At 37.7% G+C, this 116962-nt stretch overlaps 1 long non-coding RNA gene across 2 annotated transcripts; it reads right to left on the bottom strand.

Moving 5' to 3' along the window:
• Positions 1-952: 952 nt before the first annotated feature.
• On the bottom strand, positions 953-103715 carry LOC127551655 (uncharacterized). Of its 2 annotated transcripts, XR_007951147.1 has the most exons (4): positions 103645-103715; positions 63350-63501; positions 36164-36211; positions 953-1123 (listed from the first exon to the last, which is right to left on the bottom strand). It is a non-coding gene; the product is annotated as an uncharacterized LOC127551655 (long non-coding RNA). The 2 variants fall into 2 exon arrangements; XR_007951146.1 differs by lacking the exon at positions 953-1123 and having other exon boundaries at positions 35621-36211.
• Positions 103716-116962: the final 13247 nt, after the last annotated feature.

Below are 116962 nucleotides of genomic sequence, written 5' to 3' on the forward strand. Positions count from 1 at the left end.
TCAAAACAGAGATGACAAAGCATGGTTTCCAAGCTAAGAATATTCTGAGGATCTCTTGAGAGCTAGTCACATGTGTTATCTACAACTCATAAGCACTAGAATATTTTAATTTGTGGCATGAGCATATGCCTAATTAATTATGCTTTTGGCTTAATGAATTTTGTTTAGAAATTCCCCAAAGCCAAACATACATATATCATAGTCATAAAAATCATATATCTAAAACCAGGCCCAAAGTAGCATAGGTAGAGAGAATCAGAGGATAGATTTGAATTCGTATCATCTAATTGAACATTGATCTTTCCTTAGCACTGGGGGAATCAATGATTATCTAATTGAAATAATTGATTTCTGGTGTCTCTGTGATACAGATGATTATTTTGTTTTCAAAATAGTTTTTCTCTATTATTTTTGATACTGACCACTTTGTTGTTATTTAATATAGATTAATAATGTCATCAATAATGAGCCTCATTTAACCAACTTTCTCAGAAGTTTTCAAATCTGAAACCAAAGTGGCCTGAATCCAATTTCTTTATTTCTTTCTTTTAAAAAATATTTTTGTCTATGTGTTTTGTTTTTACATTACATTTACAGATTATTCCTACTTCTTGTGAGGTCTCAACAAATTAAAATAGTTAAGTAAAACTAATATTACAGTAATAATACAGTACATCTAAAAGAACAGACAATTTTCCATATCTGTAGCACCCCTTCCTTTTCCATTTTTGAAAATTAACAGAAAGCTATTTTCTCTCTGCATTCCCCATTCATTAGGAGGAAAAAAACCAAATTTCTTATTAACAAATATACAAAGTCAAGCAAAATAAATTCCCTCAGCAGCTGCACCCAAAAATATGTGTGTCATTCTGCACTTTAAATCTGTCACCTCTCCATAATGGATAGCACGTTTCATCACAGTCTTTTGGAATCACGATCAGAATTCTTACAGTTCTTTCAAAGTTGTTTATTTTAATAGGGTTGTCGTCATATAAACCGTTCTCCTGCTCATTTCATTCTTCATCTGTTTAAACAAAAAGAAGGCAGTGGAACTTGCTGTGAAGTATTCTGGACTGGACATCTGGCAGACGAACGTTCAAATCCCATCTTTGACAATGATCAACTACATAAACAGAAGCAATCACTTAATATCTGAGACTCAATTTCTTCTTTTGTAGAATAGTGATAATCATATTTGTAGGATCTATCTCAAAGATTCAAATGAGATATTTTATGTAAAATCCTTTGTGAGTCTTAAGGAATTTTATTTAAAAAAACAGTTACAGATGTTACTGTCTTAGTGAATGGGAGTGGAGATGGGGTTTTGGTCTTGTTAAGCCATGCCCTCTGGCTTTTCCCATCTCCACATTTCTTCTCATGCTGTACTTGTGAAGTCATTCTACTCTCTTTTCTCACTGACTTCCAAGGTATATGGTTTGTGAAGATCAAATCAAATGTCATCTCCACTGTGGTAGCTTATCTCTGATTGCCACAGTTGGTAACATCTTTCCCATTTGTCCATCCCTGAACCTCACAAAGCAATTTGTATCTCATGTAATTATTACAAAATACTTTGTAGCATGTTTATTGGAGGTGATGTGTCCTTTGCAGTATAAACTCTAAGAGGGTAGAATTCATATCTTACCTAAAATTTCTATCTTCCTCACTATCAAGTACAATGATCTATATCTATTGGGCACTCTTTTCAATGACCATCATGCAAGCTGCTTGTATCATATATCCTAGCTAACCCATAAAATGTTATAAGAACAACAGCAGCCCACATTAGTTTGAATTCTGCCTTCCTTACCACACTTTAAAAATTACAAAATGTCACTCGACAATTAACCCATGAGGGAAAGTAGTTTATAACCTGCTCTTGTGCTTTTGCCACCAGTCCTTTGTAATGACTAAGTCTCTCTGTCCCATCTGCAGGAGACCCTCTTCCATATATGCTCAAGTCCCCAACTCTGATCAAGTCATGGTTTCAAATGACCAAGCAAAGAAGAAATCCTTGTTTACCCCGCTTCTGAAATCTACCATAGAGGTTATTCAGCATTCAAAATAAAAATTAGCCAGTTGATGAAGTGGATAAAGATATTGGTCCTAGCATCAGAAAAATCTAAGTTAAACTCTACCCTTGGATGATGGATCACAGGAAAGTCACTTAATCTCTGTTTGTTTCAGTGTTCCTATCTGTAAAATGAGTGTTGTAGAAAAACTGGCAACATTCTTTTTCTAGCCATTAGTTGTAACACCTACATAGCTAGGTGTACAATAGATAGAGCCCTAGACCTGAAAACAGGAAAACTGAGTTCAAATCCAACCTCAGACACTTTCTAGCTGTGTCATCCTGGGCACATCATTTAATCTGTTTGCCTTAGTTTCCTCAGTTGTAAAATGGGGAAACAATAGCACTTACTTTCAAGACTTGTTCAGAGTAATGAGATGAACTAAATCAGTTCCATTTGTTCAATAATGAATAGAACCAGCTACAACCAGCGAAAGAACTCTGGGAAATGAGAAGGAAAATTCCTCTGTTTTTGTCCACTTGCATTTTTGATTTCCTTCACAGGTTAATTGTACATTATTTCAAAGTCTGATTCTTCTTGTGCAGCAAAATAACAGTATGTATATGTATGTATGTGTATGTATGCATATTATATATATGTAGTATTTAACATATACTTTAACATATTTAATATGTATTGGTCTACCTGCCATCTTGGGGAGGGGGTGGGAGGAAGGAGGGGAAAAATTGGAACAAAGGATTTTGCAATTATCAGTGCTGAAAAATTATCCATGCATATATCTTGTAAATGAAAGGCTATAATAAAGAAAAAAAAAGACTTGTTCAGAGGATCAAATGAGATAATAATTATAAAATATCTAATAGGTACTATATAAATATTAGCTATTATTATAATTTTTAAAACAGTTGGACTATTGTAGATTATTTCTAGAGTCTCTTCTAACTGTACCATTGTATGCTTTCACATTTCACTAGATCTTAATCAACCACACTGAGAAATTGATGTGTCTTTTTCAAACATGTTCTCCAGTTAAAGCAACTACCCTGAGGCTAGCTTCAGTTTTTCCATCAGTCCAAGAGGATTCTAATTTCTTTGGTAAACCAATCCAAGCCCATCCCTTTTCACTTGGCTTCTTTCCTTGTGCTATCTTAATTTTACTCACAGTTCAAAGCTCTGCTCCTTTAGAGTGATCATTTTATCTCCTCCCTCCATAGTTCAGTTGTTTTTCCCTTTTTTCTAAGGAAATCTCTAAAATGCTAACAATTACAGGACATGAAAATACAATGAAATTATAGTTTTCTCTAAGAGGTATTTTCTGTAAGAGTCTCTCCTTTGTTGTTAAATTACCAGGCCATCTTTCCCTCTGATGTTCAGAGAGTTGAATTCTTTGACCAAGGCATAGAGCTAGTTAATGACATAACTGATATTTGAATCTAGGTCTTCTGAAGTTAGACTTTGCAATATCCTTTCCATGACCTCATGTACTTTTCTCTCTGCAAAATGAAGGAATTGGGTGAGCAAGATGAACTCTAAAATTCAGGGGTTCATGGTTTTTGTGCCATGGGCCTATTTGGTAGTCTAGAAAGGCTATGGATTCCTCAGAAGGATGTTTCTAAAAGTCTAAAATAAAATACAAAAGATTTAAAAGGAAACCAATTAGATTGGAGTTAAGATAAAAGGAATTTTAAAGTATTTTGTTTTATTTGCCATCCAAGTTCAGGCACTCATGAAATCTATTTTTTGATTTCCTTGGGCATTCATGGATCCTACTTAAATACTCTTGTTTTAAGATACTTCTATTATATATTTTTACATGTGAAAATTGTCCCAAATTACAGTTTTCAGTCTGTACATTTATAGCTCATGACTTGGATCTGGCTCAAGTTGTACATGGGGACCAACTTAAAGTTTTAGCTGCTCTATGTCCTGTCTTTGCTGATACCTCTGATAGGGGAAGGCCTCCCACCATTTCCAAGAAAGGCAGCCAAGAAGAAAGCAGCACCAAATGCTACCTCGCTGGAGAACAGAGCTCTTTCTCCTTTTGAGAGACTGACTTTACAGAGAGTGAAGTTACAGCCTGCCTGGCTGCCTGCCTGCCTGCGTGCAGTGATGGTCACAGGGCATGTCAAACTTCAGAGGCTGAAATATGAGCTCTATTTTTGCAGCCCACATTGTAACTTTCAGAGAGCTTGCTCCGATTTTGAAGCTCATTTTCTTCACGGCATATTTTATTTACATCTGTTTCTATGTCGCCAGCTATTTTCTTTGTGAGGCTGTTCGGGAAGTCTGGGGGCTTGTCCATGCATTTACTATCCCCATTTCCTTACCTAAGATTTAAAAATCAGAGCTAGCCATCACATTTTCCCTCTTCAGAAGTCTTGTGTGACTGCTGGTGCTTTTAAAAATGGCTTGTTTTGGTCCTACATGAATTTCCATGAGAAGACTGAAGTCCCATAAAGCAATAAAAATGACCACTACATATTGATGTATCCATAACTCATTTCTTTGGTAACAAACACAGAGACCATGGAAAATCTTGCTAAAAATACTCAATTACTGCAGTAGAATAGTTAGCTTCAAAACTTAATTAATGATGTAGCAGCAGTGTTTTTAATCATCTATAAAAGGCAACTGTTTACTCAAAGAACTTTAAGAGATTCAGCATTCACCTATCAAATAATTATGATGTAGAACTAGAGCTGAATCTGTTCTGAGGTTATGGCTTTTTTAGATTTTTAGAATTGCTCTCAAAAGAACCCTGTGTTTTAGTGACAAGATCACTGATTGTGACCTTAGAAGACTGAAGTTCAAGTCCCAGGGGGAGAGGAAACTTATCAATTGTGGGAATATAGACAAGTTATTTAACCTTCCCTCCAATAAAATGGCAATGTCTTGAGGGCAATGTCAGATTTTGTTTTTGTCCTTATACCCTGGCACTTAGCACAGTGGCTGGCATATAATAGCTATCTAATAAATACTTGCTTGAATTGAATTAATTGCTCAACCTATTGGTCCATATGTCAAAACACTGTGAGGAAAGTAGTTTAACAATAAAGCATGACACAAATGTGAATTATATTTTAAGGAATAAACCAACCGCTGTTCCAACTAGCAACTTCAGACTTTAAGTTTGTTTGGAAGAAGGCTATAGATCAATGTATATGAATCCTCATTGTGAGTGTTTCTTAACTTTCTTCAAGTTTGTGGACTGCTTCAGCAGCTTGGGAAGCTCCAAGGATTTTGGATAAGCCATTTAACTTCATATGAACTCAATAAGTCAATTCTTCCTTATAGATAGAGAGTAGAAGGGGCCTTGCAGAGCATGTACTCAATCATTCATTTTACAGATGAGGAAACTGAGGTCCAGAGAGAAGAAGTAGTTGAGATCAAACATCTAGTTAGTAGTAGAGCCAAGATCATAGATTTAAGGGACCTTAGAGATCATCCTGTCCAATCCCATTATTTTACAAAGGAGTTAATGAAGGTCTTGAGAGTTTAAGTTGGACACCAGAACTCTACAGCAAAAATATAAATACAAACTATCTTATCAACAGCATGAAAGACATATGAGATCCTAGAAGCAAAGATAATTGAACTAGACAGGACCTTTGGGCTCATCTGGTTCAAATACCTCACTTTACGAGTAAGGTAACTAACCCAGAAAGATTAAGAAATGAAATAACACAGCTAGTTAGTGGCCGCCTTGTGTTTAGAAGAGCTCTGGACTCCTACTATGCCTCATTGCCTCTGTAGACCATGCCTTAAGCACCATTGTACTAACCAATAGCCTGGAAATATGTGAGGACTCTCTGATCCTTGATAAGCATTTTGAAATAAAGTTGGTCCATCCAAAAAGTACAGTACTTTTGGAAACTCTATAAATAGAAACTGGGAGATTTTGTGGGAAATCCAGATTTTGTAGGGCTTTTTTTATAAACAGTATAAAGATAACATTTCATATGAATTTCTCTTCCTTAAACATAGGAATGGAAGACAAAAGAACAGAACCTAGAATTTTTGTTACTCTGACTGCTAAGTTTGTTCAAAGTAACTGGTGGTTGCTGCTGGTGAACAGAGAGAAAAAGATTTTTTAAAATTTTATTTTATTTTATTTTACTTACTCCCCTAATGGGGCCTGGATTGGCAGAACTTTAGACACTTCTTTAGAAGAAATGTCAAGTACGCACTGGTCTCTCTGACTACTGTTCAAATCAAACAAAATGAGCTAGACACTGAATAGTAAGCTTTATTCACTCAAATCCCTTTTTTTTACTGAAACACAAATTACTTTTGGAGATGGTAACTCGCCAAAATGCTGAAAAGACAAATTTTTTAAAACAACCACCATCATGCTGTTCCAGTCCAATAGTCAATCAATTTCCCACTTTACCACATTGGGCTTTCAGCAAATAAGCATCCAAATTCTGGTTTTCCTCTCCCCAATAAATCAAAAGTTACACAACCAGCCCATTCTTCAAGGCAGACCTTTTGGAGGACCTTGGTACTGGAGAATCGGAAGAGGCTCATTTGGAACTCATTTGGAACATAGATTTCAGAGTCATCTAAGTCCATGAGTCAATTTGAGCCATACTCATTGTTTTGGACTGGTTTATAAATGTATTGCGGCATCTTGTATTTGTGGGTCAATGCCAATGTCAACAGGAAAATAAATATTTCAGGTTTAATTTTTAACAGACACCTTTGAAGACTATGAAAGATACCAAAACCCATAGGGTAAGAGTAAAGAGATAAATATCTTCCTAGTGGTCACTATTGCTTCCTTTTCCTAATCTTGGTCCACCTTAGGAGTTTGGAATGTCTTCTGAACAAAAGTTATGCTTTTTGAGTTAATGTCCACATTTTCAGGTAGGCTTGCTCATTATATACTCCTTAGAAATTAATCTTTATGGTTAAGGAACAATCAGATATAAGAATGGCAACATTTTATTCCATACAATCATACAAGGCAGGTCATCATCAAGTAATCAAATACATATAAAAATGATGTCATGTGTTAAAATATTTACCATATAACAGTGTAGAAGGAAATCAATATATATAAACAATAAGCAGATGTAGCCCTTTCTCTCTCTTACCATTGTGTCCACTCATCTAAATGGCATTGCACTGGCAGATTAAGATCCCAGGGAGGAAAGTACTACTGCTCCCTTCAGGGTTTTAAAACTAAAATTTGGGGGTTGCAGTTTCACTCACAAACCCACTTCATTTAGGAAGCTCACCAATATCAATCAACCAATCAATATCAATTAGCTTTTACAAAAGATCATTTACCAAAAAAAAAAAAAATAGCAAGAATACTTATAATACAAAGGCAATCCAACATGTGTGCAGAAACCACACATGGCCAAGAAATACTTTTAAATTGTTGGCCTACAATTCCAATAGACTTGTGATGGGGAGTCCAAAAAGAGAACTGTGGGGACTGAATGTAGATCACAACATAGTGTTTTCGTCATTTTTGTTGTTGCCTATTTACTTTTTTTCTTTCTCATTTTTTTCTTTTTGATCTGATTTTTCTTCTACACCATGATAAATATAGAAATATATATAATACAATTGCACATGTTTATCATGTATTGCATTGCTTGCAGTCTAGGGAAGGAAGGTAAGATAAAAGGGGAGAAATTTTTGGTAGATAGATTTCTGCAAGAGTGAAGGATGAAAACTATCTTTGCATGTATTTTGAAAATAATTTAAGAAAAATAAAATAAACTTTTGACCTAAAGAGTTCATTTCTCCCTTCTCTCTCCTTATAGCTCTCTTCCAGATTCTGAGAATCCACCTTTCTAGAATCCATAGTTAATCCTTCTCTCCATCATATTCTTGAAGCTGTCACCATCCTAGAGTCTGTCATTGGCCATTGTTGTCACCTTTGGATAACTCTGCTACAGTGTCTAATCCCTGATGGCTTTTCCAACCTTTTGAAGATTCAAAGGTCATAACTTAATTGACTTAATTTTTGTTCATCCAAGATCTAGAGAATAAGTATCCCCAACCCCCCCAAAAAAAAACAGGTGCCATCCACTTATGGTCACATGGCAATCAGATAGGAAATACAGAGTGCCCCTGCCTCATGCAGCAGTCCAAAGTAGGTCTTGCCTCAGGGAGTAACATACCAAACTTTTTGTACCCAAACTCAGTTCCAGTTCAGCACCTACTGAAACATCAATCATCCTAGTTCCTTGGAAAAGTAGAAAACTCTTTATTACCTTATAGTTCCAGTCTCTCTGACATTTGTGACCAAAAGAAAGCACCCCATGCTTCTACAAATTGGATTAGAATTTGGCAGTAAACACTGAGAATGCTTTGTATAATTCCCCAGAAAGGAAAAAATCTGAGCACATTCTCAGGACTAAGCCCTAACTGACCAATCCTCCCCATTACATAAACCAAAAAACACAACCAAACAAACCCAAACACATTTTTTCTGTGTCTTTATCCAAGCCCATATGATATTCTTAACCCCAAAATGTAAAAATTGTTAATATATATTATCTTAATTAATATATATATTAATATATTATTATTATATATTCATATATATATATGTGTGTGTGTGTATATATATATATACATATATATATATGTATATATATATATATATATATATATATATATATATATATATATATATATCTCTGGAGAAGATAACCAAGCATCTCTCCTGATACCATGACCTGAAATTACCAAATAGAAATTGATTAAAAAAAAAAAGTAGTAACGCAAGCAATCTTCATCTTTAAAATGTAAGGGAGGTACTCAATGTACTATTGAGCCATGAAATCTTAATTATTGAAATCTAATTTTAAAATAAGCTTAAGGACTTTCACTAATTTTTTTAAAAAAGTTTATGGTTGCATTTTGCTTTTACATCACAGGCATTTCTGGATATATTCTTCTACCCCATCATTCAACCCCCACCAGAATCAAACTCTACTTAAGAAAAAAGGAACATGGTTAAGCAAAAATAACCAATAGAGACTGTGTTTATCAGCAAGTGCAACATTTTCTGCTATTAGTACCCCACTGCTTGCTGATGCTCTTTATAGATCACTAGCTATCTAGCATGAAATTTATTACATTATTATTTGGGATAGGAGTGGGGGAGGGCAGTCTGAACCTATAATTTCACTGATGAAGAAATAATTTCACATGGAGAAACTCCCCCTATCAATTCAGTTTAGTAACTGCTTTTGAATTTACAATCTTGTCTGAGCTTTAAGAGAGGCTAAACCAATTTGTTCAGGATCACACAACCAGTATGTGCTGGAGGAAGAAAGTCACAGATGGATTTCAATACTATTCTATCAACCATTCTTCATTCATCAAACACATAGAATGTTTATTACATAGGCTTTTATTACAAATGAGAAAATTATGAATCATATTTGGGGTTTGTTTTACAATAGGTCCTTTTTTCCTTTTTATGACATCTTTAAGCTATAGTTTTAACAATGGATCCTCTTGCCTCTCTGTCACAGAATTCCTCAGATTCTTCAAGTAGCACCTAATCTATCCCCTATAGAAATTGAGTGAATCACACTGACTCCTATTTTCTTTCCAGTTCTGGAACTAACTCAGTTTTCTGTCTATTCAATTATGGGTCTAGTCCAATTTCTCACTTGTGAGAAAACTTTATTCAATTATGGAAAGTGTGAGAAAACTTTATTGTATTGTTTGATCCAACCCTCTATGGCTGGGAAGCTGGACTACCTCTACCTGTTGCTTAGAAACATTTAACTAAAGTCTTAGGTTATACTAACCAGAAATCCCATCAAGTCTACAAAGACTGATGTATAATTTTCTCACAATTACAATCTTAAGAAATCCATATGTATTATCTAAAAAATACAGGCTTTATATTGGTCAATCAGTTATTGTTCCATATTCCTTTGAACACAGATACTTGGAGGGAGTAGGATACCTCTTTTTCTGATTTCAGGGACTTGCATTTGTTCATTTTCTCTCTCCTAACTTGGAAAATCCTTAATCTTTCTTCCAATTAGAAATCAGATTACCCAATTTGTATCCTGCTCAATTGATTTCTTTTGATTAATTGGTCTCATTTGATTAATTGTTTTTAATAAATAAAAATATCTCATTCTGTATTGAGGGTCTTTGCATTGACTGGGGAGTCCATTTATTATTCCTGTTTTGCTCAAAATTTTTTTCTTCAGTTATAACTATATCAGGACTCTACCAGATTAACTACTTTGCATTTATATCCTATTTATCCCTCTACATATAGCATATATGTATAAAATGTATGCACTTGTTTCTCTTGATAGATATCAACACCTCATAAACAAGGATTGTTTCATTTTTTATCTTAGAAACCCTAGCAGCATGCTTATAAATGTTTCTAATTGGGTGAATATGGAAGGATATGGTTCAAGGATTAGATTTTATATGTCATATTTTAATCAATATTGTGTCAGAGAATATTTGAAAGTTAGAAGAAATGTTAGAGATTATATAGCTAAACTCATAAAAACAAAATAATTCAGAGTTTCTCCTGAAACATACTTCTTTATTTCTGTTTATGACCAGTAATATTAAGATCTCTTTGACCCAGTCAATTCAACATCCAGCCAATTGTCAAGTCTTAGCCATTCTCGCAACATTTTCCCTCTCAATCTTCCCCTTCCTTTTCCTTCTTCACTACCATCATCACACCAAAGCCCTCTTGATTTCTGAACTAACAAAACAGTTTCATACCTGGTCTCTGCCCCTGAGATCTCATCCCCTGTATGAGCCTGACAGACCAATTAATTAGTGTTTTGGTAGGAATTATAAGATGATAAAAGTATATATGCGCTCGAGGCTTACAGGATTGCAGATGCTCATTCAAAGATTCCCAAGATCAGGTAGAAGTCAGCATCATCCAAGCTGATTCTTGACAGCCCTGAAGTGGCAGCCCCATTTAGCACAGCCAGCCCCCTCCCCAGCTGTCTGCTCTTTGCAGTGGACTATGTCGCCCATGAATCACTGATACAAGGCAACAAGCAAGGTGTCTCAAAACCAAATTGTCTTCCCCTCCTTACTTTTCAGCTGAGAGCCATTTACGCCCCCAATAAGGACTAAATGAAAAAGTACTAGCAGTGCCCTTATGATTGCTTCCATCTCTTGTGCAAGGCCCATTACAGCAGGCAAACGATTCCGCAATATACTTGATTATGAACCTTGGCAGATTTTCAAAGAATCATAGAACTGAAGAATTGGAATGGATTCCAGAGATCATCTACGCCAAAATCTATCCAAATCATTAATCTTATCTACACTTCACTGACAAATGATCAACAAGTCTTTATTTGAAGACCTACAATGAAAAGAGCTTTCTCATTTCTTCTCTCTCAAAAAAAACCTATTCAGTTTTTAAGCTGATCAAATTGTTATAACCCTTTTCCTTGTGATAATCCCAAATATGCCTTCCTATTGTTTCTATTCATGGGTCCCAATTTTATTAAATATGCCTTCCTAAATCTCTTATTTATCAGATTATTACATTGTTTGGACATAGATATTTGCATGTTGTCTCTCCCATTAAACTGTGAGCTCCTTGAGATTTTTTTTTCCTTTTCTGTCTATGCCCAAGATGAACACATAGTAGATGCTTAATGGATGTTTATAAAATGTCCTGTGAGATCTTGCACCAATAATTTCATTTATAAAGTGAGGAGTTGGACTAAATTATTTCCAAAGTTCCTCCTAACTTTGAGACTATGACTCAAAAATCTCTTTTTGACATGGACAAAACTTAACAATCTTATGATTTTCAACATGTCTAACGTAAGTCTTCTCTAAGCAAAGGATTCCTAGTTCCTCCTCAATATGCTCATGTGCCACAATTTCAACCACTCCTGGTGGTCCTTATATAGATTTACTCCAGGTAATTGATGTCGTTTCTAGGTCCTGACCAACTGGATTCCAGACACAGACTAGCAAAGTTAAAATCTCTAGGTCAGCACATTCTATGTCTAGTTATGAAGCTGAGCAACACCCTGGCTTTGTTGGGATGGCTGTAGAACTGTCGATTCATAAGGATTTTCAGTTTACTGAAATCCTTTTCCCATAATTTGATGCCTGGCTATATTTCCTGATCTTATTAATATGCCATTATTTTTTAAACCCAAGTTTAGGATTTTTCATGTACTCTAATTAAATTTCATTTATAAGATCCAGTTTACTATTAGTCTATTGAAATCTCTTTGGATTCTACCTCTATAATCTAATGTGTTAGCTATTCCTCCCACCTATATGTAATGTGTGAATTTGGTGGGTGTGTCATATCTGCTTTCCTTTTATTGACAAAAAAAAATTGACCAAAATAGGACCAATTTTCTGGTGCTCCACTGGAGATCTTCATCCAAGTTCAATTCAAAAATAATTTAGTTCAATAAGAATGAAATAAATACTGACTATGCAGTGTCTACATATTTTAAATGCTTTAATAAATACAGGTTGATTTGGATTAGATGCCAATTCTCCAGCAAAGAGCTAGATTTATAGTCTGGAAGACTAGCTTTAAATCTTGTTTTTGACAATGGTTGTATGAGTATAACCAAGATATTTGATTTTTCTGAGCCTCAATTTTCTCATCTGCAAAAAAATAAAAAATACACATAAAACCTGCCCAAATGGATGATTGTAAAACTAAAATAAAGCTTTGTAAAATAAGATATGTAAAGCACTTTAAACACTTTACACTATATAAATGTCAATTGCCATTAAAATCATTATTCTATGCAAAGCATTATTGCCAAGCCTGGGGATGGGGGGGAGGTAAGGGTGGGAAGAGAAGTAGAGTACAAAGAGATATATAAAAGTCTCAAATTTATAACAAACTCACAAAGAGTTTGTAATTCAAAAGGACAAAAATAATATATACAAATAAATAAGACACAAAGGAAAATGTAATAAATTAAAAGGAAACTAATAGCCAAAGTCCTGTGGAAAAAATGGGGAGGGAATTATAACTTTCCCCTGTAGAGATCAAGATTGGCTTCATGGAGGAGGTGACAACTGAGTATAAGGAAAGAAGAGACTTCAATGCAGATGGGAAATGGAGGGGAGGAACAAGGCTATGGAAGATGGTTTGAGTATTGAGAGAGAAGAGAATAAAAATGAAGGATCAGGGATTTGTCTTGTTTTCCTGAAATATATAATATTTGGATGTAAATTACTTAAGGTAGAAAAAATCTGGAATAAGATTACAAAGGGAGCAATGGGGAAATATGAATTTTTAAGATTAAGTAAAATAATCAGATTAGATTAAGGCAGCAGTGAAAAGAACAAATTGGAGAGGGAATCCATTGGGAACAGGGAGACCAGTTAGGAAGATCTATAAAACAGGACAAGAAGAGGCCTGAACCTGGGTAGTTGCAGGAAGAGTAGAAAGGAAGGAGTACATGGTGATCAATATTCTTTGGATGCAGTCAATCAGTTCTGAAACTTAGGTGTACTATTAACTAGCACACAATTCTTCATGTTATCCACAAGGATACTAAAAGAGACTTTGTCAAATTCTTTCCTGAAATTCAGGTAGATTATGTCGATGATATTATCTCAATATAGGAACTGTCAAAAAAATTGAGTTTAGTCTGGCATGACTTGTAACTAATGAATGTTGGTTCCATTTGGCTCCTTTCCCTTTTCTAAACATCAAGACTATTCCTTTAATATATTCCAGAATTGTGAAATGTGCCTGGAATGGACATGAAGTACATTAATATGCAGTTTGAAGTATATAAATTCTTTCCCTTAAAAAAAAAGGCCAGACATGTCCATTCTCTAGTTTGCATTAGCACCTCTTCTTCAAAAATGAGAAACAGTATTAATACAATTCTAAACACAAACTTTTTTAGTAACCTAGGATATAGTTCATTTAAGTCAGTTGAATTGAACTCACTGAGAACAGCTATATTTATTCTTACTATCCTCTTATTGTGGGTTTCAATCCTATGGAAAAAAATATAATCCTCTTTTTTGTGGTCTAAGTCCATTCCTTTAAAAAAAAAAAAGTAAAATAGGAATTGAGTAATTCTGTTTTCTGGTTAGTTCACTATCATTTTTCTTTTGTTTTGGATTTTTTCCTAATTGGCTTTGCTATCTTAATACACACACACACACACACACACACACACACACGTATGTGTATATTTATGTACCCATATACACACATAAAAACACATTTTGGTTTTATATCACCTGTATGGGGCAGTTAACTGTACAGTGGATAGAGTACCAGGCCTGGAGTCAGGAAGACTCATCTTCATGAATTATATCCAACCTCAGACACTTACTAGCTGTGTGACCTTAGTCAAGACATTTAACCCTGTTTGTCTCAGTTTCCTTATCTGTAATTTGAGCCAGAGAAGGAAATAGCAAACCACTCCAGTATCTTTGCCAAGGAAATACCAAATGAGATCATGAAGAATCAGACATGACTAAAGAAAGACTGAACAACAAAATCACCTTTTTTCCCAAATATATCTCTTCCCCTTTTTTCTATCCAGAGAGCCACTTTTTAACAACAATTAATAAAAAAGAAGACAGGGAACAGTTCAGCAAAATTAAGAAACAAATCAACTGAATCTGAACATATGACAATGTTTCACATCTGAAGTCCGCAATCTCTACAAAGAAGAAAGGAAGGTTCCTTTTCTCATGCTTTCTCCTGGGTCCAAACTTGATCATTCTAACTCCAAAGCATTCAATTTCTTTGTATTTGTTCTTTCCACTAATCATGGCTGTAGTCATTGTGTGCATTGTTTTCTTGGTCCTGCATTCTTCAATATGCTATGATCCATCATCTTTCTATTCATTCTAACTTTAACAACAACAATAACTCCCAATTCTATGGGGTTTTAAGACACATAAAGTACTCCAAGAAGTTACTCTACTATTTAATTTTCCTTTTTCCAAACCCTTTTTGCTCCTTTTGTCATCTTTAGTTTATTTCACAAACCTAAGCTCATACTAGGCTTTAGAATTCCAGAAAAACAAATTTTAAAACAAAGAATACTTTATTATATAAAGGGTTCTTTTTGTATTTATCCTGTTGTCTGCCTCAACTTCTGTCTCTTGTACATGCCCATTTTAAATCTGCATTTTTCTTAACTCCCTCACAAAACCACATCAGTTGGTCAGAAAAAGAAACATGTTAAGTGTTTACTATGGGCTAAGCACTGTGTGCTAAGCCCTCAGACTAGCCTTGCTCCTTTCTCCCCTTTTCCCCCCAAAATAAAGGCAAAAAATAATACATAGGAGCACAATTGTAATGGAGGAGACATGTAAAATATCTAAGTATATACAAGATATATACAGAGTAGATGGAAGTAATCTGAACAGGAAAGGTCTTAGTAGCTGAGGGTCCTGGGAAAGGTTTGTTTCTACTGGTAGCCATCTCTGGATAGAGGGAGAAAAGTCAAAAGAAAGAAATTTATATAACTTTATTACATATTTAAAAGAAATATATAATAATAAATTTGTCATTTCATGTGCAATCATCTTTCATTATTATATTATGTTACAGAAATGCTTGTTTTGTTCCATAACTTTAAAAAATTAAATAAAAAAAGATTGACTTTGGGCTCAGTCTTGAAATCAGAGAAGCTGAAACAGAGATGAGGAGACAGAGGATACTGAGCTTGAGGGACAGACAATATAAAGGTATAGAGTCAGGAAATGAAGTATCAATGTGTAAGGAAAGTAAATAGATTAGTCTAGCTAAAGCAAAGAATTATAATTTAATTATATTATATTAATAAATAGTATATTATATAATGTCTTAATATATATTAATATGTTAATATTAATTATAATATAATATAATTTGCGATATAAATAACAAGGCTTGCAAGAGGCCAGACTATGAAGAGCTTTAAATACCAAACATAGAAAAAAGTTTATATTTGATCCTGAAGACAATGGGGAGCTGGTAGAACTCACTGAACAGGGGGGTGACATGGGCAAATCTATGCTTTAGAAAAAATTGCCTTGATAGCTGAATGAAGGATGGACTGGAGTAGGTAAAGACTTGAAATAATAGATGATCATGTGAAGAAGTGATAATGGCCTGAACTAGGAAAGTGTGGTACAGAGAAGTGGATTCATGTGAGAGAAAGTACAACATTTGGCAAAAGACTGGATTCAAGGGAAGAGTGAACATGAGGAGTCCAGTTTGACACCAACATCCTAGGTGACTGGGAGAATGATGATACCCTTAAAAATAACAGAGTCGGGGCAGCTAGTTGGTGCAGTAGATAGAGCAACAGCCCTGAAGTCAGAAGGACCTGAGTTCAACTCTGGCTCAGACACTTAACACTGCCTAGATGTATGGCCATGGCAAGTCACTTAACCCCAATTGCCTCGGCAAAAAAACAAAACAAAGAAAGAAAGAAAGAAAGAAAGAAAGAAAGAAAGAAAGAAAGAAAGAAAGAAAGAAAGAAAAGAAAGAAAGAAAGAAAGAAAGAAAGAAAGAAAGAAAGAAAGAAAGAAAAAGAAAATAGAAAGAAAAAGAAAGAAAGAAAATAACAGAGTTCAGAAGGGAGTAAAGTCTTGGGGGGAAGATAAGTTTCACTTTGGACACATGCCATTAAGTATATTCAGTTCAAAACATCTAAAAGACATAAGTTGGTAGGAAGAATATGCTTAGATAATTCATCAGAGAATCATTGGTATGGAGATGATAAATGAATCTATGGGACCTGATGAGGTCATCAAGTAAAATGTGATAGAGTGAAAAGAGAAGGAAACCTAGGACAAAATTTTAGTGGATACCCATAATTCATGTATATGACATAGTTGAAGAACCAGAAAAGGAGACTGAGCATTTGGTCAAGAAGAGATTGAGAATAAAGTAATGTCACAAAAATCTAGGGAGATCCAGGAGAAGGTGATCAGTAGTATCAAACATTGTGGAGAGGACAAGGAGAATCAAAATTGAAAAAAGATCGTTAGATTTGGTGATTAAGAAATTCCTGGTAACTTTGGAGAGAGCAGGTTTAGTTGAAAGGTGAAGTCAGAAGTCAGATTGCAGGAGTTTTAGAAGAGCGAGAGGAGAGGAAGTGGAGATAACTTGTGTAGATGGCTTCCTCAAGGAGTCATAAAAGGAAAGAGAGCTATAGGATCATAAAGAGTGGGGATAGTTGTATCAAGTGAAATTTTTTTAAGGATCTCAGAGAGAAGACTATATTTTAAGTAGCAGATGAGTTAGTTCATAGGCTTGAAGACAAGAGGTAGTGATAATAATGGAGGCAGTTTTCTAAAGAAGCAAGCAGGGATTGGGATAAAGAGCACATGAAGAAAGATTTGTCTTGGCAAGAAGAAGGATTATCTCTTCATCCGAGATTGAAATGAAGAAATAATATAAAGAGATGTCTAAGAGATGTAAAATAAAGAAAAGAAGGAAAGGGGGAATTCTTAGCAAATAGCTTCAATTTTTTTTAGTAAAGTTTATGGGGTAAGATTGGCAGAGATACAGATGGGTGAGAGGGAACTATGGGAGACTTGAGAGACGAGAAGGTTTGTGATAGTTGAGGAGAATGGGGTGGCAAATGAATTAGGGAGGAATATAATGTTTGCTTTGCTGCAATGAGAACATAGTTGATATTAGACAGCATAAATTTGTAATGAGCCAGTACTTCCCTTTTTGTTCCTAAGTAAAATTAATTGTAATATGGACTATCTGAAAAGAGTTTCCCAAATGTCTTGAGCTGAATTCTTCATTAAAGATTTCAAGCATGAAACCTTATCCAAGCAGTTTCTAGACTCTGAAGTCTGGTTTCCTAAAATTTGGGGAGCTTGTCAGACTATATCCTACATATTCCTTCTTTTTTAATCACAAACTCTGAGATGAGATGCTCACTGTCTCCCAAAGTTACCTCCAATATTTCTTATTTCAGCTACCAATTCCTCCTTATTGGTCAGAATCAGAATAGCAGCATCCCTTCATCATTTCCTCTGACTTCTGAAAAATGTCAATATGGTTCCACTTTCCCCCCACCAAAAAAAAAAAAAAAGCTTAATTGAGATAAGATGAGCCTTAATTATATTCTTTAGTAGTATTAACAAGCATTTTCCAAGTGATTCTACCAGATCTTATGAAGCCTAGTAAGGAAATGGATTCTATTTTTTCTTTTCAAAATACATATCTTTATGAAACTTTTCACATAGCCTGTTATTAATTAAAGATATTTCTCTTATAAAATGTACAGATTATATCGTATTAGAAACACTAGCCTCGGCAATAAGAGTCGAGAAAGATATAAAAGGAATTAGAGTAGGCAATGAGGAAACCAAACTATCACTCTTTGCAGATGATATGATGGTATACCTAGAGAACCCCAGAGATTCTACCAAAAAGCTATTGGAAATAATTCATAATTTTAGCAAAGTAGCTGGCTACAAAATAAATCCCCATAAATCCTCAGCATTTTTATACATCACCAACAAAACCCAACAGCAAGAGATACAAAGAGAAATTCCATTCAGAATAACTGTTGATACCATAAAATATTTGGGAATCTATCTACCAAAGGAAAGTCAGGAATTATATGAGCAAAATTATAAAAAAGTCTCCACACAAATAAAGTCAGACTTAAATAATTGGAAAAATATTAAGTGCTCTTGGATTGGCCGAGCGAACATAATAAAGATGACAATACTCCCTAAACTAATCTATTTATTTAGTGCTATACCAATCAGACTTCCAAGAAAATATTTTATTGATCTAGAAAAAATAACAACAAAATTCATATGGAACAATAAAAAGTCGAGAATCTCAAGGGAACTAATGAAAAAAAAATCAAATGAAGGTGGCCTAGCTGTACCTGATCTAAAATTATATTATAAAGCAGCAGTCACCAAAACCATTTGGTATTGGCTAAGAAATAGATTAGTGGATCAGTGGAAAAGGCTAGGCTCACAAGACAGAATAGTCAATTATAGCAATCTAGTGTTTGACAAACCCAAAGCCCCTAACTTCTGGGAAAAGAATTCAATATTTGATAAAAACTGCTGGGATAATTGGAAATTAGTATGGCAGAAATTAGGCATGGACCCACACTTAACACCATATACCAAGATAAGATCAAAATGGGTCTATGACCTAGGCATAAAGAACGAGACTATAAATAAATTAGAGGAACATAGAATAGTTTATCTCTCAGACTTGTGGAGGAGAAAGAAATTTGTGACCAAAGATGAACTAGAGACCATTACTGATCACAGAATAGAAAATTTCGATTACATCAAATTAAAAAGCCTTTGTACAAATAAAACTAATGCAAACAAGATTAGAAGGGAAGCAACAAACTGGGAAAACATTTTCACAGTTAAAGGTTCTGATAAAGGCCTCATTTCCAAAATATATAAGAAATCAAGCCATTCTCCAATTGATAAATGGTCAAAGGATATGAACAGACAATTTTCAGAGGATGAGATTGAAACTATTACCACTCATATGAAAGAGTGTTCCAAATCATTATTGATCAGAGAAATGCAAATTAAGACAACTCTGAGATACCACTACACACCTGTCAGATTGGCTAAGATGACAGGAAAAAATAATGATGAATGTTGGAGGGGATGCGGGAAAACTGGGACACTAATGCATTGTTGGTGGAGTTGTGAACGAATCCAACCATTCTGGAGAGCAATCTGGAATTATGCCCAAAAAATTATCAAAATGTGCATATCCTTTGATCCAGCAGTGTTTCTATTGGGCTTATATCCCAAAGAAATACTAAAGAAGGGAAAGGGACCTGTATGTGCCAAAATGTTTGTAGCAGCCCTGTTTGTAGTGGCTAGAAACTGGAAAATGAATGGATGCCCATCAATTGGAGAATGGCTGGGTAAATTGTGGTATATGAATGTTATGGAATATTATTGTTCTATAAGAAATGACCAGCAGGATGAATACAGAGAGGACTGGCGAGACTTACATGAACTGATGCTAAGTGAAATGAGCAGAACCAGGAGATCATTATACACTTCGACAACGATATTGTATGAGGACATATTTTGATGGAAGTGGATTTCTTTGACAAAGAGACCTGAGTTTCAATTGATAAATGACGGACAAAAGCAGCTACACCCAAAGAAAGAACACTGGGAAACGAATGTGAACTATCTGCATTTTTGTTTTTCTTCCCGGATTATTTATACCTTCTGAATCCAATTCTCCCTACGCAACAAGAGAACTGTTCGGTTCTGCAAACATATATTGTATCTAGGATATACTGCAACATATCCAACATATAAAGGACTGCTTGCCATCTAGGGGAGGGGGTGGAGGGAGGGAGGGGAAAAAAATCGGAACAGAAATGAGTGTCAATATAATGTAATTATTAAATAAAAAAACTTAAAAAAAAAAAAAAAGAAAAAAAAATGTACAGATTCAAGGAAAAAAACAATATTTTAAAAATTCAGTGACTATCTTTTGACATAGAAAAGACATGAGTTGAACTCTCCCTTTGCTGTGGGGCAGTCACTGGAGTAGCCACTGTTCTTCAATGAACCAATGGGGAACTGGCTTCTCTCTCTCATTCTCTGCATTCTGCTAGGATTATTTTATGCATACTCTTCTGTTTTTAGAATATTCCAAATGCCTTAGCACATTCCACAGTCTGTTGCGATGTAATCCAGCCTATCAGTAGACATCACAGAACAAACCAGTTTCCCGACTCCAGCTCTGCTACCAGTGGATTTTGACAGGCCATTAGGAACCACCTTGCCAGACTCATAACCCTCCCCAATTGCAAAGACTTTGTGTTGTGGTAATCCAATACAGGAGGTCTCAATAATAGTTTACATATTTTTAAGACCAGGGAATAGAGTGCATGCAAAGTCATTACAAGTCTCCAAAACAAACTCTTGCAGCCTATTAATAACAGGGTACTGCTTTGCCCCTCCATCTCCACTGAAAGATGCTCAGGTTCATTTTTCAGATCCAGCTGTACTGCCTCAGTAACAAGGGCACACCTCTTGATTTTGTGCACTTAAGATTCCCAGAGAACGGTGCCATTTTTAGAGGCTATCTTACTTCCTCTTCCCTGTGTCTCCTCTCAAGAGATTAGCTATTAACATGGAAATAGCAAAGTAAATGCTCTTCCACCTGCCATCACATCATAGTCACAGCCAGATAGATTTCATTCTACTTGCTAAAGTCCCCAAATGCTGCTTTTACATTGAGATGGGTATCTGAGAAGCTGTGATTTGGTTTTGTTCTTAAATAGCTCCCCGTGGAAAAGGCAGTCCACTCCAACCCATTAGCACAGCATTTACTAATGAGGCATCTATGAGTGCATTCAACCTTGACAGCACTAGGCAACATTTTGTTGGTTGCTGTCAAATTGGATATCATAGAATTTGTAATCTCCAAAATTATAGACTAGATTTGTTGTTGTTCAGTTGTGTCCTACTCCTCATGATACATTTGAAATTTTCTTGGCAAAGATCCTGGATCGGTTTGCTATTTTCTTCTCCAGGTCATTTTACAGATGGGGAAACTGAGGCAAACAGGAATTAAGTGATTTGCTCAGGATCACAGAGCTAGTACACATCTGAGGTCAGATTTTAACTGAGATTGTTCTGACTTCAGACCTGGTACTTCATCCATTGCACCATCTAGTTGCCTTAGAGGTAGCATGGTATAGGGAATAGACATTGGAGTCAGGAAGACTTGAATTAAAATATAACTTCTGACACATGAATCTGGGCAAGTCCCTTTACTGTTTATCACCCCACTCAACTCTCCAAAACTGTAAGTTCAAGATAACTCGTGGTACTGAGGAAACTTCCATACTGGGAAGTCTCTAGCCTAATGAAATTTTAGATGGACCAAAAAATAAACAAAAAAACTTTGATATTTACATGATCTTATTGCTACAAAGAGCTTTCTTAATTTAAGCTTCAAACTAACCTTATCCCCATTTTACAAATGAGGAAAGTAAAGCCCTGAAAGATTAAATGACTTGCCTAAGATCACACAAGGAGTAATTGACAAAGCTTGGACTCAAATCCAGTTCTTCAGACTGATTCCAGGCCTCTTTCCCTACACCAAAAAGTCATTTTCACTTATAATTTAGTTCTTTTTTAAAAGTCTGTTATTGGTAATTTCATAAGGGAATACATATAATTTAGTTGTTGAAATTATATTTCTGAAATGAACCTATTAAATGTTGATTGCAAGCTGGAGTAGGGCAAGCAAGATTGCTTATAGCTGCTTTGGTGGTTTTTGAAAATTCATAGGTCATCATGACAGCTTCCAGGAAATTAAAGAGGGGAACAAAAGATTGGGTTCATTGAAATTGGTAGCATTATCCATATGTAGCATGAGTACGACTATTTTGGGGGGGAAGGGAGTCTTGTCAATCAACGTATTTTATTTTCAGATCACAGCCATTTTCCTATTATCCCTACCTCCTTGTTAGGATGGAAAAACAGGTGAGCAAGATCAACTAACCTAGTGAGCTTGCCTGGCAATGTATGCAACATCCTGCCCACGTAATCTCCCACTTCTGAAAGGAAGGAGCCATATATCATTATCTCTTCTCTGGGACCATTTGGTTTTTCAATTACATGAGCATAATTCTTATCTCAAACTCCATCAGGGAAAAAAAAAACAAGTAAAAGTTTAACCTTTAAACAATAACATTGGAATTCAAACCTTGGCTGATTTTTCCAATGCACCAAAAGAAATTACATGGAACTTATCTGCCAACTAAATCATAAAAGATTGAAACTGGAAGGAATTTTAAAAATAATTAGTCCAACTTCTTCATTTTATAAATAGGCAAAATGAGGCCCCCCAGAGATGAAGAGACTTAGCCAAACCCATACAAAGCCTGGAGAACTTGAGCCAGAACTCAAGTCTCTACTCCAAATTCAGTGCTTTATGCCAGCTGCTGGTAATTTATAGGGATGGCGAAGTGAAAGTAACAGTCAATATATAAAAATCCTAGAGCAAAAAATGCCACATTATATAGACTAGTTGCCACCAAATCTGAAAGGAAATTCAACCTGGCACAGACCACTCTCCTGGACTCATATTTCACACTGTGTAGATCCAGCAAATTATTCTATCAGAGAAGCTGTAGGTAGGGACATTGTTTTATGCAGCCAGATGAGTAATAAGGAACAGCAATAGCATGGATAACAACAATAGTAATAATAATAATAACTTTTATATAGCACTTACTAGGGACTTAGGCTTACTAAGTGCTTTACATTTATTATCCCATTTTATCCACACAACAACCCTGGGAAATAGGTACTATTCTTAGCCCCATTTTACAGATGAAGGTCATTGAAATCTTTAATAAATTACCAAATCTCATTTTAACCTTCTACCACAACTGAACCCTACTAACAAAGGGTCAACCAATCTACTAATAAGTGCCAACATCAGGCAGCATTGGGCAGAATTTGAATATGATCAAGTTCTCTTAACTAGCCCAGCTTTCCTCAAAGATGCTATAGCACCATGAAAATGCACTTTTTCTTTTCTTTTATTCTTTCTCATCCTTCCTTCCTCCAACACTCCATCTTTTCCTCCCTTCCTTCTTTCTTCCTTCCTTCCTTCCTTCCTTTCTTTCTCTCTCTTTCTTTCTCTTTCTTTCTTTCTTTCTCTTTCTCTTTTTTCTCTCTTTCTTTCTCTCTTCCTCTCTCTCTCTCTTCTTTCTTTCTTTCTTTCTTTCTTTCTTTTCTTTTTCTTCAGATCTACCCATTTCACTCAAGTCAAAATTGTAATAGCCATTCCTAGACCTCTCCTTCAGATGATCCATAGGTTGTCATGACCTGCTTTGTTTCCAGCCTGGGTCAGTTTGCCTCCCCTTGGGCAGTCTGATACTCCCATCTCCCTAACACATTCACTATGTTGGTGCCACATTTAATGTGGACACTTGGTCAGTTTTAACCCTTCTACAACTCAGAATTTTCAAGCTCAAGCAATTTTCAAACCTTAGACTCCCCCAGTTACAGTAGCAGGGACTAAAAGGGTACACTAGTACACTAGACCATGAAAATATTCCTAAGAAAAATAATTTGAAAGTATACGAGGTCAGTCACTCAATACTCCATTCCTTTGATCCAGTCAACCCATTAAATGGACATATACCCTATGGAGGTCAGAGGCAGAAAGAAAAATCCAATATATACCAAAATATCCACAGCAACACTCTTGGAGGTAGCAAAGGACTAGGAACATAGTGGGTACCCATCAACTGGAGAGGAACTAAACAATGGCAAATTTATGAATGTAATGGAATATTATTGCATCATATGAAGTGAATATGAGGAATTCAGAAAAATGGAAGGATTCATAAAGTAATAGAGAGAGGAGAAAGTAGAGCCAAGAGAATGTTGTATACAATGACTACAATAATGTAAATAAACAATACTAAAAAGTCATTGAAGCCTGATTGCAAAATTCAATCAGTTCCAGAGGCAAAAATTAAAACATTTTTGTTGCTGTTGTTCATCCTTCATTGTTGAAAAGGACCAATGACATCAGAACAGTGATGGCTTGACAGGCAAGAGAACTGGATTTAAGTGAGACAGAGCTGGGCAAAATCATCAGTCTCACTTTCTCCTCCAAGGTCATCTGAGTCCAGTGGTGAGGTACAGATTAGGATCACTGGAGTAACTCCAGATGCAGTGGAAGACTTTGGCCTTTTGAAGCTAAAGTCTTTCCAAGGTCTCAGTTTGTCTGAGGCAACACCCATTCAGTGATTTAAGTCTAGGTAAGAAATGAGGCAAAAGTTGATCTAGTTTGCCTACTGGAGTGGGGAGGGGATCAAACTGAGAAGGGAAGACCCTCTGTTCTGGGCAGAACAGAAAAAATTGCTATTTACACTCACTCTGAGTCATTAAAACCCAAACAATGACCCAGAGAGGCCTGAGCTGGAATTTACTGTTGGCCAGTCAGTGAGAGTCAGCATGATTGGGGATTAAGGCAAGATCAGTTAGCTCCATTGGAATCCCAATGGGCTTTATTAAAATCTGGGTTTTCAGTGCTCTATTTCAAGAATTCATGAATGAAACTGGGCAAAAGAGTTAATTGTTCCAGTTGTTTGTTTGTTTGCTTGCTTGGTTTTTAATGGTAAGATAAATAAGCAGGGAAGAGGGAGGAAACCATACATTACCTTCTTTTGATAGAGGTGGGGAACAAGTGGGGCAGAATGTTGTATGCACTATCAGACTTAGTACTTTGTCAGATTATCCTGCTTAAACAGATTTTTTTGTGAGGAGGAAGGTTTAAACTTAGGAACAGGTGTGTGTGTGTGTGTGTGTGTGTGTGCACGCGCGCACGTGTGTATGTATATTACATATATTTAAGTAACTGTGCTTTCTTAAATGTATATTAAACAAGGCAGATAAACAAAAAAAATAGTAAAGAAAGGAATCTGGAAGGTACCCAAAGTGGACAATAAGCCCCTAAAATAACCAAGATCAGATTATATTTAGATTTCCTTTCTACTGGAAAATCACTTTGAACACATTTTTCTTCAACTGATTCCTTCATTTCCTCCTCGAGGATCTTTCAGTATTATTGAGGTGGCTACCTATTTTCAAGAGCAGTCTAAAGGGCAGAAATTCAAATCTATATTCTGAACACCCTTGGATCTTTCCCCTTTGCTTTCCAAAGTAGCTGTCTCAAAGGAATACTCACTGAATATGATGTGTCAAGTCCATTAAAGGGTAAAAAGACGTCTGTGTAAGTTCTTCTGAAGTCTTTTCCCTAATATGGTACCCATTGTTTTGTTCCTTATGTTCAGTGACACGAAATAGTCATTAAAATGCTGTCAGCTTAAATCAAACAAGAATATTTCCTTTTCTCAAAATAGAAAAAGTCTATTTCATTTCTTGGGGTAATGGTCTGTTCAGCACTGGAGTTAAACTCAAAAGACCATAGTTCAGGATCTGGCTTGACCTCTTGCTGTGAGGCCTTGGGAATCCCTTGTTCTCTCTGAGTCTCATTTCTCTCATCTATAAAATGAAGGGGATGAACTCTGAAGTCCCTTCCAGCATTAACATTCTATGAGTTCCTTTTTCTGTGAGGTTTTAAAGAAACATCTTAAGGTTTCCTTTAGTGTCCAGCTCCCTTTATGGACCACAGTATCAAACCACACATTCCTTAACTGCTTCTGTCCAACTCTGGCTTGTCTCTATTGTGTATGATAATTGATTGCCTGGGTTGCAGTGATATATGTGATTTCCTTTCCCTGAATGATCCAAGATTAGTTCCCAAGGTGTTAGGCAAAAGCCCAAGTCTCCTTCTGTTCTTTCTGCATGAGTGGGTGGTTGACCAGTTAGGTTATAGAAAATGGTAGGGGGACATCTGGTCCTTAAAATGACAAATGGGATCAACAGAATGAAATGAAAGTAACACTTTCATTTTGCCTGTGTGCTTTCAGCTCCCAGATAAGACTGAATATAATGTAAAGGTGTCTACAATGTCATTAAATACAATAATCCCCTCAGCTTTTGGTAAAACATGCTGAAAAGATCTGAAAATGTTAAAGATGGAAGCAACTTAGAGACCAGCCTAGCCAAATTTTTATTTTATAGATGGGAGAAATATAAACAGAAAAATAAGTTTTTTATATTTCCTATCAGATTAAACATGAAATCAATCAATGAATATTATTGGACGTGTCCATCATTGTGAACACAAAAGGCATATTTAACTCTTAACCTGTCACCAAAGTATTCTAAGCTTTGGTTTGCAGAAAGGACATATTTTTAAAACATCAATTAACTTCAGGTGAAGAACCTGAATTAGGAATTTGAACCCCAAGTTATGAAAAGAAAAGGTTACTGAAATGGGAGATGTGGGGACATGGTAATTGCCCTGATAAAGCCATGCTAAAAAGCACAGTAGGAGAAATAACAATAATATAGCTGATAATAATTGATCTTGCAGCTAATAGTCACAGTGGCTAATATTTATGTAATGCCTATTATGTTCCAGGAAGCATGGGGTAACTTGGGGGCACAGTAGATAGAATACTGGGACTGAAGTTAGGGAGACCTAAGTAGTTCAAATTTGACCTCAAACTTATGAGCTGTGTGACCCTGAGTAAAAAAATACTTATCTGTCTCAATTTCCATATCTGGAGCAGGAGAAGGAAATAGCAAACCACTCCAGTATCTTTGCCAGAAAACACCCAATGGGGTCACAAGAGTCTGAAAAAACTCAATAACAATAGGTGCCAGCCACTGCGCTAAGCACATTGTAATTATTGTTTCATTTGATCCGGGGTGGTCAGTGTTGTTATTATTCCCATTTTACAAAAGGGGAAACTGAGACAGACAGCAGTTAAATGATTTGGTCAGGGTCTGTTAGTAAATGTCAGGCTGGATTTGAATTCAGGTCTTCCTAATTCCAAGTTCACCACTCTATCCACTGTGTCACACTGAAAATTATAACACTCTAGTGCAATAGAGAAGCACAGAGTTGGAAAAGCCCTCAAGGAGTCCAAGTCTCATTTTCAGAGAGAATGAAGCAAACCTGAAAGGAGCAGTAGGTGGTGGAGAAAATTCAGCACTGGGCATCACGAGGTCCTGTGTTCCCGATTAAATGCTTAGCTCTGACCCTTACTATAAGTGTGTGATCTTGAGAAATAACTTAAGAGTTTCAGTTGCAAAATGGAGAAGAGGAAAGGAGAGGAGAGATGTGAGGAGAGAAGAGGGGGAAGGGGGAAAGGAAGGGAAAAAGAAAAAAAAGAGAAAGGGAGAGTAAAAAAGTGGGAGGAAAGGAAGAAGAATAGAAAGAAGAAAGGAAGGGAGGGAGAAAGGGAGTTAGGGAGGTAAAAGAAAGAATAAAAGAAAAGATAATTGACTGCCAAATGAACTTGTTTTTATAGTTACTAACTTGCTTGGTTCTTCCCCTTTTGCTGAGGACCAGCAGGCACTAGCCAAGTCCAGCTTATCTTTGCCAACCATCATTCTTAGACTATGCCACAATGTGCCATCAATCATCCCTTTGTTGTTTCAGGTACAGCCAGCCCTGGTACAAATGTACTTGCCCTGGCCTTCAGCCCCTATTGTTGGGGTTTGTTTACTCCAGCAACATCGAGTCATCTGGTACCTCACCCCATGGAGCATCAGTGAGGAGGCTGCCATTCAAAGAGAAGGCTGGAAACAAACAGCTTATCACTGCTCCTTTGTATGGGAACAATCAGTGCCCCAAGACACAAGAATGACCACAGAGAGGAAGTCTTAGAAGCAATGTCCTGCCCCTCCACCCCAGCACATTTGCTGATATGAATTTTTTTTATTTGATTTGATTTCCATGAAAGGCAATTTTAGATTTGAAAAAATACAGTTTCAATTGCAGAGAATTCTTACTGCTTAAAGAGCATCATCCAAACAGCTATGGATTCAAGGCAAGATTAAAGGCACAAATTGTATATTATTCACAGTATTAGTATTAGAGGTAGGAATCTTTCAAAAACTAGGTACTTGGTTTGGTAAAATAGTATGAATGGCTCCCTACTGACTCCTTAATACAATCTTTAACTTGTTTACATATTTTAAGGAGTTTGATCATTTGGTCTGAATCTGCCTTTTTTTTTTTTTTTTTTTTTTTGCTGAGGCAATTGGGGTTAAGTGACTTGCCCCGGATCACACAGTTAAGTGTCTGAGGCTGGATTTGAACTCAGCTCAAAGTATTCCTTTTATGCTCACATTTTCCTAAAACACATTCTTTATATCTTTCTATTGCCCCTTCCACACCTTCCTTTGTATTATAATTATCTGTGGATGTGATAATAGCTCCTAAAATAATGATAGCTGATCTATAATAACTTATGGTTTAAAATGGATTTTAAAACATTCTCCCACTTGAATGACCACAAGATATCATTTCTCTTCTGCCTTTGACCTGAAAAACAGAATTATGTTATCTTTCATCTTTGTGTTCCCAGCACCTACCACAGTGCTTTGGGCATAGTGGGCACTGGATAAAAGTTGAAGTGAATTCCATTGCTCTAAACTCTAAAGTCCTGTGTCAGCCATTATGGATATCATTTGTTTAACATTCATCAATGATTGTCTAGTAACTATCCTTTTATTTCTCCATTTTAGCTATAGATCTGCATTACGTTTCTTTTTGAAGGCAGGCATATTTTATAATTTGGTATATATCCCACCATGCCCTGAACATAAGTAGCTACTGCTCTGATGATTGACTGATTTTGGATGATGCATTTAATTAAATTATGATTATGCTTAACTTCATCTAAAGTCAGATTAATTGAATTTGAAAGTCCTTGCTTAATTATTTGTGATTCTGAAAAGCAGCTAAAATACACTAATCGAGTATATTTTATGATTTCTAAAAAATTAATAAGATCTTGATATTCTTATTAATATTTTAGAAACCAATATAAAGAGATTTTTTTAAATTAGAAAGACTTTGCATTTTGTTATCAAATATGTGAATAGATGACTCAATCAGAATTTCCTGAATAATCAATGCATCCCATACTGAAAGCTAAATGTGGCAAATCACTAGACTTGGCACCTGATAATTCAGTCCTATCTTTATCAACCTACCCTCAAACTTCCTTTCTGCTTCCTCTTCCCAAACTTTGAGGTCTAGTCTATTGGAGGAAAACATCATAGTAAAAGGTTTTAGAGACCTAGCCAGGAAGTGGCATGAAGGTCTGGTTCCAGGCAAAAAAAGAGATGCAAGCCTGGGGACCCAGGTATAGAGACTAGGATGGGGGGCGGGATTTGGGAGAGACCAGGAAGATGACTGGAGTAGACACATCACAACAAGGAGATTCTCAGATTGGCCTGTGTCCCAGTTGCTGACATTTAGGGAGAAGAAAATTCAAGGGATACTTCCTCTACCTTGGTGGGACTCAATCCTGGATCCATCCCACAGTCTGTGGCTATCAACTCCCTTCCTCAGGGTAGTCTTCCCACAAGATCAGAGTACCTGTTTGACAAAAATTGCTGGGAAAATTGGAAACTAGTATGGCAGAAACTAGGCATTGACCCACACTTAACACCATATACCAAGATAAGGTCAAAATGGGTTCATGACCTAGGCATAAAGAATGAGATTACAAATAAATTGAGGAACACAGGATAGTTTACCTCTCAGACCTGTAGAAGAAGAAGAAATATCTGACCAAAGAAGAACTAGAAATCATTACTGATCACAAAATAGAAAATTTTGATTATATCCAATTGAAAAGTTTTTGTACAAACAAAACTAATGCAGATAAGATTAGAAGGGAAGCAATAAACTGGAAAAACATTTTTACAAAGGTTCTTATAAAGGCCTCATTTCCAAACTATATAGAGAATTGACTCTAATTTATAAGAAATCAAGCCATTCTCCAATTGATAAATGATCAAAGGATATGAACAGACAATTCTCAGACCAAGAAATTGAAACTATTTCTAGCCATATGAAAAGATGCTCCAAGTCATTATTAATCAGAGAAATGCAAACTAAGACAACTCTGAGATACCACTACACACCTGTCAGACTGGCTAGAATGACAGGGAAAGATAATGTGGAATGTTGGAGGGGATATGGGAAAACAGGGACACTGATACGTTGTTGGTGGAATTGTGAACACATCCAGCCATTCTGGAGAGCAATTTGGAACTATGCTCAAAAAGTTATCAAACTGTGCATATCCTTTGATCCAGCAGTGCTACTACTGGGCTTATACCCCAAAGAGATACTAAAGAAAGGAAAGGGACCTGTATGTACAAGAATGTTTGTGGCGGCCCTGTTTGTAGTGGCTAGAAGCTGGAAAATGAAAGGATGTCCATCAATTGGAGAATGGCTGAATAAATTGTGGTATATGAATGTTATGGAATATTATTGCTCTGTAAGGAATGACCAGCAGGATGATTTCAGAAAGGCCTGGAGATGCTGAGTGAAATGAGCAGGACCAGGAGATCATTATATACTTCAACAACAATACTACATGATGATCAATTCTGATGGATGTGGAACAATCTTCAACATCTTCAACAATGAGATGAACCAAATCAATTCCAATAGAGCAGTAATGAACTGAACCAGCTACACCCAGTGAAAGAACTCTGGGAGATGACTATGAACCACTACATAGTGAAAAGATTTGCCTTTTCTGTGCCCAGTGTTAATTTAGCTGAGCCTTACAAAAGATATGGACAGTTTTGCCACAGGGAATGAAAAATAGCCCTACTATATGCCAAATGTATGTTGCTGCTGCTCTTGCTCCAGTAAGAAAAGCATTTCCAAAAGTTATGCTATTACATTATATGGATGAATTTTCATTATCTGAAAGTAAATATGTTAGAATATTTACATTGTTAAAATAGTGTATACAAATTTATACAAGTGTATATATATATGCTGGGACATGTAGGTATATATGTATGCTATCATCAGCTTCATTGTTTTTCTTAATAAAATGTTGGAATTCTTGTTCTTCTTTATAAATAATAATATAAGAAGGTTCTCTCTGGGGGAGAGGTGCAGGTTTCTCGGGGGAGGTTTTCTTGGAGGCAGCCTTAGTATCAGTTCAGATCAATAATCACCCCAAATGCAGCCAGCTGGTAAAAATGCAAACATTTATTTTCTCTTTCCAAAGTAGCCCGGTTAGTTGAGGTCTCTCTCTCTCTGCTTGGTTCCAAGAGCTCCCTCTGAATGTCTCCAAATCCAAAGGTTTTGTCCTTCAGCCTCTGCCTCTGCTTTCTTCAACCTCCAGAGCCAGTACCAAGTTGAATCTGTCTTGCTTCTGAGAGAACCTTCTCAATCTTCACTGAACTCTCCACTCGTAGCTTCTTCCTCTGAAAACTCTTCTTCCGCCACCAGCCAGCCAAGTGGAAAATATTCTGGGAATGAATCACTCTTCACTGGCTTATATATGACTCTTCTGAGAGAATGGAATTATGGTTTTTCTCCCATAGTGCTCTCTGGCCCTAAGAGCTTCAAGGGAGGTGTGAATTCAGATATCTCATACTAAACCCTGAAATCTCCCAAATGTGTGAACTCCAATGAGTAAAGGTGTGAACACAAGCATTGTATCAATTAGTTCTACTTAGTACCTTGTTTCCGGTTCTGGCCCAAAACATCTTCTTGTAAGATCAGATCAATAATCTATCAACTCTAATGAGTTAGCAGTTTGTAAAGATTCCAACAACATAGAATTCCCAAACCCTATATTTTTACCCTCCTGAATTTTTTATTTCCTTCACAGGCTAACTGTACAATATTTCAGAGTCCGATTCTTTTTGTTCAGAAAAATAAGTTTGGACATGTATACTTATTTTGTATTTAATTTATACTTTAACATATTTAACATGTATTGGTCATCCTGCTCTAGGGGAGGGGGTGGGGGAAGGAGGGGAAAAGCTGAAACAAAAGATTTGGCAATTGTCAATGCTGCAAAATTACCCGGGCATATAACTTGTAAATAAAAAGTTATTTTAAAAAAAAGATCAGAGTACCCCCTTCCCACTGCCTGGCCCAGGGAAATTATACCATACAAGATGTCCTAGAACAGAGTAAAAGCAACAGGGGGATTGGTGGCAAAAGCTAAATACATGGACAGAGTGCTTCTGTCCAGCTCAACCCCTGCTGTAAAGTCGCAGGAATTGTGTCTGGTAACTCTTTCTTGGGTTCCTGAGCACAGAACATGGTGCCCTATAAAAGTCAGTCTTCAGGGAATGTTTATGGTTGATGATAAGAGCTCATATGTTTCCTGCAAAACAAAATCTACCTCCCCTCTTCATGTCCTATAGTCATTTGAGGAGGTTCTACTCTACTTGGCACTCCTGATGCATGATGTTTAGCAAAATCCTTCTCTTCAAACTTTATTAATCTTTATGATTCAGAATGTTTAGATGAAAACTCCTTTCTCCAGATAACCTGATCCAACCTTTGTCCCTATGCAGCTCAAAATTAGTCCTTCCTAATATATTATTCTCTCAGACACCTCATAGTGAAAAGAAGTCAACTATGCTCTAAAAATTCTTCACTGCTTGTTGACTACCCTCTCTCCCTTAATTCTTTAGATTTCTCCCTTGCACATTCTTTCTACCTCCTGATGCTAGATAGAGCTCAGCTTCCTCCTGATGACTACACCTCTTGGGACTTTTTTTAATGCTGATTGCTCCTCTTCTCACATTCCCTGGCACACAGAGCTAGGAGCAAGAGTTGGCAAATTCTTTGGTTCCCATTATCACTTTCAGTGCCTTCCTAAGCCATCATCACCAACAATTACTGTGCCTCTAAAGTCCCTCCATTTAGATCATTCTTGGTGTGGAATAGGTAGATCTGGACATCAGGTTCTCTGATTCTAAATCTAAAATTCTAAATTCCCTGATTCCCATTTCACTGCATCATGTCAGGGACTCAGGAGATGTCACACTCCTGAGAATAGCCTCTCTTAAGAGTCTTCTCCGCTAAGCAACTGCCTGAGTTAGTAGGAGTGACAGGCAGGCAGGCAGATTGGCAGAACCTGATTAGTATACTCATGATCCCAAATACAAGGCAATGTAATACACAAATAAATATGTTTATTTATATTTTGTATATGAATATTTATAAGCAATATTAAAATAAATAAAAATTAGGAATAAATAAAAATAAATATTATCTCTATTATTACATAATAAAAATGATAGAGATCATTAATTTTGTAGGATTTTTTTTTTGGCTGAGGCAATTGGGGTTAAGTGACCTGCTAGAAAGTGTTAAGGGTCTGCATCAAATTTGAACTCAGGTCCTCCTGACTTCAGGGCTGGTACTCTATCCACTGCACCACCCACCTGCCCCAATTTTATAGGATTTTAGAAAATAGTGAAGTCATTTCCAGCTGGCAGAAAGCAGAAGATAAGTCTTAATGGAGAAGCTAACATTTAAGCTCAGCCTGGAAGAATGATCCTAAGGAGATATATAGGGTTAGCAGGAACCAAGCAGAGAAGCTAAGGATTTGCAGATTGTATTGATGCCAGTAGAAGACGGAAAGGGCCTGACTAGGACTCACTAAGGAGCTCACTTTATGCCCCTTTGATTAGTTAGACATAGAGAAAAAACACCAGAACCAAGTATGGTAAATGTAGGAAAAAATAGGTAGGATAGATTTAATTAAAGCTGACAAATGTAACTAAAATAAAGCAAATTGGAGGCACAAGCCGTGAGTAGAAGGCAATGAGGAAGTCAGCAAGAGGACTGAAATAAAGTCAAAAAATCAAAGACAGCAGAAAGTATAGCATCCAGGTACCATAAGACTGACCTGCAACTGTAGGATGAGAGACTGGAGAATTGTTTTGCTTAAATATTTACATCTTTAAAATTTTAAACTTCCCTTTTTATATCAAGGTACATGATGGGTATCAGCAGACTGTGGAGAATTCTGGAGAAAAACTGGAGAAAAGGATGTCAAGAACTTGAAGGGTAGGAAGAGAAGATGAGTTAGTCCTCTGGCAAGTTGAAGAGATGGCAGTGGACTGCCAGCATCCTCCACAGATACCCTAGCAATGTAGGAGAAAGCAAGAAAAGCCTCCAGCATTTTGGGAACCCCACCCTGGAGTGGACTTTGGGGGGATGCAAATGAGAGCTGCCTAGGATGAGCAGGCATAGATGAGTTGCAATCTGTGCCATGAAGGGAATTCCTGAATTTATGAGATTACAGATCCATTTAGATATTAAGTAATTGTCTCAGAGCTTTCAAAAAGCATTCATATCTTTTCTTTTTACATCACCCTCATTTCTGAATATATGTCCCCCTTCTTTCCTCCACAGCTTCCTCCCTTATAACAATGAATGAAAAATAAAAAGAGAGAAGAAGAGGAAAAGATCAATCCAGTAAAATGTAATCAAGTCATTGCTTGACACTAAAAATAAATGCAATGTCCTTCAATTACAGTCCTGTAGGAGTGAGGGCTAATTAATGACTGGGTAGGGGACTAATAATTCCAACTCCTTGGATTCTTTAAGGACTACTGTACTTCTAGTTCTATGAAGTTGTTCAGATCTGACAGACCCTAAGGAAATAACAGATGCAATCTTGCTATCTTAGTAACACTTTTGAGTGTGGTGCATGTGAGCTATTTGTCTCTTGATTTCTTATCTGAGCTCGGTGTGATATGTAGAATGAGTAAGAACATCCTCTGAGTGTCAGGGAAACTGCCTTTGACACATATTGTCTGTGTGACCCCCAGGCACATCATTTAAACTCTGAGTACTCCTAAAAAAGCTTCCTGAAATTTTTAAGTCCCAAGACAATTGACAATCTCTACTGATAGAATTTTCTCACTAGGAATCCCTCACATGGATGAAATCACCAGTCTATTCAGATAGAGGCTTAAGGAGACAATCTAAACTAAAGCTTCTTAAACTGTAGGCCATCATGAGGTGGGGGGTGGGGGGGAAGGGGGGAAGGAGGGAGGGGAAGAAAAATATGGCAATGATATCAAATATTCCATTAAGTTGAGAATACTTTATGTAAAAATAAACAACCACATCCATCTCATTAATATGCAAATTTGCTTTTATCAATAACAATTTATCTTTAATAAAATGATCTATAATAAATACATAAATAATAAAAATCTTTAATAAATGGCAAAAATGTTTGACAAAGAATGGTTTTAAAATAAAGCTCTCTATTTATTATTTATTATCAGTAAATGTTTCATTTGATTATATGTCCAGGGTTGGCTTGACTTAGATAAAAAAATTTCTTGGAAGAAAAGACCTTTAGAAGCTTTCTTCTAAAACACAAGCTTATAGAGTAAGTATACAAAGGCCAACGGGCCATACCCACAGAGTGACAAGAAGGGTCTTAGTCATTTAATGAAACCGTGGCAACATGGCCTGCAGGCCATGGTCCCCCCAAAAATAAGGCCACTCAGCCTTTCCTTGTGGCTTACTTTTGTTGGGGCCCTATATTTGCAGGAGGTCTCTGATTCAACCTGCCAGAATCAAATGCCCACAGACTTTTTGCCAAGTGCTATGGAAGCCAAAAAAAGAGGGAGAGTGCCTAAGCAGGGATGGCATTGATGAATGTGAGGGGGCTTGAAGCAAATTCTGCAGGCCAGATAGAATTTTCGCAGCCTATTGATTTTGGAAACCAATTTACCAAGCTCGTATGAGGTCTCCTCCAGAAGCCCTGTCTTCAGTGCCATGCCTAGAAAAACAAAACAGAAGACTTTTTAATTCCTTCTGTGGCTCAGGGACCACCTACAGCTGCCAACTCTTTTCCATATCCATAGCAAGCTTGCTTCTCCACCCTCAGCCCAGTGGTAGTTGGAGAGATTTAACAGGTGTGGATAATTCCCCAATTGTGTTAGGAAAACACAGAACCGTAACACAAGAACAATGAAAAACAGCTGAGTCCAAATTGTAGTTATTGTAACTTTAATTGATTTAATTATTCTTACCTGTATTTTTCCCTCTGTATAAAAATGCACTTTCTTCACAAAGCAAGCCCTATTTTTTGGAAATGGCTAGCTAGATTAGCCTTGCTTAGATATCAAGAGCCTCTTTGGTCATTCACATAAGCTGCTTATACCCACTGTTCACCCATTTCCTAATAATACCAGCAGAAACAGCATGAAAAAAACAATGGAACCGCATCTATTCACAATGTATTTGAATTTGATTTGTACTGAAATTCGAATTCACATTGTTACTTTTTCTTAGTCTTGATTGCATTCCTTATAGGCTCCAACCTGTGCTACTAAATTAATCTATATGTTAGAAACAACTTCAACAGAAAACAGAATCCCCAGTCTCCTGCTCCATTTTCTGATTTGTATCATTTTTCTGCCTTTAGACAGATCACTTGAACTTACATTGTTCACACACATCCCCTCAAACTTATCCTTCATCTATAAAATCAGCATATCTACTTCATATACAAGGGAGAAAATGGTAGATGAATTGTCCTGAGAAAAGCCACAACTGGGAGGAGATGACCAGTACTTTGTCCTAAAATGCTAACATTTAGAGGATATCTGTAGTTCCTTAACAACAAAGAAACAATTGAGATTAGCACCTAGTTATCAGGAATAATTAACCAACCATGGAGCTACTAATTGCTGCTTCTTCCCCATCAAATCTTTACCATAATGATTACAGGATTTTCCTCAATGAGGAAAGGAACTCTTTAGGTAGTTATGAAATCAACTTCTTCACAGTGAAGGAGAAACAATTTAACTATAATCCATATTGTCAAGACGGAGGAAGGATTAGGATCATAAGATATAGAGAGCTAGAACAAATGGGAAAGCAATTAATAAGTGCTTTCTGTGTCCCAGGCACTATTAAGCATTAGAAGCAAAAGTGAAACAGTTTCTGCGCTCAAGAAATTCACATTCTAATAAACGAAAACAGAACGTATATAAACAACAGAATATATTTTGGTGAGGGGAATTACAGGTGAATTAATGCATCATCAATTAACCAACCCTTTCCAGAAGCAAGGGTACTAGGAAGGGTCTATTTCAGGATTTCTGAACGTTTTTGTGTCATGGATCCCTTTAGCAGTGTGGAGCATTACATGTGCCTTTTCACAAAATATTATTTAAAAATAAAATACATATGATTTTATACTCTATAGGAAATTGGAAAATATAATACAAACCAATTATGTTGAAATTTTGTTCTTATTCTGTCATTTCAGTCATGTATGACTCTTCATGACCCCCTTTTGAGTGTTTTTTTTTTTTTAGCAAAGACACTAGAATATATTACATTTGCCTTTTTCTTTCTCCAGCTCATTTTAGAAAAAAGAAAACTCGCACGAGATCACACAGCTACTAAATATGTAAACCATATTTGAACTCATAAAGAAGAATCTTCCTGATTCCAAGCCCACTTCTCTACTTGGCACTTCACGTGCCATCTAGTTGCCTTTGGTATATTGAAATATTGTGCACACACATATACATGTATATACACTCACACATATATACACATAAATATAGAGACATATATACACACACATTTTTCAAGTCATTTCAGTAGTATCTAACTCTTGATAATCCCATTTGGGGTTTTCTTGGCAAAGATACTAGAGTGGTTTGCCATTTTCTTCTCCAGCTCATTTTATAATGAATAAACTGAGGCAGACAGGATTAAATGACTAGACCAAGGTAACACAGTTAATAAGAATCAGAAGCTGGATTTAAACTCAGTTCTTCCTGACTCCATACCCAGCATTCTGGCATTTTATCTACTGTACTGCCGTGCTATATGTATGTGTGTATGTGTGTATGCACACAGGTATAATGTATATATATATATATGTGTGTGTGTATATATATAATATTTAAATACACATACATACACATATATACATATACATGTATGTATGTTTAAATTGTATAATTTAAAAAACTAAGTTCATGGAACCCAAGTTAAAAACCTCATTTTCTAGATTTTAAAAATCTAAGGCCCACAAAGAGGAGGGGGAGTTCTTTCTCCATGTCCTATAGCTGATAAGTAACAGAATCAATAGTTCTATGACTGTTGACCTATTCCTCCTCTTTTATCCTGATGCTCCTCTTAGCTGTAAGCAGTTGCAATAGAGCAAATTAAAATAAGTAAATAATTCCACTTTCCCACATTTCCTTCCAGGAGGGAACCAGCAATCCTGACAATATTTTGTGCAGTAAGAGCATGCATCTTTGTAATTACTTTTAGTGCCTGCAGAAGATGCCCCCAAGAAGATGCAAAAGTATCCCCTGAGTTGGAAGAGGAGAGGCTGAAGCTGGCAGAAGCAGAGGCAAAGGACCAGCAGCAAGAGCTGCCAGAACCAAGGAAAGCTTACTGGGCTGTTTTGGAAGAGACAATAAAGAACTACTTCAACAGCTGGCTGTATTTGAGGTGATTATTACTCTGAACTGAAACTAAGGCTGCCTCCAGAAAACCTCCCCAAGAAACCTGCTCCCAGAGAACCATTATATTTTAGAAAAGAAGAGAATACCACAGACCAACCCAAGAAGCAGTGAACCATGATGTGAAGAAACAAACCCAGATGCTGCCTTCATGGGTATTATGTATGAATCACTCAAGGGAGCTGTGCAGGTCTGGGGAAGAGAGCTTGACTCTCTAGCTTCCTAAGGTTCTTCCCCTACTTGAGGGGACCTTACTATCAGCTTGGGTAGGTTTGGTAGGAAAACAGCCTCAGAAGGATTATTTGATTCTAATGGCTCCAAATTCTTTTCCAAAATTAATGATGGCAGAAGAGGGGCAGGGGAGGGATGAGAGTGTTAATCCCAGGATAGCTGTAGAAACTGAAAGGATAGGGAAGGTGGGTTTCACTAGAAAAGATTGTTGTCTATTCTTGACTTTATATGGGTTCCAACGTGCATCTTTTCTGCATTCTTTGTTCTGTCCAATAAATTTGTTCTATGTGTCTGGCACATAAAAGATATTTAATAAATGTTTCTTGATTGATTCTATGTCTTGGTAACTTGGTATTTCCATGGGAGCTAAATGCCCTTTCAGGCAAGCCAAATTCTAATATTCCCAAGGAGAATCCTGAATCAGGACAAAGGAAGCCAAATTCAAATGTTCCCTGAGGAAAAGAAATGGACCAGAATTCCCCAAGACAGCACCCTGTGTGTGGGAACCCAGAACTGTGGTCATGAGCCAAGGGATACAGCAGCAAAACGAATTAAATGATCGATGGACAAATATGACTATTGAATAACTAATAAATTACATAATCCTATGGAGGAACATAAAGAAGTGTGAAGTATAAATAGTGAAATTTGTCAATACAAAACAACACAAGTATATGCTAAGGGCCAAACAGATGATAAGGACAATCAGTGCTCCAGACACCCAGAGATTGTGGATTTACACACTCAAAGGAGGCTTTGTGGAGAAGGTGGGACATATGCTGGACCTCTATTGGCAGGATTTAGCTAGGCCAAGAAAAGGACAGAGGAGTCTAAGTTTCCAAAGGAGAGTCTGCTGGAAATCTGGAGCAGAGAGAGGAAGTGGGATCATACCAGGCTTCCTGAAGTCTGGCTGGCACATTTAGACTCCTGCAAAGGGGCAAGGGAAGTCTGGAATTTGGGGCCAGATTTGGACAGAAAAGGTTAAAAACAAACAACCAAAGCTGTACCCAAAGTCTGTGTAGCTATTTTTAGCTCTCTTAAAGAAAGTTTCTGCAGGACTAGATGAGACAGGTATTTTTAAGATCTTTGGAATTTGGACTTGGGGTGGGGGGTTTCTAGAATTTTGGAGGATTTTGCACTTCACATAATTCCTGTTTAAAGACAGTTTCCTCTTTTCAAGAATGACTTCTGAGACTGAGCTTAGAAAAGACTGAACACACATTCCATCAGATCCTAACCACAGTACCATGCTCTCCTCCCTTTGGGCAGCCTCAACCAGCTCAGATCCACATGAAATTGGTGAGAAAGCAAGGCAAAAATAGTAGCTGGCGTAAGGTAAGGATGCTGCGGGGAATGAGATGTTGGAAGGTTGGCCAGGCTGCCTGGTGGTATCAAAAGACTCAGAATTTCCATGGAAAGAGCCAAGTGTAGGAGCAACACTCAAAATCTCTCTCCTCAGTCTGTGAAGAACTACTAGATCATTGTCCTTGAGGGATCACGGTGCCAGGTGTAATACTTACAAAGTGATCCCAAGGATGATCATAATCAGGACCCTGTCACTGACAATACTCCTGACTGAAGAGTAACACTGACCTTGAGAGAAATGATAAAGGGAAAGGATTCTGGAAAGCAAATGGATTAAAGAGTAGTTAAAAATTCACATCTCAACAGAAAAAGCTGATAATATTTTTTAAAGGGGCAATACCATGCCTCTAGAATACCATTCTAGAATAATACCATATTTATCCTGTGTAAAAAATAATGGCTGTTTATCAGTGAAAATAAGGACAAAGCACAAAATTTGTGCTCCACTGGGGGAAGAAAAAGTGAGAAACGTCTCTGACGTATAAAAAGTCCCATCACTCCTTATTAGATTCAACTAGTAATTTCACAATCATCATCTCAACTAACTGGCATATGAACAGAGCTACAATTAAGGTGGAATAGTTAAAGCTTTGTCACAGTGTGCCAAAATTTAGAGGGTGCTGATTATACTCTGATATTCTAGCAGATAGAAAATACTTAGTTTAGCATTTAGTAATAATAAATAATTAAAATAGGAAACTCAGCTACTTTTTCTCTTCCTTTCCATCCCCCTAACAGTGACCAGATACCCAAAAAGTTCACTGATATTTCCACCCTCTTCCTTCCTTGGGTACTAGCCTCCCCAGAAGTGGTCTCATGAAAGTTATTTCCCAGGACAACTGATATTTCAGGGTGTTGGTCATCTCCTTCTTTCTGCCCCCATTTCACCAAAGACTTTGTGTCTTAAGGTCTAAGGAATGTAGCTACCCTGTCTCCCACCCTTCCTGGCATTGAGGTCTATCCTAGAGGTCTCTTACCATCAACTATTGGGTTTCCCCAGATTTACAGATGTACACGTGTGAGTTCAAGTATATAAGGATGTAGAGATCAAAGGCACTATGCATTTTAAGGAAGTGGCAATTTGCAAATGTTTATAACATCTTCATCCCATGAAATCTTGCAAAACTAAACTGTATAATGTCCTTATAAACTAAGAATTTGACAATGAAATTTGGGATTTATGAAGCTTTCTGTGTATCTCACAGCCTTCAAGCTTTCTGGTATGGTAGGAGACTGGTGATTATTATCTAAACCAGGGCTTCTTAAACTTTCCATTCATGACCACTTTTCACCCAAGAAATTTTTATGTGATCTCATTTATATAGGTATATAAAATAAGCATACAAATCAAACACTTACTGATAATAAATCATGAATCCATAACCCCTACATTCAGCTACATGATCCCTATGAGGTTGCAACACACAGATTAGGAAGCTTTGAACTAAATCCAAAAACAAGTATGTTCTAAGCCCATTTTATAGTGAAAAAAAAATGAGAAATAGGTTACACAGAAAATTAGTGAAGGGCGAACCCACGCGTGGAAACGCAATCCAGTTTTCCTGATTCTTATAAAAGAAATGTACTTTCTTCAGAAGCTTTTAACCACATCAAACCCTCAAAAATCATATGGCTTGACGCACATTGCATATAAATTTCTATTTGAGTTCTTAGCATAGCCTCTCTCTTGAGGCAAAATGAGAGAGTAAAAAGAATGCTGCTGGACCTAGAATTGGATTCAAATCTCATCTCTTATACTTCCCAGCTATGTGACTCTGAGCATGTCACAATGTGCCTGAGACTCCATCCCTTCATCTGTAAAATGGAGATAATAATGCCTTTAGTACTTAAATTCCAGGAGTGCGCTGATAATAAGGGATTATAGAAAGAGACAGATAAATGCCAGCTATTATCATCTCCTACCATCCTTTAAGGTCGATCTCTTCACTGGAGCCTTCCAGGACTACCCCAGCTCACAGTGATAGTCTGTTCCTCTACCCTCCCACCTGGGCCACCCATCTCTGCCACTTGTGACTATCAAGAATCAGTAAGGAAGTCAACAAGGAATGCAAGGCAAAAATGCTGTTCCTGCTTTCAAAGAATTCACGTTCTAATGGGAAAGACAAATGGCAACTAAGTATATCCAAAGATGCACAAGATGCAGATGGGAAGTAATCTTTAGCTAAGAAATGGAGGAAAGTAGAGGGGAGGGGCAAAGAGGGATAAGAAATCTGAGGAAAAGCCTTTTGTGAAGAGGGGACACTAAAACTCTAAAAATCCTTAAAGGAGAAAATCTCCTTCAACTCTGCCTCAGTGAGGGACCCTGCTCCCAAGGGACAAACAAGTTTCATCCTTGTTATGTGAGATTTTCTCCTTTAAGGATTTTTAGAGTTTCGAGGTCCCCTCTTCATTTTGTAATAGAACGTGGGATTTGAGCTAAATTTGGAAAAAGCAAGGAATCGAGGAAGTGGAAGTGTGAAGGAACAAAGTTCCAGGCATGGAGGATTGCCAGTAAAAATGCCCAAAGATGGTGTCGCTGTAGTGGAGAGTGTGAAGAGAGAGAAGGATGAGAAGGCTAAGAGGAACATGTTAAGAAGGCCTTTAAATACCAAACAAGGTCCCCAGTAAAAAGTCCCAGAGGTAATAGGGAGCCCCAGGGGGTTATTGAGTAAGGGAGTGACATGGTCACGCCCATGTTTTAGGAAAGTCGCTTTGGTAGCTGAGTAAAGGACAGATGGAAAAGGGGAGGAACCTGAGGGGTAGAGAGAAGGAGCAGAAGGCAGTTGTAGCAATCCAGGCATGAGGTGATGAGACCCTGAATCAGGATGGCAGATGGGTTCATGGTGAGAAGAAAAATAGAAGGGAGAGCAGTAGAAATGACAGGACTTGGCAATGGACTGGATATGCCGAGAGATATTGAGGATGACACTCAAGTCGCAAATCTGAAGAATTAATTAGAAGGATGGTGGTATGTTAGTGAAGTTAGGAAGAGGAGAATCATGGAATATTTACAGCTAAGGGAGACCTTGAGGAAACCTATTTCAACTTCCTCACTTTATAGATCAGACTAGACTTCTACTGGTAAGTGTTTAACAACCAGCTTTTGGCCAGAGGGGAGGGTGGGGAAGAGTATACACAGGACACACACTTAAGTTTAAATTGTATTGTAATCGTGTAATTTATCACTTTCTTAAGTCCAGACAATCAACAAACAATAAATCAAGCTCTGATTTGTAGCATTTGCAATTCCTAAAATTTGAATGCTCACACTAAAAATTTAACAATCAGCTCTCATGAGCTTGTCTGAACTGGTTCCAGCAAATCCTTGGAGGATATATATGTTATTTTGGTAAATTCAATTCAATAAACATCTGTTTAAAAACACCTCCTAAATACAAGGTTCTAGACGGGGACACTGGACAAAAAGGGAGACAGGCATAATTCCTACCCTCATGAAGCTAACAGTCTAGTTGGGGAGATGGAAAACATATAAAAACAAAGAAATCTGATTATATTGTTTACTCTTTTTTAAAAATAAAAATGTGTCTTATCTTCCCAGATAATCCCATTCTTCTTCGCATATTTCATGGAGCCCAGAATATACAGTTTCTCAACAAATACCTGTGGATCAATTGATTTGAGGAAACACAAAGTATAATGGAGATAATACTGACATCAGAGAAAGCTGGTTTGATGTTGTGGGGAGGGAAGCAATAGGTTTTCAGGCAGGAGATCCAGGTTTCAGTTCCAGTTCCAGTGGCTTACCATCCTCTATGTCTGGAGAAGTCAAATGGATCCCCCAAGTGTCAGGATCCCCCAAGTGTCAGTTTCTTTCTCTGTAAAATGGACTCCGTGACCACTAGGGTCTCTCCCTGTTCTTGAAATGTGACCTCTCCTAACTCTGAACGAGTCGGCACTTCTCGGGCTCTCAGTTTCTTCACGCCGAGATGGAAGGAAGGGCCGCGCTTGATCCCCAAGATCCCTCCTCTCCATCACTAACTCTAGAACCCAGACCTTCCCTGTTTCGGTTCTGCCGTGTGCTAGCCCAACTCTTTCTCAGAACCTCGGAGAGGGTGCACTGGGACGGGCTCCCGCAGACGCCTCCAGCTCTTTTGAGAGAATTTTAAAAATGTCACAAAATTAGGGATTGGGGGGGGAGGGAGGGAGCTGAAGGGGACCGTTAGGAGAGGATGCGCAGCCGGTCCAAATTAGAGCCTCGTCTTAGATCTCTGCCCTGCCCGCTTCCACGACAGAGAGAGCAAGGCGGGGGGAAACACATTTCGCAAACAAATAAATACTGAGAGTTGGTCCTGGGTACCACCTAACAAAGTATAAATTATGTGAGAAATAAGAGTGATCATCCCAAGAGCAGAGAGAGTGCGTGTTTGCATCAAAGCCCTTTAGAAATAGCATATTAGCCCGAGCAGGAAAAAAATGTAGGCGATCCTGCTGGGGCAGCAAAGGCTGGGTCACGTGGCTGGTAAGACAGGCCAGTGGGAGAGAGCGAACAACGGCCGCGCCTACGGAGGCTTCACACGTATTAACATCAAAATGTCCCAACTAGAGGCTGACCCCGGGGAAGCTGGCTAATGGCCAGGCGCCTGTCACCTGGAGACCGTTTCCTAGGAGTCCCTAAAGGCCAAGGAGGGGACACCAGGGCAAGAGGTCAGAGAGCATTGAAGTGAGCTAACAGTGTGATGAGCAAAAGGAGCGAGACTTGAGAGACAGAGACGGACAGAGACGGAGACACAGAGTGAGAGAGAGACGGGGAGACCGAGACACAGAGTGAGAGAGAGACGGGGAGACCGAGACAGAGTGAGAGAGAGAAAGGGAAAGAGAGGAAAGGGAAAGGGAGACAGAGACGGAGAGAGACAGAGACACAGAGTGAGAGAGAGAAAGGGAAAGAGAGGAAAGGGAAAGGGAGACAGAGACGGAGAGAGACAGAGACACAGAGTGAGAGAGAGAAAGGGAAAGAGAGGAAAGGGAAAGGGACAGAGACGGAGAGAGACAGAGACACAGAGTGAGAGAGAGAAAGGGAAAGAGAGGAAAGGGAAAGAGACAGAGACACAGAGTGAGAGAGAGACGGGGAGACCGAGACACAGAGTGAGAGAGAGACGGGGAGACCGAGACACAGAGTGAGAGAGAGAAAGGGAAAGAGAGGAAAGGGAAAGGGAGACAGAGACGGAGAGAGACAGAGACACAGAGTGAGAGAGAGAAAGGGAAAGAGAGGAAAGGAAAGGGACAGAGACGGAGAGAGACAGAGACACAGAGTGAGAGAGAGAAAGGGAAAGAGAGGAAAGGGAAAGAGACAGAGACACAGAGTGAGAGAGAGACGGGGAGACCGAGACACAGAGTGAGAGAGAGACGGGGAGACCGAGACACAGAGTGAGAGAGAGAAAGGGAAAGAGAGGAAAGGGAAAGAGACAGAGACGGAGAGAGACCGAGACACAGAGTGAGAGAGAGAAAAGGAAAGAGAGGAAAGGGAAAGAGACAGAGACGGAGAGAGACAGAGACACAGAGTGAGAGAGAGAAAGGGAAAGAGAGGAAAGGGAAAGAGACAGAGACGGAGAGAGACAGAGACACAGAGTGAGAGAGAGAAAGGGAAAGAGAGGAAAGGGAAAGGGAGACAGAGACGGACAGAGACAGAGACACAGAGTGAGAGAGAGAAAAGGAAAGAGAGGAAAGGGAAAGAGACAGAGACACAGAGTGAGAGAGAGACGGGGAGACCGAGACACAGAATGAGAGAGAGACGGGGAGACCGAGACACAGAGTGAGAGAGAGAAAGGCGCAGAGAGGAAAGGGAAAGAGACAGAGACGGAGAGAGACCGAGACACAGAGTGAGAGAGAGAAAAGGAAAGAGAGGAAAGGGAAAGAGACAGAGACGGAGAGAGACAGAGACACAGAGTGAGAGAGAGAAAGGGAAAGAGAGGAAAGGGAAAGGGAGACAGAGACGGAGAGAGACAGAGACACAGAGTGAGAGAGAGAAAGGGAAAGAGAGGAAAGGGAAAGAGACAGAGACGGAGAGAGACAGAGACACAGAGTGAGAGAGAGAAAGGGAAAGAGAGGAAAGGGAAAGAGACAGAGACACAGAGTGAGAGAGAGACAATGAGAGAGAGAAAGGGAAAGAGAGAAAGGGAAAGAGACAGAGACGGAGAGAGACAGAGACACAGAGTGAGAGAGAGAAAGGGAAAGAGAGGAAAGGGAAAGGGAGACAGAGACGGAGAGAGACAGAGACACAGAGTGAGAGAGAGAAAGGGAAAGAGAGGAAAGGGAAAGGGAGACAGAGACGGAGAGAGACAGAGACACAGAGTGAGAGAGAGAAAGGGAAAGAGAGGAAAGGGAAAGAGACAGAGACACAGAGTGAGAGAGAGACAATGAGAGAGAGAAAGGGAAAGAGAGGAAAGGGAAAGAGAGAGAGACGGAGAGAGACAGAGACACAGAGTGAGAGAGAGAAAGGGAAAGAGAGGAAAGGGAAAGAGACAGAGGCGGAGAGAGACAGAGACACAGAGTGAGGGAGAGAAAAGGAAAGAGAGGAAAGGGAAAGAGACAGAGACGGAGAGAGACAGAGACACAGAGTGAGGGAGAGAAAAGGAAAGAGAGGAAAGGGAAAGAGACAGAGGCGGAGAGAGACAGAGACACAGAATGAGAGAGAGACGGGGAGACGGAGACACAGAATGAGAGAGAGACGGGGAGACCGAGACACAGAGTGAGAGAGAGACGGGGAGACCGAGACACAGAATGAGAGAGAGACGGGGAGACCGAGACACAGAGTGAGAGAGAGATGGGGAGACCGAGACACAGAATGAGAGAGAGACGGGGAGACCGAGACACAGAGTGAGAGAGAGACGGGGAGACCGAGACACAGAATGAGAGAGAGACGGGGAGACCGAGACACAGAGTGAGAGAGAGACGGGGAGACCGAGACACAGAATGAGAGAGAGAAAGGGAAAGAGAGGAAAGGGAAAGGGAGACAGAGACGGAGAGAGACAGAGACAGTGCGAGAGAGAGAAAAGGAAAGAGAGGAAAGGGAAAGAGACAGAGACGGAGAGAGACAGAGACACAGAGTGAGAGAGAGAAAAGGAAAGAGAGGAAAGGGAAAGAGACAGACGGAGAGAGACAGAGACACAGAGTGAGAGAGAGAAAGGGAAAGAGAGGAAAGGGAAAGAGACAGAGACGGAGAGAGACAGAGACACAGAGTGAGAGAGAGAAAGGGAAAGAGAGGAAAGGGAAAGGGAGACAGAGGCAGAGAGACAGAGACACAGAGTGAGAGAGAGAAAGGGAAAGAGACAGAGACGGAGAGAGACGGAGACACAGAGTGAGAGAGAGAAAGGGAAAGAGAGGAAAGGGAAAGAGACAGAGACGGACAGAGACGGAGACACAGAGTGAGAGAGAGAAAGGGAAAGAGAGGAAAGGAAAGAGACAGAGACGGAGAGAGACAGAGACACAGAATGAGAGAGAGAAAGGGAAAGAGAGGAAAGGGAAAGAGACAGAGACGGAGAGAGACAGAGACACAGAGTGAGAGAGAGAAAGGGAAAGAGAGGAAAGGGAAAGGGAGACAGAGACGGACAGAGACAGAGACACAGAATGAGAGAGAGACGGGGAGACCGAGACACAGAGTGAGAGAGAGAAAGGGAAAGAGAGGAAAGGGAAAGGGAGACAGAAACGGAGAGAGACAGAGACAGTGAGAGAGAGAGAAAGGGAAAGAGAGGAAAGGGAAAGAGACAGAGACGGAGAGAGACAGAGACACAGAGTGAGAGAGAGAAAGGGAAAGAGAGGAAAGGGAAAGAGACAGAGACGGAGAGAGACAGAGACACAGAGTGAGAGAGAGAAAGGGAAAGAGAGGAAAGGGAAAGAGACAGAGACGGAGAGAGACAGAGACAGTGAGAGAGAGAGAAAGGGAAAGAAAGGAAAGGGAAAGAGACAGAGACGGAGAGAGACAGAGACAGTGAGAGAGAGAGAAAGGGAAAGAAAGGAAAGGGAAAGAGACAGAGACGGAGAGAGACAGAGACACAGAGTGAGAGAGAGAAAAGGAAAGAGAGGAAAGGGAAAGAGACAGAGACGGAGAGAGACAGAGACACAGAGTGAGAGAGAGAAAGGGAAAGAGAGGAAAGGGAAAGGGAGACAGAGACGGAGAGAGACAGAGACAGTGAGAGAGATAAAGGGAAAGGGAGACAGAGACAGTGAGAAAGATAAAGGGAAAGGGAGACAGAGACAGTGAGAAAGATAAAGGGAAAGGGAAAGAAAGGAAAGGGAGACAGAAGCAGACAGACGGCGATAGAGGCGGAGAGAGACAGACATAGAAGGAAAGAGAGATAAAATCAGAGAGAGGAAAATCAAAGAGAAAGACAAAAAGGCAGACAGACATAGAATAACACAAAGGCAGAGAGAGAGAGACAAGAAGAGACAAAGAGACAGACACAGAATGAGAGAGATAAAGGCAGAGAGAGGAAAGGGAAGGAGAGAGAGACAAAAAGACAGAGACAGACAAAGAGAGACAGAGAGATAAGGCAGAGTGAAAATAGAGAAAGAGAGAAACAGAGGCAGAAACAAAAAGACAGAGGCAGAGATGGAGAAACAGACAGAGAGATAAGGCGGAGAAAGAAACAAAAAAAAATTTAGAGACAGAGACAGAGAGAGAGGAGGGAGACAAGACAGAGACAAAAAAGAAAAAAAGGTAAGAACAGAAGGAAGGAAGGAAGGGCATCCCGCTATCTCCCATGGTGACCCCCTATTCCCTCCCTGATCTCAGGCCAGCCTTGCCCTCACAACCTGCTGCCAGTTCTCTCAGTAGCAAAGGGGACAGGAAGCAGTAGCAGGTCCACAGCTGGGAGCAGGAAATCTGAATGGCAGGAGGCTGAGGATGGGCAGGAAATTTGTCTTGGACGTGAGATCCAGATGGGTCATGTGTTAGAAGACTGGAAATAGGGAGAAGGTCTGATTTCAGAGAGAGTTCAGTTTGGCTTCAATGAGGAGTGATCTTTGTATTCTGCCTTGTAGAAATCACTTTGGCTGCTCTTTTTTTGAAGCATGCTAAACTGTACCACTCAGTGCAGCATGTGACCCTAAACTATCTCTAATTTAAAAGTTGTACAGTGAAATAGGATGACTAGATGTCTCCGTGGATAGAGTGGGGGGCCTGCAATCAGGAGGAACTGAGTTCAAATCCAGCCTCAGACAGTTAGTGGCTATATGATCTTGGGCAAATCACTTAACTTTGCCTCAGTTTCCTCATCTGTAAAATGAACAGGAAGAGAAAAAGGCAAACTATTCTAGTATCTTTGTCAAGAAAATCCCAAATAGGATCATGAAGAGTCAGAACTAACCGATAACAACAAAAGGACAAAACCAAAAAGAAACAGTGCAACAGAAGCAGCACCTGCTAACTGATTTAGAGAGATTACATTCAGATTCTTTAAAGCTCTCGAACTTAATGGGAAAAGTCATTTAATCCATCTGAGGATTTCCTCAGTTTCCTCATCCCAATCAGGCCTTAATACAATACTTAATAGGTTCTTAATAAATGCTCCTTGAATGACTGATCTTTATAACAAAGCACTAATAACTAGATGCATTCTAAGGCACCTTCCAGTTCTGAATTTACAAATGAGGACAAATATTTCCAACAACTCTTCTAAGTCCCAGAGGGATTTATACAGTGCCGGACATAGTGGGTATTACCAAAAATAAAAAACTTGTCTTAGCATTATTCTAAGTGTCTTTCTTGAGTCTAGACTCATCATTGGAAGATGTTCATTCTTGGTGTGTCTTTTAGTATAATGAAGGGGGATGTATTGCTTGTCCTCTAAAGGCCCTTTCCACTTTTTATGTATCATTCCATGACCTTAATTCCTCTCCTTCCCCCCGCAAAAAAATATAAGCAGATGGTGTGTGATCTGACCTGCCAGGTTCTTCAGTTAATCTGAGGAATGGGAGAGATGATAGCCAACACTAATGACCACCTTCCCCTATTAGATAAAGAGAATAACCTCAGGACTTCATGGTTGTTTATTCTTCTGAATTTCTTACATCTATTTATTTTTTCTTTTTTATTTCTTTAAAACATTATTATCATACTTTCAAGTCTCAAATTCCATTATACAAAAATTGTTGTAAAAGGTAACTTGAGAAGAAGCATAATGTAGTGGGCAGGGAGCTGGCCTTGAAGCCTGAAAGACTTACATTCAAATCCTGGCTGTGAAGTTTTGAACCATTTATTCAACATCTCAGTGTTCTGGATCAGCAAACATGTGGGTGTTGTCCCACAATACTCTTGAGTGCTACTGAAACCAGATTAAAACATAACTGGGCAATATTTAACAAGATATATAAAACTACAATAAAACATAGATAATATTACATTTAAAAGCTAAGACCTGCAGGGATCTTTGCCCCCCATTCCATTCCTATTTAAGTTTAACACCATTGATTCAGGCAACTCTCTAAGATTTTAAATTATTAAGATGGCAGCCTGTCCTCACAGAGGGAGTTTCCTCAGTTCCTCTGCTAGTGAAATCAAGCTTTAGCACCTATCCCTAATCACTTCATCATCAGAACCATTTGGGAGTGACTTAAAAATTTTAAAGTAACTAGTAGAACAGACTAGATAAGAAGAATCTGGTACAAACTCAAAAACTTTGTGTTCAATAAACCCGAAACCTGAAAACAGAAATTACTTAGAGAAAAATTCCTGATATGACAAGAACCACTAGGAAAATTGGAAAGCAAGTTGGCTGAAATCAAGTCAACACCACATCTAAAATCATATTTCACAACAAGCTCAAACTCGGTATATGGTATTGTTATAAAATTCACACCATAAAAATGAGAAAATGAGATATTACCTTGCACAAGTATGGGCAGGGGAAAGTTATTAATCAAAAGGAAGGAACAGCAATCACAAAAGGTAAAATACATCATTTCCATTATATAAAGGTAAAACATTTGCAAAAATAAATGTAAGTAGGATAATGAGGGAAGTTGTTTAATTGAATAGTGAATCAAGCATCATTAATAAGAGTCTAATGCCTGTGAGTTGATAGTAGTATAATGATGAGAATGAAAAATGGGGAAAATCTCTGTAATAAACTCTTTTGCAACATATAGTCTTCAAGGTGCCTTCAGCGGCAACAAATTAAGTAATTGGGGTCAGACAAGGTAGATCAGACATGGTCCTTGAATTCAGGTCTTCCTATCTCCAAGGACCAGATTTCTATCCATTCCACCATGGCACCTCTCAGGGTTCTCATATCCAAGATAAATAGGCAACTAACCATGAGTCATTTACTTATGGTTAAATAATCAAAAAATGGGGAAAAGATACTTCTCAAACCATATACAAGACTACTCCAAATCACTAGTAATAAGAGAAAAGCAAATAAAAACAAATCTGATCCCTATGATCTAAGAAAGTTCAACCTCATACTCAGAAAATTAGCAAATTGTTTTCAAAAATAGAAATAATGAATGTTAGAGGGACTTTCAAAGAACTAACGACACATTGGTAGAGATATGAATTAGACCGACTATTCTGAAAATCAGTTTGGAATTAGACTAAGAAGGTAAGTAAACTATCCATTTACTATGTCCCAGAAATAGCATCATTAGCCACATACCTCAAAATCAGACAGAAAGTAAAATCCCATTTGTACCAAAATATTCATAGCAACATGTTTTAGTAGAAGCAAAGAATTGAAAACAAATTAGATGCTATTGACTAGAGAAGAACACTAAACAAATTATGTTATATGAATGAGATGTAATATTACTACACTGTTAAAAATGATGAGTAGAGGAAAATATGGGGAGATATGTTAACAAACTTTAAAGTGTCATGTGAATATCAACTATTAGCATTCTTATTTCAAGCTATTTTCCATCCTCCCCCCAAACAAAATGATCTTGATATGATGTTCTGTAAGATTCCTCATATGATTTCATATCTGGAAACTAACACATTAATACAGATAAATTTAAATTGATTTTACAAAAGATCTCAGCTAAGATTTCCCCTGCAACTGAATTTTCAATAAAAAAAGTTTGTCTGGACTCCGGGTTTTTCTGTTGTCATACATTGGGAGAAAGAAGGCAGATTGTCTCTGTCTCTGAGTCTTTCTATCCATATATGTCTTTGTCAGTTTGTTTCTCTGTCTCTATTTGTCTCTGTTTCTGTCTCTGTGTGTGTCTCTCTGTCTCTGATCTCTCTCTCTCTCTCTCTCTCTCTCTCTCTCTCTCTCTCTCTCTCTCTCTCTCTCTCTCTCTCTCTCTCTCTCTTTCTCTCTCTCTCTTCACCTTATAGTCTGGATACTGGTGAGAGGTAGGTGCCACCTAGAAGGCAGCTCTGTCTTTCATGTCACTAGCTGACAGACCTTGAGTGAGATTTCCTGAGGGGGATAGAAAGCACAAATTTACCCTGCCTTCTGGTGGAAGCACTTTAGGGAGATTAGTTAAGGAAGAGGGACTTCTCTATCTGAAATAGCTGTTTCTCATAAATTCTTTATACTTAGCATTTTTGACAAATATACAGGATGAAACACATCCTCTTAATTTAGGTATTAATAATATGTTCAAGTCTTAGGTCATAAAACCAACAAAAGTTAAAGGTATGCCAAAGAAGGAAGAAAGCTGAGAGCACTGCAATCTAGAACTTTGGGAGATGGAGAGCTTCTTTTCCCTATCTGTAACTGACTAGACTACCTCCATCTTGATGCCCTATCATTACCCAGAATTCAAAATATTTAAAAAATAGTTTATCTTTTCCCTCCTTCCCATCCAGCTTCTCTTCTTGGCTCATATTTCTGACAGTGAGTAACATCCTTCTCTCTGGCTAGAAACTTTGAAATCCTTACCTACCTCCCTTCCTTCTCCTCTTCTTCTCCATACTTGTCCTATAGCTTAAAAAGCTTATGCTATCTTGTATCCTTTTTTATATCTTGTTTCCTTAAAAAAAGAATAAGCACCATGAGGGAAGGAATCAATGCTTCTAGAACTCTTTGGGGACTCAGTCTCCATCATTGTACTTATACAGTAAATATGCATTTCTACTTATATCAATTATAAAACTTTCTAGTCTTCAGATTATTCATAAAATTGGGTTAAAGTCATAAGAACATTGAGATCATTCGATAAAAATGAGTTCCATTTAGGCAGGATTTCACTTGAACTCAGCTTTGATTCTGGAATCTAAGGACCTGGGTTCAAATCTACCTTTAGTGTTTATTTACAGTTAATAAACTCCACAATGAAAAGATTGAGCTAGAATCCTCAGATCCCTTTCAGTTCCAGCTCTATTAATTAATAACCCTAAATTTCTCCTTCTTAATCTTCCTTCAGTTAAAGAGATTAGGAAAAAATAATTCTTGTTAGCATTGACCTCAGCTTTCTGGGAACCCCTTATTTTTTCCCCTAATAAAATGATAGATCTCTGTTTGCAAGCAGGTCCTGGTACTTCCAGATGAAGCTTCTGGGTCTATGAAGACATGTTGAGAATAAACATCGTCACATGCCCCCAGAAGCCCTATATCTTTAATTTCCCAAGCCACAATTTTCACACATGAGCAATTTGTCCTCCCAGACGTGCACTTGAGGCATCTTTAATTATTAACATGTAGCAACACCCCATCTTAAGCATGAAATAACCTTTGATGGGTCTGTGACTCTTACAGCATCCAAAACATGAAATGGCGAGAACATCTGTGTTTCAGCTTGTTGGGAACATTTTGGTAACATGTCTTCTGAGAACAGGTCTGAAACAGTGGCTGCACCTTTCTGTCCAAGGAAAGAAGGGTAAAGGAGGCAGGGGCAATGGGGACCATCTTGGTCTCGAGGAAGCCAGCCAGAGCCTGCTCAGAATAAACTACTCCTGATGGCAGGCTCTATGGTGACCCCCACTGTCAAAAACTAAAACAAAAACCTTCTGCTATTATCCACTGCATAGATGAAGAACTCTCTATTAATTTTGAATCATGGGCGGTTATAGCCACTCCCTAGTATAGCTTCAGGTCTGCTGGCTGGCTGCCAGACGTTAGGGAGAATGGCAGAATTCTTTGTGGAACACCTGGTTTTTGCTCTGATGGAAGCCAAAAGCTTCCTTCAGATGTTAACTCACTCCACCATTGAAACCATAATCGGCTTGCAGTCAGCTTCTCTGTGGAGCAGAAACCAGCTCAGGGAATTAAGCCCTGAGGAATGCTAATCATGTCTTGTACTTAAATAGGAGAGGCATCTCTTGATTAATCCTAGGGCTGATTGTCCCACTTAAGTCTTCTCTCTTCTCTCCCTCCTCCCCTTTCGCTCTTTTCCCCTCCCCAGCCTTTCATATGCTTTAGCACCTCAGTTGGAGGAAGGGTTAGAGAGGACTGAAGGAATTAGATTCTAATACACTCATTAAGCTACTTCTTAGGGGCAAAAGATTGAAACTATTAGCTCAAAGAAGGTTTGGGGATTATCCGTGGATTTCAATTATATGTGATTTAGTGAGAGACAGCCTACAGTTGAATAAAGGGTACCAGATTCTGAGATTCCCCAGTCAACTCTTGTCATAGGGTCTGCTTTGTCTCACACTGGTCTCAAGGAAAGGACTTGAATTCTGAGAGACTAGGGCAAATTCTACGGTTTTTCCCTCTGAAAAACATTTTGTAAATGTCAGGTTTCCAACCTCTCTTTACAATTAAATATCAGCCCTGGGAAGAGAAACGAATTGACTAAAATTGTGGTCAAATAGACAGAGCATTTAATAAGTATGACTATGAGCCAGGGGATAACAGGACAGTCACTGCCCTCAAAGATCTTTCATTATAGTGAAGGGAAAGCAATTCCTAAAGAATCTTAAAAAACAGGGTATGGGAGTAAAGGAGAGAATTTTCAGAATTTTAAAAGAAAACTATGTTTAAAATAAAATAACTTTTTAAAAAAAATTTAAAACAATTTCTACTATTACTACTACTTCTGTATTACAGCTACTACTACTTCGACTAAGAATACTTCCATTACTACTACTATTTCTATTACTACTATCACTTCTATTACTACAACTACTACTTCTATTACTTCTACTATTGTAACTACTATTACTACTACTACTACTACTACTACTACTACTACTACTACTTCCATTACTACTATTTCTATTACTATTACTTTTACTACTACTATTTCTACTATTATAACTACTATTACTACTACTACTACTACTACTACTACTACTACTAATTCCATTTCTACTATTTCTTACTATTACTTTTACTACTAATATTTCTACTATTATAACTACTATTGCTTCTACTACTATTACTTCAACTACTATAATTATTAGCTTTTATATAGCACTTTAAGGTTCACAAAGTATTGTACATATTTTCTAATTGATAATTACAAGGTTAAATGACTTATCTGGGATCAGACAGCTATTAAATGTCTGAGGTAGGATTTCAACTCAGCTCTTCCAGTTCTCTAGACACCAGGACACTGCTCTTCTGATGCAATGCTCAATGTATTTCACAAGCAATTGTTTAAGTGGCACCGAGCACCATATTGCCAAATTTAGTAAATTTTATTGTTTAACATTCATGGCACGTGAACCCAGAACTTATGCAACCCAGTACCCAAATAGAAACTTCAATCATCACTTCTTCCGTAAGAAGCTGTGTCCAAAGTGGATAGACAACTGCCCCGTAGTCAGAAAAATCGGAGGTCAAATCCTGTCTCTAAAGATATAGACTGTGTGGCCCGAAGCAAGACATTTAACAAACCTCATTGGCAAATCTCCCAGTAACTTTGCCAAGAAAACCCCGTATAGAATCACAAAGAGCTGATCTGACTGAACAACAGCCACAACATTATGGCCTGGCATCTCAAGGATGCTACCTTTCATAACAACAGCTGCATCAGTTGAGGGGGTTTGTTTACCCACAGCTCCTAGTACCAATAACATTAGACATCTAAACCAAAAACCAAATTTATCCAAAGCCAACCGTGTAACAAGACTGGTCAGCTAGTGGATGAAAAAAACCCTTCTCCTGACTGGCAGAGGATTTATGCTTTTCATTAACAATATTGAGTGGTGACCCCAGAGCTTTGAAAGCAAAGAAAGGGAAACAAATTTGGGTTGTGGCTCTAGGTTTCAAAATAATTCTTTTGCAACAAAACAACAATAATCAACACATATGTGGCAATTGAAAACTGCAAAACTGCCTTTTCTGTTTTGGGCAGATATAGGGATGGGGACCAAATTTGTGATTTCATGACATATGGAACTAAGTAACTCCTACATAAGAACTCCTACTGATGCAAATTGGTATCTTCTCTACAACTTAAGAGTTGCAGACAGTTGTCTAGGACACTGAAAAATTAAATAAATTGCTCAGGGTCATATAGCCAGTGAATATCAGACTTAAGATTTGACCCCAGATCTTCTTGATGGATCTCTCTCTACTGCATCAATACTTTCAGATGTAGTAAAAGCTGTCCCTGAGGTATCTCACATAGATCGGTTTAAATTAATAGTATTATCACTATTTTAAAGATAAAGGAAACTGAGACTTGGAGAAGTTGTCACTTGCTTATGTATTTTGAGCAGATCTTCCTGCCCCCAAGTCCAGCATCCTGTCCTCTCTGTCACACAGTGTTATAATCAATTCCTGCTTTCTGTTCAATCTTAGCAGCCAGCTCACTCTCTTAATCATGTCTCATGTAGCCACTGAACGGAAATTCCATTCGTTTCATCAGCTATAAAATCTGCTCAAAAGTGAATATTTGAGAGTGATAGAAGGGAATCTTCTGCAGCTTTCTATTAAAAGACATGTGTGTGTATTTGTGTGCACACACATGAGGGGAAGAGAGAGGTATTCTGACAACTAAACCCGAGGTACATTTTGTCAGCTTTGAATTTTATGGTCTGCAGACTGATTGCTTGCCTGTGACAGATATAGTAGAACACAGCTAATGCACTGAGAAGAGATAATGCTCTCTGCGGTAAACGCCTCTGAAATTATGGCAAAGTAGGACATACCTACATATAGAATAGTCAGGATCGCAAAGAGCAGGCGAGGCAAGGGTCCTCTATTTTTATTCAATAGGAAATTTACAGGCTCTCATTACAAAAGAGCCCCTGGATTTCTAGAAATCAAATGGACACTCTTCCCTTGCAAATTTAATGTAATTCTATTCAACAATAATTTATTAAATGTCTACTAAGTGCAAGGCACTGCAAGAGATGTAGGTAAAATAAACAAGACACACACACACACACTGTATCCTGCCCTTAGAAAACTTGCATTTCATTGCAGAGACATAGCATTTATATATGATCCAAAAGAATTCACATAAGTATCTCCCAAAAGGTGGCAAAGAGCTGAACTGAAGAAAGCTAAGATTTCTAGGAGCTAGAGGTGAGGAAGGAGTGTGAATTCCAGGGGTGGAAGGCAGCCTGGGGAGAGGCTTGAAATTAGGAAAGGAGATGCTGTGTTAGGGAAATAGCAAGTTAGCCAAATTATCTAGAACAGAGGATGTGTTAAGTCTGGAAAGATGAATTGCTTTAAATGTCTATCTGAGCCATATGTTATTCTTAAGGCAATAGGTAACCATGGGAGCATTTTGAGTAACAGAATGGCATGGACAGACCCATGGTTTTAGGAAGATTTGTTTTTTATCTGCTTTAAGGGAGAGAAAGAAGAGACTAGAATCAGGAAACTCAGGAAGCTATTGTGGCATGAATCAAAATAAATGAGAGAGAGAGAGAGAGAGAGAGAAAGAGAGAGAGAGAGAGAAGGGAGGAAGGAAAGGACAGAAAGAAGGAAGGAAAAAGAATGGAAGAAAGAGGGAAAAAAGGAAGGAAGGAAGGAAGGAAGAAGGAAGGAAGGAAGGAAGGAAGGAAGGAAGGAAGGAAGGAAGGAAGGAAGGAAGGAAGGAAGGAAGGAAGGAAGGAAGGAAGGAAATGAAGGAAATGAAGGAAAAGAAAGACAGGTAAATAGTAAAAGAACATTTATTAAGTGCTTACAACATGCAGGAAGGGCATATAGGTGACACAGTGGATTGAGATTCAGGTCTGAAGTCAAGGAGACATCTGTGAGTTCAGATCTTGAACTAGCTGTGGGACTCCAGACAAGTCATTTAATCCTGTTTCCCTCAGTTTCCTCATCCGTAACATAAACTAGAGATGGAAATGGCAAATTATTCTAGTATCTTTGCCAAGAATATTATAAGTGGGATCGTGGGAGTGTAGCACAACTGAAAAGACTGAACAACTGAAACCAGCATGCTAAAGAGCCCAGAGTTCATGCTATAAGAGGCTTGGCTGAAGGAACTGGAAATGTAAACTTGAAGAAAGCTAAGAGAGACTACTGTACCAATGATCTTCAAGTGTCTGAAGGCCTGTCTTGAAGAGGGAAAAGTAGTTTCTATGATTGTACTGGGGGGGAGAGAAAGGGGGACATAATCAGAGACCTCAGGTGGAAATCACAAAGAAGCATTTGATAGAGAAAGAAAGCACTTTCTCCTAGTCAGAGCTGTCCACAACTAGACTATGCTGCCTCAGAGATTCAATGGATTCTCATTGCAGGCTCACAAATACAGGCCTTTTTTTTTTTTTTTAGGAAATATTCTTTCTCACGTATGGATTGGGTTCATTTGAGGTCTCCTCCAGTCCTATCATCTGGTGGTTCTATGAAATATTACATGTAAGCAAATTCATTCAGAAGGTTAAAAAAATGAGATAGAGGGAACATATTAAAGGTCTGATTTTAAGAAAACAAGTTTCAAACCCTTATTTCCACAGTGTGCCTTTCTAAATGCTCACAGTTTTCCAAGAGTCCATAGTTGAAACAACCATTTATTCATAGGAGTTTCTCAAAATGAGTCTGATTGTGAACATCCTGAACAATCATGCCATTTGGGTGGAGCTGAAAAGTCTCCAAAGCCGTGGCTAATTACTTTAGTGAGGACGCAGAAGCAGGTGGCAAAATCAGTTTTTTTTTCCCTTCCCCTTCTCTTTTAGACCTGTCTGCAAGTTGGATTCTTCCCAAGAGGAGTAAAGGTAAGCTTTTATTCAGAAGAATGCCCGCATTGAAAAGTTATGAATTCATACACTGCTCTGGAATGAACACCAACGCACCTGAAAGACTTAAAAAAAACCCGCCTCCTTTATGAGTATTTAAGGTATAATTACATTTAACTTTTATGAGCAGCCTGACTCCCAGCTGCCCAAGATTTTTGCCCATATACTGAACCCAGAATACAGAGACAACCCCAAGCTTATAAGCAAAGGTATTTCTTGGGTTCCTCAATATCTGTAGCTGACATAGTCTTAACAAAAATAAACAAACAAACAAAAAATGCTCCTTTCCAGGAACATCCATTGTGGGGACTGTGGGAATTTGATGAAAATTATGGAGAAAGATAGAATAAGATTCTTGTAGTGAAGGAAATAGGACCTAGGTTCAAATTCTAGCTCTGATACTTACTTGCTGGGTGTCCAAGGGCTATTTACTTATCTCCTGCAAACCTCAAGAAACACTGAGATTTTAAATTCCAAATGAGTCAACAATCTGTTTAGTAGAGGGAGTTTCCATTCCAACAAAAATCATGTGTCTCAGGTTTGGATGAAAAAGAAGTAAACATGTTCTCCATCCAGAAAGTAGCAGTTTACAAAAGACCTGGCTGACCATAATCAACTCCCTTTCATGCACCCATAATCCCACCCTCTTTGACATCTTTCCTACTCTCTTTACTTCCCATCTCCATGGAACTTTTATCAAAGTCATTTCTCAATGGACTTCTGGAGATATGTGAATTATACATGTGTAAAGGAATTGTTTGTTGGGAAAAATTTTAGGGTTTCTAGATTTTGTTCTGTGACTCTAGTATTCCCATTAAGAACAATTAAATAGGGTTCCATGAAAAATTCCAATGCTAGTGATATTTGCCCCCCCCAATATTAAATATCAAATTACTTAATTTTGACAGCAAATTTTCTTTATGAAAAGTTTCTTATATTTTGTTCTGAAATTTCCTCAATGATCCTTTATCCCAAGGCCTCATTTCTCCTTCTAGATTCCCTCTCCTTTGTCTTATAAGCATTTATGGGATCTTTCCATAATGTTGACTTCCAAAATGTCCTATAATGTATAGGAAATAGTTTGAATCTAGTTTAGAGCACAGAGATCTGAGAAAATGTCTGGAGTCTTGGCTGTGTGGCAGGGAGTCCCAATGGAGAGTGTTAAGCTCCACATGGATTCCTTGTTAAGAGACCCTTTAAATTGCAGTCACCTTTGCCCAAGAGCAGGATGCCGCCGCTGTTTCAAAGGGAGGAAGAATTAGATTTGCTTTAGCTGAAGCAGGATGCCAAGTGTCCCCTGGGCTTTGTCCTTGAGACCTTCCTCTGACACACCCTAATTCAGACTGGTTTTACTTTGACCCTGCCCCACTCCTCTGCTGCCTCCATCCCCATCACTGTGTTTTATCTTCATTTTGGACTGATTTTGGACTTCTTCTCATAGGATACTTGGTTAACCTGACCTGTTTCTTCCTTCCTCCTACTTGGAAAATCTCTTTAGACTCTCTCACAGTCAGATCCATTTCCCTTAACCTGGCATCTTCTATTCCACCAGAGGGATGAGAAAGAAATGGCACTGACTTTTCAGAATCCTGACTTTGGGACTGGGGAAAAGCTGGGAGATAGAAATATAGAAGGAGGGGTTGGGAAACAGGCAGGAAGGAAATAAGCATTTATTATGTGTCTACTGTGTGCCAGGCACTATACTTTTATATATGTTTTATAAAGATTATCTCATTTAATCCTCAAAACAACCCTGGAATGTAGGTGCTATTATTATCCTCACTTAACAGTTAAGGAAACTGAGGCAGTCAGAAGTTAAATGACTTGCCCAAGATCACACAATTAGTAAATGTTGGCAGCTAGATTGGAACACAGGCCTTCCAGACTTCAGGCTCAGTATTCTGACCACTGTCACCTAGGACAGAGCTTCTTAAATTTTTTCCACTCCTTTTTCACCAGAGAAATTTTTATGTGACCTTAGATGCATAGGCATATAAGATAGGTATGCAGATCAAACATTTACTGATAATAAATCATAAGGAAATTCATTTTAAGCAATCTTTGTTATACTTATAATTTAATTATTTTAATATGTATTAAAGACAAAACGAATTTGAGTTCTAATGAGATGGATATGCTTGTTTATTTTACAGAAATAAATAAATCTTGGCAGAATATTTGATAACTTTTACTGTTTCCAAATTTTTCACGACCTCCACATTGTTACATTCTCTGAATGGGCTTTGGACCCATGGTCTAAAAGGCTCAGAAGAAGGTACCTGATGGCCCTAAGCCCAATCTTAACACACTACTCACCCCACCCACACACTCACACAGAGACAAAAACATAAACACACCATCATCCAACTAGACTAGACACCTCATTGACCTCTGTACACCTTACATCCAGTTCAGTCCCCAGACATCCCCTTGGAATATCCTTTTCCCCTCTGTTCTCCTCCTGCTGAATTGTCCCCTCTCACAAATTCTGGCTCAAATGATACCTCTCCCACAAACCCTTGCTTGGCCCCATCAGTCAGAAATTATTTTCTCTCAGACGCGGCAGGGCACTTTGATCTCATCATATCTGATTTGATTGTACTTTATAATTATTTGTGTATCAGTTATATCTGTTGCCAGTTGCTGCTCCCCACCAGGAAGGGAGCCAAGAAAGTCAGGAAAAGCATTGCAATTCACCAAGAAAGGGAGATGGAAAGAAAGAGGGGAAAGGGAGAGACTGGATAAGAGGAGAGAAGGGAAGAAAAGAAGGAAAGAAGAGAGGGAAGGAAAAGGAAAGGAAGGAAGGAGGAAGGGAAGAAGGGAGAAAGTAAGGAAGGATACAAAAGAGAAGAGTAAGGAAATAGGGAAGGAAAGAGAGAGAGGAAGGGGAGAGAAGGAAGGAGAGGGAAATGTAAGGAAGGCACTAGGTTCAGGATAGGCAGTTAAGCGGCAGAGTGCTTTGAGTATTGGGATTGCCAGAAAGACCTAAATTTGAATTCTTCTTCTTTTTTTTAAATTTAATTTTTATTTAATAATTACTTTATATTGACACTCGTTTCTGTTCCAATTTTTTTTCCCTCCCTCCCTCCCTCCGCCCCCTCCCCTAGATGGCAAGCAGTCCTTTATATGTTGGATATGTTGCAGTATATCCTAGATACAATATATGTTTGCAGAACTGAACAGTTCTCTTGTTGTATGGGGAGAATTGGATTCAGAAGGTATAAATAACCCGGGAAGAAAAACAAAAATGCAGATAGTTCACATTCATTTCCCAGTGTTCTTTCTTTGGGTGTAGCTGCTTTTGTCCGTCATTTATCAATTGAAACTCAGGTCTCTTTGTCAAAGAAATCCACTTCCATCAAAATATGTCCTCATACAACCCTTAGCAGTGCGATGCTGGGTAAACTACTTCACTTTTTTGTTTGTTTTGTTTTTGGTGAAGCAAGTGGGCTTATGTGACTTGTGCAGGATCTCAACACTAATAAGTGTTAGGTATCTGAGATAGGATTTGAACTCAGGTCCTCCTGACTTCAGAGTGGGTGCTTTTTCCACTGTGCCATCCAGCTACTCCAATTTCACCTTTCTGATACTCTTTCTTCACCTTAAAATGTGGTGGTGTTGGGGGTTCCCCTTCAGCCCTACATCTATGATCCTGTGAGACCTCTGGGTCTGGAAGCCCCACAAGGGGCATTTAGTTGGGTCACACAGCTGGTTCCCAGAGAGATTCTGCATTGTATGTCTGTTCCTCACCTGCTCAGGGTAAAGAATAGCCTCATGTTACCTTCATTCCAAGGTCTGGCCGGATCAGAGGGTCAGCAGAAGCGCTTCCCCCTCCCCTTACGGTGTCCAAGTTTTACAACGAAGAGAACCTGCGCCATCAGCAAGAAAATGTAGCTCTGCCTCTTTCCTTTAGGTTTTTTGTTCTGGCTACACCTGAATGGGGAAGAATAAAATCGTTATGCTTCTCTACCATTCCAAATAGCTGGAAGCTAACTCATTGCTGGTAATTAGGATCCTGCCAAGGAGAGCTAAGCAGACAGGCTCCTAGCAGAAGATTCAGGGAGCATGTGTATAGCATCACCAACCTAGGGCTGGAAGGGACCTCACAGACCATCTTTTCTAATCCCTTTGTTTTACAGGTATGGAAACTGAGGCTCGGGAAGGTATGTGATTTGCCCAAGCTTACACAAGTGATAAGCCTCAGCATCAGCATTTGAATTCAGATCCAGTTCTCTTTCCACTGTACCACAGCTCCTATGACTCAAGTGTTACTACAGAGTCTCTATTTCAGTGTAATCATTCAGAAAATCAGAAGGCCCAATCTACTATTCCAGCCTTTCTGGATTCTGAAAAGCAAGTGAAATTCTCTAAGTTGCATCACAAACTTGCTGATTTCCATGATTTCTTCTATTTCCAAACCTATGAACTTCTGAATTTTCCCCCTTGCTTCTGATCAAAAAAGGAGAACTCATTTAATGTGGTTGAACACAGAATATTATTAATATGGTTGAACAAGGGGGAAAAAATAAAAATTAAAAAAGATATTCAATTAATTTGAAAAGCCAAATCTATTTTCCTCATGATTTATCAAAAGCAGATTAATGATTAAATAGCAATTTAGACCATGTTCAAAACGGGAGTATAGGAAAAAGGAAATTTCAGAGATCTTAGAAATGGTGTCTAGAACTCTCCACTCCTTCCTTTTCAACAAGCTTCATGATGACTACTTCAGTAGCAAAAATGGTGACTTTATCAGAGATGAACAAAAATCTTTTGCTTCTGAGACCATCCCTGATTCATTCTCTCTTTGTGTCTTCAAGTTCTGCTATGTCACCCAGAAATAAAATGGAACTTGAAAAATCCAAATAAATATGTAATGCTAGTAGTTTACCCACAGAATGGTAGAGTTTCGTTGTAGTTTTGTGGTTAAGTGATGAGAACCTGGATTGGAGGTAGGAAGCAGCAACTCTAACGAGCCCAAGGCTTTTAAAACATTTTCTTTGTCCTTTAATCAGATTCCTGATACTTCTTTGGACTTTTGAAAAGAAATAAGATATCTTTAATCCAGCAGTTATGCTTACCACAATCTATATGAAAGTCAATATTTACAAAGAGTGGAATATTTGTCTCCTAGTTCATGAAACCACTGCTCTGACTTCCATGTCCACTCTACCTCAGCCTCCTACAAGAATCACTCCCTCACCTCAGCCCTCACTAGTGCTCTGCTTTAAGGCTCAAACTCTGAAATTGCTAATTCTGATCCTTCTACCTATTCTATTGCCACACTCTAGAACCTGCTATTCCTTCTCCATTACTGCCCAAAACTTGCAATCTCTTGTCCCATGATTCACTCTCCTCTCTGTTCTTGTGGTCCAACACGCTTGTTCTGGTCTTCCTTTTTCTTATCAATATCAAGCTTAGACTTAACCAGTTCAATCCTTCACCTCATTGTCTTTCCATGGTTTATGACTTTCTAATCTTTAAGCCTGACCACTCCCACCTTCTGTGTACTCCCTTCCTACTCTTGAGTTGCTAGATCTCATAAAAAGTAATCACAAGAATCTGTTGACAGAGTTTAATACAAATTGATGTTATTTGACTTTAAATGGCTTCTGCTGCATGGAAATCCTTTTATTTGTCTCTGATTGACACTGTCAATTCTCCACAGCAGCCATAACAAACCTCTTTCCTTCAGTTCCTAATTTCCTCCCCAATCCCCTTCTCTCTCAACAGGTACCTTCACTTCCTATTTTTCAGATTGAGAGCATTTTGTGATAAGCACTCTCACCTCTCTTTCTCATATTACAGCCTCTACATTCTTACTCACTCTCTCCATATTTATTCCAATATCAGAGCATTAGTAGGCAGCCCTTTTCAAAGATGAGACTTACTATTTCATTTGTATCTTTAACCCCATATCTCTCCATCTCTGAAAACTTATTCTTCATTTCTTCTTCTCTTTTCAGTCTATATTAGCTCCTTCCCTACTGCCTTCAAACACACTCAGTTAAAATGTATAAAATAAAACAAAATATATAAATCTGACAAATCTTCATCTAGTGCTGAAATTCCCTCATATTCTTGTTCTGTATAAAACCCCCTATCTCTGATAAAGTACTAGAATATTACACTTTTTTATTTTCTGCATCCATTTAGCTTCTCACTTATGATTTTCTTTCTTATTTCTACACTCTATTTCAACTGATTTCTCCAAGGTCACCAATGATTTCTTGTAAACCTTGTAAATTTAGTGACTTTTTCTAAGTTCTTGCCATCATTGACTTCCATGGAGTATTCCATGGGACTTCTATAGACACTATTGACAACATCTTCCTGATTACTCTTTCTGCTCTTATCCTGGTTTTCGGTATTCTTTCCTTATTCTTTTGCTCCTTCTCAGTCATCCTTACTGCTTTTTCATCTTACTTCTACCCTATAAGGTGGATTTTGCCCAAGATCCTTTCCTATTACCTTGTTTCTTCTTCCTCTGTCACTATCTTCCCTATCTTTCTGTCTCTGTATTTGTCTGTCTTTGTCTCTCTGTGTCTTTCTTACTTTCTCCTCTATGTAGATGACTCCCATAACTATACATCAACCTCCATCTCCCCTGAGGTATGTTCTTCTATCTCCAAGTGCCTATTCAATACCTCCAAATGGATGTTTCTTTAACTCTCAAATTGAACATGTTCAAATCCAGATTTAGCACCTTCTCCCATAAATCTGTTTACCTCACAAATGTCCCTATTTCTGTTGAGGCTGTTCTATCTTCAGAGTGATTTTTTAAGCTTTCCTCCCTCCTCCCCCATTTAGTTGTTCTCCCATCTCTAAAATGTAAACTTCTTGAAAGTAGGGATTGTTTCATTTTAAAAATTTGTGTCTCCAGCACCCAAAATAGTTTCTAGTTAATATACAGCAGCAGCTTAATAAATGCTTGTTGATAGAATGTTAGCCAAGGCATCTTGTAGATTCTCCCTCTTCCCATCTTTCCTATCTGTCTTCTCTTCATTCAAACTGCCACAACTCTAACTAAGACCCTTGCTAACTTTCACCAGCAGGATTATCAGAGCCTCCTAATTAGACTCTCTGCCTACCTCCTCTCTCCTCTCCAGTTTGCCTCTCCCATACCTGCCAACATATCTCCCTAAAACATAGGTGTGGCCATGTCATGCTTCTCTCCACAAACTTTTGTGGCTCCTTATTACCTGCCAGATGAAAAACAACAAAAACAGCTCCTTGGCCTGATGTGTAAGGTCCACTATGGTTGGTCCCAAACTGTTTTTTTCAGCTATATTTCACATTACTCCCTTCATGCACTCTTTATTCCAGCCAAGCAACACTGGCTCTTCCTGATGTTTTTCATCTCTGAATTGCCAATTCCCAGACCTAGATTGGGCTCTCTCCTATCTCTGTCCATTTAAAGTTTTTCTTTTCCTTCACATCTCAGCAAATGGCAGAGCCAGAATTCCAACTGAGGTTTTCTGTCTCCAAAAACAAGATTCTTCTTGCCTTTTATATCTCATTGCTTCTTAAGGGAAACCAGAAAGATAGTTGATGGGTTTTCAGGCATAAGTCAGTGTGAAGTGCCAGAATGAGAAAGGATGGATGTCATATTCCAGTCTAAAAGATAACACTGGCCACCAGGGTTAGGGGATGTCGCAGCCCTTCTTCTCCACCCCCAGAGCAGGCTTTGAGTTGCCCTTCCTAGCTCAGTGTTTGGGGACCAACTTTCAGCCATGCTGTAACCCAGTGCTGAGAGGATATAGATTTTGGGTATGAAGTAGCAAACTCCAATTGTTCCTCTGGTCCTCTCCCTCTTTCATGAAATTGGCAAAGGGTAGGGGTGGGCGATTAGGTGCTATTTAGTTAAATGACAAATTCTAGCTCAGTATCTGTGTGTATGCATATGTAGGTATATGTATATAATATATGTGCGTGTATGTACACACACATTTATATTGCTTTGACTGTCCTGTGTAGCAGTAGTGTGTTGTGTTTCTATATCCCTAGGGTAATAGATAGTATAGTCTGAACTTGTACATGGAATATGACACAAGTGAGCTTGTTTGTGTCTAGGTCCTTGGTTGTCTTTTCTGTTTGTTTCCTTTCTTTAGTAGGTGATGGGACATCTTTCTCAGGTGACTTGTCTAAGCCTTGAGGTGACCTTGTGAGTTTGAGAACAAAGATGACCTAGTTCTCTTCAGGTTGTAATTATCTGATGGCAGAAGAAGCTTCTTCATCAGAGAGGACTGCCACCAACAAGATTTTCAGCCCAAACCTAGCAATTTTAACAGCAGATATTTATTTATTCAGGTCTTGCTTCAATAGCACAAAGTCCAGATGAAATATTTTATTGTGGTTATTCTGTCATTGTTAGTTATGTCTGACTTTTTTTTTACCCTATTTGAGGTTTTCTTTTTTTTAATTTTAATTTTTTTATTAAACCTTTTTAATTTTCAAAAGATATGCATGGATAATTTTTCAACATTAACCTTTGTAAAACCCTGTGTTCCGATTTCCCCGCTTCTTCCCACCTCCCTTAGATAGCAGGTAATCCAATATATGTTAAACATGGCAAAATCATATGTTAAGTCCAATATATGAATATGTTATTTTGCTGCACAAGAAAAATGAAATCAAAAAGGAAAAAACATGAGAAAGAAAATAAAATGCAAGCAAACAACAACCAAAAAAAAAAAATAAGAATGCTATGTTGTGATCCACACTCAATTCCCACAGCCCTCTCTCTGGGTGCAGATGGCTCTCTTCATCACAAGATCATTGGAACTGGCCTGAATCATCTCATTGGTGAACAGAGACATGTTCGTTCATTGTATAATCTTGCCGATGCTGTTTTCCATGATCTCCTGGTACTGCTCATTTCATTCAGCATCAGTTCATGTAAGTCTCTCCAGGCCTCTCTGAAATCCTTCTATTGATATTTGATGTTTTCTTAACGAAGATACTGGAGAGCTTTGCCATTTCCTTCCCCAGTTCATTTTATAGATAAGGAAAACAAAATAAACGGGTTTAAGGAATTTCCCCAGGGTCAAGTCCAGAACTCTATCCACTATGCCATAGATAGCCACCCCATAGATAAAATGTAAAATGTCTAATTATTATTCTGCATGTTGCTTTATACTTTGATGAGATCATGTCAGCCTCTCAGTAGATTGTAATAGTAGTTATAAGTTAAATTACTAAATCTTGTTCTAAGAGTTTTTTGTTGTTGTTATTGGTTTGTTTGTTTGTTTGTTTTTAGTCAAATGTATATTTGTGAGTGGCCTTTGAAAGCCAGGCTCCTCGGGGAATGAATCTTGGATTATACATTATAATTTGGTATAGTAGAAACAATATAGCTCCTGCAGGCCCACCAGCATACTCACACTATGCCAGGTACTGTGCTCACTTCCTATTCTGTATCCAGTAATAAAAAAAGAAGAAGAAAGAAGAAGAAGAAGAAGAAGAAGAAGAAGAAGAAGAGAAGAAGAAGAAGAAGAAGAAGAAGAAGAAGAAGAAGAAGAAGAAGAAGAGAAGAAGAAGAAGAAGAAGAAGAAGAAGAAGAAGAAGAAGAAGAAAGAAGAAGAACTTAGGGAACTAAAGTAAAGAAAAAGGAAAGGAAAGAAAACAAAGGAGAGTAGAAAGAAAAGTGAAAAAAAGAAACAGCAGCAAAGAAGGAAAAGGAGGGAGAGGGAGAAAAACCCTCAGAAGTTAAAATCAAAAAAGAGTGACATACCAAAAATAGAAACAAAAAGACTATGATCCATTTGAGATGAATAGTTTTATCAATTAAATTTGATTAATTGAATTAAGATTATTTAAGAGGAAATTCAGAATGCAAGTGGGAGAAGAGTAGAATGATAGAAAGCTTGACTACAAAACAGGAGAAACTGGTTTCTGTATGTGAATAAGTTTCTTACAAGCCTGTTAATATGCATCAAAATTAAGTATGATCAGTAATATTACCTACTTAAGAAAGTCAAGACCCCTTTAAAGGGAAATGCCAAGGATGTCTAACAGCCATTCATTGCATTCTTTATTAACTGTTTTATTAGAAACAACATTAAACAGCAATACAAACAACTCAACTTCCTTTGTAACTATTTGCATTAAAACGTATTCATTTCAGTGTATAAAATCGCATCTTCCCTTTTTGGCACATAAAGATTTCTTGTTTTATTTTGAGCCCAACATTAACAGTGTAACTCTGACTTTCAGCCACAATTTGACAAACAAAACAAAAGAAAAAAAAAAAAAAAAACACAAGTGTTTCTAAAATCCTAAGGACCCTTGAAATAGGCAGGATTTGGAGATGAAAGAGCTATAACTCTGTCAAAGTGGAGGCAGACCAAAGCTTAACATCAACAGCATGAGGCTTTCTCCTATTTAGGATCTGCTCTGATCTGTCACTCACACTTTGGACCCCTGTTTGGAGTTACTTTGTCTCGTGAAAAACAGTTGTCATAACAACAAAGTGTCACTGGGCAATCTGCATATCTCCAGCTGCTGTCCCAAGTCAAGAATGAAAGCCACATTTTGTTGCTGGACCCACCCAACTTCTTCTCTCTCCTTCCTCCTCCTCCTCCCCCTCCTCCCACACATGTCTTTCTTAAATCCTTTCTATCCCTCTCCTCTCCTCTTCAAGCCCCTTTCCCCAAGTTAACTTACTGTAAGCAGAAACCAATCCCATAAAGAAGCCCACCACATCTGCACATGGAGAGTACACCAGAGAGCCAACAACACACTAAATGTTACCAAAGAGACATTTCCCTTCTTATTCCCCTTCTCCCTTCTAAAGTCCTGACAACTCAAAATTATGTTTAGTCCCTTCCAATTCAGCCAAGAAATGTTGGGTTACACTAAACCCTTAAGACTTGAGGATAGAAAGCTTTGAGCCACAATAAGCATAATTCAAATATGTATTTAAGTGATTTTAATTGTCTGGGGTCCTTAAATCCTCAAGGGATCTCTAGGTAGGTATCAGGTAGTTTATGAATTTGGATCAGAAAAAAAATTACATATTTTCCTAATCTCTAACTGAAATTTATCATTTCCTTCAGTTGTGATTTAAAACAATAACAACACTATTGCAAACCATTCTAAAACACTCAAAGCTCTCTTATATGATAAAATTGCCCATGACATATAAAGGCTAAAAATCCTGAATTAGATGAAGTTACAGGCTTCAAGTAAGAGATCCTAGAATTTTCTTTTGGAATGTTTGTTGGGGTGGGAGCCGGTTTATTCTACAATGGAAGGTTTAAATATAAAAATAATCGCTCTAGACTGATCATGATGCAATTATCACCATATCTGCCTTTTGGGGATTAGTTCTGGAAATCATTTCTGCCCAGTGAAATCTAATCTCATTAAATCTGATAGGCCATATTCAGATCATAATTAGTTTTTAAAGTCTTGATTCTTTTGTTAGAAAGTGAAAGCTAAATATGTCATCTTGGATAGTCCAATGATAATTTACTAGATTTACAAGCAATCCACAGGCATTTATTGAATCATTTGTTCAGTCATGTTTTATTTCTTCATGGAATATTCTTTTTAGGGTATTTTTGGCAAAGATACTGGAGAGGTTTGCCATTTCCTTCTCCAGTTCATTTTACATATGAGACAAACCAGGTTAAGTGACTTACCCAGGGTCACACAGCTAGTGAGTACCTAAATTGAATTCAAGTTCTCCTGACTCCAGGCCCAATACTCGATCCATTACAAAATCTAGTTAACCTATTGAAATTTTGTCAATCAATAAATATTTATTAAGCATCTATGTGCCTTCCTAAAATGGTAGGTAGTTTGATCTAGTTTATACATGTGCTATCATGTAAAACATATTTTCATATTAGTCACAATTGCGAAAGAAGAAACATTAAAAAGTGGGAAACATGCAAAAGAATAAAGTAAGTTAAAAGAAATAAATTTAGATCTGTATTCAGAATTCATCGGTTTGTTATCCGAATATGAAAAATATTTTCCTTTATAAGTCCTTTGTATTTGTCTTAGATAATTGTGTTGCTGAGAAGAGTTGAATCCTTCATAATTGATCATTACAAAGGGTGGCTGATATTATGTACAATGTTTTCCTAGTTCAGCTTGTTTCACTTTATATCATATTCTTCAAGTATTTCCAGGTTTTTCTGAAATGTTCCTGTTCATCATTTCTTATTGAACAATAGTATTCCCTTACATTTATATACCACATCACATTCAGTATATCACCATTCATATGCCATTTTTAGCTATTTCCCAGTTGATGGGCATCCTCTCAATTTCCAGTATTTTGCTACCACAATAAGAGTTGCTATAAATATTTTTGCACATGTCAGTCCTTTTCCCTTTTTTATGATATCTTTGGGATACAGTTCTAGTAGGAGTATTGCTGGATCAAAAGCTATATGCACAGTTTGGTTGCTCTTTGGGCATAGTTCCAAATTTCTCTCTAGAATGGTTCACCACTCCACCAACAAGGCATTAGTGTCCCAATATTCCCACATCTTTTCCAACATTTATCATTTTTCTTTTTTTAGGGGAGAAAATTTTCTCAGTTCAAGTCATTTAAGATTAAGATGATCATAACCTTTTGCTAACAATTATTAAACACTAAAATATGCACCTACATATATATATGTTCATTCATTTATTGGACAACTCTTATAAATTGTAAAGACCTGTGTTAACTTTGGAGAGATATACAAAAATAAATAAGGTAGCCCTCCTTGTTCTCAAAGACACAAAAGACTAATAGGAGAGATGAGACACATGCAAAAAAAATAGAACTTAAATACATATATTCTATGAGTATTCTGCCTACATTTTGTTAGTAATTTTGACTTAGACAGATGGTCTGTGTCAATAACTTAGAGTTGAATTTTCTAAAGTGGAGTCAGCTGTAATTTTTAAGAATGATAGTGGAAAACTAGAGACAACTATGCTGAGTTGATTACCCAAGAAACTCTCTCTTTTAAATGTTAATTAACCCTAGGGAGAGAATAGGAAACCCATGGTGAGGGCAGCTGTGGTGGTGGAGGTTAGAAGGGGAGTGGTAATAATACTTGGCCTGCATAAATCACTTTATTTTCTTCAGTGTTCTTTCAAAAACATTATCTTATTTGATCTTCACAACAATCCTTTGAAGGAGATAGGGGTTATTGTCATTTCCACTTTGCAAATGAAGAAACTGAGCCTTAAATGTTTTACCCAAAGTCACACAGAAAGTCATATTTAGAGATATATTTTTGGAGATGACCTCATTCATTCCATAGCAAAAACACCACCTTTGTCTCCTTGTTCAGAGTTGCCATCTTGACGTATCTTGCAAGTTGGCAAACTTCTGGCATATTTGAAAGAATGTTAATGAAACTGTCTTTTTGGTCATGTTGTAGTTTGCCGTAAGCCAGATCTTCATACAGCTCTGCTTACAGCTCTGTTCCAGTCCCTTTCAAATGAATTACTCCCACCCCCAAAATGTTCATCATTCCATGCTATCTCTACAGTGATAATTGAGTGGAAACAGGTGAAATCATCCAGTTACAGACCCTCAGCAGGCATTCTTACCCATTAAGTTCCCACCCTCTAGCTTCCTTTCCCTCACACCTTTTCCTGTGTTATCTTAAAATAGAAGCAAAATTCATGCAATGCCCCAGGCAATTTCTCTTCCTCTACCTCAGGACAACACAACTGAAAGTTGGTGAGATGACTAAAATGATTTGTTGATCAAAAGAGCCACTTTTTAATATGTTTGCAAGAATTAAAGTTAGACAGCACTTCAACTAATTTAGAAAATGTTTTCCTTAAACCCCTTTATACTTTTGGCCTTTGATAACTTTTTAGAAGCCAGACGCACTGTGATTTCATCCATTAGTCCAAGGATAGCTTGTCATTTAGAGCACAAGTTTAAACATTTAGAATGACATCTTGTCTCTAACTAGTCAAAGTTAATCCCAAAGTTTTATGTGGCACCTAACAGAGCATGTACCAGTCAAGTATCTATCCTCTGGGAGTTTATAATATGAGACTTTAAGTGGAGGATAATAAAATACTGAAACAATTATCCCAACCCACTCTCCCAAAATGAAAATCAAAAACGTATTCGAATATCTGTTATGAGCCCCAAATTTAGAGAAAAAACCTGATGTGGAATTGTCTTGACTCTGACCATCTGTGGGAAGGATTCACAAAGGATATGATGAAAAGCGGAAGGGAAAAAATTCTTATTACCAACTGATCAAAGGAATGTAACCAAAGACAAAAGACTATGAAAACATGGCTTTCCAAAAAGTAGGGAAAAATAAGAAAGAATTCTACTGAAATTTAAGCAGAGGATTATATAATGTCACCTCTTAGAAATGATTCAAATGAAGATGTTTTAGTTCATACTAGAGAAAAACTAGCTGTCACATTTGTGGCCCAGAGCGGCAAGAAAGGCAGGGTGTAGATGGAGCATTACAGTCACATAGAAACAAAGATTGCCCCAGTGGTTGCGAAAGCTTCTGCCTAATCCTAGGCCACTGAAAACTTTGGAATTCCTAGGAAATCACCTTCTTTGCATCTTTGGGGCTTAACCCAGAAACCACTGTGACAAATCGGTTCAAAAATCTGAAAGCTGCTGGCATTTTAGACTAATCTATGAGGGGCTTCTCCCATCGAGCTGCCTCACAGCAGAGAAGCTTAAGGATTTAATTATTTTTTTTAAATCATGCTTAACTGGCTCTGAAGAGGATGATTTCCAACTGCTTGTGTTTGAGAAAAGAAATAGATTAAGATCCAGATTCTTGTGGGACAGAGGAGTATTGGTCTAAGACAGTAAACACAGCTCCCAAAGGCTGCCTGGATAGAGAAAGAGAAAATATTTACAAGATTAACGCATTCCCCAGACCCCAGCAGAAGACAGGCTCTTTTCTCCAGCAGTCTAGGGAGACAAAAGCAGGATGACAGACTTTTACCTCCAAAGGAACTTCTGCCAGAGAATTTTGCCTAACTATAGGGACCTTTCCTCTCTAGGTTTTAAAGCTCTCCCATTCATACTCCACAGTAATATAACCAGGCTGATTAGCAAAATGGCATAGGAATGAATCAGAAATAAGCAGGAATACCTACCAACTGTCCCAGTGCTACTGAGCACAGGGAAAATGCTGTTGCTGCCAGAAGGCTTAACTATGAGGATCAAAAGCATAGCAGAAATTGGAGTGTTTATCTTTGGGGGTTGGGGGGACAGGTTAGAGGAGAAACAAAAATATTAGGAAAAGAAAGTCTCCCTCTTCAAGGAGAAGCTCAAAGACTTCCATTTTTCTGTGTCCAGCTTCACTTAGGAATACTATTCCAGTTATGGAGAAAGGGGCATAGGGGTATGCTACCTTAGCACTTTCAACTCCAAAAGTATTACTTGTAGCTATTAAACTGAAATGGGGAGATATGGGGACCTTAGGCTTGGCAGCTAACATTCTGATATCAGTGGGTAAGCAGGAAGCTAAGTATTGGAAGACAAGAGTGGTTAGGTTAATCCCTATTAAGGGATATTAAGACTGAGAATGTGTATGAAAATGTCAGCAAAGCCCTCCACTGCTCCCTGAGAAAAAAGCTAATCTATAGTTCCAGAACTGGGAAGCAACGTAACAGGAATTTGGGGCGCTAGGGAGAAGATCTGATGTGCCAAAAGGATAAGGAAAAAAAGGATCTGGTGTCCAGGGATGAATGAGTTATACGTGAGATTATCCCACAGATAGTTAGATTTTGATAAAGTTTGGAAATTAACATTTAGGAACAGGACAACCTCTTTTTATTTAAAGCAATATGACTAAAACTCTATTTTCTAAAAATATCATTGGTATTTTTTTCATTACCTTAATTTCCAAACATAACCTTCTCTTTCCCTTACCCAGAGAGCCACCTCCCATACAATGAATAAAAGAAAAAAGGGGGGGAAGTGGAGAAACAGTTCAGCAAAAATAAATAAGCCCATCAATCAAAGTGACAACAGATATGGTGTTCTATACCCATAGTTCTCCAACTCTAGCAAAAATTACAGAGACGTATAATGTGGGAGTTGGAAGAGACCTCACTAGCCATCCAGTACAACCCAAACATTAATGGAAATTTCACTATAACAAACACAACGGATAGGGAGGAGGTACTTTTTCTCATCTTTTTAAGCTAAATTGGTCATCATAATTATTCAACTAAGCAAAGAAAGAAAAAATGTTGATGCCCTCCTTAGCCACAATAGCAGTGATATAGTTCATTAATCTTCAGATATGATTTCTCCTATGCTGAAATTATATAAAGTACTAAATATTTCAATACTTAGTCAATGATAATTCAATGTGGACAATTATAGAATGGATAAGATTCTGTTCCTGGAGCATACAGTAGCTTTCAAACTATTCTGTATTTGTTTTTATAGCATCAATCTTCTGGCATTATATTTTGACATTGAAAGCTTTTATTTGCTCTCTCTAATTATTCTGCCATGGACTACCAATAACACCAGTTCCTCATTTTATAAACAGAAATGAAGTATAGTGGAATTTATGCTGAGCCTGTTTGGAATCAGAAAGAGCTGAGTTCAAATAATGTCCTCAGACAGTCACTAGCTATGGCCAAGTCCTCTACTCCTGATTGTTTGTTTCTATCTCTTCTTTTCTTTCTTCCCTCCCTTTTCCTCCCCAGTCTTTCTGTCTCTGTGCATCAATCTATGTGTCTCTCTGCCTTTTTCTGTTTCTGTATTTGTCTAATTCAAAAGTCATTGCTGCTAAATGTTTAAATGCCTTATTGAGGACTCCAGTTAGGGGGATTTGGAGTCTAGGACTCACTTAAATTTGATCCTCATGTTTCTCTCTCTCTCTCTCTTTTTTGTTTCCCTAACCCTTCATATCTCAACCACACCTTTCTCCAATCTAGTTAAAGTTTCTGTCTACTGGCAAAAGAAGAAAAGGCGTTACTAATATAAGATAAACAGTATATCATTTCAGAAAGATAGAGAGATATGTTCTATCCAGGTGTCTGAATATAGGGTAATTCATAAAAGGAACTCAATAAATTCTTGTAAATACATTTTTTTTAAATGTATATGGAATTCAGTGCTTGGCAGTTATATATTTTGAGTTTTATTATATTCTTTGCTATGGAACTATATAAACTCTTATGGACATCTTATTTAAAGAGATTTCTTCATAAGAACAGAAATTTTCTCATCATTTCTATCTGATTTTTCCAAATACCCTGGAGCTGTTAGACATGACAGTGCCTTCTTTTCCAATTGGTAAAACCAAAGCAAAGTATACAAGATTATAGGGAGCTGCCTGATTTCACAGTACTGGCGAAGAAAGAGAGGCTTTCTCTTTCCAGATCAGGAAGAAATCTATTTCTTGATGTTCCTAGGAGCAAAGATTCCCCATCTACATGCAGAGCTTATTCTCAAAATGTTTTATTGATGTTTCTGATGACATTTTTTATCCCAAACCAACTATGAATCTTCTGTTATAACAAAGTAAAGCTCAGTGAAAATAAGAGGTACATAGGTCATATTAGGCAGTATATACCTCATTATACATCCTCTTTAAAGAGGAGAAAGATATGTTTCTTCTTCAGTTCCTTAGAGTAGAGATTGGTAACCACATTGATTGAATTCTATAGTTTTGCTTTACGTCAGTATGATTATTGTGTTTAATGATTCCATTCACACAAGTTTTCCTGGATTTCACTGAATTCTTCATATTCACTATCTTTAAGTACATTATATTCTATGGTATTCATAATTTGTTCAATTTGTTCAACTATTTCCCAACTGGTAGATATATATTTTGTTATTTTTTTTCTGGTTTGGGTTTTTTTTTTAATTTGATTTGCTACCAGAAAGAGTACAGCTATGAATATTCTGTTCTGTATACACCTTTATTTCTATTGCTGAGCTCCTATATCTCAATAGTGGGATCCACACAGAACTTGACATAGGAATTCATTATACTTAATGAATATGTACATGCACACATCTTTCTTATTTCTGCTGACTCTTTCATTAAATTCTGCTCCATAACTTGCCTTGCTATTACTTAACCTCTCCCTGCTCAGGGATCTCTCCCTTGTCTTCTTCCCCTCACCCTTTGCTTCAACATCCACCTATCCTCCCCCCTTATTTCTTTATAGATTTTGGAGAGTGCCATACCCTTCATGGTATAAATGTAGTGTTGCCTATTGAACTCATTCTTGATATGAATAAGCCCTCCTCCGCCTTCTAATGCCTCTTGGGTCTATTCTTCTTCTGTACCTCACTTGTATAACATACTTACTATTTTTACCTTTACTCTGCCAATCTTTCTTTTGAGCTTCCCCTATTGTTGATGTAAATCTTAAACATAAAATATACATTTCCCATGTAGAAAAACATAAACAATTTGACCATATTTAAAGAATTTGTCCATGTTGAATTCCTTAAAATTGCTCTTTGATATTGGCTCGTATAATGTTAAATTTTCTGTTAAGTCTGAGTTTGATTGATAGAAAGTCCTGAAAATATGCAAGTTAACTGACTGTCCATTTTTTTCTCATTGAAAATTATAGATAATTTTGTTGGAGATGATATTTTTGGCCACAAGCCTAGTTCTTTTGCTTGTCTATAGATATAATTCCAAGACCTGCTATCTTTTACTTTAGTTGCTGATAAGTCTTGTACAATTCTTATTTAGCTCCAGCTTATTTGAATTGTTTTTTTTTTCTTGTTTCTTGCAAAATTTTCTCTTTGATCTGGGAGTTTTGAAATTTAGTAATAATATCCCTATGTGTTTTCCACAAAGAATCTCTTTGAGATGGTGATCGGTGGATTTTTTTCTATTTTTACTTTCCCCTCATGTTCTATCATTCCAGGACAATTTTCTAGGATTATTTTCTGCATTATGTCAAGATTCTCTTTTTGGTCACAACTTTCTGGCAGTCCAATTATTCTTATATTTTCTTGATCTGTTCTCCAACAAATCTGTTGTTTTTCTTATGAGTTGTTTCGTGTTCTGTTCTATTTTCTCATTCTTTATAATCTTGGTTTCTCATAGCTTCACTGGCTTCCCCTTGTCTTATTCTAATTTTCAAAGAGTTATTTTCATCTTTGAGATTCTATACCTCCTTTTCTAACTGGTTAACTTTTTTTGTAATCTCATTTTTCTTGGATGGTTTTACTTTTTTTAGATTTCCTCAATGTTTCTCATTTAATTTTAAAATTGTTTTTTGCATTCTACTATAAATTCTCTCTGCCCAAGGAGTCATTTCATGTTACTTTTTAGGGTAGAAGCTTTTTTTTTTAACTGAAGTGTCCTTCTCTAAAGATGAACCCCAGTCTTCCCTGTTAGTGTAATATATTTCAGTGGTGGGGTTCTTTCTTCTTTTCCAGTTCTTTTTTTTTAAAATAAGAGGTAGTGTAAGCATCTCTAATTGTGGGTGGATGATGGTGCCTCAAGTTTCCCTTCAGCCCTCCACTCTAACCAGTAACTCCAAATCAAGAGCTCTATCCTCCTGCAAGTACCCACAGCCAGCATTGTCTCTGTTCCACTGCTTCTTCACTCATCAGGGGCTGGTTCCTTCTCACCCAAGGCCCTGTCCTACAGCACAGCTGGGTCTAAAATCTCCAATCAGCTGCGGTTCACTCTATTTTCCCAGATTCCTACTCCTACTCCACAAACAGTCCCAGAGGTGAAAGTCTCTATGATTCCTGCTGAGGCTCTAGTCACAACCAGTTAGCTCCAAAGGGTCCCTAGTAGTTGTTTCCTTAGAGCTAGGTAGAGCTTTTTGCACTTCAGACAGGTTAATTCCCACCTGGAGTCTTTCTTCAGATCTTCTAGGTATCAGGAAGACCCCTGTTCTGCCCCAAGTCTTCTTGGTTTTTCATCAATCTTTGTTCACCCTGAGGCACAAATTTGTTCTATTTATGGGGGAAACTGGGAGAGCTTGAAATTTGCCAATGTACTCTACCACCTTCCCAGAATCCTCCCCCCAATTATTTTCTTCAACAGAAGGTCTTGCACCCCATTTATTTTTTTCAACAGAAGGCCTTGCAGTGACTTTTGGAATCCCCATCAGGCTAAAGATAGAGTAGAAGTAAGAGCTTTTATGTATCTTGTAAATGGTTTATGAATGAAAATGATTGCATTCTCTCCATAAACCTTATTTATAAAAGGAACATACAAACATACAAATTGCATTTTTACATATTTAAGTAAATTTTATGTGAAAGCAAAAAAATGTAATGAATTTCTTTCATCTGTTTGTTATAAACAAAAAAACCTTGATGTTTGATTCCAGCACTGTTCCCTATGACTTCAGTTCATTTTCCAAGTATGCATATGTCAGCTAGGATTCAGGCAATTTTTTGATTCAAGTCATGTGTGAAAATGTTGATTCATAGCACTCTCTTGCACTGCATGAGATCCACTTGAGAGAAATAGGACAGTTTGTTGAGTTTTGTAACTGCAATATAATCATTTCTTTAATATTAAAAAATAAAAAGTTATTCCATAATGCCTCATAATAACTATAATTATTTCACAACTTATTCCTAAGCTTTTATTGATGAGAATGACAAACCCACATCCCAGTTGTATTTGGTGAAATGAGAGTGTTAAGGCAAACTGAGACTCTTAGAAGAGTCTGGAAGCCACAGGTTACTCATACCTGATCCAAGCTCTTAACTTCAACTTTTTTTTAACACTTGGAAAAGGGTTGAACTGGAAGCCATACTGTAAGCAAAGAGAACAAGCCCCTCATTTGACAAATAAACAAAGTAAGACCTATTGAATTAAAATAACTTGTGCAAGGTTATACAGGTAGTTAGTGACAGAAATAGGATTGGAAATCTGTCTCCTAATTAGAAATCCTGTGCTCTATTGTGCCATGCCAAAAAGGAGCTTCTTTGGGGAAGAAATGGTAGCATCAGTAGTACTCTGCTATTCAGAGTCTTCTCTAAGAATCTTTAACTAGAGTAATAACACTTTGTCATTTGACATGTTAAATGTCATTAACATCATATCCCAGAGTAAAGGTCAAGTCCTGAATTGACCCTTAAAGTTAGCACCTCCTCCACCTTCTCAATCACTGGATATCCTGGGGAGAGATCATTCTGTTTAGCAGTGAGGGAAAGCCAAGGTTGTTTTTCCTTTTCTAACATTTCTGTTCTTTGCTGTCCTATTTTAGAGTATGCACACTGGGAAGGAGTTATGTTCTGATGAAAGCATGGGATAGGAATCGTGGCACTAAAAATACAACTTGTATTTTCCCCAATTGCCAAAGTGAAGTTGCACAATATCAATTCAATATTTTTGAAACCCTAAGACTAGGTAGAAAGTCAGAAAAGAGACAGTATGTTAGACATGATAATAATAAAGCGCGCATTCCCTGTGAACATGGTAATACTGGCCAAAAAGAACAAAATAGAGTAGCAAAGAGGAAGTGAAAAATTATATATATATATAGTATTTTTTTTCCAAATGCACGTAAAAATAATTTTAATATTCATTTTTCCAAAATTTAGAGTTCCAAATTCTCTTCCACTGTCTTTTCCCTATCCCTCCCTGAGATAGCAAGCAATTTGATATAGATCACACATGTGCTGTCTTGCAAAACATATTTCTATATTAGCCATGTTATGAAAGAAAACACAGACCAAAAAAAAAATCCCAAGAAAAATAAAGGAAAATAATTATGCTTTGATCTATATTCATACTTCATCAGTTGTTTTCTGTGGAGGTTGATGGCATTTTCAGAATAAATCCTCTGAAATTGTCTTTAATCAGAGTATTGCTGAAAATAGCTGTCATTCACCATTGATCATCATATAATATTAGTTATTTTATACAACATTCTCCTTGTTTTGCTCACTTCACTTTGCATCAGTTCATGTAAGTCCTTCTAGGTTTTTTTGAAAGTATACTGCTTGTCATTTCTTATAGCACAATAGTATTCCGTCATAATCATATGCCACAACTTGTTCAGACATTCCCCAACTGATGGACATCCCTTTAATTCCAATTCTTTGCTACCACAAAAAGGACTTCTACAAATATTTTTGTACATGAAGATCCTTTTCCATGTTTTAATGATCTCTTTGGTACACAGACTGAGTCAAAGGTTATGCACAGTTTTATAGTCCTTTGGGTATAGTGCCAATTTACTCTCTAGAATAATTGGATCAGTTCACAATTTTATTAATAATGTATTAGTATTGCAATTTTCCCATATCTCCAACATTCATTATTTTCCATTTCTGTCATATTAATCAATCTGATAGATATGAGATGATTCCTTAGAGTTATTTTAATTTTCATTTCTCTAATCAATAAAGAATAGAGCATTTTTTCACATGACTTTAGACACTTTTGATTTCTTCTTCTGAAAACTGTCCATATCCTTTTAACATTTATCAATTGAGAAATGACTCATATTCTTGTATATTTGACACATTCTTGTGTATATGAGAAATGTCTTTGTCAGAGAACTTGAAAAGATTTTCTCTACTTTCATGCTTTCCTTCTAATTTTGGCTGTTTTTTTGTTCATGCAAAGTCTTTTTAATTTAATGTAAGCAAAATTAACCATTCTACATCCCATAATACTCTCTATCTCTGAGTTGGTTATAAATCCTTCCCTTATTCATAGGTTTGACAGATAAGATATTTCATGCTCCCTTAATATGTTCATGATATTATCCTTTATGTATAAATGGTGTGAGATATTGGTCCATACCTAGTTTCTGCCATACTGTTTTTTAAGTTTTTCATGAAATTTTTGTTGAAGTGGGTTCTTGTCCCCAATGATTAGGTCTTTTTGTTTATCAAAACTAGATTACTATGGTTTGTGTATTACTATGATCTGTATGTTACTATTGCACATTGTGTACTTAATCTATTTCATTAATCTATTGCTCTATTTCTTAGCCAATATTAGAGTGATTTGATGATTACTCTTTGTAATAGAATTTATTGTTATCATTTGTCCTTTGTTCTGGAAGAGGACCATGACCTCAGGGAGGTAATAGCAAGACATGCAAGTGAATTGGATTTAAGTGAAAGATTTGGTATTGCTAAGCCACCTTCCTTCATATTTTTTTCATATTTGTGTGAAAAGTGTTTTCCAATTGTGTTCATATATTCCTGGGTTTGTCTTGTTAGGTGGACTCCTAAGTATTTTATATCGTCTATAATTATTTTAAATGGAATTTCTTTTTTTAATCTCTTCCTAATAGATTTCATTGGTAATATATAAAAATGTTGGTGATTTACATGTATTTATTTTGTAGCCTACAACTTTGTTGAAATTGTTAACTATTTCAATATTTTAGTTATTCTCTATGTATACTATCATATAATTTGCAAAGAGTGATAGTTTTATTTTCTTATTGCCTATTCTAATTCCTTCAGTTTCTTTTTCTTCTGTTATTGCTATAGCTAGCATCTCTAATCAATATCAAATAGTAATGATGATAATGTATCTTCTTGTTTCACTTCTGATCTTATTGGGAAGACATCTAGGTTATCCTCATTATAGATAATATCTGTCAATGGTTTTTTTTTTATGTAACTTATCATTTTAACCAAAGCTCAAAACATTTCTCTTTAAACCAATTCCCTCTCTAATAGCTGCACTTCATCAGCCCAAACTGACCTTATTTATTACATGGGTAGCCTAGGCTCTACTGGAGCAGATTTGGCCAGAATTTTTTAAATTTATAGGGTTTTTAGGACATACAGTATCTGATCTTAGCTTATCAACTTAGGTGAAACTGATTCCACCTACCAAAAAGGGATTTAATGTCTGTGGATTGCCTTCAAAGGATCAGTGAAGTTGGAGAGGAAAAGGGGAAATTACCTCCGTATGTTTACTGATCTCTAACATTGAGCATTTCTTTCCATTATGACCATAAGAAAAAAATTTACTCTGAGGAGTCCATAGGTTTCATCAGACTGCCAAAGGGATCCATGACACAAAAAGGATAAAGCTCTTCTGCTTTAGGATTCCTTTCAGATCAATGGAAATGATAATAGCTGCATGGATTCAGTCTAGGAAGAAGGGAGGGTATAGAAAGCTTGGAAAGGCCAATCCCCTCTAAACCATAAAGATTTTTTATGCAGTCCAATAAAACTGTCTTGGTGTCTCTGTGTTCAACCAAAGATGCAGAAAAAAGTTGTACTTGCCCAAAAAATTCTTATCACTTTTCCCTCTACCTTCAACAGAGAGCCTTCACTCATGATAGACTTTTCATCATAGGAATACTAGTGATGCTTACATCATTGTGCCAAACAAGCGCAAAGATTTCAAAAGAGAAATATTTTGGTAATGGAAATCTGGGTAAGGAGCTAGTCTCTGAAAGTAAAATTTTGATTTCTTGCCATGATATAAGAATGTAGGAATTTTGGCTAAAGACCTAGTACATCTAACAAAGGTTTTGAAGAATATATTTACCCAATGGTTTAAAAATCTAATTAAGAGGCTTTAAATTGAAAAGGAAACGGAAAGGAGAAAGTTGTCTAAAAACATGAGCCAGAAATTATTTTGCCAATAGAATATATGCCAATCTAGATTCCACAGAGAATGGTTATAATTAGGAAGGAGAAGAACACATCAGTCAATCAAAAAGCATTTATTAAGCATTTACTGTGTACTAGGCATTAGGAATAAGAAAAAAAAGTGAACTAGATCTTGCCCTTAAGGAGAATAAGGTCTAATAGCAGTGGGAATACCCAGAAATTCTCAGTAGATTAAAACCAAAAAAGGAGTCAGAAATAAAACATTCTATCCACAAGTACACAAAGCATGGAAAATGTGCTAGATAAATTGAAAAGCCTAAAACATGGAAGCAGATTTAACCTTATCAGTATCACAAAGACTTGATGATATGTGGGATAGAAGAAGTAATATAATCATCAAAGAATACTGCAGACTACTTAGACAAAAAAAGGAAAAATGAATCTAAGAAACAGATTATAAGCCTGTCATCTAGATCTTATGAAAAATGCTTTTGTAACTGTGTGAAGGATGGATCATTAAGGAATTTTAGAAGCCAATAAGACCAAAAAATTCATTTTACAGGAAACTGAGGTAAAGAAAGTAATGGATTTGCTGAGGGTCACACACACACAGGAAAAATTTGAATCTGTTTTCTTCCTGATTCCAAATCCCATGCTGTGGGGGTCACTCTCACTAGAAGAGATTGGTGTAGGGAGTGGTTTGAGGCAAGGAGACTGAAAAAGTAGCAACTGCAATAGTCCAGACAAGAAGTGACAGAAAAATAAAGTAGTGGCTGTGTCAGTAGAGAGGGGGCGACATATTCTAGAGATGTCATGGTGATAAAAGTGACAAAATTTGACATCTGATTTAGGGTATCAGTGAGGATCAACACAAAGATGGTGAGCCTGATGAATGGGAGAATGGCAGAGTCCTCAATAATATTTAAAAAGCTCAAAAGAGAGGTGGGTTTAGGAAGAAAAGTTAGTTCTGTTTTGAGCATGTTGAGTTTGGCATGGTCATAGAAAACGCAGATGGAAACATCCAGTAGGCAGTTTGCTGATGCAGGAGTTGGCCTGGAAATATTTTCAGATTATGTAATAATTCCCCTAAGTAAAGGTTAAATGAAGAAGCTGAGCTATCATTTATTCATTCATTTATCTCCAATTATCTGAGTTTTTATACTATGTTTGGTACTATGGACTATACAAAGATATATGGGATAATATCCCTGCTCTAAAGAACTTATAATCTAGTAGGAGAGCTAAAAGAAGTGTTTTTTTGAGGCATAATGTCAACAGCACTCTAGGAAAGTGAAAAAAATAAAATTCTATCATAGAAGCACAAAATTCAAGCTAAAAGGTTCCTTAGAGATCACCTATCCCAAACTCTGGGAACACAGAGTGATTAAGAAACTTCAAGTTATACAGGTAAGTGGCAGAATTGGCATTTAACCAGATCTTTTGACTTTAAATATCTTGCCCCCGCACTTCACCAAATAGAGAGATTTTTTATCGCTTTTTAGTGTGCATTTAAATGAAGTCTTGAAAATTTGGTAGGATTTTGATAAGAGGAAGTAAAGCAGAGAGCAGGACAAAAATAAAAACATGAAGTCAGGAAAATACAAGGCTCATGTAAGGAATGAAGAGCAGTCCAGCTTCGGAATCATATAGGACACACAGAGGAAAGTAGGAAATAAAATTGAAAACATTCATTTGGGTCTATAGTAGAGATGTTAAATGCCAGCTTAAGAAATGTTGATTTTCATTTTAAGTCATAAAAATGTTCTAAATCACTATTGATTAGAGAAATGCAAATTAAGGCAATGCTGAAGTTCACCTCACATCTCTTAGATTGGCTAAAATGACAGGAAAACATAATTGATGAATGTTGGAGGGAATGTGGGAAAACTGGGACACTAATAAATTGTTGAGGGAGTTATAAAATGATTCAACCATTCTAGGGAATAATTTGGAATGTGCCCAAAGGGCTGTCAAACTGGGCATACCTTTTGATCCAGCAGTGTCATTCTGGGTCTCTATCCCAGAGATCATAAAAAAGGGAAAAGGTCCTATGTGCGAAAAAATATTTGTAGTGGCTCTTTTTATAGTGACAAGGAATTGAAAATTGAGTGGATACCCTTTAGTTGGGGAATGGCTGAATAAGTTATGTTATATGGAGGTAATGGATTATTATTGTTCTATAAGACATGATGAGCAGACTGATTTTAGAAAAGCCTAGAAAAAGCTACATGAAATAATACTGAGATTAGTGAGCAGAACCAGGAGGACATTGTACACAGCAACAAGAAGATTATATGATGATCAACTGTGATGGACTTGGTTCTTCTCAGCCTTGCAATGATTCAAGGCAATTCTAATGCATTTGGGATGGAAAATGCCATCCTCATCAAGAGAAATAACTATGGAGACTGAATGTGGATGGAAACGTAATATTTTCACTTGTTTGTTTCTTTCTTATTTTTTTTCCTTTTTGTGTGATTTTTCTTGCACAACATGACAAATATGGAAATATATTGAAAAGGCTTGCACATATTTAACCTGTATTGAATTTTTTACTCTTTGGGGGAAGTGAAAGGAAAAGGAGGGAAGGATAAAAATTAGAACATAAAGTTCCACAAAAATGAATGTTGAAAACTACATGTATCTGGAAAAATTAAAAAAAACTATTAAAAAAGGGGAAAAATATTATAACATAATCAGAGGTGTGCATTAAGATCGGAAAGTTACAAAGAAGACTAGGCAGGATGGGAAGATAGGAGATATAGAAAATAATTAGGTCCATTTCAGTAACCCAGATTGAAGCCTGAAATTAGAGTACTGACAGTGAAAATATAAAATTTGCTTGAGACAGACAGAGAAAGAGGCAGAGACAAAAGACAGACATAAAGACACAGACACAGACACAGAGAAAGAACAAGAAGAAAGTGTATATAAAGCAACATAAACCCCAGAATACATGATAGCTAAGAAAAATGTTCACATAACTCCATCGGCTAATGAGAAAAAGATGATTTTTTTTTTCCACTACAGAAAAGAGTCTGTGGCTCCAATGAAAACAAGTGTCTTTGCCGTCTACTTCAATGAACAATCCTCTGTGAGGGAGACTTTATAATTCTAAAAACACCACTTGTAAAAGTTACAAGGAGGTGTGGGTGCAGGGGAAATGGAAGAATTGAAAACGATACTAAAATGAACGAAGACTCTTTGTCCTCGATGCATGACCGCAAACATATTTTGAGGGAGGTCTCCTACTAAAGCCGGTTCACTCTCTTATTTTTACTGGCATTAAAGAGACAGGAGGTTGTGGAAAGAAAGCAGAGGAAAATGATCTTCAGAAGCCTTCCGAAACAGTGCCAGTATTCCGAAGGTTTGCAGCTAAAGAAGTGGACAGGATCCTGGGTAATGTAAAGTCAGGGCTTCTCCATCTAACTCTGGGACTCTGAAGATCTGCCACAGCAGACATGCAAACTTGATTTGCTCTATTTTCTATCAGGCCCACGAAGGTCTCAAAGCTAGCTTCAGAAATAAACCAAATGTCTAACCTTCTTATGCCTACACTCTCAAGGTTTATGAGAGCACAGACCTCATGGCAGATGCCCAATTGCTCCATAAAGGCAGCCAAAGCAAACAAACTCAGGGGTACTTTTCAAAGTGGTCACTAAAATGTATGTGCATCATGGCGCAGATCCTTATGGCCACCTTAAAATATGTGACGAATATTCCTAGAGGATAGTTACTGTTCTTGACCTTTTCTGGAGTTTTGTCTCTTCCAAGAAGGGCTGCTGTCATAAATATTGATTTAGTTTCTATGCCCAGGGAAAGGAAAAGGGGATGGAATGGGAGAAATCTCTGGGGAATATAAAGAATCTTATGTGTTATTTTTCTTTTCCTGCTGTAGGTTTCATGTGCTAATGAAAAGGTAGACTTTGAACCTCCCACTCTCTGTGGCCTAAGGGAGAGGAAACAGTGAAGTGGACACTCCATAGCTATCAAAACTCTTAGTCTTCTATGGATAGTTTAACTGCAAAGTTGATAGAAAACTAAACCTTTTAAGTCTGAGCCACCTCTGAATCAGATCTCTTTATGTATAGAAAAAAATTATATGTGTGTATATATTATAAATTATAAATGGACATATTTTTATTAAAGCTTTTTATTTTTCAGAACACATGCATGGACAATTCTTCAACATTATCCCTTGCAAAACCTTTTGTTCCAATTTTCCCTCCTTTTTCCCCCATGCCCTCACCTAGATGGCATATAGTCCAATATATGTTAAACATGGTAGAAAACATATATCATATTTAAATATATAAAATGAATCATATATCCACAATTGAAAAGTCACATTTTATGACCTCAAGCAAAATTGAGTTGGGGTTAATATTAAAGGATGGTTGGACATGGAAGAATAAAGTGAGTAAAGATAGGCAGGAAGGAATGAACAATTTTAATGTATGCTATTTTAACTGGAATAAACATTTCCTAATGAAAGTAGTTGGTTGTAGAGTTAGAAGAGATAGCATAAAGTCAAGCTTCAGTGGATGTTGCCAGGTTAAGTAGTTTAAAATTTATTCTGAAGGCAATTAGAGAGCCATTGAAATTTTCTGAGCCAGAGACAGTTATGACAAAAATAGAAAATCGATCTGGTAACGATATGTTTTTGTTTGTTGGTTTGGTTTTTTTTGTCCTTTGTTTTCAAAAAGGATCAATGACATTACAGGGTAATGTTTTGACTTGTGTATGAATTGGATTTAAGTGAAGCAGAAAGTGATCATTCTCACTCTCTCTTCCAGAGTTATCAAAGTAAAGGATAGGACAAAAGTCAGGGCAACTGATAGGGCCCCAGATACATTGGAGGACCTTGGTGTCTTTAAGGGATGACGGAGCTCAAAGCTTCAGCCAGCTTCAGCTGCCTTCATGGCCATTGGACCAAATTGTTCTCCTCTGCCCATTCCACCAGGGGAAGTCTTCACATGCTTTGGGTAGATCCTCACCCACACAACAATTTAACTGAAGGACTTATGGTCTAGTAGTTACTCTCAACCCGGTTTAGCCCGTCTGCTGAGGCAGTTTACTGGACATGGTCACTGTGTATCATGGAGAATTAAGGGCTGGGTAGATGCCAAAGGTGGATAAGCAGCCCTGAAAAGGGTTTGGCAAGCCCTCATACCAAATGTACAGGATGACATCACTGTGGTAGGAGGTAGGAGATAAAGAAAGCAATTTAGGAGACTCTTGCATTAAATGCACATAAAAAACAATGGCAGCTTAGTTTTAGATTAGATTGGTAGCAGTTGGAATAGAAATATCTATGCATATATTATGAAAAATCATTACAAAAGAAGAGTCACAGTACTTGATTTTGGGGGGGGTTAAGAGATAGAATTTCAATAAGCAGAGATAATTATTGAACGAAAAGAGTATTTCAGGAAAATATGAATGAAGGCAATAGGAAAGGAAGAATGGAAGAAGGAGGTGGAAATGGATGCAGTGAGTTCAGAGGAAAAGGTACTTTGTAAGTACTTACTTCCAAGGCATTATATTCCAACATGCATATCATTAACCATTAAGCATTGGAGCTCCATACAAAGGGAATTCTATAGTTCCAATCCCTATCTTCTGAGTGCTTACAATTTAAGATATAAAAAGTATGCTTGTGAGACAAACTATACAAAGTTCCTCAAATGTTTCTGTGTGGTACTTTTTTTAAAGTGAGCTTTATATTTTGTTTCTGATTAAGTTTTTCTTTCTTCCACCTCCAGATTTTGATGGAATTGAAGCAATTCATTCCCTGAAAGCCATTTCCTTTTTAAAAAGTGATTTAGACAAGCTTTAATGACGAGTCTCTAAAGAGTTATGATTAATATTGATGTCATCCTGGAAGAAGTTCTCTAGTGGAATGCCCTTAACACTGTTCTATTTAAATGGTTTTTTGTCAACAACTTGTATTAATAAATAGATACATGCTTGTCAAATTGTAGATTAAAAAAATATGATTAACATATCAGACAGCAGAATAAATATTCAAAAAAGTTGAAACAGGATAAATATAGGTAGATGTCCCTACACAACATATATAAGATGCATATATATGCATACATACAGATTTATAACAAAAGGATTAAATCCCAAAAGCCATTTCCTAAAGAGTTCAATCAATTAGTATGTACTTAGCTGAGTATCTGCTAGATGAGTTTATGAAATATGACAATTATGCTGGAGAGGGAGAGTGGATATTAGTGGAAGAGGGCAACCACATTCAAGAGATGGATGGAGAGTTCGTAATTTGAGCACAGACAAGGGGTGAATGAAGCAAGTAGGTAGCAAAATAGAGAGTGCTTCTGACCTGAAGTCAGGAAATCCTGAGCTCAAATCTTCAGTCACTTATTAGCTACATGATAATAACATCTCTTTTCCTGGATATTTGTGAGAATATAGTGCAATGAAGTACTGTATAAATTCTAGCAATTATTATTTTTTAAATCAATTCACAATGACAGGTAGATAGATACCTCTTCCTACAAACCTGGTGGAAAGGAAGGAAGGCAAGGAAAATAAAACTTGAGCTACCACTTGTCATGGAAGCTGCTCTAGGAAAGATTCCATTCTTGGGGCAGTGAGTTGGGATAAATGATCTTTGAGATCCCTTATAGCTCTCTAGAATTCTATGAATCTCAGCTCCTTCATAAGAATATCCTGTAATAGATGCACATTAAATCCAGGTACTTGTGAGAACAAGTCATTGACATGAAGTCATTGACAACTTTGCTTTGATCTTTAAATATGGAAGAAGATAAGTCTTTTCGATATAAAACAATTTTACCACACAGCTGGGAGTGTATATTTCAGGAATAATTAATAATAAAAATGTCTTATAATGGTACAAGGCTATCCTGGGCCCTCACAGGCCATGCTAGCAGGATGCGAGTTCTGCAAGATGGTACTAAGCTAAAAAGGTATTGAGGAAAGGTCCACTAATAATCTATCCATTTGTCCTATAGGAACCAGGAGAGATAAATTTAGAAAGGGTCATTCCCAGGTTGGCCAAAGGGTAATGAATATTTTTAGCTGCAGCAACTCTGAAAGAATGTCTACCAAAGTTGGAGAAGTATTGAGATCTCTGTTTGTAGAGGGAGGGCCTACACTAATGAATTTACAAATGACAGAATTAGGACCAAATAATCATAAAATTTCAGCACTTGAAAGAGAATTTCTTCTAAAGGATACCCTAAAATGACCTTCTAGACTTTACTTGAAGATGGTCTGTGAAGGGGAAGCCAGGATCACTTTGTCAGGGACAGCTCTGCCTGTAGCTTTTCGTTCTGTCAAATAAGCTAATATCTATAAAGTGCTTAGGCAAGTATGTAGTTGCCTAATAAATATTTGTTCCCTTCCTTCCATCAAGTCTAAAGTTTTCATTTTGCATCTGTCACATATTTCTCCCAGTTCTACCCTCCAGGATCAATGAGAACAAATTACATTCCCCCACACATACACACATCATGTCTTCTCTTTTCCATTCTAAACATTCCTCCATACCTGCAATCAATCCTTGAAGTTTTGAAAAATAGTGATAACAATCTCACAATTTACATACTGCTTTATGACTGACAAAGCACTTTTCTTCTAACAAGACTATGACATTACAATTAGTTTTTCTCAATTACTTTCCAGTACTTTCTCTCAGTTTTTTATACCTCACTCCCTAAAATGGACTCTAATCCACTGGCCTCACAGCTGTCCCATTCCCAACACACTCCATCTCTTTGCTCTGGACATTCCCTCTGGCTACCCAGCTCACCAAGAATTCTCTGCCTCCTCATCTTTGTCTACTAATCTCCCTGGATTCCTTTAAATTTTAACTTCTACAGGAAGCTTCCCCCCAACCCCTCCTAATCCCAATGTCTTCCCCCTGTTAATTATTTCCTATCTATCTTATATATAGCTATCTTTGTATATATAGGTTTGCATATTGTCTCCCCCATTAGATTGTAAACTCTTTGAGGGCAGGAAATACCTTTTTCCTTTCTTTGTATTTCTGGAGTTTAGCAATAGTGCCCGGTGCATAGTAGGTATTTGATAAATGTTTATCGATTGATTGATTGATTAAAGTTTCCTCAGAATTAAGGGACTTTCTCACAGCTAATCAACTGAAATACACACTTAGAGAGAAAGGCAAAACAACTAAACTTCCTCTTAAGCATCTGTCATGGAATCTTCTCACAATGTATAATAGTTTGTTCTTTGAAGAAGAGGACAATGTAAAAAAAGTTGTTTGGATATGAAAGCTCTATATGGGGAATGAATACATGTGGAAAGTTCTTTGTGAAGTTTTGGGAACTTGGGGGATGGGGAATTATGTAGGTGTGTTTGGTTGGTTTTTTTGGCTTCTTTTCAGTTTTTTTTTTCTTTTGGGCACTTAGATTTTTCTGGGTGAGTGATTTTCGCATCTCACTCTCTAATTCCTAACTTGGACTCCACCATGTAAATAATTTGTGCCCACCTAGTTATACATTAACTTGGAATATGGATGTGGCTTTTAGGTGCTTTCAGAAACTTTATTATTGTACCTTAGTTGATTTATGGTCTTGCTTTGAGAGCTCCACCTTTGTTAGAATTTTCCCAAAGAAGAGTGAGACTTTCACATGTATAATGGTCATTGATTAATCATATTCTGGTTGACAAATAAATGGCTAGTCTAATGGCCAGTCCAGGTTTTTTTACTCTGGGAGTTTAATTCTGGAATCTAGCCCTAGACCATAAGCTTTGATTCTTTAAAAAGAGTCTTCTAAGGAATAAAGTTGGGTTTGTTTATGTGGGTTATTTTTTTAAATGTCTGTCATTATTCAAGGATTTAGAGTTGGTTTGGATTCTCTGCAATTAGTCTTCAAAATTGTGGTCCTCTTCTGAATTGCTCCATAACTCAAGTTTTTCAGGGAGAATAAATGTTAATCATTATTAAAATTCACTCTCCAGAAATTTTATAATAAAGTCAATAGGGAAATAAGAACTTCTGCTAGAAAAAAAAAAAGAATTAACCATTATTTATTGCTAGCAGATAAAAAGCAACCAAAAGGGAGAGTTCATTGTTTAATCTTGAGGAAAAAATAAACCTAGTGAGTTCCCAAAAGGAAGAAATCAATTTAATACCAGTTTTAAAAATCATTGTCCCAACTGTTCAAGCAGCTGTGGTCCTACGGTCTCTCTTACCAATATATATCTAGTTTAATCCCTCAACTAATATTTGCATAAGGGGGTATAGAGATTTCTTGCACCTGAAGAGACAAATGTTCCTTAATGGTTTCATAAAGACCTTCTATTTAAAAGTAAAAAATGAAAAGATCAACAGCAGAAATCATGAGCTCAAGAGTCATTAGGTGAATTCTGAAAGGCATCCTGCTGCTTGCTATTTGTGGGGGATTGACTCAGGTCACACACAGAGAGGGCCTGAATTGGAACCTGCTAGGCTGAGATAACTTCCTCCTTCAGATTAATTTCTTGATTGTACAATTTTCAAGTCCTGCTGACTCTCCTTTAAAGAACTTTTCAGAAGTCATATACAATCCCATAGAGGAGGGAAGATGGTGGATCATCATTGGATCAGAAATGTGGAAGCCCAAAGGATCTCAGAGACTATTTGGTCTAAGCTCTTCATTCAGACTAAGAAAGGCTAAATTACTTGCCCAGGATCACATGATCCCTAGACCTGGAATCTGGCTCCAAATTCCAAATTCCAGATTGCTCCCTATGTTAAAATATCTTGCATTTGCTATGTTGATAAGGTCATTTCCTTGGCTTTTTCTATTGGTCCCATTGCAAAACGGTTTATTCCATTTTTAATCAGAATAGCAGGAAGGCCAATATCCTAAACTTTTATCCTAGCTGAGGGAGAAAGAATCTTACACTAAATTCAATCTGCCTCTAATAATACAGCATTTTCACATGTGCCCCCTGCTCTTCCATTACCCAGTGGACTTTCAAGTATAATATTGTTTTATGGCCTTCACCTCCAAGCATGAAAATCTTGAACAACTGCCCTCCTAAGCAAATTAGAAAAAAATTGCTCCAGGCTCCAAGCTTTAAAGGGAGAGGCCAACAAAATGCCACCCTCTTCCTGCAGGGTGCTAAGTAGTAGAGACAAACACAAAGAAAGCTTTAGTCCGAATGGAGACCCCCATCCTCTGACGCTTCTAGCATATGCCATGGATCCTTTCCTATTTTTGATTTTATAAATAAATAGCCCTGTGGGAAAAGTTGGCTTTAAGTCAACACCACAGAAATTTAATTTTAACTTTCATGAATACAGCTATTAACAAGGGTTTCTTTCTGGTACTAAAGACGCCTACCATTTAACAGACCTTTGATGTTATTTGAACACATACATTTCCAAAAACCATCTGCTGTGTTGTGCATGTTTAAAAAAACACACAGACTCACACTCACACACCCACACACATACACACCATAACACTTTTTACTTGAATCCCTCTCGTTCTAAATGCTGCTTGCAGCTACCTGTAGGTAATCTTGTCATCTTAAATAAAAGAATCACTCTACTTGAAATTATTAATACACGGGGTAAGAAAGGTACATATTTACTAACTTAAGGAACTGCATGGAATGGCTTTCCAGACTAATTTGAGTTTTCATATTGCACTCTCTACAAAGTTCTTAATTGTGATGGAAACATCTTGGGGACAACCTGAACAAATGAAACAAAAAAATGTTCCTAAACTGCTTTATCCACATACCTTACTGAGAAGCATTTTCAGAATGCTTCCCTGGCAATATGGTTTGATGGAAAAGGCACTGGTCTCAGAGCCATAGCTGAGTTTATCTTTTGCCTCTTACACACAATGGCTGCTTGAACTCATTCAAGTCACTAAATCTCAGTGCTCTAGACAACTCTTCAAGTCTGTAAGGTACAGAGCAGGTATCAACCTGCCTTAGCAGAGGGAGTTTCCTCACCTGGGAGATCCCTAAATTAATGACATCACAAGTCTATCTAATCCTTGTCCCACCTAAATACAAGTATTGTTCCATAGAAACTAGAAATTGGACAGGAATGGATTCAAGCAAAGATCATTAAATTGGGGACTTCAATTTCAAAAATCATCCCAAAAAATTTTAAATGGTAGACAAAGCACAAAAAGGCCCTTCTCCCCCACCATTGTTTTTAATAGCCCTTTGTATGATTAAGGAAGAATTTAAGGAAAATTCATATAGTTTTGATTCATTTACCCTTTGTCAAAATAGCATTGAATTTCCCCTACCATTGAACTCTTTTTAGTGAGCTTCTTCATCTAATTGTTCCCTTAAACACATACACACACACACACACACACACACACACACACACCCCTTTTTTTCCAAACCAGCAAGATGCATTATGGCTGCCAAAAGGCTTGGGTTTATTTTAAAAACTTCAAACCCATGTGCTTTGGATCAGTTTGAAACACAGCCTTCCCAAACTTAGAATCAAATTTTCTCTCCATAGTATTTGAGTACTTTAGACTATACTGTGCCAAGGTGGCAGGAAGCAATCATTACTAGTTCATCCAACTTAGACCACCTCATTGCTGATTGTCCAAATCTTAGCAAGGATAAACAGAGCTCAAGTTCAAGAGAAGGAAGCAAGAACTAGGAAACCAGAATCTGAAATCTAATCTCTGTGAACTTGGACAATCATACGCCAGAGAATCAAATGCAATAACATTGGTAAAGTACTTAGTGCAGTACTTGGCATACAGTAAGCACTATCTAAATGCTTGTTCCTTTTTTCTTCCTCTCCCTCTTTCTTCATCAGGATTTCAGAATGTTAAAGCAGAAAGGAAGGTTAGAAATTATTTACTCCTAGAGTCGAAGAGCTTGAAAGGACCTCAGCAATCATTTCATTTAACTTGATACCCCAAAGGCTGAATTGATTTGTTCACGATCACATTTATTGTTTTAGTCACGTCTGACTTTGTGACCTTATCTGGGATTTTCTTGGTAAAGATAGTGGAATGGTTTGCCATTTCCTTCTCCAGCTCATTTTACTGATTAGGAGACTGAGGCAAACAGAATCAAGTGATTTACCCAGAGTCATACAACTAGTAAATGTCTAAGAATGGATTTGAATTCAGGAAGATGAGTCTTCTTGACTCCAGGCCCAAAACTCTATCCACTGAGCCACCCAACTGCCAACATCACATAGGGAATGTCAAAGTCAGAATTTGAACTCAGATCTCTTACCCACGATAACTTCTTCTCAAAGCCCCACTTGACTCATTTATTTGTAAAATGAAGGTGAAGATTTTAAATTTCAAGGTGAAGAGTGAATTGCTATAATCTACAGCACAAATTTTAAAAATTATGTACTACAAGCCATTCATTTGGTCAAAGGATATGAACAATTTTGAAATGAAGAAATTAAAACCATTTCTAGTCATATGAAAAAATGTTCTAAATCACTATTGAAGAGAGAAATGCAAATTAAGACAACTCTGAAATACCAGATTGGTATTTTTCAGATTGGCTAAGATGATAGAAAAAAGATAATGATAAATGTTGGAGGAGATGTGGGGAAACTGGACACTAATGCATTGTTGGTAGAGATATGAACTGATCCAACATTCTGGAGAGCAATTTGGAATTATGGCCAAAGGGCTATCAAATTATACATATCTTTTGATCCAGCAGTGTCTCTATTGGGCTTATATCCCAAAGAGATTATAAAAAAGGAAAAGGATCCACATGTACAAAAATGTTCATAGCAGACCTTTTTTGTGGTGGCAAGGAACTGGAAACTAAGTGCCAATCAGTTGGGGAATGGTTGAATAAGTTACGGTATATAAATGTAATGAAATATTATTTTTCTATAAGAAACAATGAGCAGGATGATTTCAGAAAGGCTGGGAGAGAGTTACGTGAACTGATGCTAAGTGGAGAATGAAGAGAACATTATACACAGCAACAAGAAAATTATGGGATGATCAACTGTGATGGATTTAACTCTTTTCAACACTGAGGTGATTCATGACAATTTCAATAGATATGATGGAGAGAGTCATCTGCATCCAGAGAGTGGACTATGGGAACTGAATGTGGATCACAACATAGTATTTTCACTCTTTTTTGTTGTTATTTGCTTGCAGTTTATTTTCTTTCTCATTTTCCCCCCTTTTGATCTGATTTCTCTTGTGCAGCATGATAAATGTGGAAGTATGTTTAGAAGAATTGCAAATGTTCAGCCTTTATTGGAGTATTTGCTATCTAGGGAAGGGGGGAAGGAGGAAGAAAAATTTGGAACACAAGGTTTTGAAGGGGTGAATGTTGAAAACTATCTTTGCATGTATTTTGAAAAATAAAAAGCTATTATTACAAAATTAAATAAAATAAAAATCCTTTTTTCACCAAAAAAAAAGTCATATTTAGATCAAAGTCTATCATTCTTTTCTAACTCTTATCTTCCACTTAGATAGAAAATCCCTGCCCAATTTAAAAAGTCAAAACTTGCCACTTCTCCTCTTCTCCTTCTTCTTCTTCCTATTTCTTTTCCTCCTACTCCTCTTCTCTTTTTCTTCTCCTTCTCCTTTTCTATATTTCTCTTCCTACCTAATGCCTTGGTTTGCTTGACACTGGAATAGTGCAAAAAATATTTTTCCTCAGGTATTTTACTCTATTCCTCAGTCTGATCTTCTATAAATAAGATAATATTCCCTCTCCTCTTGATGTGTGATCATTTGTTCATTCATAATATGATTTGAATTCCGTGGAAGATGTTAAAAAAGGATTTATTTTTAAATTTTACTGAATCACAAAATGGCAAAAATGGATGAATCTCAAATTCCCTTTCATCCCAGGAATTCCCATTCTGGGCCCTTCCGGTCCAAACTGGTGACTTTGTGAGTTACATACTACATCTAAGACTAGGTCCAGTTACGTTTCCTTTAATTACCTAGACTTCCCAGCTATCCTGCAGTGACCAGAAACCCACTTCTATATTTTATTTCCCTCCTCCCCACCCATCAATTTCCTCTTTCCAGTTCTGGAACTATAATCAGATCAACTCTGTCATTTTAGCCCTACACACTGTTTCTGTAACTTCTAAACCAAAGTAGCCCTCTCTGGTTACCATTGTTCCCCTGTTGGAGAATAAATTCCTTAAGTGTTGCATTCACTCGTGTATTTGTGTCCATGGAGCTTACAACATAATAAATGCTTGATTTTTTTTCATCATTTCATTAGTTTTGCAGATGTGGAAACCGAGTCCCTAAAATACGGAATCATTTGCCAAAAATCATACATAGGTAGCAGAGCCAGGATCCAAATGTAGATCTTTGGACCCCAAGTAGAACAGACAGTCCACTACACATTAGAGAAAGAATAACAAAAAGAAAAGTGAACTCAAATAGAAAATATCAATTACCACTTGGGGAAATATTAACAGTAAAAAAAAAAAAGCTGATATTAGACACTAAGATGATGGCTGTGATTTATCTGCTAGATGCAATTCTTTGAAACATTCTGGCTTTCAAAAATCTCACAATAATCTTCTAACCATAACTTCAAATATTCTTGACAAACCCCACAATTTAACCAGGAATAAAGGCGAACACAGTTTCTTGGCATCAAGAAAGGGAGAGTCATTTTCAAAATGAGTAGAAAGTGAACTAGCCCTTGCAAGTATCAATCCTGTTGATACATCTTTTAAATCATAACACAGTCAAAGGCATTTATGAAATTAGGTGCTGCCCGAGCAAGAGAAATGGAGCCCTATCGAGCTGAAGGATCAGTGGCAGTTACACTAAGAGCAACCGGGGAGAGGATTAAAACCCACCCTCTCTTTAAAAATGTAATTTAAAATGGAAAACTCCAGAGAGGCCATCTTTTATGATGAAGCTTGATTATCAGATTTCCACCGATGATACCGAGATCGACTTGCCTGTTCCTACAGGTCCTAATGAGGCGATGTCTCGATTTCTCCACCGGCTTGTCTGACATCCAAGTCTGCATGACGGCTAATAGCCAGCAGCTGAAAACAAGAAGCTGCCTGGCTGGTTTTAACTAGTTCGAAAAATGACACATGTAGCCTCCTTATCACACATTTTGATAGGTTCATGGTTCCTTTGACAGCCATGGGTTAAAAAAAAAAAAGTTGGCATTAATATAAATGTATAGCTTCCTCCTTGAGAAATATAGCAACAATCTAAACAATCTAAATCTAATTAATGTCAGGAAGAAAGCTTGTCTTTGGATGCCCCCAAGACTACCATTCTAAGTGACATGTTCCCCCATTGGAATTCGGTTTATGTGATGGTCTTGTCTAAACTCGAACAACTTCACATCTGTAATTCCTTGATGACTGATAAGCTTTTCTCTCTGCTTAAAATAGATTTTGCTGGAGCTTTCTCTCTCTTTCTCCTTCTTTTACTTTTTCTTCCTACCCCGCCTTTCCTCTGTCTGAATCCAGGATGTACTAGAAAATGAGATTTAGTGATAGAGCACTAGAATGTTCTCCACCGGAACAAAGCAAGACGTAGATTCTGCTCCTCCAGTCCCTCTACATCCATTTTCACATAATTTCTAGAAACCATAAAAAAAGGCAAATAAAGATTACAAAATGGAGCCCATTAAAGATCTTCATTCAAAATCATAAGGTTTCTGAATTTGTTATAAAATGGGAATGAATCATAAAGACCATAAAGTCCAACTTTCTTATTTTCCAGATGAGGAAAATGAGTTTCAAAAAAGAGCAGTGAATAGACTAAGGTCACTTAACATGCTGATGACACAGTGAGGATTGAACTTAGGTCTCTCCCTCCTCCTAATGTGGTGCTTCTTTCACTGCCCTGCCCTGCCTCCCAGAGAAACAATCACTTACGCTTCTTTCTCTGAGTCAACACCCCGTGCTTTCAACTTTCATTTTTCAAATACACAGTGTATGCATAATAAAGAAGGTGAAAGAGAAATCCTAATGAAAGGAGGAAAACTTGACCTCTTGAGATTACTTAGACTTAATTAGAACACGAATACACAAGGGTATTCATACAAAAAGAAGCAGCAGAATAATACTGAATGTCAAAAAAATAGATATTCATGTGAGGAAATTCAGGCATGGGAAAGGGAAGCTGGATAATGAATGTCTATTTGTATGAGGGATAGTTGTTGTTACTGTTTGTCCTTCATTCTGAAAGAGACCCATAACATCAAGGAGTTGATGATATGACATGCAAATAAATTGGATTTAAGTGAGGGAGGACTGGGCAAAGTCACCTGTTTCACTCTCCTCTGGAGCCATCTGAGTCCAGTAGCAAGATACAGATCAGGAGGGAAAAGTAGAAAGTATAGTATCATGATAATAACCTAGACAGAAGGGAAAAGTATATGAGGCATTCAGAAACCTTACATGGAAATCACATATAGTACTTTAACATTTTTAATTTTTATCAATTAACCAAAATCTTTCCCTCTGACTCCTGCCTTCTCCAAAGAAAAAGAGGAAGGAGGAAGAGGAAGAAAAAGAAAAGGAGAGGGAGAAGGAAGCAAGGAAGGAAGGAAGGAAGGAAGGAAGGAAGGAAGGAAGGAAGGAAGGAAGGAAGGAAGGAAGGAAGGAAGTCAACAAAAAACTACTCTCCTGCAAGTGTCCACTGTTTCTGCACACTCATAGGGTGTACTGGTCCCTTCTCACCCAGGGCCATATCTCTGAAGCACAGCTAAACCCGGTGTTCCTAATTAGCAGAGGTTCCCTCATTCTTCCAGGACTCAGACCCCCGAACTGTCTGGGAGATGAAAGTTTCTAGGCTTCAGGCAAGGCTCTCCACAATCCAGATAGCCCTAGGGCTTCCACCTTCCTGTTTCTCTGGAGCTAGTCTGGAAGTGTTTACACTTCCCACCAGTTAAACCTCCATTCTGGGGTCTTTCTTCAGGTCTTCTCGGGTTGTCCCAGGAAGACCCTTGTTCTGCCCCATCTTTATTTATTTTTCATCAGTCTATGTTTGCCCTGAGGTGCGAATTTATTCTATTTGTGAGGGAAATCTGGAGAAAATGGAATTTTTCTGACTTATTCCACTATCTTCCCATAATTCTCTCTGAAAGTTTCATTTTTCAAGAACAAGTAGAAATACAAAGGTCCGAAGCTCTTCTGGAGCTGATTCTGACCAACAAGAAGGAACAAAGTGATTGCTGAAGTAGAAATGGTGAGAACTGAAGGAAAGGGATTACTCCATATTAGAATGTGTGCAAGAGAAAGAGATGTAATGACAAAAATCATCTATCCCATATCCTAGACGTTGCAAGAGTAAATTTCAAAAGGTTCAGAAAAAGATAGGTTGAATTTCTACAGGAAAAGTCAGCACATAGACAAATTCTGAAGATTATTCTTCAGAACAGAAATTATTCTTAAGAGGGAGGAGAGAAATTGTCTAAAGAAAAGAATATGGATATCCACTTGATAGACGTCAAATTTAGATATTTTAAAAACATGTAGAAGATGGAAGTGGGGACAGAGGTGGGGTACTAAACAGTACATAAATCCCAGCAAACTGCATACTGCTTTAATTTTAAAATGTAGTGTTATCTGTTTTATTGTATGTTTTATTTATGTTGATAAATATTTTCTGATTATATTTTAATTTGTCTGGATCCACTCAGAAGTGTTGTGAGCCACATATGGCCCATGGGTCACATGTTTTAAATCTCTTTACAACAGAGCTTGGAATGAGCTAAGGTTGATACAAAGAACAACAAAAAGATGAGGAGGAGAATGATGATGATGATGATGATGGGACGAGGATGAGGATGGTAATAGTGATGGGACGAGGATGAGGATGGTGATAGTGATGGGATGAGGATGAGGATGGTGATGGTGATGGTGATGAAGATGTGGTGGTGGTAGTAATGATGATCATGACAGCTAACATTTCTATAGCACTTTCAGGTTTGCAAAGGGCTTACACACATTATTTCATTAGATCCTCATTTTATTCTGGTAAGCAAATCAGATCTTGAACTATCATTGGTTTTCAGTGCCTGATCTAGAGAATTGTAAAGGCTAAATTGAGGACACTGAACAACTTGAAATCCAATATTGGTCCTGCTAAAAGCCACATTGCTATTTTAAACTCTTTGATTTGGCCTTTTTGTTCCATGACTGCTGGATCAATATTAGGAGAAACCACCAGCGGTCATATTACATTAATCATCCACAATAGTATGTAAGCTCCTGGAAGAGCGCTTTTGGGGGGAAGGGTCTTCATACCCCCACCTCCTAACACAGTGCCTGACCCAAAGCAGACACATCATAGATACTTATTGGTTTTAGCTTGAGCTCCTTGGAGCACAAGGGACCCCATGATATAGTATAAAGAATCAGGAGGCCTGGTGATCTCAACCTCACCTTCTGCACCTGTAGGATGATTCCTAAGATCTCTAAGATCTACAAAGGTTTCTGATCCTCCCTAAGATGGACAAAAGCTAAAGTAGCACCAATCCTCTGCTCAAAACATAGGTTAAAAAATTACTCAGAACTCAGACCCGAGCTTAGGGTCACAGGTTAATGTTGATTGGAATCCCAACCCACACCTTCTACAGAGGAGGAAACTGAGAGATTAGATATCTTGCCCCAAGTTATACAGGTATTAAAAGGCAGAATCAGAATTTGAACTCAGGTCTTCTCAGTGCAGGTATAGAATTCTTTTTCCACAGATTGAAAAAGCACTTTGTTTGTATGTACCTCCCGGCCACCTTCACCCCACCTCACCTTTAGGCAGAATCTCTGAAGGTCGCGAGACTGATGTGACCTTTCTTCTGATAGGACGAAAGCGCAGTGCCCTTTGGTACACAGCATCTTCTTGTTAATTGATTCCACATAAAGCAGCCATCTGGCTTGGCACTGGCAAATAAAGGCTACACTGCACAGACTTGTTTGTCCCAGTTTCCATGTCTTTTATCCTTCCCTCTCACTGCCCGCTTCGGGCACACACTTCTCTCTCCCCCGTCCTCCCTGGCAAACTTCCTGAGCTTGGCGGGAACTAAACGCTAAGATGGGCAACGCTGATGTGGAGAAACGCGCCCTTCTGGACGTGGAGGACACACGCAGACCCCAATGATCGTAAAGGAAAACAGATGCCCTGGTGTGATGCGAACCAGAGAGAGCCACATTTAAAACACAACTGGACCCAACTGCTGGCCCCGAAGGCTGAGGGACAGAAGAGAGGGTTTGTCGAGCTCACCAGAGATCCTCACAGATGTACCGACACAATGATCCATTCAGCACCAGGACTGAAGGTCATGAGAAAAACCTGTTACTCCTGATTAAAGTTAGTAAATGTCTGGTGGAATTTGAATGGTGGCACTTGCCCTACATTCTTTTCAAAAGCCCTTCCATATCACTTACTGGTATTCCAAAGTATAAACCATAAGCAAGTCAGTAATTACCCTGGCATAATTTTCCATTGAATATAGAAACAAGATGTTAATGACTTTTAAGCCATTAAAGATAAAACCATATTCGTACTTAATTCATTAATACATAATAATTCATTTATGCAATCTTAAGTGTGGCCAGAATATCATACCCTTACCTGTGGGTGCTCTGCCCAAAGGACTGTAAATGTTGACAGCTGAAACCTCACAAGATATCTTGGGGTTTAAGGACTAGGATTATGCCTTAAGAGCAAATTGTTCTGGCTCTCATTGATTGAACAACAATAGGTTCCAAACCAAGCCCCACTTGGTCATTGTGCCCTGATTGGCAAAGAGTGAATGTAAATAGCAATTATTTCTGTTTTGGCCAGAAAACCCAGGAGTCTTTCCCTCTCAGATTTTATATACGTGTTTTCTCTCTCTCTCTCTCTCTCTCTAAATAAATAAATAAATATGTATGTATGTATTTATATATAGGTATACATATGTATACCTATATATATATATTCTCTATGTGTGTGTATGTGTGTGTAGTGTGTGTGTGTATATATATATATATATATATATATATATATACACACATATACATATAATTAGGTAAAAGAAGTCATTCTCTGCCTCATTTCTTACCTAACCTTAATCAGTGATGGGTGTTTGCCTCAGTCTGAAACTTCAGACTGAGACCTGTGTAAGACCTTAGCTTAAAAAGGCAAGCTCTCCCACCGCATCTAGGGCCATCTCAAGTCCTCCTGATCTGTATCTGGTCATGGATGGCTCTGGAGGGGAAGGTAAGGCAGGTGACCTTGCTAGGCCTCCTTCACTAAAATCAACTCACCAGCATGTCACAGCATCCCCTCTCTGATGTCATGGTCCTCTTAGAAAACTAAGGACAAAAACCAACAACAGTATGTGACAATTCTAATACCTGATTTGACCTGAGGGAAGAGAAGCACTTTTCCTTATCTGACTATTCTACACATTTTCCTTCCCCATCCAAACCCAAAGGCCTTTCATAGCCACCCAATTCATTAAGTCTTTCCATTCTTTTAATATGCCTGATGCATGGATATTTATCCAAGTCTCCTCCTCTCATGAAAAGACTCACAAGACCAAATCTGAAAGCCTTCTGCTTTGCAACAGGAAAAATGTTGGGGTGGTCAAACATAAGTCATTGTTATTAATTAAGCTATATTCAAGATCCATGTGACCTTTTCAAGGTGTCACCAAAAGGCTTTCTGCTACCATAAATCTGGGTTTTTAATATATCAATATATAACTACAAATCAATATACAATATATCAGCCTGAGTGGTGGCTGGGGCTTTCAAAGCTCAAAGAATCCAATTTAAATAATAATACTTATACAAAAGGGTAAAAAGTAAGCATTTTATAAAGAGGAAACGGTTCTGCCCTCAAGGAGTTGTTTATAGTCTATGAGAGGAGAGGAGGTACACATAATGTGTTTATGTAAGTATGCAAAATATATGAAAAATATGTTCAAAGTAAAAGCAAAGAGGGATGGAGGGTAGATATTAGTAATTGGGTTAGTAACTGGGTACCAGGAAAGACTTCGTGTAGAAAATGGCATGGCAGATAAATTTTGAAAGTACTTTTGGGTCCTAAGAAAGAAAACTCATATTCCAAAGGAACTATCCTTTTTATAAAGACTGATTTTCTCCTCTCTTTTTGCCTTTTTGGGGCTTACCATCTTTTATTCATTCCTAACTGCCCCCCTAAAGTAAACTTTCTTCACTAGCTAAGATCTGACCCCTATGAAGCTGGGATCTTAAACCCTGGCACACAAGTCAGAACACAGACCTTTTGTTTTCTAGAAATATTTTCCACTTCTTTTCTTATATACAGTGCCACAGAGATGATATTCTTTATAACACAGTTTCATATTCCTTTTTGATTCAATCAGCATCTTATTCTGATGTTCATAAACAGAGGATCGTTCAGAAGTATTCCCTGAAGAGGAAATGTGAATGATAGAAGTTGTGGGTTTTGTTTTAATTTCATGCATATGCCCACTAATCAGAGATAAATAGAATTATCTTGCTTTATATAGTAAAGTTTGTTCAACCCAGCAAAGCAACTATCTTAAATGAATATTTAATATTCACTCCTTTCTTGGGGCGTGGGTATCTATAAGACATCAAATGTACAAACTGGCAAGACAGAGTTGCTGTGTTTCTTGAGCTCTTTTGGTTATTTTTCTTGGTTAAAAGGATAGGAGGAACATGGGAACAATATCTAAAAATGACTGTGAGTTTAAAAAAATGCATCAATGTCATTTTTAAGGAAATAAATAAGGGGGAGGGAGCAAATATTTATTAAATGCCTCCTATGTGCCAAACACTGTGCTAAGTGCTTTAGAAATATTTTTTTCATTTGATAGATAAAACATTTTTAATATGTATTTAAAGTCTCAACAAATGTTTTCAATGAATAATGTTTCCTGGATGGGGAGGAGAGAGAAACATATTTTGTGAGATTTTGAACATTGCTTTAGCTTCAAATTTCAGTCCCATGAATTTCAATATAACTGTAACCAAACTCTTTATTTCAGGAAGAAATATAATAAATATTCTTTCTAGAATTTTGTTGCAAGAAAAAAAAGAGGGAGGGGAATCACATTTGAAACACAAAATTGTGCAGGCATTTGGAGACCATTTCCTATATTTCTCAGGTGGGAAATCATAAATTCTACCTAAGTAGGTAATATGTTATTTTTCAGTGTTAAATGAATGGAAGCAACTGAGCATATAAGGAACAGTCAATAGTCGTGTGACCTGGTCAAAATCAGTTTGTAGTAAGCTTCTTTGAAACTTTTAATAGATTCAGTGCTTGAACTCTCAAAGGCTCTCAAGTTGGTTAATGAAACATGTTGAACTATATCAAATTTCTTTCAAAATCTTTCAATTTAACAGAATACTTAATATATGAATAATGGATTTGTACAAAAGGACCAGAGTTGAAATACCATCTCTGTCACTCATTATCTGTGTGAAGTTGGATAAGTCCCTTAAGTACTCTGGACCTCAGTTTCTCATCTGTAAAATAAGAAGGTTCAACTAAATGTGCCCCAAGTTTTCCCCCAGCTCAAGTCTATTATCTTATGAATCTGTGGAAATCATCCACTATTGTTTTCTTTTTAAATTCAATTTTCTTTTTTTTATTATGACTTTAAGAATTCTCAATTAAATACTTTTTGTGTTCCACAATTCCAGGTTTGCTGAAAAACCACCATCTTTATTCTACTTTTCCTGGAACTGGGAGATTTCAAGAGTATTTAGTTGAGAATCAAATTTATTTATTATTAGGCTTAAAATCTCCTAGTTTTACCTGGCTTCACCTTCCACTGAAGACATTTAAAAGAAAAAATAAATCTGAAAAACACTACAAAGAAAATAAAATTTGAGTGTTCTTATTTTCAGAGCAGAGTAGGAAGTGACATATTATCCAAATGTCAGAGAAATAAATGATGAGAGCATTTTATTTAGCCAATCACTTTAATCTTCTCCGTAAAGAAAAAAAATTACAATGATCTCACTGTCTCAACCCATAGGGAAAGACTATTTGGCCTTTCCCTGAAAACCTGTCTATATTTTTCCCCTTAAATCTTGCCAATAAAGTGTTTGTAATTTTCTAAAACTACCCATTGTGGCTCTGACAGGAATTATTCAAAAGGCATCCCTCAATATGAGCTAAAGAGAAAATAAAATTTAAAAGCTTAAAGGACCGATTCAGTGCTACAATCATCTTTCATTAATACCTTTTCAGGAGTTTCCTCAAGAGTAGAGAGCATGCAGGAATATCACCCTGGACTCCAAGGGGCCACTGGGCTTTGTGCTGGTCTTTTGTTTCCCAAGGTTTTTATTGTGTTTATTTAAGACCAGGGAAGGACCTTTGAAAAAAATGTTTTTGGTGACTGATCCTAGTTCTATTTGGCTTTAAAATTATTTTCTAGTTGATGCATCCAAGTTTGGACAATATGTGCTTTACTTGATCCTTAATGGTTTGTTTATATGACAAGATGGCAAACTCTTAGAGAGAGCATTCTGAGGAAAACAACAAATAAGATAAAAGGGTTGGAAGACAAAGCTGATGAGGAAAGGTTCAAAAGAGTTAACTAGGTTTATTTAGTCTGGAGAAAGAAAGATTAAAGAATAATTTAACAATAGTCTTCAAAATATGAATGGACTTAAAGGATAGTAATTGATTTTTCTACAGCATCATCATCATCATCATGGCGAACATTTATGTAGTGCTTTAAGAATGTGAAAGAGCTTTACATGTTTCCTTTACTCATTTCCTTCTCATAACAGTTCTGTGAGGGAGATAGTACAGGTATTATGAGCCTCACTTTAATGAAGAGGAAAGTTAAAGTACAAAGAGATTGATTTTCCCATGGCTATACTAGAAAAGATCTGGGCAAAATCTGAACCAAGAGTCTTTCTCACTTCCAGTACAATATTTATTCCTTTATACCACCCTGTTCCATTCCCACCAAGAATGGAATAAGAGGAAATGGTTTCAAAGTACAAAATATGAAGGGCCTGGGTTAAACACAATGAACAATTTGCTGATTATTAGGATCACTAAGCATGGAACAAATTATCAAGGAAGTTTTTTTTCTTCACAGCTTTTAAAATATAGTAGATATTTATCCTCAAGGATAACCGGCATAAACCTTCATGAATGTAGCTGAATAGACTAGATTGCTAAGTTTTTTTAAATAAAACAATTCTTAATAGGCTATTGTATAGTATCATGTAACAAACATTGTAAAATATATCAAAAAGACATACAACAAGAGAAGAAGTTAGGGGATAATGTAGCAAGAGCAGTCAATAACCAGTGGATGGCTAAGATTTGGTGTCTACATTATATTAAGATAACTAAAGGAAGTCCTCTCCTGCATCATGTGTGGACCTTTCCTGCACATCTTATTCCCACCATGCATTCACAGGAGAACATGGAGTCCCATAAGATTATGTGTAGACTAGATGTAATCTGCTCTGTTGGAGGTAGGTGAAATCACAGGCTATCAAGGTATCAAGGGATCACCTTTGGCTCCAAAGGGATCTTTTACTTTCTCCTTTCAAGACATGATTTCTTTCATTACCCTAAGATGGGACATGTCTTCATGAGGTAATATTTGTAAAGTCACTGAAAGTTCTGAGTGATGGGTGTTACATAAACATTAGGCATAATTTATGATTTGAAAAGCTACCAATTTTCCTGAAGTCAGTGCTTAAAATATCTGGCACCATCATCAACCAGAGCTAATGTGATACATCTCTTGCCTGAAAACATTTATTTTAGTGGTAAATAAATATTGTTTCATGCCATCAAATGTATTGCCATGCTGGGAAGAAATATCCCATTTTTTCCAATGTCTTTCTCAACTCTTTATAATCCAAATTCCAATCCCTCATCTTGACTGTAATTGCTTTCTGTAAGATTCCCGATGATTTCTTTACTGCTAAGTCCAATGGCGTTTTCTGTCTTCATGCTTCTTGAATTTGGATCATTAGCTATATTCCATATACCCCTATTTTTGTGGGTTTCCCCAAATTCTGTTTTGACCTCTTCTTTTTCTATATTCTTTCTCTTAGTGTTCTTTCTCTTGGTGTTCTTGTAGTGAACTATTCAACTATCATGTCTCTCAAGTTTATTAATCCATCTGTCAACTCTCTTCCATGTTCTAGTTGACATTTCTACCTGCTAGAAATCAATACCTGAATGTCCAATAGTCATCTTAAACTCAACACGTTCAGAACAGAATTTATTATCTTTTCCCTGAACTCATTTTTCCTTTGAACTTCCCTATTTCTGTTGAGAGTGATACTATCTTTCTAATCAACAAAATTTGCAACTTTGGATTCCCTCTTGACTTTTTTCTTCTTCCTCATCCACAAGTTCTGTGTTCATTCTATTCATTCTTCATCACCTTCTTTTTACTAATCTTACAACCACTTTGGTTCAGGTCCTCACTATATCTCATCTTCATTAGCTTCCTAATTGGTTTCCAGCATGCAGTCTCTCCCTTCTCTAATTCATCTTCCACAAGGTTGCCAAATTGATATTCCTAAAGTATAATAGTGTTATTCCTTCATTCAAGAAGTGTCATTAGCTTCCTATTGATTCTAGGATAAAGTACAAACATTGAAAACCTTTCACAATCTTTTGACATTCTACCACTTTTTTGGAGCTAGGTACTTATTCATACATTCTATGTTGCAGCAGTGCTCAACTACATACTATTCTTTATACACAATCTGGTTTAGAATATAATAATCACAGCGAGCACTTATATGCTGCTTACAGGTACGAGATACTGTCCTAACCACCTTATAAAGACATGTGAACATTACCTCATTTGATCTTCATAGCAACCTTGAGATATGTGCTATTATTATTCCTGTTTCACATATGGGAAAACTGAGGTAAACAGATTAAGTGACTTGTCCAGGGTCACAGCTAGTAACTTTCTGAGGTAGGTCTTCCTGACTCCAGGCCGGGCACTCTGATCTACTTAAATGCCCCAGAATTGGATAGAATAAAGCAATTTTAAAAATACAGCTTCCAAAGCTGTTTCAGTGAGCAGCATAATTTTGCATCTGTTCCCAAACTGCTTCTTTATGGACACATTAACTCCTTGACAGGAGAAGAAACTATGCCATGGGGATTTTAACCATTTCAATTCCAGAACTTCTAGAGTTCCTCTGTCCTGATGATGGCCTTACATGGTCTACTTTTTCAGGTGCATTCTAATCAATCAATCAACATCTATCAAATACCCATTATGTTCCAGGCACTGAACTCTCTCTCTCTGGATACACAAAAAGAAGCAAAAGACAGCCCCTGTTCTTAAGGACCTTACAGTCTAATGGGGAGAAAATCTGCAAATACATATAACATGAAATAATAGAACAAACATTTATTAATCACCTACTCTTTTTCAGGCACTGTGTTAAGCATTGAGAATTTTAAAAACAGAGGGCATCTAGATGGGCACAGTGATAGAGCACCAGCCATGAAGTCAAGAGGATCTGAGTTCAAATCTAACCTCAGACACTTAATACTTCCTAGCTGTGTGACCCTGGACAAGTCACCTAACCCCAATTGCCTCCCTGGGAGGGGGAGAGAAGAGAGAGAGACAGAGAGAGAGACAGAGAGACAGAGAGACAGACAGAGAGAGAGAGAGACAGGGAGAGACAGGGAGGGAGAGAGAGAATTTAAAAAACAAAAGTCTCCTCTCAAAGAGCACATAACTTAATGGAAGAGACAACAGGCAAACAAATACATACAAAGCACGCTATGTACAGTAAAAGGAGACAATTAACAGAGAGAAGACACTAGAATTTAGAGGGGTTAAAAAAGGTTTCCTCTAAAAGATGGGATCTTAGTTGAAACTTAAAGAAAGTCTGAAAAGTCAGCAAGTGGGGAGGACAGTCCAAATATGAGGGACAATCATAGAAAATACCCAAAGCCAGGAGATTTTGTGTCTTATTCACAGAATATCCTGGAAACCAGTATCACTGAAGTAAGATATAAGACTGGAGAGTAGGAGGGGGGTAGGTTTTGAAGAACCTTGAATATCTAGTTTTTGATCTTGGAGGTGATAGGGAGCCAATGAGGTTTATTGAGTAGAGGAGTGACATGGTTGGACCTCAGCTTTTGGAAAATCACTTTGATGCCTAAATGACGGATGGATTGGAGTGGGGAGAGACTTCAGGCAGACAGATCTATCAGCCCTAGTCATCTTCCTGTTCAGTGTGCCCCTCTATGGTCAATACTCTCCCAGGTGTAGTTTTCCCCTATTGGAAAATCTAAGCTCTTTGAGGACAGGGACCTCCTTTGCTTCTTCCTTGTACCTGGATCATTTAGCACAGTGCTCCTGGCCCACAGTAAAAATTTTAAAATACTATTTAATTCATTAAACGCCTATTATTATGCTAATGCAAAGCTATCGGTGATATTATTCTAAACACACAAGTTAGGAATTCAAAGTTATGAGCCTCATCACCTCCATAATTCATCCCATCATAGAATCTGTTTGTAATAGAGACTACCGAATGTGGTGATAACTTTTATAGCGTCTATTACATATGTGCAATGTGTAAAGGTTATGGTAGCAGAGGGAATCATAATTCTTAGTTTTCTGCTTCTTAGCATTTTAAGCAACGGCTTCCCCTCCTCCACTCAGTTCCATTTTTCTTCCTCATCACTATCACCTCTTTCATCAAGTCAAACATTAAATGAGGGATATTTTGGATGTAACTGGAAATGATGAAAAGCTAGAAAAAAAATCTTAGCAAAGCTTAAAATTCTAACCAGTCCATGAGAGTATTGATCATTTTAATATGCTTCACTTTTCTACCCACTTAATATTAAGATAATTAAGAAATAAGAAGAGCATGTAAAATTTTATGCCCTCTTTATAGATTGTTCACAATAGCCAAATCAGAATAGTAAATGGATGCTTTTGGATGCCAAGGCTTATGAGGAACAAAAAAAGTTCCCTGCTTCCTAGGTTATCTCCTAAAATAAGTTGTGATAGAGAGAGGCTTTTTGGTGAAAATATTACCAAGCCTGCCTTTCTCTTCTCCACCATTATTTAGAAGACTGATCAAACTTATGTTCCAAGCAGAAACAATAATTTTGAAATGGGTTTCATTAAATTTGCATAGTTCATTACCTGTAGCGTATGGGTTGAGTATTTGAATTGTCAAACTCTAGTATAATATAGTAGAATGGGGGAGGAGGGAAGAGGCCCTTCTGCCCTGAAAATTAGGGGCAAAAGGAATATAGGAGGACTGATTTTCATAGGTCTTGGATAGGGGAAAGAACAGAAGCCACACAGAACTGTGGGATGCAGGGCAGACCAATAAGAGGGCTCCCTCAAACCAGGAACACCCACTCTGCCTTTTCCTGAGGATATTTGTACTTCTGGGGCACAAAAGTCAATGCATCTCTCCAAAAGGAGTAAACTGTTCCTTTCTCACCTGTGAGATCAGATCATGGGAGCAAATAATCCTGCAACTTTCCTGTAAAACAGTAGGATAGTATGGTTAGAAATCTGAACTTGAAAGAAAAGGTGTTTGTTTGTTACCAGTATACAATTCCCCTCTAGAATGAGATGATTGGTATGTGTATTCATGTGTATCTGTACATGTATGTGTGGGCATGTGTTGCACATGTGTGCATGTGTGTCTGTACATGTATGTGTGCATGTGTTTGTGTTTCTGATAGTGCCCGTTTAGGAGGGCTGATACGCTTTATTCACCCTCCTCAAATTGTTTATTGCTGAATTATACACACATGTACATACACAGTACACTTACACACATGTACAAATATCTATACCCACATCTATACAGATACACATACAGACACTATGTATACATATGCGTGTATATGTGTGCTGTGTGTGTATCCAGTTCAGCAACAAGAAATTTGAATAAAGGCTGAATAAATCCTCTCCGGCAGAGATAAGAGGAGGCCCTTAGGAATCCTTTCCACAGGCTGCTAAGTGAGAATTCTCTTCCGTCATTTTGTTATCTGAATGGGTTAGAACATGATATACCAGCGGGTCTGGATATTCTTTCAGGATTCCAGTGTCCCCAACACAGGAAGAAGCACAAATTTGGAAAAGAAGCGCCTTACGGTCTTGATCATCTTTAACATAGTCAGGCAAATCTTAAAAAAAAAAAAAAAATGCTCTAGATCACGCGAAGATAATATGTCATTATAGAAGAGTTCATAATAGGGTGTCCCGTTAAAGAAAATTGGAGACCTGGGAAGCTTCTTGGGTAGAACTGTTTATGAACTCTGCTGCCATGGCAAGTTTGGGGGCTCAGAATTACTCTTATGGAAAAAAGAGGGTTTTTTTGACACTTGTTTTGGCTTCTGGCCCAGGCTGCCTCTGCTAGGCTTTTTACCTACCTCTCCCTGACACGTGGCTGTCAGCATCTCTCAGATAGCTTGGAAGAGAGCTTGGGAGAATATTTTCCACAGACCCAAACAACGTACCTTATCCAAGTTATGTAGAGTATGTGGCAAAGGAGCCGGACACACCTATGTCTTTTCATTCCTCTATAAGTAACCGACCAGTTTGGGGGCGGGGGAGAGACAGAGAAGGGGGAAATTTCCCTATTAGCATCCCCCCCCCAAGAAACTAGATTGCCAGCACTGACTTTGTTTCCAAGATACCCTGGGTATTCATAGGAAGAAAAATGTCTCCTCTGGTCCCATTTAATTAATTCTCAAGCCCAACATCTTTCACTGTTCTCCATCCCCCGCCTCCTTTTCCCTCCTTCCTCAGGCCTATTCTCCCAATGCTCTGAGTGCACATTAAAAAGCCCTGTGGAAGCTGACAGGCTATTATGCAGATTCGTGAATTCATAATTCAAAATAAACCCATCAAAACATTTGCTCTTACTTTTAACCCTATTGTCCGGAGGAGTGGAAATGTTAAGACACAACCCGCCGATGAGATAAAGATAGCAGACAAAAGTTTTCCCACAGCCTTTTAGCCCCTTAACCATTCTAATCCTATTGAGAATATTGATGCTTGGCAAGACAATGAGGGAATGCCCAACACTGCCCACAGGGGCTGAGCTCCTGCTGGCTGCCCCCTTGCAGAGCACCCGCAGGCTTCTGTAGGGACCAGCTGCCCGTTGCCATGGTGACTCCTTCCCCAAAGGGCAACGCAGGGCACCAAATCCAACTGTATCCCCCCCACACGTATCCCTTTAACCAAACCACATGCTTGTTAGAAGAAAGGAGAAAGTTTCCATTAAACTATTTGGGCTGCTTACATTTAGAAACTCACTAACATGTGTTGAGTGCAATACCTCCCATGGAACTCCCCCACTAGCAGGGTCCGGAGGACACAAGAGGGACAAACATCTATGATGTATCTTGGCATCCTAACCCTGTTTAACATTTTAATTAAGGAAGGGAGGGGGGAAAATCGGTGTCATTGGCTTTCTGTGGTCTCCAAGCGAGGGAGGGAGCCCAGTGGAGAATTCCTCCGAGAGTATGGTTGAGAGAAATAGATTAACTAATTAGAAATGGTGCAAAGCGAATACCAGCAAGATTCACAAGCTGTTTCTGTGTTTGGTGGGGTTACTGCCCATTTCCCAGGAGAGACTTTCATACGTGAGGATAAAGGAGTTTCATGGTGGGTCCCACTGTTCAGTGAAAATTAAACTGCAGGCAGAGCATTTTGCCCCCAGACAGCAATATAAAGGACACCGTGTCACGAAAGACTAGAATGTAAAATTCCGGGGCAGTAGCTCCTGGGGAGAAGCTGATTAGCCGGCTTGATTAGGAAGCACTACCCCAAATCCTTATTTTGTGACCATGTGCATTGGATACTTTAACACCCCCTTTTGCGGGTCCGGGGAACGTGGAAGGAGGGGTTAATTCCTTGCACCAGCTCTGTGATGTCACAAATATTATCATCTCAATTTTACAAATGAGTTGGTGAAAATAGAAGGTTTGCAATAGCATAAAAATGGGCTGCCTGGGTCACAGCCAGGGGAAGAACTCGGCAGTTCCTGGCTTCCAGTGGTGGGTGCTTAGCAAGCTTGCCCTCTCTTAGAAAAATACACACAGGATGCTAATCTATTGTGTTGTCTTCTTCCCCCTCCACCCCTCCATAAAAAGCAAACTGGGCGACTGAAGGGAGGACTGAAATAGCAAACTTCAGACAAAAGTTATTTCCACCAGAGGATGTGTGTGAATTTTCAATGTTTTCTGAATTAAAGACAGCTAGAGATCTTTAACACAGAGAGAGCACATCGCCCTTAGCACAGTGCTGAATTATCCCTTATAATTCACACCAAACCAGCGCTTTTCTCCCTGTCCTTCATCAGCCTGTAGTACTGAGAGTTCGCGCTGTAGGAACTGCCCCGGACCAAAGTTGGCATCCTGACTGAGCATCAGATGCTCAAGGTCACTCCCCTGTGGCTGCTCAGGGGCAAAGACTGTCCTAGAAGTCAGTTTCATTCCCAAACCGCTAGTCTCCCCCCTGTCCTGAGACTGTCACCCCCATCCCCAAAGTGATATGGAGCAAGTGAACTATGTGTTAATTGCGTTAAGGCACTTTCTCTGATGGAATAGTAGCTTTCCCCATGGTAACAGTGATTAAAAGTTTACAATGAAGGGCTCTCCTGCCCCTGTCTGGGAAGTGATTGCCACTTTACAGAACAATTCAGTCCAGATAGAAGTTTATTGTGCACATTTCTCCTAAGCTGACTGCTCAGGTCACACATCCTGAAGCCTCCTTTCTCTCCCCCAGGGCTATTTGCAGACTGATTTGGGGGAGGGGACCAAAGCAGTCCGGTGAGGGAGGAGGGCAAGGAGAAGGGAGGGGGATGGCCAACCAGGGTTATTTGTGGGCAGGAGGGAGGGAGCGGGGGAAGAGATGAGAGCTGTATTCAGTCCAGTTTGGGGAGGGGGGGATGGAGAATGAATGTTTGTAACTTGAATGCAAGTCATCTCTAAAGAACCCCCATGCTTCATTAAACATCTTTTAAAATGCTCATGGTACTACCGAGAGGGGGTAAGGTAAATTCTCCTTCTATTTTTGTGTGGATTTCTAAGGCTCTCAGCATTCCTATTTTCTACACTGTAGGGTAAGTGCTTGTCAAAGTTAGGGGAAAAAAATAAACACTGCCGAGTTTAAAACCTACAGGCTTTAAGGTAGCCAGGAGTGAAATTCGAAGAAGATAGTGGGAGGAGGAGCCGGAGGCAGATTAGAGAGTCACAAATGAATGGGGCAACTAAAAGTAGGGGGGATTTATTTTTCTATGCTTATATCAACTCCCACTTCCTCTGTTTTTTTCCTCTCCACCCTAGAGAATAAATTCAAAGTAAAGAAGCCTCCCCTCCCCAATATAACTGTGAGGCATATGATATTCCTGGCAACCAAAGATTCGATGTAATATGAGGAACAATTCATAAACTGCACAATTCAGGCTAACTTTTTTTTAAGCAAATACTCTATTGAGGCTTAAAAAATATCACTATCATTTTTCAATAATACCCTCTCCTCCCTCACATACAATAGAAGCCTCTCTTTTAAGAAATAATAGTGAAGTGAAATAAATCAACATATTGGCCACATCTCACAATGTGTGCCTCACTACCGAGAGACTAATCCTTGTACATTTTGAACACTAGTAAGCATTTAGAGTGAAGCTAATTTTCACTCTTATTAAGAAATTCAGATCCAAGAGCCTGATTAAAAAAGCCAGTTGGATTAAAGAAATTACTTTTTCATCTCCCTACTGACAAAATATATCTTAGTGTTCACTTTTCTCCTTAGCTATTTTTATTAGAGATTCTCTGAGTGTCCAGTCATTAATGTACTCCAAATTAGTCCAAGGAAGGCCTCTCCTAATAAATATACTGAAGAATGAAGGATACAGAGGTAGCAAAGCCTTAATCCTTCCCCCCC

The sequence above is a fragment of the Antechinus flavipes genome, chromosome 2, assembly GCF_016432865.1.
Source record: "Antechinus flavipes isolate AdamAnt ecotype Samford, QLD, Australia chromosome 2, AdamAnt_v2, whole genome shotgun sequence".
NCBI classification, from domain to species: domain Eukaryota; kingdom Metazoa; phylum Chordata; class Mammalia; order Dasyuromorphia; family Dasyuridae; genus Antechinus; species Antechinus flavipes.